This window comes from Tachyglossus aculeatus, chromosome X3 (genome assembly GCF_015852505.1).
Source record: "Tachyglossus aculeatus isolate mTacAcu1 chromosome X3, mTacAcu1.pri, whole genome shotgun sequence".
Taxonomy (NCBI): domain Eukaryota; kingdom Metazoa; phylum Chordata; class Mammalia; order Monotremata; family Tachyglossidae; genus Tachyglossus; species Tachyglossus aculeatus.
The window spans coordinates 34,719,914-34,861,719 of NC_052099.1; the positions used below are offsets into that span (position 1 = coordinate 34,719,914).

At 50.2% G+C, this 141,806-nt stretch overlaps 2 protein-coding genes across 2 annotated transcripts; both read left to right on the forward strand.

The window, feature by feature from the left end:
- The first annotated feature begins 12,870 nt into the window (after window positions 1-12,870).
- TNFRSF11A (TNF receptor superfamily member 11a) lies at window positions 12,871-40,345 on the forward strand. Its single transcript, XM_038770296.1, has 11 exons — window positions 12,871-12,898; window positions 22,462-22,572; window positions 23,978-24,109; window positions 25,279-25,404; window positions 28,620-28,763; window positions 30,163-30,256; window positions 31,078-31,172; window positions 32,382-32,495; window positions 33,384-33,436; window positions 35,328-36,084; window positions 39,942-40,345. Exons 1-11 carry the CDS (start codon window positions 12,871-12,873, stop codon window positions 40,343-40,345), a joined length of 2,058 nt encoding a protein of 685 aa, XP_038626224.1.
- Window positions 40,346-45,086: 4,741 nt separating this feature from the next.
- ZCCHC2 (zinc finger CCHC-type containing 2) lies at window positions 45,087-101,196 on the forward strand. Its single transcript, XM_038770297.1, is given in 24 exon segments — window positions 45,087-45,173; window positions 46,277-46,364; window positions 48,912-49,090; window positions 61,355-61,488; window positions 61,908-61,945; window positions 63,997-64,305; window positions 64,399-64,560; window positions 64,685-64,878; window positions 64,946-65,148; window positions 65,246-65,891; window positions 80,185-80,296; window positions 81,738-81,814; window positions 84,374-84,445; window positions 85,987-86,099; window positions 87,411-87,505; window positions 89,390-89,473; window positions 90,687-90,744; window positions 95,271-95,394; window positions 95,878-95,942; window positions 96,890-96,984; window positions 97,839-97,967; window positions 98,405-98,901; window positions 98,903-99,911; window positions 101,072-101,196. Coding segments are annotated over 24 exon segments (4,638 nt in total). The 3' UTR covers window positions 101,140-101,196.
- The last annotated feature ends 40,610 nt before the right edge of the window (window positions 101,197-141,806 follow it).

Sequence of the window (141,806 nt, forward strand, 5' to 3'; positions counted from 1 at the left end):
CACGCTGCTTCTCTATATATGTTTGTACATATTTACTACTCTATTTATTTTACTTGTACATATTTACTATTCTATTTTATTTTGTTAATATGTTTTGTTTTGTTTGTCTCCCCCTTCTAGACTGTGAGCCCGCTGACTCCCCATCCCCACGCTTTCCCTCCTTCGCCTCCCCACAGCACCTGTATATATGTATATATGTTTATACGTATTTATTACTCTATTTTACTTGTACATATTTACTATTCTATTTTATTTTGTTAATATGTTTTGCTTTGTTGTCTGTCTCCCCCTTCTAGACTGTGAGCCCACTGTTGGGTAGGGACCGTCTCTATATGTTGCCAACTTGTACTTCCCCAGCGCTTAGTACAGTGCTCTGCGCACAGTAAGCATTCAATAAATACGATTGAATGAATGAGTGAATGAATAAGCGCTGGGGAGGACACAAGGTGATCAGGTTGTCCCACGGGGGGCCCACAGTCTTAATCCCCGTTTTACAGATGAGGTCACTGAGGCTTGTTAAGCATTAACTCTGTGCCAAGCACCGCTCTGACCATTGGGGTAATAGTAATAATAATTATGGTATATGTCAAGAGCTTACTCTGTGCCAAGCACCGCTCTAAGCACTGGGGTAATAGAAATAATAATAGTAATAATAATAATGGCATTTGTTAAGCGCTTACTATGTGCAAAACACTGTTCTAAGCACTGGATAATGGTATTTGTTAAGCGCTTACAATGTGCCAAGCACTGTTCTAAGTAATGTGTGTCTTTGGACGAGTCACTTCACTTCTCTGTGCCTCAGTTACCTCATCTGTAAAATGGGGATGAAGACTATGAGCCCCCCCGGGGGACAACCTGATCACCTTGGAACCTCCCCAGCACTTAGAACAGTGCTTTGCACATAGTTATCGCTTAATAAATGCCATCATTATTATTATAAGATGATTGGGTTGTCCCACGTGGGGCTCACAGTCTTCATCCCCATTTTACAGATGAGGGAACTGAGGCCCAGAGAAGTGAAGTGACTTGCTCAAAGTCACACAGCAGACAAGTGGTGGAGGTGGAATTAGAACCCACGACCTCTGACTCCCCAGCCCATAGTCTCTCCACTGAGCCACGCTGCTTCTCTATTTATGGTATTTATCAAGCTCTTACTCTGTGCCAGACACCGCTCTAAGGACTGGGGTAATATTAATAATAATTATGGTATTTGTCAAGCTCTTACTCTGTGCCAGACACCGCTCTAAGGACTGGGGTAATAGTAATAATAATTATGGTATTTGTCAAGCTCTTACTCTGTGCCAGACACCGCTCTAAGGACTGGGGTAATAGTAATAATAATTATGGTATTTGTCAAGCTCTTACTCTGTGCCAGACACCGCTCTTAGCACTGGGGTAATAGTAATAATAATTATGGTATTTGTCAAGCGCTTACTCTGTGCCAAGCACTGCTCTAAGCACTAGGGCAATAATAATTATGGTATTTTTCAAGCGCTTACTCTGTGCCAGACACCGCTCTAAGCACTGGGGTAATAGTAATAATAATTATGGTATTTGTCAAGCGCTTACTCTGTGCCAAGCACTGCTCTAAGCACTAGGGCAATAACAATTATGGTATTTTTCAAGCGCTTACTCTGTGTCAAGCACTGCCCTAAGCACTGGGGCAATAATAATTATGGTATTTGTTAAGCATTTACTATGTGCCAAACACTGTTCTAAGCGCTGGGGGAGATACAAGGTCATCAGATTGTCCCACGTGGGGCTCACAGTCTCGATCCCCATTTTACAGATGAGGTCACTGAAGCCCAGAGAAGCTAAGTGACTTGCCCAACGTCCCACAGCTGACAAATGACGGGTTTGGGATTAGAACACATGTTCTAAATGTGTGGTGTATATCAATAAAAATAAAACTCTGGATTGGGGTCAGAGTTGCTGCTAAAATTTCAGTCAAGCCCGACACTTAGATAATGTTTGTACATATTTATTACTCTATTTATTTATTTATTTATTTTACTTGTACATATCTATTCTATTTATTTTATTTTGTTAGTATGTTTGGTTTTGTTCTCTGTCTCCCCTTTTAGACTGTGAGCCCACTGTTGGGTAGGGACTGTCTCTATACATTGCCAATTTGTACTTCCCAAGCGCTTAGTACAGTGCTCTGCACATAGTAAGCGCTCAATAAATACGATTGATGATGATGATGATGATAATTTCCAGTTTAGCATGAAAGTGAAGCCGAAGGCAACTAAGTGGGGAATGACTGACAGCTCTAGACTGTGGGCTCATTGTGGGCAGGGATTGGTACTGTTTATAATAATAATAGCAATAATAGTTAATAATAGTTATTATGGTATTTGTTAAGCATTTATTATGTGCTAAACGCAGGGATAGGGTGTCCCACGTGGGTTCGCAGTCTTAAACCCCATTTTACAGAAGAGGGAACTAAGATACAGAGAAGTTAAAGGCTTAACCCAAGGTCACACAGCAGACAAGTGGCGGAGCTGCGGTTAGAAGCTATGTCCTCTGACTCCCAAGCCCGTGCTCTTTCCACTAAAAGCCATGCTGCTTCGCCTATTGTTATTGTATTATTATTGTTGTCTTGTTCTTCCCCGAGCACTTAGAATGCTGCCCACACAGTAAGTGTTTAATAAATGCGATTGAATCATCATCATCATCATCAATCGTATTTATTGAGCGCTTACTGTGTGCAGAGCACTGTACTAAGCGCTTGGGAAGGACAAGTTGGCAACATATAGAGACGGTCCCTACCCAACAGTGGGCTCACAGTCTAAAAGATTGAATGACTGATCTAGGATGCCCCGCTCCAATGGCACCTCTAGAAGCGGCTTCAGGCCAGAGGTAGGGTACCATCAGGATGCCCCTGGTCAGAGAGGTCCTTCCCCCATCATCATCAATCGTATTTATTGAGCACTTACTGTGTGCAGAGCACTGTACTAAGCGCTTGGGAAGTACAAATTGGCAACATATAGAGACAGTCCCTACCCAACAGTGGGTTCACAGTTCCCCCAGCCTCCCAACACCCTAAATGTTTTCTCCCCTGAAGTCCATGACTTCATCCAAACCATTTTGAATGTCCCGATCGTTTCTCCATTAGTAGATTCCCTGTTCTGTAGACACGCCTTGCGGTTCCTGTCTGCCAAGCAGGCTGCAAGGGTTAAAAAAAAATGGTATTAAGTGCTTACTATGTGCCAAGCACCGTTCTAAGCGCTGGGCCGGATACAAGGTCATCTGGGTGTCCCACGTGGGGCTCACAGTCTTAATCTCCATTTTACAGATGAGGTCACTGAGGCACAGAGAAGTAAGTGATCTGCCCAAAGGGTTAAAGTGCCGAACCCTTCCCTTAGCAGTGATCACGTGGTTGAAACTTGCCAGCACCCTTCATCTGGAGACAGACTGTCCAGAGGGGAAAAAATGAAAATAGGGGAGTGGGGAATTCATCAAGTGACTTCTCTGACTCACCCATTACAAGCAGTATCTGTAATTTATTTATATTAATGTCCTTCTCCCCTGCCAGACTGTTACGGTGGACATGGAATGTGTCTGTTTATTGTTATACTGTACTCTCCCAAGTGCTCAGTACAGTGCTGTGCGCACAGTAAGCACTCAATAAGTACAATTGAATGAACAAATGAATGAAGCATTATTAAAAGGAGTGGAAAATATATTTTCTTAGTTCTATATGGTGATAAGCTTTGCTGTAAATTCAGTAATATTTCCAAACTTTAAATTGAAATCATTTTCATGAAATCAGTTAAGGGAAATAGTACATTCTCTCCAGACTCCAAATATAAAATATTTTATTTTATTAACATTAAATATGGATTCCAGTTTATTCAAAGAAAGAGTTTTTTATTATTTGGGATCAATCAGTCGTATTTATTGAGTGCTTACTGTGTGCAGAGCATTGTATTAAGGGATTGGGAGAGTACAGTATAACACTGTAACAGAGGTGGTAGACACATTCCCTGCCCACAACGAACTTAGAGTCTAGAAGAATCTATGGAGTAGGGAATTGTGGAAATTCATTTTGGATACCCTCCTTCCTCTTCCCCTCCTCCCCCTCCCCGTCCCCCGCCGCCTCACCTCCTTCCCCTCCCCACTGCACCTGTATATATGTATATATGTTTGTACAGATTTATTACTCTATTTAGTTATTTATTTTATTTGTACATATTTATTTTATTTTGTTAATATGTTTTGTTTTGTCTGTCTCCCCCTTCTAGACTATGAGCCCGCTGTTGGGTAGGGACTGTCTCTATATGTTGCTAACTTGTACTTCCCAAGCGCTTAGTACAGTGCTGTGCACACAGTAAGCGCTCAATAAATACGATTGAATGAATGAATGATACTTAACCCCCTTGCTCATATGCCTGTTGGCCTCGTGTTTCCTGACTGATCTAGGATGCCCCGCTCCAATGGCACCTCCAGAGGTGGCTTCAGGCCAGATGAGGTAACCGAGGCACAGAGAAGTTAACCGGCTTGCCCAAGGTCACACAGCTGACAAGTGGCGGAGCCGGGATTAGAACCCGATCCTCTGACTGCTAGGCCTCACCAGGCTCGTTAGGCCTCGCTGCTTCAACATAACATTGCAACATAGCATCCAATGTGCTGGTATTCCTTGGGCAACCACAGTGTCTCGGAAGCAATAATCTCGGGAGCTGCTCCTATTTAAGGCAGAAGGAGTGACAGCGGGAAAAAGTAAAAGAGAGCTCGAAATGATCTAACAAAGAACAAAGCGGTAGAGAAAGACGTCCCGATGGAATTGCTGCCATCGGTCTGTCTCTGGCACTGGGTAAACGAGAAGTAGTGTGGCCTAATGGAAAGAGCACAGCCCCGGGAGTCAGAGGACCTCGGTTCTAATCCAGGCTCTGCCGCTTGTCTGCTGTGTGACCTTCGGCAAGTTACCTAACTTCTCTGTGCCTCAATCAATCAATCAATCGTATTTATTGAGCACTTACCATGTGCAGAGCACTGTACTAAGCGTGTGGGAAGTACAAGTTGGCAACATATAGAGACAGTCCCTACCCAACAGTGGGCTCACAGTCTAAAAGTGGGAGACAGAGAACAAAACCAAACATACTAACAAAATAAAATAAATAGAATAGATATGTACAAGTGAAATAGAGTAATAAATATGTACAAACATATATACATATATACAGGTTACCTCATCTGTAAAATGGGGTTGAAGACCGTGATCCCCGTGTGGGACATGCTTGGGTCCAACCTGATCAGCTTGTATCGACCCCAGCACTTAGTACAGTGCCTGGTGCATAGTAAGCACTTAACAAGTACCATAAGAAAAGCAACAAACAAAATTTCTGAGAAAACTCATACTCTAATAAGCATTTTAAAGTCATTTTATAACTTGACATTTAATCATGAATGAACTATGGGATGGCAATAAGATTAGTGCCCATAGGGAGCAGAATGATAACTCTGCCCTGATTATACTCCATTCGGAAATAGAAATTCATTCATTCATTCATTCAATCGTATTTATTGAGTGCTTTTGTGTGCAGAGCACTGGAAAGTACAATTCAGCAACAGAGACGATCCCTGCCCACAATGGGCTCACAGTCTAGAAGGGGGGAGACAGACATCAAAACAAGTAAACAGGCATCAATAGCATCAGTGTAAATAGAATAATAGATATATACACATGAAGAAAATAGAATTATAAATATATACAGATATACACAGAAGTGCTGTGGGGCGAGGAGGGGGGTAGAACAGAGGGAGGGAGTGGGGGTGAGGGGGAGGGGAGAGTGAGCAGAGGAAAAGGGACGCTTAGTCCAGGAAGGCCTGGGTCCAACCTGATTAGCTTGAATAATAATAATAATAATAATTATGGTATTTGTTAAGCTCTTACTATGTGCTGGGCACTGTACTAAGCCCTGGGTTGGCTACAAGCAAATCGGTGGACACAGTCCGTGTCCCACATGGGGCTCACAGTCTCGATCCCCACCCTACAGAGGAGCCAGCTGAGGCCCAGAGAAGTGAAGTGACTTGCCCAAGGTCACACAGCAGACAAGTGGCAGAACTTGGTCTAGAATCCATGACCTTCTGACTCTCAGGCTCATGCTCTACCCATTATGCCAGTCTGCTTCTCAGTACCCCACCTGCTATATCAACCCCAGCGCTTAGAAGAGTGCTTGGCACAGTGTAAGTGCTTAAATTAAATTAGAGAAGCAGCGTGGCTCAGTGGAAAGAGCACAGGCTTTGGAGTCAGAGGTCATGGGTTCAAATCCCGGCTCCGCCAACTGTCAGCTGTGTGACTTTGGGCAAGTCACTTCACTTCTCTGGGCCTCAGTGACCTCATCTGTAAAATGGGGATTGAAACTGTGAGGCCCCTGTGGGACAACCTGATCACCTTGTAACCTCCCCAGCGCTTAGAACAGTACTTTGCATATAGTAAGCGCTTAACAAATACCATTATTATTATTATTATTGTTATTATTAAATACGTATGCTTGACACATAGTAAGTGCTTAAAAAACTGAAAAATCAACAACCAGAAACTCCTCCCTTCCAGGACACAAGGTCCCGGCTCCAGCTTCCCTCCCCCATGCCCCCCAAGGCTCCGCCCCAGCCCCTAGACATCCCCCTGGTCCCGCCGTCCCACCGCCCCCGCGTCATCATTTTGTGCTTCGTGGCCGTCCATTTGTCAATCAATCAATCAATCAATCAATCAATCGTATTTATTGAGCGCTTACTATGTGCAGAGCACTGTACTAAGCGCTTGGGAAGTACAAATTGGCAACACATAGAGACAGTCCCTACCCAACAGTGGGCTCACAGTCTAAAAGGGGGAGACAGAGAACAGAACCAAACATACCAACAAAATAAAATAAATAGGAAAGAAATGTACAAGTAAAATAAATAAATAAATAAATAGAGTAATAAATATGTACAACCATATATACATATATACAGGTGCTGTGGGGAAGGGAAGGAGGTAAGATGGGGGGATGGAGAGGGGGACGAGGGGGAGAGGAAGGAAGGGGCTCAGTCTGGGAAGGCCTCCTGGAGGAGGTGAGCTCTCAGCAGGGCCTTGAAGGGAGGAAGAGAGCTAGCTTGGTGGAGGGGCAGAGGGAGGGCCAGCCGTTGAGCATGTCCAACCACTTGGCCTCTCTCTGCCTCAGCACCTCCAGCGGGACGTCCTCCAGCCTGCGGGAGCAGAGGGCAGAGCGTGTGCCCCAGACCTCCCGGCCTGGCCCAGCTGAGCAAAGGCTTCTGGGCCCTTGCCCAGACAAAGCGCTTAGTACAGTGCTCTGCACATAGTAAGCGCTCAATAAATACGATTGATGATGGGCCCCCAGCCCCGCCAGCTCCACGGCCGCCTCTGCACCCCTTGGAGGAGGCGTCCTGGGATGGCTTCTAACTTGTATGGGTCAACTGGAGATGGAGGGGGATGATCGAGGCATCTCTTGAAGCAGCGTGGCTCAGTGGGAAGAGCCCGGGCTTGGGAGTCGGAGGTCATGGGTTCAAATCCCGGCTCCGCCACCTGTCAGCTGTGTGACTTTGGGCAAGTCACTTCACTTCTCCGTGCCTCAGTCCCCTCGTCTGTAAAACGGGGATTAAGACTGTGAGCCCCATTTGGGACAACCTGATCACCTTGTATCCTCCCCAGCGCTTAGAACAGTGCTTTGCACATAGCGCTTAAAAAATGCCATCATTCATTCATTCATTCATCGAGGGGAATGATGGAGAAGATGATGGAGGGGGTGATGGAGGAGGAGGAGGAGGAGCGGGAGATCCCAGCGGCAGGGTGCTGGGAGTGCCTCAAAGACAGAGTCCGGCCCCACGTGGGTAGAGTGGAGCCATGGGAATCCGCAGCCTGACACTTCAACACCCGGCATCCGACCATAACCTCTCTCAAAGTGGGTTCCACTGGTTTGCCTGGGGGCTAATGGGAGATGTGGCCCTCCCTGTCCAGGTGGACAGGGTGGGCTGGTGGTGGCCTGTCTATCTAGCACTCCCTATCTCGGAGACCTTAATCCACTCCTGTGACTTCACCTTCCACTCTCCATGGAGGATTCCCAAATCTACCTCTCCTCACCTACCTCTAATAATGATAATGATAATAATAGTAATTATGGTATTTGCTAAGCTTTTACAATGTGCTGGGCATTGTACTAAGCACTGGGGTGGATACAAGCAAATCAGGCTGGACACCCCTCACATAATCCATAATCCTGCTTTTCTTCCTTGCCTCCAGGACCTCTCCACATGGATGTCCTGCCAAAACTCCCCCCTGCTACCCTCCCCCCCCAGCCAAAGGTTTTTGTGAAGCACTTACTATGTGCCAAGCACTCCAACAAGCACTAAAGTAGAGAGAATATAGTCAGGTCAGATACAGTCCCTGTCCCGTGTGGGGCTCACAGTCTAAATAGGAGGGAGTAGGATTTAATCCCCATTTTGTAGTCGAGATGACCGAGGCAGAGAAGTGAAGTGACTTACCCAAGGTCATACAGCAGGCCATTGGCAGAGCTGGAATTAGAACCCAGATCCTCTGAATCCCAGGCCTGTGCTCTTTCCAGTAGGCCATCCTACTTCCCAATAAGCCACGCTCAATTCATCTCACACCCAACTGGTCCAATTCCCTCCCCAAACCCACCGTCCTCAGCCACAGCCCAGTCCTCACCGCACTAGAAACCGGCAGTCAGTCACTTGCACTTATTGAGCACTTACTGTGTAATAAGCGCTTGGGAGAGTGCAGTATAACAATAAAACAGACACATTCCCTGCCCACAATGAGTTTACAGTCTAGACGGGGAGACATTAATAAAAATAAAGGACAGGTATGGACATAAGTGCTGTAGGGCTGGGAGGGGGATAAATAAAGGGAACGTGTAAGGGGGACACTGAAAGAAAAGGAAAAAAAAGGCTTAGACAGGGAAAGTCTCTTGCAGGAGATGTGCCTTCCAAAGGGCTTTGTCTGTCAGATCTGAGGAGGGAGGGCGTTCCAGGCCAGAGACAGGACGTGAGTGAGAGGTTGGCGGCGAGACAGATGAGATGGAGGTCCAGTGAGAAGGTTGAGTTAGAGGAGCCAAGGGTGAGGGTGGGGTTGTAGTAGGAGAGTAGCGAGGTGCCCATGGGGTCATGCAGACAGGAACCTCACAAAGTACTATGAACTGAAGAAAGGATTTTTGCATGTGAATAGCCGAAATGTACGCATTAGTCACCAAAGTAGTCTTGCCAAGACATCTATTTTCATGGGTTGGCTGATCATAAAAACCATTAAATTGAGGAAGTCAGACAGGGTAGGCGGGGATGGAGTGTTTGAAACACTGATAACGACCGAGAAGTGCTGCCAGTAGAGCCCAGTAGGTGAAGGAGGCAGACAGAAAGGAAAATCAGCAGAGGCTGGTGATCCCCTCTGGAGAGCTGATGGGGCAGAAACGGTCACCCCGGCCACACGGCAAAGGGCCCCTAGCCTAGGGGTCAATCAATCAATCGTATTTATTGAGCGCTTACTGTGTGCAGAGCACTGTACTAAGCGCTTGGGAAGTACAAGTTGGCAACAACTTGTCAGTTGTCAGTGGGCAAGTCTCTTTACCCTCGAGTACCAGGCAGATCGGGGATTAGAGGTGCCTGTTTATAGGGGAAATCAATCAATCAATCAATCAATCAGTGGTATTTGTTGAGCACTTCATCAGAATACCTGCTGGGCACTAGAATGTGAACACGCTGACATATATCCCCTACCTCACCTCGCTACTCTTCCTCTACAACCCAGCCCGCATACTTCACTCCTCTAATGCTCACCTTCTCACCGTCCTTCCATCTCGTCTATCTCGCCGCCGACCGCTCGCCCACATCCTGCCTCTGGCCTGGAAAACACTCTCTCGCCTCGTATCTGACAGACAATTACTCTCCTCTGCCTCAAAGCCTTATTGAATCAATCAATCAATCGTATTTATTGAGTGCTTACTGTGTGCAGAGCACTGTACTAAGCGCTTGGGAAGTACAAGTTGGCAACACCCCAAGAAGCCTTCCCTGATGAAGCCCTCCGATCCTCTTCTCCCTCTCCCTTCTGCATCACCCTGACTTGCTCCCTTCATTCATCCCCCCGCCCAGCCCCACAGCACTTATATTCATATCTGTAATTGTATTTATGTATCTTAACATCTGTCTCCCCCTCTAGATTGTAAGCTCGTTGTGAGCAGGAAATGTGTCTGTTTTTTAATTATGTTGTACTCTCCCAAACTCTCAGTACAGTGTACTGCACACAGTAAATGCTCAGTAAATACAATTGACTGACTGATAAAACATGCTCCTCCAGCTGCTGAGGCCGTACCAGGGTTGTAGCTTCTCTGAGGCCCACTGTGTCATCTTGCTGCTCCTGCCTCCCCGACGCCCTCCTCTCCTCAACACTGCTCCCCTTCCTCCTCCTCCTCCTCCTCCTCCTCCTCCTCACTCCCCTCGGATGCACACCTGGAGAAAGAGCGGCCCGACTGTTTCCTGAATGTTAGGGGCACAGACGGGCCAGGGCTCGCCTGGGAAGTCTGTCTCTGGGGAATGTGCTGCTGGGTTTTTGGAGCTGCGGGGCCGCCCTGTCCTCCGGACCGGACTTCCACTGCCCTTCTCCCATGGGGCTCAGCATTCCTGGAACACATGCTCGCATTGCTTGTCTTCCCACACACTTCCATGGAGAGCAAAGCTGACAGTCCGACACAGACGATAGTCTAGAGGGGGAATAGAAGGTGGCCCTTTGGGTAGATAGTTTTCTCTCCTAGATCTTATTATTATTATCATTGTCATTATTGTTATCATCGTTGTTACTAATAATAATTGAGGTATTTATTAGTCTTTTAGACTGTGAGCCCACTGTTGGGTAGGGACTGTCTCTATATGTTGCCAACTTGTACTTCCCAAGCGCTTAGTACAGTGCTCTGCACACAGTAAGCGCTCAATAAATACGATTGATTGATTAAGGGCTTACTATGGGTCAAGCACCGTATTAAGTGCTAGGGTAGATACACGGAGATCACAGTCTAAGTAGGAGGGAGAGCAGGTATTAAATCCCCATTTTGCAGATGAGGGAACTGAGGTCCAGAGAAGTTCAGTGACTTGCCCAAGGTCCCACAGAAGGTACGTGGTGGAGCTAGGATTAGAACCCAGGTCCTCTCACTCCTAGGCCCCTGTTCTTCCCATTATGTTATGCTGCTTCTGTTCACACTTATAATGTGAATAGAACTTTGTGATCTATAGGAATAGAACTAGGAATAGAACACAATGTAAACAGAACAGTGTGTCTCCTCCAAGGGGGGCGGGAGGGCTTCCCTGATTAAGACCTTATTTCCTCTTCTCCCACTCCCTTCTGTGTCACCCTTGCACTTGGATTTTCACCCTTTATTCACCCCTCCCTCAGCCCCACAGCACTCAAATTATTATTATTATTGTTATTATCATCAAATGCCTTCAAGTCATTTGCAATTCATGGTGACTCTATGGATATATTTTCTCCAGAATGTCCTGTCTTCTGACATAATCTTTAAACTTCCTAACGGTTCTTCCATTATCGTCGTTATGGTTTCTATCCATCCTGCTGCTGGTTTGCCTCTTCCACATTTTTCCTGGACATTTTCGAGTATTAATGTCTTCTTCAGAGAATTAGTCCTCCCGATGATGTGTCTAAAATATGCTAATCTAAATCGAGTCATTTGGCCTGCCAAAGATCACTTTGGCTCAGTCTACTCCAAAACCCATTTGTTTGTTTTTCGGGCATTCCATGGTATTCACAAAAACCTTCTCCAACTCCACTTTTCAGAAGAGTCGATGCTCTTTCTATCCCGTTTTTTCACCGTCCAGCACTTACGTGCACATTCATTTAATTGTATTGAGCACTTACTGTGTGCAGAACACTGTACTAAGCACTTGGGCAGTACAGTTTGGCAACAGAGAGAGACAATCCCTACCCAACAACGGGCTCACAGTCTAGAAGGGGGAGGCAGACAACAAATATCCGTAATGTCTGTCTCACCCTCTAGACTGTGATCTTGTTGAGGGTAGGGAACATGTCCACCAACTCTGTTATATTGTACTCTTCCTAGTGCTTAGAGCGGTGCTCAGCACACAGTAAGCGTTCAATCGATACAACTGATTAATGAATAATGCAGTTGGTGGTGAAGTTCCATGCCAATATCTGCTTCGTGTGTATTCTTCTGGATGTAAATATACAGTTGTCTTTATGATCTACTTATAAGAATACAGCCTGACTACAACTCCCCCTTTCTGTTTCTGAACCATGAATCTGGCGATATAGATGAGAGCGAGGGGGTGGGTGCAACTGAACCCCCCAGGGGACACTCTGGGAGCTCTTTGGCTTGGCCCAGACCAGACTCTGCCTAGCCATATTTCAAAAACATCTTCTCTCCTCTGGGTTGAGAGGCCAGTCTTTCATTTCCTGCAAATAAGATCTGTCCGCATAGAGTGCATCTCTCTGTGGCTACCCCAAGGAGAAAATGAGTATTTGTGCATTAGTTTAGTGCCTGTTGTCCTATTCATAGTGGTTACATCATAAAGCTTCTACTCTTCTCCCACACTGAGATGTGTGCCCGTCCCTTATCGTAGTTTCAAGTGTGTTAGACATCTTTTATGACAGTCTGACCTCACTCTTACGATAGTCTGCTTCGGTTTGGAACATTTGAACTTGGGGCTTCCGATTTCTTAGGCTTACCCTTGGCTCATTAGTAGCTAAAACGAGTCACGGCATCTGCCGCCTCCCAGAGGTAGCCACCTGTGGTCCCTCTCAGCAGTAACCGAGAAGAGTTTTCTTTTGAACCAAGAGCGACAATCGAACCTGGAATGAGGGCCGCTGATGGACTGCAGTCCGGGAGGATGGTGGCCATGAAGCCCGGCGACTATTGTGAGTTTAGGGTCGCTGTGAAATGGAGGAGTCCCATGGCTCCCAGACCTAAAGGAATTGGGCCCAATCCCTCTATCCCTTCTCCAGCCCCTGTAGAGTTCCACCACCCACCATTTGCATGCTATGCATCCCTGCTACCCCCTACACCACCCCCTAGCCTGATTCTTCTAGAAATGAGGAGCAAACTATCCACCATCACTGTGCCAAAAACTGGATCATCCCTGACTCTGTATGGAAAAGTTGAAACACTGAATCATGTGTATCCCTTCCTGTGGCTGCTAGATTGAGAAAAAGGTCATTGATTAAGAGACTTGAGCCAGCTAAGGAAGGGTACGCTGACTTCATTCATTCAGTTCATTAAATCGTATTTATTGAGTGCTTACTGTGTGCAGAGCACTGTACTAAGCGCTTGGGAGAGTACAATACAACAATGAACAGTCACATTCCTTACCCATAATGGGCTTGCAGTCTAGAGGGGGGAGACAGACATCAATACAAATAAATAAAATGACAGATAGTTACATTAGTGCTGTGGGGCTGGGTGGGTGGAAGAGCAAAGGGAGCAAGGCAGCGCGACACAGAAGGGAGTGGGAGATGAGGAAAAGTGGGGGTTAGTCTGGGAAGGCCTCTTGGAGGAGATGTGCTTTCAATAAGGCTCTGAAGCCAGGGCGAGTAACTGTCTGTCGGATTTGAGGAGGGAGGGCATTCCAGGCCAGACTTCAGCAACTGTGCAGGGGTGATGGGTTGTTTTTTAAAAAAATAATAATCATTGTGGTATTTAAGTGCTCTCTATGTAGAAATCTAAAAAGGTTTAGTATTTCATAGTTTGAACATTACATAGTAGTGTAGAGTGAGTGAATAGTGAGGTTATGAGTTTTTATGAGTTTATCAATCAACCTAATATTTGCTGAGCACTTACTGCAAGTATGCCAAGCTCTGTACTAAGCACTCTGGGGAGTAGAATGTAGAGAGTAGACACAATACCCTCCCTCAAGGGGGTTTCAGTCTAGCAGGAGAGTTAGACACTGACATAAATTACAGGCAAGGAGAAACAACGGAGTTTAAAGATGCTATGGAGTGGTGGGGGTCCGGAGGGAGTCCTCAAGTCCTTAGGCAGTGTGGAAGTGTTGAGGTGGTAGTTGGGCGTTGGGACTATCAGCCAATCAATCGTTGTTATTGAGCACTTACTGTGCACAGAGCACAGTACAAAGCACTTGGGAGAGTGCAATATAACAGAGTTATAGGGTACACACATTCCCCGCCCACAAGTTTACAGTCTAGAGGGGGAGACAGGCATTCATATAAATAAATAAATTATTAAGTGCTGTGGGACTGAGGGAGAGGTGAACAAAGGGAGCAAATCAGGGCCACACAGAAGGAAGTCAAAGAAGAGGAAATGGAGGCTTAGACCGGGAAGGTCTCTTGGAGGAGCTGTGCCTTTCATTAATAATAATAATAATAATAATAATAATGGCATTTGTTAAGCACTTACTATGTGCAAAGCAGTGTTCTAAGCACTGGGGCGGATACAAGGCAAGCGGATTGTCCCACATGGGGCTCACAGTCTTCATCCCCATTTTTACAGAAGAGCTAACTGAGGCCCAGAGAAGTTAAGTGACTTGCCCAAGGTCACACAGCAGACATGTGGCAGAGTCGGGATTCGAACCCCTGACCTCTGATTCCCAAGCCCGTGCTCTTTCCACTGAGCCACGCTGCCTCTCTATAATAAGCTTCTCAATAAGGCTTTGAAGGTGGGGAGAGTCATTATCTGTTGGATATGAAGAAGGAGGGCTTTCCAGGCCAGAGGTCGGCAGAGAGATAGATGGCACCGAGGTACAGTGAGTAGGTTGGCATTAGAGGAGCAAAGTGTGTGGGCTGCGTTCATTCATTCAATTCATTGTCATATTTATTGAGCGCTTATTGTGTGCAGAGCACTGTACCAAGTGCTTGCGAAGTACAAGTTGGCAACATATAGAGTTGGTCCCTACCCAACAACAGGCTCACAGTCTAGAAGGGGGAGACAGACAACAAAACAAAACCTGTGGTCAGGTGTCATCAGAATAAATAGAGGTAAAGCTAGATGCACATCATTGACAAAATAAATAGAATAGTAAATATGTACAAGGTCGTAGTAGGAGAAGAGCCAGGTGATCCAGGAGGGGGGCTAGGATTAGGACTAGTACTGGACTAGCAGGGCTAAGGTTGGGGAGGTGAGCAATTAACAGCAAAAGCCTCTTGGGGAAGATGTGATCCATCAGTCAGTCCATCCATGGCTTCTATTGAGCGCTTCATAAATACAGGAGTGTTTCAAGCTTTATATGATTTTAAGCCTTATGTGTTTTGAATCCGCCTTCTCCTTGAGGGCAGAGACCACACTCTTGCTTCTGTTGTGGTAAATGTGGGAGGGACTGGGCAATCAAACAGTAACTTCTAAAGGGAAAGAGGTATTGACTAGCCTAGCATCAAGTTCCCCATGTTAATTGGGAAGCATGGCACTTGAGGATTCCAACTGATGGTGAGATTTTGATCTGTGAGGGTGGTGGTGTGGGAATGCCATCCTCCCTTCTCTTCATGCTGCAGTCATTCAATAGTATTTATTGAGGGTTCACTGTGTGCAAAGCACTGCACTGAGTGCTTGGAAGAGTACGGTATAATAAACGGACACATTCCCTGACCACAACCAGCTCACAGTCTAGAGAGCCAGTTCTTCTTCTGCCCTTGCATTTGGACCCTTTATTCACCCCACCCTCAGCCCCACAGCTCTTGGGTGCTTATAATAATGATAGGATTTATTAAGCGCCTTACTATGTGCAAAGCAGTGTTCTAAGCACTGGGGAGGATACAAGGCGATCAGGTTGCCCCACGGGGGGCTCACAGTCTTCATCTGCATTTTGCAGATGAGGGAACTGAGGCCCAGAGAAGTTAAGTGACTTGCCCAAAGTCACACGGCTGACAATTGGCCGAGCTTATCTGTAATTTATTGTCATGTCTGTCTCCCCCTCTTGACTGCATGCTCCTTGTGGGCAGGGAATGTGTCTACTAACTCTATTAAAATGTACTCTCCCAAGCACTTAGTACATTCATTCATTCAGTCATATTTACTGCACGCTTACAGCGCTCTGTATACAGTAAGCGCTCAGTGAATACCACTGATCGGTTTTCTAACCTTTCCTTCTCCAGGGTGATACTCCAGTAGGTCCTTTGTCAGTTGTTTGTGACTTTGCTCCCCTCAATCCTGCGGGTCCATCTCCTTGGCCCAGTGACCAATGCAGACCCTGGTCATCTCTAGACCGGACGTCTCCCACCTCCTCACTGGCTTCCCCGCCTCCACCACGGTCCCCTAGAAACGTAATTCATCTACTGCCCTTCAGGTTTTCTTCCCCTGATACTCTGGAAATCAGCCCCTTTCCTGGAAACATTAGATTGTGAGCTCCTTAAGGGCAAGGAACATGTGTTTTGCTTCTGATGTTCTCTCCCAAGGGCATGGTATGGCACTTGGGGCTCACGCACTCAAGAAATACAAGGATGACTGGCGATTCCCCATCACCTTCTATGTTCAAGTCAGTCTTCCACAGCGACCTCAATCCAGCAATCAGTCAGTGGTATTTTTTGAGTGTTAACGTGTGCAGAGCACTGTACTAACCTCTACTGGGGTTACCTGTTCTTTGTGCTTCCCCATTGTCTGGCCCCCTCCCTCCACTGAGCCCCATTCTACCTCACCACTCCCTTTTCTTCCCTCTTGGCTCCGTGCCTCTGTACACACCACTCCCCATGCACGGAATGCCCCTCTCCCCAGCTTTGCCAAGTATTAGGCTCCCCTTCTTTGGAAGCCTCAGAAAACCCTTCGTCCCCTTCATGAAGTTTTCCCAGACGGAGAGGGAAGAGACAAGTTCTTCTCATATCCCACCTCGGAGTTGCTTGCTCCTCCTGTGGCTCCATGAAAGCCATTCTGGGATAGTCTTTGCATTTTTATAATAATGGCATTTATTAAGCGCTTACTATGTGCAAAACACTGTTCTAAGCGCTGGGAGGGGTGGCATCTCTTGGGCTGGGGCAGATTTCACTGTGCTGTCTTCTTTTTAAGGGTATTTTGTTAAGCGCTTACTATATACCGGGTACTATACTATACTAAGCACTGGGGCAGATAGGAGATAATCAGGTTTGGATATGTCCCACATTCATTCATTCTTTCATTCCATCACATTTATTGAGCACTTACTGTGTGCAGAGCATTGTACTAAGTGCTTGGGGGAATACAATACAACTGACACATTCCCTGCCCATGACGAGCTCACAGTCTAGAATCTAGCCCACATGGGGCTCACATTCTTAATCCCCATTTTACAGATGAAGTAACTGAGGCACAAAGAAGTTAAGAGACTTGCTCAAGGTCACCCAGCTGACACGTGGGGGAGCCAGATTAGAACCCAGGCCCTTCTGACTCCCAGGCCTGTGCTCTAACCAGTAGGCAATGCTTCTTCTCTGCTTCCATCCCCTCTTGTACTCGTAGACCCAGTTCATTCGTTTATTCAGTCGTATTTATTGAGCGCTTACTGTATGCAGAGCACTGTACTAAGCACTTGGGAAGTACAAATCGGCAACATATAGAGCCAGTCCCTGCCCAACAACCCCAGGTGACTCTGTCAGGACAGGGCATTGTGCGTTTGGGCACTTCCTGAATGCCCTTGGTGGGGCAGGAAGTGTTAAGATTCAGGCTCATTTGTGCTGTGAACTAGCCAAGACCCAGCTATTTTTTCCAGCTACAATCAATCAGTCAATCAATCATATTTATTGAGCACTTACTGTGTGCAGAGCACTGTACTAAGCACTTGGGAAGTACAAGTTGGCAACATATAGAGACGGTCCCTACCCAACAGTGGACTCACAGTCTAGAAGGGGGAGACAGAGAACAAAACAAAACCTATTAACAAAATAAAATAAATAGAATAAATATGTGCAAGTAAAATAGAGTAATAAATATGTGCAAACATATATACGTATATACAGGTGCTGTGGGGAAGGGAAGGAGGTAAGGTGGGGGGGATGGAGAGGGGGATAAAGAGGAGAGGAAGGAGGGGGCTCCGTGTGGGAAGGCCTCCTGGAGGAGGTGAGCTCTCAGTAGGGCCTTGAAGGGAGGAAGAGAGCTAGCTACAATTGTTTCCAGTGACAGCACGCAGGCTACAGATAGGTGATTAGGGGTATGCATCAGGGGAGAACTGGTTCTAACGCATTGCTGTTTGCCTGGGAAACCAAGTGGGACTTGAGGAGCTCTTATGCTACTCTCACTGAAAGCACTAAGGCAAATCTCTCCAGAGGAAAGAATTTATCACACTGTTGAGATCGCCTAGGGAAGTAAGCAGCGTGGCCTACTGGATAGAGCCCCGGCCTCAGAGTCAGAAGGACCTGGGTCCTAAACCTGGCTCTGCCCCTTCTCTGCTGTGTGACCTTGGGCAAGTCAGCCATCAGGTCGGACCCGTGTCCCACGTGGGGCTCACAGTCTTAATCTGCTATTTTACAGGTGAGATCACTGCGGCACAGAGAAGTGAAGTGACTTGCCCAAGGTCACACAGCAGATGTGCGGCAGAGCTGGAATTAGAACCTAGGCCTTTCTGATTCCCAGGCCTGTGCTCTATCCACTGGGCCGCCCTCCACCATCTGCTACACCCAGCCTTTTCATAGCGTGTGTTTTTCATACACGTTTTCGATGAGCTGCTTTTTTTTCGGGAAGTTTCTTTTGACAAGAAACACCTGTCTGGACAGATGGAACACAGAGCTGGGTCAGAAGTCCTCTAGACTGTAAACTCGTCGTAGGCAGGGAATGCATATGCGTCTTGTTATTCTGAACTCTCCCAAGTCCTTAGAACATTGCTTTGCACACAGTAAGAGCTCAATAAATATGATTGAATGAATGAATGAATGAAAGTCACAGTCTGGGGGCCTGCCTGGGGAGACAGTCAAGGCCTATGTACTGTAATGCAAGTTTACCTCAATGCAAATTTGTCAGGAACACAACTCCCCTGGTAAGAGGGGAGTTGCCTGCTCTGCTACTATGGCAAATTAAGTACTAACTGTGAGTAAGCCAGTAAGCTCAGTCACCTATGGCTTGAGGCTTCATTCTTTGTCCCTGGGCCTCGCAGAGTTAACTTCTCTCACGGAGATAACTCATCTCTTCCCAAGGAAGAGTTTCATTCTAGAATCAGTACCGGATCAGATTTTTCTGACGGGCAGTGGTGTTGTTAACAGGGTGGGTTGTTCTCTCACAGCATGTAGGAGGAAATCTTTATTTGGGGCTGTGCCATATAGAAATCTGATCCTGTTCCTTTAGACTCATTTATCCTCCTCCTCCTCATAATGATCCCCACCAGTGATATTTAAAATCCCTGGAAACCCCCTCATTTATTTTCCAGATTGAGAGGTGCTCCTTTATCTACAGAGTGCGTTAGTGAGTTTTCAGCGGAGCGAGATAGTGGACTCAGAGACAGGCAACGTGTATGGTAGTGAGGTTAGTGGACAGAACCCAAAATAGACATTTGCTCAAGATTAGGGATAGGAGTTCCATCCTGCAATCAGCCTCTGCAAAATCTGGGTTTCTGATTGAACATTTCTGACAGATCCTTGCAACTGATAGATCGTGCTAGTCAGTAAGTGCTTACTGCATGTGCCAGGCACTGTGCCAAGTGCTGGGGCAGGTACTGATAAGCAATCCAGACACAGTTCCTGCCCCACAAGGGTTCACAGACTAAGCGGGGGAGGGCAGACTGACAGAACAACAGGAGTCCGTTGCAGACAACGAGGGAAATTCAGACCGTTGCAGGAGAAACTATTGGGAAGGCCCAGGGAAGCTTCAGGAACCCTTCCTCCCGAACAGCTCCACTTTCCCCACGCTCTACCGGTTATTCCGGGGTGAGGCCGGTCTCCTGCAGAGGTGGCAGGGGTTGTGGGGTGGGTGAGGGACTGCTCCAGGGACTGGCTGCCCACCTCCCCTCCTTCCCTTCCCTGTGGGGCCCCTTCTGGATGATGCTGTCTGGTCCTCGTATTCTTAAATTTGGCCGTTTACCTTATGATGATGATGATGATGATGATGGTATTTGTTAAGTGCTTACTATGTGCCACGCACAGTTCTAAGCACTGGGGTAGATACAGGGTAATCAGGTTGTCCCACATGGGGCTCACGCTTTTAATCCCCATTTTACAGATGAGGTAACTGAGGCCCAGAGAAGTTAAGTGATTTGCCCAAAGTCACACAGCAGACAAGTGGTGGAGGTGGGATTAGAACCCACATCCTCTGACTCCCAACCCGGACTCTTTCCACTAAGCCATACTGCTTCTTATCCATAATTTACTTTGACGTCTGTCTCCCCTCTAGATCGTAAGCGCCTTTGGGGCAGCAGGCATGTCTACCAACTTTATTGTATTGTGTTCTCCCAGATGCTTAGTGTTCTGCACACAGTAAATGCTCGATAAATGCCATTGATTGATTGATTGATCATTCCTCCCTTGGGGCAAGGCTATTCATACTTGTTCGTGATCCGTTCAAGCAAAGTTCTAGTTACGGTTTGAAGAATCAAAGGAAAAGAGACAAGGAAAACATTCAAGCTTGTTGTTATTTCTTCTCAAAAATCACCGTGAGAAGTGTTTACTCCAATACTGCCCAGGTGTCTCTCAAGGAATCAGAGCGGACTTGGAGTGAGTCCGCTAGTGAGACAAGAAGTCAATCGAATGCAGAATTCTCCTTTTCCTTCTGACCCCCTCTAGACTGTAAACGTATTGTGGGCAGGGTATGTGTCTGTTATATTGTACTCTCTCAAGTGCTTAATACAGTGCTCTGCACACAAGTGCTCAATAAATGCGAATGAATGAATGAATGGTGGGCAGAGAAGCAGTATGGTCTAGTAGTTAGAGCACAGGCTTGGGAGTCAAAAGAACCTGAGTTCTAATTCCAACTCTACCACTTGTCTTCTGTGTGACCTTGGGCAAGTCCCTTCCCTTCCTCTGTGCCTCATTTACCTCATCTGTAAGATGGGAATTAAGAGGGTGAGCCCCATGTGGGATATGGACTACGTCCAATCTAATTACTTTGTGTCTACCCCAGCAATTAGAGCAGTGGCTGGCACATAGTAATCGCTTAACAAATAACCATTAAAAAAAAAAGGCTTTGCTCGGTGCCCAGTATAGTTAATCAAAATGTTAATCATGCACATTAACTAATTATTATTATTATATAAATTTAAAATTTGATCAGATATAAAAATTCTAATCTTGGAGGCCTGAAAATGAACCCTTTGGGAAGTAAAGGGAAAATGAACATCCTGACTAAAGAATAAAGCAGGTCTCCGTTCCAACTCAGCCTGGAGCGTTGGAAGTGGGATTTTCCACTTCTGTGTTGGAGAGCTGCTGGATGATCAGGTTGGGGTGGCTCCCCGGAAGGTTTGTAGACCTATCGTGGGCGGGGAATGTGTCTGTCTATTGTTATAGTGTATTCTCCACACAGTAATTGCTCAATAAATGCAATGGAGTGACTGACTGACTGACTCCACTTCAGGGAGGTCCAGGAACAGCGAGTTAGAGGGGGAAACCTCCATCAAGCCTTCTGCACCTGTTTTTTTGGTAAAGCCGGCAAGAGCTGTTCAAAAATGAGAAGCAGTGTTGCCTAGTGTGTAGAGCATGGGCTTGGGAGTCAGAAGGACCTGAGTTCTAGTCCTGCCTCTGCCACTTGTCTGCTGTGTGGCCTTGGGCAAGTCACTTCACTTCCTTGGGCCTCAGTTACCTCACCTGTAAAAGGGGGATTAAGACTGTGAGACCTATGTGGGACATGGACAGTGTCCAACCTGATTACCTTATATCTACTCCAGTACTTAGAACAGTACCTGGCACATAGTAAGTGCTTAATAAATACCATTAAAAAAACTCCTAAACTTGAATTCACCACTTCCCAAAACTCTAAGCTGCCTCACCACACAGCCTCAGAAGTATTAAGATTCTGGATTAGTGAGAACATGTATTAGGGAGGCTAAATGAGTCGTGTAAAGGCCTTAGTTGTTGAGGGAGGTCCCAGCCCTTAGTGAGGTTCTGATTCTGTATTCCTTACGGAAGTATTCTGAAATATTTTCAGACTGCTTTACACCATGCCCTCATTTGGGGAGGGGAGCCCTTGCTTAAAAAAAAAAAATCCCCTAAAAATCCCCTTCACACAAATGTAACACAGGTTAGTTTAACTGGTTGCAGGGTTCCAAGCAGTTGATATCCTCTGACCCCTGAAATGGAGAAACCACATGCTTTTATCTCATTTGTCTCTTACATCAGCCTTCCAATGGTTTCCAGACATCACTGGATCCACCAAAATTCGATTTGGGCCACAAAATTTGCATTGGCCTGGCCTGCTTTTCTGCCTCATTCACACTTCCTTCCTCCACTTTTCATCTCCCAAGATGATGCATCTGTACTCCGGAAGCCCACTGACCCCACTCCCCCCCCGACACACACACTCCGGTCAGAGTCCCATGGAGTAACACTAGAAAGCCATTCTGCCAAATTTCCAGCCAGCCGACCCGGACTTCCTGCAGGTCTTGGACCCTTCGCCCAGGGTTTTCAGAAGGACTGTTTCACATGTGCCCTGAAGAAGGGTTTGCAAATAGCCAACACTGAGATGTGTGTGAACGTTGTGCAACTCACAGGTAATTGCTGACAAATGTGAGGCCCAGTCACGAGTGTCACAGCGTATCATTTTCAATGCATTTCTCACACCGTGTTCTGATTAGATTTTTTTAATAGTATTAGTTAATCAATCAGTGGTATTCATCGAGCACTTATTATGTGCAGAACGCTGTACTAAGTGCTTGGGAGAGGTTAAACGCTTACCACTTGCCAGGCACTCTGCTAAGCGTGGGGTAGATACAAGTTAAATAGTTTGGACACAGTCCCTGCCCCACAGAGGGCTCACAGTCTTAATTCCCATTTTACTGATGAGGTACCTGAGGCAAAGAGCAGTGAAGTGACTTGCCCAAGGTCAAATGGCAGACAAGTAGTGGAGCCCGGATTAGAACACACGTCCTTTTGGCTCCCAGGCCCATGCTATACCCACTAGGCCACACTGCTTCACATGTAATGGTTGTCAATGCAGCTGTGAGCCCTGCATTCATGGAAGCCTGACTGGTTCCAGTGTGGCTCAGCTGTAGCTCCAGCTGGCTCCAGTGTAGCTCTGGCATAGTTAGTACAGTGCTAAGCGCTTAGTACAGTGCTAAGCACTTAGTACGGTGCTCTACACATAGTAAGCGCTCAATAAATACGATTGATGATAGTTAGCCAGTCAATCGTACTTATTGAGCACTTACTGTGTGCATAGCCCCATGATGGCTCCGGCGTTCTTCTGACTCTCTTCCCCTGGACACTTCCCACCAACTTACGTTCAAGGGCCTGGGCAACCACTGCCAACCATGTTCTGAAGTGAAAAACTTCAGTTTCCTGCTGTCTAACCTGACTGGGTCCCTGTGGTCTTGTGAGCTGCAACATTTCTAGCTGAGACCACCAGTGCCCTGAACACTCTTCCAAAGGCAAGGGTGACCAAGTTGCTAGAAGTGAAGTTTTTTTCCCTTGGGTGTTGAAACGTTTCTGAGGCAAAGAGAAAATTGATCTGTGTTTGCAGAGGGCCGCTTTTTCCATATTGCTTATTACCAGTGGGTTCATTCGTGTCTGTATTGTCATTGCAGTCAGTACTCTAATTAAAATCGAGTGTAGGAACAATTGAAAAGCATCGAGAGACCCAACGGTAGCTAGCGATCTAACCATTACGTTATCACGTCGCTCATTTCTGGAAGGGTACTCTGTTTGCCAACAGGTAATTGAGAGCAACTAAAATAAACCAATCCCACCATCTATTTCCATTCATCCCACAGGTAGTTTCACTCAGTAACTTGGAGTTTTCTTAATGTTCGAATAAGCTTGAATATAATAATGTTTATTTTTGCAAATCCTTGGGCAAACTTGCTTGCTTGGAAAATGGTAGAGCCTTCGGGTTTCTGACTGACAAGGCAGCAGCCAGACTCAAGAATGCTGTGTTTATTTGAGTTTGTCAGAAATAAGCCAAGTTCTCCCCTGAAACTTGCTCACTTGATTGTTTGTCCTCTCTTCAGAGGTCATCATCCATCACCCCTCCGTGCAGCAGCGAAAGGCATTATGAGCAGTCCAGACGATGCTGTAACAAATGCGAACCTGGTAAGCATTTCGGGAACACCTTCCATCTTCCTGGGGACCCCCAATTGGGTCCTGGCGAATGGCCTTGGGCAGGGATTGTGTCATCTATCTCTGGGGCACGGTCTTCCAAGGGTGGAGTACAGTACTATGCGCTCAGTTGGAGCTCAGGACGCCTTCTTGAAGGGGCGATGGGTGTGACCGTGAAAACCTCAAGCCTCTTCCGTCAACTTCCGGGGTCAAACAAGGTTGTGTGGAGTGGGAAAGCTGCCGCAGTGATGCGGGTGGAAGCCCTTCCTTCCCCTTTGGGGGTGGCCCTAAGCCAGGGGAAGAGTCACCCCAGTGGTTGGTCGCTCTGTCTTTCCCATTCCTCCTTGGACTGTCTGGGACCCGGCAGCTCTGGGGTTAGATGAGCCCATTTCAGAGGTGGTCATTTGCCTGTGACCAGAGGCCCCTCTATCAGAGCGGTGCCTCAGTGTCTTGCCAAGCTCACCCTTAGAACCCCTGCTGTTGGGCTTCAGTCAACCAGTGGTTTTGACTGAGGGCTTAACTGTGTGCAGAGTACTGTTCTAAACACTTGGGAAATTAAAATGCAAGTCGTTTTCAGGCTCAAAGGGAAGGCCAGGTCGTGGGGGGACCTGGAACTAGGTAGTCCGACGAGCTGCCGGGATACTTCCTCACTGTACCTCATTCTCGCCTGTCCTGCCATCGACCCCCAGCCCACGTCTTCCCCCTGGCCCGGAATGCCCTCCCTCCGCACATCTGCTAAGCTAGCTCTCTTCCTCCCTTCAAAGCCCTACTGAGAGCTCACCTCCTCCAGGAGGCCTTCCCAGACTGAGCCCCCTTTTTCCTCTCCTCCTCCCAATCCCCCCCCGCCCTACCTCCTTCCCTTCCCCACAGCACCTGTATATATGTTTGTACAGATTTATCACTCTATTTACTATTCTATTTATTCTGTTAATGATGTGCATCCAGCTTTATTTCTATTTATTCTGATGACATGACACCTGTCCACATGTTTTGTTTTGTTGTCTGTCTCCCCCTTCTTGACTGTGAGCCCATTGTTGGGTAGGGACCGTCCCTATATGTTGCCGACTTGTACTTCTCAAGCGCTTAGTACAGTGCTCTGCACACAGTAAGTGCTCAATAAATACGATTGAATGAATGAATGAATGAATTATTTCCTCTTTAAGGGACGTTCATGTCTGCCAAGTGCACTGCTGCTTCTGAAAGTGTGTGCTCCCCCTGCGGCCCAGATGAATACTTAGACACGTGGAACGAAGAGGATAAATGCCTATTGCAAAGAGTTTGCGATGCGGGTAAGTTAGCCACGGTGAGTTGCTCAGCTCCTTCAGGACAAGGGCCAAGAACAACCAACCTCTTGGTCCTGAGGGTCTCAGTGGGGCAGTGGTGGGGTTAGCTTCTCCTGATTGCCTCCCGCCTGGCCCAGGTTCTCGTCATTCACCAAGTACCAGGCTGTTAGTTTGGGGGCTTTCTGTTTCACTAAAACATGGATCCCAGAAAGAATTTAATTCCCTTAATCATCATCATCATCATCATCAATAGTATTTATTGAGCGCTTACTATGTGCAGAGCACTGTACTAAGCGCTTGGGAAGTACAAATTGGCAACATATAGAGACAGTCCCTACCCAACAGTGGGCTCACAGTCTAAAAGGGGGAGACAGAGAACAAAACCAAACATACTAACAAAATAAAATAAATAGAATAGATATGTACAAGTAAAATAAATAAATAAATAGAGTAATAAATATGTACAAACATATATACATATATACAGGTGCTGTGGGGAAGGGAAGGAGGTAAGATGGGGGGATGGAGAGGGGGACGAGGGGGAGAGGAAGGAAGGGGCTCAGTCTGGGAAGGCCTCCTGGAGGAGGTGAGCTCTCAGTAGGGCCCTGAAGGGAGGAAGAGAGCTAGCTTGGCGGATGGGCAGAGGGAGGGCATTCCAGGCCCGGGGTATGACGTGGGCCGGGGGTCGATGGCGGGACAGGCGAGAACGAGGCACGGTGAGGAGATTAGCAGCGGAGGAGCGGAAGGTGCGGGCTGGGCTGTAGAAGGAGAGAAGGGAGGTGAGGTAGGCGGGGGCGAGGTGATGGAGAGCCTTGAAGTCCAGGGTGAGGAGTTTCTGCCTGATGTGAGGAGTTTCTGCCTTGATAATAATAATAATTATTATTAACAATAATAATAATAATAATGGTACTTGTAAAGCACTTACTATGTGCCAAGCACTGTTCTAAGCACTAGGGTAGTTATAAGTTAGTCAGGTTGGACATACTCCCTGTGCCACATAATATAATAATAATAATAATGGCATTTATTAAGCGCATACTATGTGCAAAGCACTGTTCTAAGCTCTGGCACTGTTGGGGCTCACACTCTTTCCCATTTTACAGATGAGGTAACTGAGGCCCAGAGGAGTTAAGTGACTCACCCAAGATCACATAGCAGACGCGTGGCGGAGCTGGCGTTAGAACCCAGGTCCTTCTGACTCTCAGGCCGGTGCTTTGGCCCTCCGATTCTGTTTCTAATGGGTGGGTGTGGAGTGCAAGTTGTTGGTTGGGAGAAGGCAAGTAGGCCCAGTGGGTAAACTAATGGTTCCTTTTGTTTTCACGCCTTTCATTTTTTGAGGGCCTGGCCTACAGCCAGCACTGCACTAGATACCTGGGAGTATAGAGAGGAGTTGTAGATTGAAGATAGTCCCTGCCCCTGAAGAGCTTAGAGTCCTCAGCGAGGAAGACAACCCAAGGAGGGAGGAACAACCAACCTCTAAGACCACCTACCACAGAATTAGCTCGATTCCACCCTCTCCTCCCCTCCGTCCATCAAACAGGATCCCTCCCTCGATCATTACCCATCACTTTATTCGTCACCATCCTGTGTCGGTCCTGATTCTCTGTAGTCTCCTAGAAATGAAATGATTTGTTCAGTTGGTGATGAAACATTAAATTAGATTCAGTAAGATCTTTTTCCAGGCCTCAGTGCCTGAGAGAGTCACCGCCCAGTGTCCTAATGTTATTCATGTTGTCTGAACAGACACCAACATCTAAATTCAATGAGGTTGTAGATCTGCTACTTATGCCAAGGTCCAATCAATCAATCAATTGTATTTATTGAGCGCTTACTGTGTGCAGAGGACTGTACTAAGCGCTTGGGAAGTACAAGTTGGCAACATATAAAGACAGTCCCTACCCAACAGTGGGCTCACAGTCTGCTGGCCAGGGAGCAGAGGAGGGAGGAGTTATGGCAATGGTGTTTGGGTAGGGTGGACTCAAAGAGAGGTTCCTATGCCTTTTCCAGTTGGTTACGGGGAACTTCCAGGAGTGGTCGGGATTTCAGGCCAAGAGTGGTTGGGGTTTCAGGTAAGCGGAAGGGGCCTCCAGAATGGGAGGACCTATGTTCCCTGCACCGACTCTGCTGTAGTGCCAAATTGCCCCAAACCCTCCAAGCTCAAGCCGTCTAGTATATGGGTTATCGTTGGGATCATTCAGCCGTCCATGAGACCTGTGAAATCAGGTTTACCTTTAGCTTGACCCTGGGCAAAGGGTGAGGGGAGAGGAGGAGGTCCTGGAGGGGTTCAACCATGGAATAATAATAATAATAATAATAATAATAATGGCATTTGTTAAGCACTTACTATGTGCAAAGCACTGTTCTAAGCTCTGGGGGGGAAACAAGGTGATCAGGTTGTCCCGCATGGGGCTCACAGTCTTAATCCCCATTTTACAGATGTGGTAACTGAGGATCAGAGAAGTGAAGTGACTTGTCCAAGGTCACACAGCAGACATGTGGCGGAGCTGAGATTAGAATCAATCAATCAATCGTATTTATTGAGCGCTTACTATGTGCAGAGCACTGTACTAAGCGCTTGGGAAGTACAAATTGGCAACACATAGAGACAGTCCCTACCCAATAGTGGGCTCACAGTCTAAAAGGGGGAGACAGAGAACAGAACCAAACATACCAACAAAATAGAATAAATAGGATAGAAATGTACAAGTAAAATAAATAAATAAATAAATAAATAGAGTAATAAATATGTACAACCATATATACATATATACTGGTGCTGTGGGGAAGGGAAGGAGGTAAGATGGGGGGATGGAGAGGGGGACGAGGGGGAGAGGAGGGAAGGGGCTCAGTCTGGGAAGGCCTCCTAGGAGTAATAAATATGTACAACCATATATACATATATACAGGTGCTGTGGGGAAGGGAAGGAGGTAAGATGGGGGGATGGAGAGGGGGACGAGGGGGAGAGGAGGGAAGGGGCTTCAGTCTGGGAAGCTGAGATTAGAACCCATGACCTCTGACTCCCAAGCCTGTGCTTGGGAATGCGGGGCCTCCTCTCACTTAAGGAGAGAGGTTGTCCCTTCCCTTGGCCAGGTGGGTGGCATCAAGTCCTTGGTGCAGGTGAATGAGGGCGATGGCGGTGGTGCTCCCTGGTTGTGAATTGGGCCTGTTCTGACCGTCATCTTCTTCCTTTCTTCCCGCTCTTCCTCTTGCCGTGGCCCAGGCAAGGCGCTGGTCGTGGTCCATCCCGGCAACAGCACCTCGCAGCGGCAGTGCGCCTGCACCCGGGGCTACCACTGGAGCGACGACTGTGACTGCTGCAGGCGCAATCGGGACTGCGGGCCGGGCTTCGGGGCCAGGCACCCGCGTAAGGCCCATCTGCTTCCTCTGGGGCCGCTCAACGCCAACGGGTGGGAAAGCGAGGCGTGTATGTGGCGAGGAGGGCCATCTGGAAGTGGCGATTGGACGAGACAGGGAGGGGAGCTGAGCGGGAGAGAGATGCGGTCCGAGGCCTAGCGGGAATTCCTCTCCACAGCTGCCCCCGCCTCAGAGCAAGACTTGAGGCGGCCCCGGGAGATTCGGTCCGGTCACTTGAAACAAATGTGTGTCAATCAATCAATCAATCAATCCTATTTATTGAGTGCTTACTGTGTGCAGAGCACTGTACTAAGCACTTGGGAAGTACAAGTTGGCAACATATAGAGACAGTCCCTACCCAATAGTGGGCTCACAGTCTAAAAGGGGGAGACAGAGAACAAAACCAAACATACTAACAAAATAAAATAAATAGAATAGATATGTACAGGTAAAATAAATAAATAAATAGAGTAATAAATATGTACAAACATACATACATATATACAGGTATATGTATCCGGGTAGCCCACCAGAAGCAGTCTCAGACTGTCTTCTGAGTCAGGGCCCGGGAAACGGAGGCAGCTCAGAGAGGAGTTGTGGCTGGAAGGTGAGGCCGGCCCCCTCATCGCCCAATTGACGATGTCCACTAAGCACAGGCTACGGGTGGGCTCTCTGTCAGAGGGCCCTTAGTACGGAGCTCAGATACAGTTTAGTTGGAAATGCTCCTCTTGAGGGATTTGGGTCAAAGCAGAAGGAGGGGCAATAAAGGGTCTTCCCTTTCCTTCCTGCACCTTGTCCCTGAAACCAGGAGCTCTTTGATGATTTTTTAATAAGGGTGGTTCCGCTTTTAGTAACCAGTCAATAGTATTCAATTTTTTTATGGTAATTGTAAATCACTTACTATGTATCAGGCACCGTACTAAGCACTGGGTTAGGTGCAAGGTAGTTCGGTTGGATGCAGTCTCTGTTCCACGTGGGGCTCACAGTCTCAGTTGATTGAGTGCTGACAGTACAGATCACTGCGCTATCCTCTTGGGAGAGTACAGCAGAGTAAATAGACCCGATCCCTACCCCCAAGAAGCCTGCAGCTTTGCTGGGGGGACAAAATAACAAACAGACAGAACCAGTCGATCACCCAAAGCGTCTCCATTTAGTTGTTCACATAGCACCAACTTATGATTTGCGGTGGGTGCAGATCCTGCATTTAGCTCCCCTGGGCAGTCCTGGGGGGTTTCTCTGTTTAATGGCCCTGGGTTGGAGAACTAGGAGAGATCAGTCTCTCTTGCTATGCAGGCCCAGCTCCTGCTTCCTGAATTGTAGTCTGTGAAAGTTGTGTATGAGTGAGTGAGTGTGTGTGAAGAATAAGAATATTGCTTATCCATTGCTTATTATTTGTTTTCATTCCACAGTATTGCCCAACAGGGATACGGCATGCGAGCCATGCCCTCTGGGCTACTATTCCGAGAGCTTTTCTGCCACTGACAAGTGCAAACCCTGGACCAAGTAAGTGACCTGAACAAAAAAATCAACTCCACACTCAGCAGGTGGGATTGGGGCTAGAACAGAGCCTGGCTCAGGGGAATCCTTCTAGGGAGCCTATTCTCTGTGGATTCTACTGTAATTATTTTGAGTTTAGGCACTTTGGAAGAAGAGTACGGTAATGTAAATCATTGGTAATAAAAATTGGGGTACACTTTAGGCATTTACTATCTACCAAGCACTGTACTAAGCACTGGGGTAGATACAAGATGATCAGGCTGGACGGAGTCGCTGTCCCACACGGGGCTCACAGTCTGAGGAGGAGGGAGAACAGGTACTGAATCCCCATTTTACAGATGAGGAAACTGAGGCACAGAGAAGTTTAATGACTTGCCCAACGTCACCCAGCAGGCAAGTGGCAGAGCTGAAATTAGAACGTAGGTCCTCTGATTCCCAAGCCCGTAGACTCTTTCTACTAAGCCATGCTGCTTCTCCCTGTTTAGAAGTGTGCTAATTACTTTTGACCCCAAGGCCTAAGAAGATGTAAATCCTCACCAAAATCTCTTTCTTTGACCACTGTCTTCCAAATTTTCTTTCCTGCAAGATTTTCCTGGTTTCAGATTTATGGTGTTTAAACAATAATAAAACTTGGAAATAATTAGTGCCCCTTAGTAAAAGGAGTAATTTAGTGCTTTCATCCTCTGCAAACATCAACTTAACCTCTCTCATAACTCTGTTTTCCCAGTGCTTTGCAAGGAGTATTAATAGTGTTTTTTCTGGTTCCATCTTGTGCTGTTGGATGATTCAATAGTATTAAGCTAGTAAATGGCTCTTTATTTCTGCAGCTGCACATTTCTTGGACAGGAAGAAATCGATCCCGGGACCAATAAGTCAGATGTGGTCTGCAGGATATCCTTTGGGCCCACAAAGTTCTGGAATGGTATGTAGTTGCAGAAGCATAAGTCTAATTTGAAGATCTACCCTAATACAACACTATATTGAAGTACCAGCCATTTCGTCCTGACATATTCATACCCCACCCTATTACGTCCTTGTGTTCCTCCTGCTCCCACTCTTTGTAAATCAACTTTACCTGTTAGTTCCCCATCCCAAACCATTAGTTCTTTGGATGTTGAGGTCCTTCAGGGAAGGAAATGTGCATTTTTCATCTGTCGTACTCTCTCCCAAGCACTTAGTTCAATTCTTCGCACTCAGGTGCTCTCTCTCAGGCGTGAGAAGCAGCGTGGCATAGTAAAAGAGCACGGGCCCTAGAATCAGAGGATCTGGATTATAATCCTGGCTCCACCACTTGTCTGCTGGGTGACTTTGGGCAAGTCTCTTAATTTCTCTGTGCCTCAGTTATCTGTAAAATGGGGATTAAGAATGTGAGTCCCACATGTGTTGTCCAACCCAATTAGCTTGTATCTACCCTTGCGTTTAGTATAGTGCCTGGCACGTCAGAAGTGTTTAACAAATGCTATTAAAACAAAAGATCCTGATTGTGAGAATTTTGAGTTGGAGATTTAAATTGGATCGTATATGTAATCATTCATACCTTGTGAGCAGATGAGGTTTCCAAGAAATCTGATGGAGATGATGTAGGGGGCGGAGAGGGGGAAGCTGCCTTTAATTAACCAGGGTAGGGGAGTAGGGAGATCCAAAGCAGTTGCTGCAAATCGGTTGCCCAAGGGAGCGCTGCTCTGGTAGTCAATCATATTTATTGAGCACTTACTATGCGCAGAGCACTGTACTAAGCTCTTGAGATAGTACAATATAACAACGTAACAGACACATTCCCTTCCCAGAGTGAGCTTTCAGTCTAGAGGGGGAGACGGACATTAATACAAATAAAAAAAATTACGGCTATGGACATAAGTGCTGTGGGACTGGGAAGGGGGATGAATAAAGGGAGTAAGTCAGGGCGATGCAGAAGGGAGTGGGAGAAGAGGAGAGGAGGGCTTAGGGAAGTTCTACCTTCTGAACATAAATTTCCTTTGACTCTCCTTTAAGGCAGCAAAGAGTAGGGCAAGGGAGAGGGTTTCCTTGAGGAATTTGTACTTCTGGACAGATCGGGTTATAAGGTTTGAGGTCTGATTACCTGAACTGTTCTCTATTCTAACCCAGTGTCATTTGCTTTCTCATTTTACAGAATCCAGTGAAGTCACACGTGGATTGATCATTCCCTTCCTCTTTGTGTCAATGGCTCTAATTGGCCTCATCTTCCTTGGCATTTACTATAGGAAAGAAGGGAAAGTCCTGACAGGTACTGGCTTTAGGAACGGGTATGAAAATTGGGAACTTGGCACGGTGACTTCTCTGCAGGTGGAAATCCGGACTCCACTCACCATTTTTTCGAAATACTGTCTGTGCCTTAAGGAGGGGGTGCCTGGACCAGTCTGTGGTTCGGGCCCAAACAGCCGAGGAGTGATTCCATGCTTTGTCCCCAAAAATCCGCAATCGCACTGCTCTGGAGAACCAATCAATCCATCAGTCGTATTTATTGAGCGTTTCCTGTGTGCAGAGCACGTTCATGACAATGGGAACAGGGGCTTAGGCAGCTGCAGATTAGGCCAAATTGAAATGACCTAGGTTTCTGCCAAGGAAGGAGTACAGTTGGGCTACTTTCCTGGACATTTTGCTGCTTGATGTTCATGTGGGGTGGGAGCAGGTTGGAGGCCTGAGAACTTGGCAGAGCCAATCAGACCTGAGGCCTGCCCCCTTCGTTCCCCACCTCCCAAAAGAATTAGGGATTCAGGCCCCTTTTCTTCTTACCTGCTCTTTCAAATGTCCATAGCTTTATGACTTCCTTCCTTTTTTCTACCCTCTAACTTTTTTCATTTTTAATATACAAAGATGCTAATAACACACCTCCCCTCAGGCTGTGGGCAAGTTCTCCCCCTAAGGGAGGAGCGTTGTGGCCTAGTGGAAAAAGCACAGACCTTCGAGTCAGAGGAGCTGGGTTCTAACCCCAGCTCTGCCACATACCTATCTGCTAACTCTAGTGAGAAGGCTAAAGGCTCCTGGGTGGCTTTTTTAGGTTATTGTAGGAAAATTGGACCAGTGAAAAGTAGGCATTATTGAAACATGTCATCTGAGTGACACTTCACAGCTGTTATTTATGTGTGTGTGTGTGTGTCTTTTTAAATTCCAGCTGATTTATGGCATTGGTTCCATGTCACGTGCACCAGACTAAAGGGCAATAAGGTAAAATCAAGTCATTTAGACTCTCCTTATTCTTTGTTTCTTTGCCTGACATTCATGGTAACAAAGCAGTGTGGCTTAGTGGCTAGAGGCCGGGCCTTGGAGTCAGAAGGACCTGAGTTCTAATCCTGCTCCACTACATGTCTGCCGTGTGACCTGGGGCAAGTCACTTAACTTCTCAGGGACTCAGTTCCCTCATCTATAAAATGGGGACTAAGAGTGTGAGCCCTGTGTGGTACAGGGACTGTGTCCAACATGTTGACCTTGTATCTACTCCAGTGCTTAGAACAATTCTTGGAACGTAGCAAGCGCTTAACAAGTACTATTATTATTGTTGTTGTTATTAATAATAATAATAATCGTGAAAACCAAAAACTTGATCTCTAACAAAGAAAGCAAAGTATTGTGGTTTTTTTGGCAGGTGAGAAGGTTAATTATGTGACTGTTCCTTTAGGATAAGGGACTTTCTAGAGTGAAGAGTAAAGATGAGGAAGAGGCTTGAGTCGTGTCCTGGGCCTGATGCTTCCATCTTTCCATCTTAAGGGAAGCAGCATGGCCTAGTGGCAAGAGCACGGGCTTGGGAGTAGATGTTGTGGGTTCTAATCCTGGCTCTGCCACTCGTCTGCCGGGTGACCTGGGGCAAGTCACTTAACTTCTCTGTCCTCAGTTACCTCATCTGTAAAATGGGGATGAAGACCGTGAGCCCCATGTGGGACAGGGACTGTGTCCAACCTGATTACCTTGTATGCACCCCAGTGCTTAGAACAGGGCTTGGATCATAGTAAGTGCTTAACAATACCATTATTATTATTATCTTTCCTGAGCCAACCACCTTCTGGTTCTGTGCCAACCTGATTGGACCTGAGACTCAGTAGGCCCGTGAATCAATCATATTTATTGAGCGCTTACTGGGTGCATTATACTGGGAGAGTATAATATAACAATAGAACAGGCACACTCCCTGCCCGCAGCAAGCTTACAGTCTAGAAGGGGAGCCAGATATTAATATAAATAAATGACAGATATGTTCCGAAGTGCTGTGGGGCTGGGAGGTGGGGACTCCTGAAGCGGACTGGCCAAACTTGGTTCTGGGACAAAGGTGTCTCCTACGTGTGGAGGGCAAGTGAGAAATTCTCTAATTGGCACTGCAGTGGCAACCCCATCTGCAAGGGGCAAACCTAACACCGGGGAGGAATATCTGGTAGGGTCGTTGTCTCTGAAGGGCCCCTACCGGCCGAGGGAGCTGAGGGATCAGCTTCTGGGGCTGTTTGTATGAGGGCAGTGGGCCACATGGTTCCCTTCCCACTGCCAGCCTCTAGGCTGGCCTGCGCTCTTCCCTCCACACCTTCAGACCAACCTGCGCCTTAGGACTAGGGGCTGGAGAAACCCAACCAGATAGATCAATCGATCAATCGATTGATGAATGCTGATTATTGAGCGCTTGCTATGTGCAAAGCCCAGTACTAGTATAACAGAATTAGCAGACATGTTCCCTGCCTGTAACCAGTTTACAGTCTAGAGGGCAGGCTGATGTCAGAATTCCTGGGGCAGAGCAGGAAAATAATGCAGGTTGTAGACAGACTGAATGAGAGAGACGACGATATAGGAGTCAGAGGTGTCACCAAGGTTGTGAGCTTCTGGGATGGAGAGGACTGTGGGATTTGTGGCCACCTAAAGTTAGGAGGAGGAAAGGAGAGGAGCTCAGATTTATCCATATTGAGGTTAAGGCCCAGGCGGAAAGCTCGTCATGGGCAGGGAACGTGTCTGCCAACTCTGTTGTATTTAATGCTTAGTATGGTGCCTTGCACATAATAAGTGCTCAATAAATACCACTGATGATGATGAGCCATCTACATCCACTAACATTGGGTCTACTCTGGGCTTGTCTCGGCAGGATTCCTCCAGTGACAGTTTCATCAGCCCACGTGTGGCCCACGCTGGCCACCGCCAGCCTTTTGAGGGGGTCTTGCTGCTGACCCTGGGAGAGAAGGTGTGTCCCGAAGGCGCAAGTTGTCCCGAAGGACTCCTGCTCAGTGGACCGGCGGCCCGGGCCAGGGAGCCCGAGGGGGGCCCCTTCTTGCAGATTCCTATGGAAGACGAGTACCTGGACCGGCCGGCCCCCAGCCCCAGGGGCCTGCTGGCCCTGAGCTGCCTGGATGGCACGTCTGGGTCCCCTTTCCCCGAACCTCTGGAGATCGGGGAGAATGACAGTTTGAGCCACTGCTTCACGGGGACTGAAAGTCTGGGAGAGGAGGGGCCCTGCGGCTGCCCCGAGTGGGCTGCCTGCGCCCCCGCGTCCTTGGAGAAATCCCCACAGAAGTTGGGCCCCGATGCAGCCCTGAGGTTCCCGGAGGAGGCCGAGCGCAGCGGCCCAGATGACTGGTGGCCACCCCGCTCCCCGGCCAACGGCTATGCGGGCTGCAGGATGGGATCGAGGGAGGGGCCCGAGACCCCAGGGTCCTGCACGACCCCCCCGGAGAGCGGGCCTTTGCCACCCTGTGCCTGCGGACTGGGTTTCCTGTACGATGGGGTGGAGAGCCAAGAGCCGTCCTCGGGACGAGGCGATGCCCAGGACCGGAGCATGGCCGGCGGCAGCTCAGGACCCTCTGGGACCCCGACTGGAAGCCCCACAGACCTGCCCCCTGCGCCGGGTAAGTATCCAGGCGGGGGAATCCCCACTCTACACACAGGGCTTCCCTGTGATTCCCTTCCTGGAAGAGAGGCCGGGAGCCGGGGGAAGGTCCAGTAGTAGTAGTAATAGTAGTACTAGTAGTAGTTGTCCTAGAAACCACATGGCATAGTGAATAGAGACGGGCCTGGGAGTAAGAAGGTCATGGGTTCTAATCCTGCCTCTGCCACAAGTCACTTCACTTCTCTGTGCCTCAGTGACCTCATCTGTAACATGGGGATTAAGACTATGAGCCCCATGTGGGACAGGGACTGTGTCCAATCTGATTTGCTTGTATCCACCCCAGTGCTTAGTACAGTGCCTAGCATATAGTAAGCACTTAACAAATACCTCAAGTGTTATTGTTATAGTATTAAGTGTCTGCTGGAAGCAAAGCATTCTTCTAGTGGCTGGGAAACAATATCCAGATGAGAGTTAGGCAACGCCTCTAGGCTCCAAAAGGTGCCCAGTGTAAGAGTAAGCGCAGGGAGGGTTAGCTGCCGGCACCCAAGGGAAGATGAAATGATGCAAACACAAAAACAACATAAAAGATGAGGATGCTGAAAAAGATGGTAACAGAAGCAGAGTTTTAGGCTCCCCCGGATCAATCAATCAGTTGTGCCGAGTGCTTACCGTTTGCAGAGCACTGTACTAAGTACTCAGGAGAGTACAATATAGTAATATAACAGACACATTCCCAGCCCCCAAGGAGCTTCCAGTCCAGAGGCTCAGTCCCAGAGTGGCAGCCGCGGCCCCAGCTTTCCCAAGTTTGGGGCTGCCTCGGCCATGGTGACTTGAGTCTCTCCTGTCCCCTTTCTGCAGGGCAAGCAGGGAGCAAAGCCTCAGCATGCCTTGGTGGGATGGCCCCACGGGCACCCTGGTACTGGCCCATGCCTGTGACTGCACCCTCCTGCCCCAAGAGTTGGGAAGAGAATCCTTCACTAATCCTTCACTGATTTCCTGTGTGACCACCGACTTTCCCTCCAAATGTCCCCGTCATTTAGGGACAGTCCCCGTTTGGAAGAATCAATCTAACATTCCCTCAAGCAGCTCTTGAAGCTGATAATCTTGAGCGCTGGGAAACTTTAGAGCCAACTTCCGAGATTTCCACAGAAACCAAGAGAAGCGACCGAGAAAGAGCTGAGGTTTAGAACGACACAGATCTGGGCAGGGTTTAAAGTCATCCTTGAAAGGTAACTTTATCATCAGGTAATAGGGACCACCCCTCTGTCCACCCCCAAATCCCACTGTCTCGCTGTCCCAGAACTCCCAGAGCAACACCTGGTGAAGCGGGGACAACATTCTGTCGGTGGCTGTTTCAGGGCTTCATCTCCAGTAGGCAGGGAAGAGGGCTAAATCTGGGGTCTTGGTTTCCCTTGCCCACCCTGCCGCCTGCAAGACCAAGGGAGCTCTTCATCGGCAGGTGTAAATGATGCATAATCCCTCCCATCGAACGTCGTGTCTGCCCGGTGATCTGTCCCACCAGGGTGGGGAGGAGGGGTGCAAAACTCGTCCAGCAGCTACAAGGAGGACTTATCCAGAGAAGCAGTGTGGCCTAGTGGAAAGACCACAGGCCTGGGAGTTAGAAGGACCTGCGTTCTAATTCTGGCTCTGCCCCGTTGTCTTCTGTGTGACCGTGGGCAAGTCATATAATTTCTCTAAGCCTCAGTAACCTCACCTGTAAAATGGGGATTAAGACGGTCAGCCCCAGGTGGGACAGGGATTGTTTCCAACATGATTAACTTGTACCTACCCCAGAGCTTAGTACAGTGCCTGGCACATAGTAGGCTGATAAGCTCTTAACAAAAAAAAAAAAAAATGTGGCCTTGGCCCTTGAGGATTAAATAATATATCAATCAGTCAGTGATATTTACTGAGCACTTACTATGGGCATATAAAATGAGAAATACCACCACCAATATAGAACTCAACTGGATTGCTCAGAAGGAAGGAGCTGAGCTCATCTGCAGCACAATCGAATGACTCCCGACATCATTTCCCTAGAAAGACCGTTTCAGATAGGAAGCCAGCGCTCACACCTTTGGGAGGGGGCCAAAGAACCCAAGCGCCATGAGAAAAGAGGAGAGCACGAGGGCACCAGTCTTTTCGCTGTACCCTTGATCTCATCTCTCTCACCGCCGACCCCTCGCCTGTGTCCTCCCTCTGGCCTGGACCTCCCTCCCACTTCATATATGACAGACCACCACTCTCCCCACCTTCAAAGCCCTATTGAAATCACACCTCCTCCAAGAGCCCTTCCCATACTAAGCCTTCATTTCTCCTACTTCCTCTCCCTCTTGTGTCACCTATGCACTTAGATCTGTACCCGATAGGCACTTGACATGCATCCCACCCTCAGCCCCACAGCACTTACATATATATCTGTCATTTATTTAAATGTCTGTCTCCCCCTCTGAACTGTGAGCTCCTGCAAGCTCTGTTGGACTGGACTCTCCCAAGTGCTTAGGACCATGCTCTGTACACAGTAATAATAATAATAATAATGGCATTTATTAAGTGCTTACTATGTGCAAAGCACTGTTCTGAACGCTGGGGAGGTTACAAGGTGATTAGGTTGTCCCACGTGGGGCTCACAGTCTTAATCCCCATTTTACAGATGAGGGAACTGAGGCACAGAGAAGTTAAGTGACTTGCCCAAAGTCACACAGCTGACAAGTGGCGGAGCTGGGATTTGAACCCATGACCTCTGACTCCAAAGCCCGGGCTCTTTCCACTGAGCCACGCTGCTTCTCTAAGTAAGCACCTAATACACACGATTGATCGATTGGTTAATAATACTGATGAAGCTCTTGGCAAGGTACAACAACGTGGTTAAGACCCCAGAAAAACTTACATTTTAATGGGGGAGATGGACATAAAAATATTTACCAAGAGAGTAATCCCATATATATATACACACAAAAATACAGAGAAAGGTTATGAGTACATAAGTGATAGAGTGATAGAGGTGGTTATTAGGTTGAAAAGATTCAGAGTGTTGAGAGTTAGGGAAGGCTGGCTGGAGGAGGTGGGTTTTCAGATGGGTTTTGAAGATAGAGAGAGCAGTGGCCCGGTCACATTAGAGTCGGGGAGGACGTTCCAGGCTAGGGAAGAATAGACTGTGTGAGGGGACAGAGGCTAAAGAGTTGGGAGGGAGGTACAGTTGGGAGGTGCGCTGGGGAGAAGAGCGAGGCAAGAGCCTTCGTCTACAGTGGGGAGATTAGGGGAGAGTTGCGAAGCCTGTTGTAAGGATTGTTATGCTTGATGTGGAGGAAAATGGCAAACAAGCCGGGGTTCTTGAGAGATGGAGGTTGATGATCCATGCAGCACTGGGGAAGGAGGAGGCGGGAAGACAACCGAGAAGACTGAAATAGTAGTCGAGACTTGATTGACCAGGGTAGTAGCAGTTTGGGTGGAGAGGATGGGAGGATCGGGAAGTGTTGTTCAGGAAGAAGCAGCAGGGCTTGGCAATAGATTGGTGGTGAGAATTGAAAGGCGGTGAAGAGGACAGCACCAAGGTGGCGAGCTGCTGGGAAAGAGAGGATGGTGGTGGTGGCATCGACAGAGATGGGAAAGGGAGGAGGAGGAGAAGAGTCATCATTTGTTTGCTGCTCTACCTAGTCTGAGTAAGATGCCAAATTTGGGGCTCGGATGGGCAGGGGCAGGGGTTAATTGCTGACCTCGTTGGGAGACAGCCACTGTGACATCGCCTGAGAAGGGAGCGGAGGAGCACCAAGGCAGGGCTCGCTGAGGAACTGTTCCTCTCACAAGACAGAATTCTCAGCAAGAAAACCTGAATCACACCTCAACATAATTTTCTTCCTTCCTCTCTCCCGCTAGGAAATGTGACTGGAAACAGTAACTCCACGTTTATTTCACATGGAAAAGTGATGAATTTCAAGGGCGACATAATTGTGGTCTACGTTAGTCAGAACTCCCAGGAAGGCCCTGCGGGTGCCGGGCCAACAGAAGAGACCGTGGTGGGCAGCCCGGTGCAAGAGGAGACCCTGGATCGCTGTGACACCTTTGCAGGGAACGCCCCCCTCTTCCAGGAGAAGTGTGCTGACACCCACCCGGGGACCCCCGAGGAGGACGTGGGACAAAAGAGCAGGCCCGAGGGCGAGAGAAGCCCAGGTCCCGCCCTCCCCACGGAAACGTGGGGCGGCACTGACCGAGTGGCCACCCAACCTGTGCAGGAGGAGGGGAAAGCGGCTCACTGCCGGCCGACGGCCTGGCACCCTTGATGGTGGCGCGCAGCTCTGTGCCCTCCCGCCCCCCCTCCTCGATGGGAGCCGTGGACCCACCGTCTGCCCAGCACGGCCAGTGCAGGAGGGCACTTGGGCAGTTACGTGACTGAAAATTCACATCCTTGTTCTCGGGTCTTTCCGGGAAGCCTCGCGAAGCGAGCGCCCCAGCCACCACGGAGAGCGATGGACGGGGACGGCGGGGTTGGAGAAAGCTAGGTGAAGGTCACTCCCCGACACTTTTATATCTTCTAATTCCAGACTTGTGGATTTAGGGCTTTTTTTCCCCTTTAAAATAATTGAGCCACGTCGGGGCAAGGGACTCTGTTGGGATTTTCGTCTTAGAGCGTCTAGTTTGAAAGCCAGCTCTTGTAGTGAATCTCTTCATACCTCAAGGCTCCGGGAGCCGATCTCTAAAAACCATTTCTCTTAATATTTGTGGTTTTTCTTAAGCGCTTACTATGTGCCAGACACTGTACTAAGCCCGGGGGTAGATACAAAGATAATCAGGTCCCCTGTGGGGCTCACAGTCAAAGAGTCAAAAAGAGCATAGGTATTGAATCCCAATTTTGCAGATGAGGTATCTGAGGCCCAGAGAAGGGAAGTGACTTGCCCACGGTCACACAGCAGATAAGTGGCAGAGCCTGGATTAGAGCCCGGGTCCTTCCCCCAGACCCTTGCCTTTTCCATTAGGTAACCAATGCACTGGGTGGTTCCTGCTCAATGGACTGACGGGTACGTGGTGTTCATGTGGTCTGGCTAACGGTACTGGATTCTCACCCTTCACGTGTACCCTGGGCAGACCAACCGACCAGTTCCCGAACAGTGCTGTGAGATCCGGGCACTGGCCCCAGGAACGAAAAGTCTCCCAAATAATACTGCCCAGTCTGAGTACATGGCCATTAATCGCTCGGTTAAGCATCGATTCTTCCCTGTTGGTGATTTCCCCGCCAATACTGAATTGGCAGTGATTAGCACCTATGGCCCATGGTGCTTATCCAGCCTAATAATAATGATAATTATGGTATTTGTTAAGCACTTACTATGTGCCAGGCACTGTACTAAGCACTTCGGGGGTGGAGGGGATACAAGCAAATAGGGTTGGACACAGTCTCTGTCCCACATGGAGCTCACAGTCTTCATCCCCATTTTACAGATAAGGGAACTGAGGCCCAGAGAAGTGAAGTGACTTGCCCAAGGCCACACAGCAGACAAGTGGCAGAGCCTCGATTAGAACCCCAGGTCTTTCTGACTCTCAGGTGTGTGCTCTATCCATTAGACCATGCTGCTTTATACGGCAACCCTGAAGAAAGTGGCTGAGAACACCAGGGGTCGGTTGACTTCATTAACAAAATTAGAAAATCGTAGTACATAAAAGGGCCTAAAAATACTACTGACTTGATGGGAAGGGTGACCATTTGATTTCCCAATCCCACCTCCCCATCTTGTTTACCCTACTGAGGAAATAACTGTGTAGAGAAAATGCCAAATGTTGTGGGGAAGCACCTCTTATCCCTTCACCTATACCTCTGCCTATGGACCAGATTAAATGTGCGAAGTGTGGGAGAGAGAGAGAGTGGGAGAGAGAGATGGGTGTGAACGAAGTTCTATTTCAGGACTGCCGCTAAGCCAAATGATTCTGGGGCTGATTGTACCGCTTCTCGGGGCCTTGGTTTCTCTACCTGTACAATGGAAGACACTTCATACCTGTAAAAGATGTTGTGAGATTGCAGGAGTGAATTTTGGGAAGAACCGCAGTTTTTCAGATGAAAGGGGATATGTGAGTGTAAATATTGAGGATGAAAGAAAGGGTCAGCTCATTTCCTTCCTTTTTCCCCCTTCCCTCCACTCCTTCCTCCAGATGGATGCAACAGAGAGTCCTGTGTTGATGGGAAGTCAGTAGTTAGTTAGGGAAGGACTTTGAGCATCAACACTAGCACAGGTCTCCGAGCCCAGTACCGTTCATGGGTGCGATGATGATGTTGGGGTGACGGCTGAGTCTCCCCCTTCGCTTCTGTGTTTTGCGAGGTGCGTGTAGAGGCCGAGGCGGGAAGCCCAGGGCCGGCTGCGGATGCCGAAGTTAGGTGTGCCTTGATTGTTGGGCTGTATTAAAGACTGCCTTCTGCCTGGCATGTGTGCATCCTTTGCTGCAGCGATGCCTAAAAAGCTGTGTTGTGGCCCGGCCCCATCAGGAGCACGCTCCTGCTCCGAGCTCTCCGTTGGCATCATCCTCTTGTCATTTGTCCACGCCAAGTGGCCGCACCTTTGCAGCTGAGCTCTGGTCACCGTGGCCTGAGCTCTTGGGACCCCACGGCCCGGCAGAACCTTGGGGTTCGGGATGGGAGCTGGCCATTTTACGCTGGCCGCCCGCCTGCCTCGGATGGCTCTGCTGGGTGGCCGATGGTCAGGTTGTTGGTCCGCCGTCGGCGTGGTGTCCGTGCGTTGCAGCTGACCAGCAGTGTTGGAAAGCAGAATGAAGAGAGAAAATTAATCTCTGAAAAGGATGTGAACGGAAATGCTGTCTCAGAAATGTGGTTAGTGGATCACTAAATTTACACCTGTCTAAGATCGAATGCTTTTTTCAGGATAAAACTTTTAAAATCCTTAAGCACGGTTTGCTCACCTGCGTACCCTCCTCCCTCTGATCCTGTCCATTAACCAGCTAGAAGACTGGTGGCACCTAGGCCAAGGGCATAAAAGTGTTACCGTGGCAATAAGTAGCTTTAATGATGATCCTGAGGCAACAAATCATTCACTCATTCAGTCGTATGTATTGAGTGCATACTATGTGCGGCGCACTGTACTAAGTGCTTGGGAGAGTACAATATAACAATAATAAACAGGTACATTCCCTACCCACAACGAGCTTACTTACAGTCAACACACTCATCGATGGCATTTATTGAGCGCTTTACTGTGTGCAGAGCACTTTGCTAAATTAGCAGGCACGGTGCCCAGCCACAATGAGCTGACAGCGTAGAGGACGGCCTTCTCCATCCTCATCACCGACAGTAGTCAAGCATCCACCGTGTAGACAACTTTCTCTATGGAGCCGGAAGGAGTATAAAGGAAGAACCAAGCTCATACCGGACGGGGAACGTGTCCACCAAACTCTGTTAGACTGTACTCTCCCAAACGCTTAGTGCAGTGCTCTGCAAACGGCAAGCGCTCAGTAAATATCACTGATGGATCCCCGCTGTCAAGGAATTGACAATGCAAGGAGGAAGAAAGGACAGAGGGCAGTGTGGTCACCTGCGGAAGCTGGGAAACCCACGTGGTTCATTTATTCATTCGTTCAATCGTATTTATTGAGCACTTACGGTGTGCAGAGCACTGTACTAAGCGCTCGGGAAGTACAAGTTGGCAACCTGTAGAGACAGTCCCTACCCAACAGCTGGCTCACAGTCTAGAAGACGTGGTTAATTCCAAGAACCGAAATGGAGAGTTTTCAGAGAATAAGAAGAATAATGATGGCATTTGTTAAGCGCTTACTATGTGCCAAGCACTGTTCTGAGCACTGGGGGGGATACAAGGTGATCAGGTTGTCCCATGTGGGGCTCACAGTTTCAATCCCCATTTTACAGATGAGGTAACTGAGGCCCAGAGAAGTGAAGTGACTTGCCCAAAGTCACACAGCTGACAAGTGGCGGAACATTCATTCATTCATTCATTCAATCGTATTTATTGAGCACTTACTGTGTGCAGAGCACTGTACTAAGCGCTTGGGAAGTACAAGTTGGCAACATATAGAGACGGTCCCTACCCAACAGTGGGCTCACAGTCTAGAAGGAGCACGGATTAGAACCCATGACCTCTGACTCCCAAGGCCAGGTTCTTCCCACTGAGCCACGCTGCTTCTCACCATCACGGTTTTAGGATTGAATTACAATTTTAGTAATAATCTTTCTTTGCTAATCCCCTGGGATTTTAAATGGGAAGAGACGTCCTGGCCCTCTGAAATAGCATATATTATCACTGGACTTAATGTCCCTGAACATGGTTAAAATACAGCCTTAGATCCCAGGTTGGAGAGAGAAAGGATATGCTTGTTCATCATGTACATCACGTACCTACACAAGGCCATTCCTGGGGGATGAAAAAATGGCCTTTCCCTGAGATCCCAGAATCAGGATAGGCATAGTCATGGCAACCCCCTCCTCCCCACCAGCGGCTTCACGGCCCTTGGACAGATACAAGAAAATCAGGTTGGACACAGTCCATGTCCCACATAGGACTCACAGTCATTCACTCATTCATTCAATCGTATTTATTGAGCGCTTACTGTGCGCAGAGCACTGTACTAAGAGCTTGGGAGAGTACAACAGACACATTCCCTGCCTACGACAAGTTTACAGTCTAGAGGTGGGGAGACAGCCATTAATATAAATGAATTACAGATACATAAGTGCTGTAAAGGTAACTGAGCCCCAGGGATGTGAAGTGACTTGCCCAAGGTCACCCAGCCGGCAAGAGGCAGAGACAGGATTAGAACCCTGCTCCTTCTGGCTCCCAGGCCTGTGCTCCATCCACCAGGCTGTGCTGCTTCCTCAGGGTTGCCTTCATCGAGGAGCACACTCCACTTTTGTGCTGTTTCCTCATGCTTGCCTTCATCAAGGAGCACACTCCACTTTACGCCTGAACCTTGTGGATGGAGGGAGGAAAGGGGGCCGGGGAAGGGTCGATGGGAGCAGATTGCTTAGCAAGAAGTTGCAAAGATGGGTACAGGGGATTTGGGGGGGAAATGGACACCCAGCTCGGGCTAACTAGCCAGCAGGTTGTCCCAGAAATATTGTTCCATGATTTGGAGCATGTTTGCTTCGTGTCCTCTGTATGCCGTAAGCACTCAAGCGCTATGGTTTGATTGAAAGTACCTGTTAGAAGCATCAACTGTATGTACTGGGCCCTGGGGGTGGAGAGCAATGGCTCTGGAGGCGTGGACGGGGTTGGGGGAGGATGGCAAGAGGTGGAAGAAACCACTAGGTTTGGGCGGACATCGGAAGACTCTAAGCATGGCAGTTGGGGCTGCTGTCATAACTGGAATGTGGGATGCTTGCATTCATTCTAGTGCATGTATATACATGTGATCTGGTTATATGTGTGTGATCTGGTTCTTCGCTCACACCAACAGCATGCTTTTCAGCATTCGTTAGAAATAACTAAGTAGAAATCATTTAAGTGGAAAGACCGTCCAGGCTCATTCAGCCCTTTAAAACTTCAGAGGTTACTTTCTATCACTGGGTTGGACCAACACTGGACCCTGAACAGTCCAGAGACCAGTCTCCAGCGGGCAACGGCAGGTACAATTCACGGGCTACTGACCCCATGAGGGACAGACCGCAGCGGCCCACAGCATCTCAGACCCAGGGAAGAGGGGGCTGGGATCATCCTTTAAAGATGGTTGTGAAATCAATCAATCAATCGTATTTACTGAGCGCTTACTGTGTGCAGAGCACTGTACTAAGCGCTTGGGAAGTACAAGTTGGCAACATATAGAGACAGTCCCTATCCAACAGTGGGCTCACAGTCTAAAAGTCTAAAAGGGAGCACATTCCCCTTTCCTCTGTCATCCTCCCTATGCCCAGCACATATCACATTGGCTCCCGAACATAGGATGCAATTCAAACTGCTAGTGATAATGAGATTTTTTTTTGAAGTTTTGTTTTCATAAAAACGGGCGGTTCTGCCAGGAGAAGGTTTATGAAAGTAAAATTTTATTGAAATTGGAGGAAATTATTTTCTAGATTACGTCTTAATTGATCCTTGTTTATAATTCATGAAATTTCCCCACCATCAGTCTCCTTTGAATCTCCCAGCTATGGAGACATTAAATACCATCTGCCGACTGATTGAGTGTCATGTTTTGCTCCGTTTCAATCAGATCGTTCTGTGTATGAGCTGTGGGGCCTTCTGTTCTCGGGTTATATTCTCCAGCTATCGGGAGTTCCGGTGGCCAGCGTTGGCACTAAAATAGTCGAGAGGACATGGCAGCCCGAGGGGGCATCTACGTTCCTCCAGCAAGGTGCGGCTGTGGGGTCGGGAGGCTGGAGCCAGTGAGGTGGGAGATGGGGGTTGGGGCTGGTGGGGGGGCGGGCACAGTTGAAAACTGGAAAGTTTCAGTCTGTTTCCTTTACGGTTTCACTGTTCCCCCCCACCCTCAGTCCCATAGCACTTATGTCCATATCCATAATTCATTTATAGTAATGTCTGTCTACTCCTCTAGACTGTAAGATCCTTGTGGGCAGGAAGTGCATCTACCCACTCGTACTGTCCCAAGTGCTTTTGGTAAGTCCTCTGTATGCGCTAAGTGCTCTAGTGCCATGGTTTGATTGAAAGTACCTGTTAGAAGCATCACCTGTATGTACTGGGCCCTGGGGGTGGAGAGCAATGGCTCTGGAGGTGTGGAGGGGGGTGGAGGGACGGATAGCAAGAGGTGGAAGAAACCACTAGGTTTGGGCAGACATCGAAAGAGAAGCAGCATTGCCTAGTGGATAGAGCATGGGCCTGGGAATCAGAAAGACCTGGGTTCTCATCCCAGCTCAGCCACTTGTCTGCTGTGTGACCTTGGACAAGTCCCTTAACTTCTCTGTGCCTTGGTTCCCTCCTCTGTAAAATGGGGATTAAAACTGTGAACCCCATGTGGGACAGGGACTGTGTCCAACCTGATTTGCTTGTACGCATCCCAGAACTTAGTACAGTGCCTGACACGTAGTGCTTAGCAAATACCACAATCATTATTATTATTATTACAACATATAACATCTCCATTACTTTGCATGCTGGCATTACACATGCAGAGTGCTCCATACAGAGTAAGCACTCAGTAAATACCCTTGATCGATGCCATGATGGGAGGGGGCAAGGCATTTTTTCTCACCTCACGGTGGTCAGATGTCTGAAGCCGACCCTGGGAACGGGGAAAGAGTTTCAGTTTAATGGGCGAAAAATTTTGAATGACCAGTATGGTGAAAGTGACTGCATGCATAAGTGGTTTCCATGTTTCTTTATCGACTTCATCAACTTGTCAGCTACAGGATGGTAGTTCTAAAACCTGCCATCACGCCTGCCGCACTGAGAATTGTGTGGGCTACAGCTTACTCACCAGTTCAGTCAAGAAAAGAATCGAGGAGTCTGTTAAAGTGACTTGAGCAAAACAAACCCCCCCCCCCCCCCGCCCCACCACCACAATACCTGGAGAGTTTGGCTGAAACCATCTCTGCAGCGTGGCTCAGTGGAAAGAGCACGGGCTTTGGAGTCAGAGGTCATGGGTTCAAATCCCGGCTCCACCACTTGTCAGCTGTGTGACTTTGGGCAAGTCACTTCACTTCTCTGTGCCTCAGTTCCCTCATCTGTAATATGGGGATTAAGATTGTGAGCCCCACGTGGGATAACCTGATCACCTTGTATCCCCTCCAGCGCTTAGAACAGTGCTTTGCACATAGTAAGCGCTTAACAAATACCATTATTATTATTATTATCTCTGCCCATGTTATCCAGGCAATTGCCTCCCTCTCCTCTTCACTTTCAAGGGTAGACCTGTCTTCAGTTAGTCTTTCAATGGAAGAATTAACATTATATACAACTAATGCTTACAAAGGACATGGGAACAACCCCTGGGATAATTCTCAACTCGACGGAAGACTGACAGTGTCATGCTGCCTTCGCTCTGGCCCTTTTCAGCTGACAATCTCAAAATCCTGATAATAATAATAATGATTGTGGTACTTGTTACTTGCTTACTATGGGCTGGGCACTGGACTAAGCGTTAGAGTGGATATGAGCAAATTGGGTTGGATGCAGTCCCTGTCCCACAGGGGGCTCACAGACTCGATCCCCATTTTACAGATGAGGCAACTGAGGCCCAGAGAAGTGAATTGATGACTTGCCCAAGGTCACACAGCTGACAAGTGGCAGAGCCCGTGATTAGAACCTATGTCCTTCTGACTTTCAGGCCCGTGCTCTATCCATTAGGCCACGCTGCTTCTCGTGTGGTAGTACGTGTTATTGAAGAAATTGGTTTGAATCTTGCCACCCTTTTCACCTCATTTTGGGAAGGGACGAGGCTTTGGAAGGCCGAGAGCCTAGGTGTCGAAGAGAGATGGGGAGCCCCGGGGGTTTCTGTGGGAAGGGCATTTCCTGGGATGATGGTCTGCAGTGGGCAGCCTGGAACACGTAACTGCTCAGTCTGGTCTTTCTGCCGTCTAATATGTCCTTCCTGCAATGGGTCGTGTCGACCAACTCTTAGGACAGTGCTCTGCACATATGAAGTGCTCAATAGATAGACTGCAATCGAACGGGGAGTCAGGCATCATCATGTATGGAGGGTCTGCTGTGTGTAGAGCCCATATTAGGTGCTTGGAAAAATGCCATCAATCAAGCGCTTAGTACAGTGCTTTGCACATGGTAAGTGCTCAATAAATATGATTGAATGAATGAATGAATGGTATTTACTGAGCACTTACTGTGGGCAGAGCACTGCGTTCTACCCTCAAGGAGGTTACGGTTTACAGGAGAGGCAACAGACAGCAACTGACAAACGTTCAGCGGGGAGAAGGAATCTCCCTTCCAGGTTGCTGGATGAACTTCAGTCCGGAGACTCCAGGACTGACGGGCCTGCGGGGAGGTATTGAGGAGAACACCGGGGGCTTGCATTGCGACCCTCGCTCCCTGCTCTCGCCTGTGCTAGTTGTGTTCCAGCCGGAGCCCAGAGTACAGCGAACAAGCAAGCGGGCAGAGAGGCAGCGCATGGCAAAGGGCATTCATTCACTCATTCAATCGTATTTATTGAGCGCTTACTGTGTGCAAAGCACTGTACTAAGCGCTTGGGAAGTACAAGTTGGCAACATACAGAGACGGTCCCTACCCAACAACGGGCTCACAGTGAGGTCTTTGCCCAGGTCAGCCAGCTCCTGGCAGAGCCAGGGCTAGCAGGACTCCAAGTTTACAATAGGGAAAAGGTAAAAGCTGAGCTCCAAATGATAAAAATCTGAGGGGAAATCTGATGGGGGACAGTGGGAATTAGGCAGGGAAGGCCTCCTTGCGGTGGTGGCACGGTAGGAGGGCTCCGAGGTGGAAGGGATGTGATTTAGTGGTTCGAAGTCTATCGCTGCTTGGCAGAATATCAGTCAGTCAATCAGTGACATTTATTGAGTGCTTACTGTGGGCAGAGCACTGTACAAGGCACTTGGGAAAGAACAGTAGGATAGAGTTGTTGACATGTTGGCAGTCCCTGCCCTCAAGGAGCTTGCAGAGTAGCACATGGCAGAGTCAGAAAGTCATGGATTCTAATCCCAACTCCACCACTTGTCTGCTGAGTGACCTGGGGGAAGTCACTTCACTTCTCTAGGCTTCAATTCCCTCATCTGAAAAGTGGAGATTAAGACTGTGAGCCCCATGTGGGACAGGGACTGTGTCCAACCCAATTTGCTTGTATCCACCCCAGTGCTTAGTACAGTGCCCAACCCAGAGTAAGCACTGAACAAATGCCACTATTATTATTATCATCATCATTACTAGCTGGGTCCACAGTGCCCTGATGGTTCCCCTACATCAAAATGCATTCATCTTCAAGCTGGATAACTGAAGGGATTCGTTTAGCATTTGAGATTGGCATACAAAAACGTGATTGTCCAAAAATCGCCCAGTTTCCAACCTAAAGCTCCCAGAATGTCCCTGATCCTACTACAAAAGTTAGGTGACTCCCGTTTATAGGCAACTAATAATAATCACAATAGTGGTGGTATTTAAGCATTTGCTATGTGTCACACACTGTACTTAGCGCTGGGATAGACGCAAGATAATCAGGTTGGACCCAGATCCTGCCCCTCAGTGTGCTCACAGTCTAGGTAGGAGGGAGAGAATCTCCACTTTACTGATGAGAAAACAGAGGTACAGAGAAGTGAAGTTACTTGCCCAAGGTAACACAGTCAGCCAGGGACTGAGTGGGGATTAGAACCCAGGTCACCTGACTCCCGGGCCGTGCTCTCTCCACTAGGCTTCGCTGCTTCCGAAAGTACTACAAGGGAGAGAGGGAGGGAGAGGAGGAGGAAGAGAACAAACAAAAAAGTGATGGAGGAAAAGACTGAGAGGGACGTCCTGGAGATTTCTTTTTAGTTTCCCAGTAATGCCCTGAACGAAAAGCTTGGCAGTAGGCACGTCGCTTTTCAGAAGATTCGGTATTGGCTGGAGTGGCTCTCACTTTGGAAGAGTGAGATAAATTTCAAAGTGCTCTTGATGAATTCAGAAAACGGGCGCACACACAAACCGGCTGGAATTCCATAAGGATGAAAGCCAAGCTAAACAAGTCAGGAATGTGTCATTTTAAAACAGCACGACAGCGAGAGGTGCCAACAGGGACCACAAGGGTCAGATCGGTCCACTGGGCTGACCCTCGTTAGAGAATTGTGCTGCTTTTGGCCCCCAGAGTGTTAAGTAGGATGCTCCAGACGGTAAGCTCGCTGTGGGCAGGGAACGTGTCTGTTTACTGTAATATCGTACTCTCCCAAGAGCTTAGCACACTGCTTTGCACACGGTAAGCACTCAATAGATACAATGGAATGAATGAAAGAATGAATGGTCCAAAGTAAACGCTGAGAAGAATGACCAGAACGGTCAAGAATTGAATTTCTCTAGACTACAAACTCCTCGAGGACAGGGACTCAGTTAACAGGTTGACTGATTCCTCGCCTACCGATTTCTTTATTACTGGCCTGAAAGAAGGAATTGGGAAGACACACATGTCAAGTATCCAAATGACCCCTTCAGAAGAGATCAGGGTTTGGGGCTGGGCCCCGATGGCTCTCCTGACATCTGGAAGGGGCCCACCTGGTTTGAGAGGTCTTTCCTGCCCCTTGAGCAGCCAGACACCGGGGGGAGGAGAACCTGGAATTTGTTCTGACTCTTTCAAGGAACTAGCTGGTTATAGCTTTGCTCTGCTTTGGATTTATAATCTTCGGTCTCTGGGGGTTTTGCCTGATGCTCATTCACGGTCAGCATCACGAGCCATTGACGCAAGATTGAAAACGGCAGACAGGCTCATCCTCTGGCATGTTTTGGGCACTAAGTCAAGGTCCCTGGAAGGAAGGTAGTGTACCAGCAGCTGGCTCGGCCCCTCCTGGATCCGCTTTTATTTACTTGGTGGACAAACCCTTAGTAGGGAATTCGTCTTTTTGCCCAAAAGGGAAGAAATACCAAGAAATACCCTTGAGAGGCAATGGGGGCTAACGGATAGAGCACGGGCCTGATGGTCAGAGGACCTGGGTTCTAATCCTGGATCTGCCGCTTGTCTGTTGGGTGAACTTGGGCAAGTCACTTAACTTCCCTCTGGCTCACTTTACAGTATGCCAGGGATATTGCTCCTCCTCCGGCATCTTCCAGGAGTCACACACCACTGCTCCCACTGTTCATTCTGACTGAGCCCCTTCCTTCCTCTCCCCCTCGTCCCCCTCTCCATCCCCCCATCTTACCTCCTTCCCTTCCCCACAGCACCTGTATATATGTATATATGTTTGTACATATTTATTACTCTATTTATTTATTTTACTTGTACATATCTATTCTATTTATTTTATTTTGTTAATATGTTTGGTTTTGTTCTCTGTCTCCCCCTTTTAGACTGTGAGCCCACTGTTGGGTAGGGACTGTCTCTATATGTTGCCAACTTGTACTTCCCAAGCGCTTAGTACAGTGCTCTGCACACAGCGCTCAATAAATGCGATTGATGATGATGATGGTTTATTCAATCATTCATTCAATCATATTGATGAACGTTTACTGTTTGCAGAGCACTGTACTAAGCGCTTGGAGGAGTACAAGATAACAATAAACAGACATATTCCCTGCCCACAACGAGCTTCCAGTCTAGAGCTCCCCAGGATGCTATCCCCCCCAGCCCAGGACCTGATATTTCAGGGATGTGGAACACAATCCTTGCACAACCGTGGTTCAGATTTGAACTGGGCAGTAGAACATTTATGAACCTGCAAGTTGCAGCCAAGATCTTGCCAACAGGAAAGCGTGTCAGATTTTCCCCAAGTGTTCATTTGTATATCCCTACACACCCAGGTATAGGCAAGATGGAGGAGAATGTCAGAAATGCTCAAACAGTGCTCTCAACTGTGAGCCCGTTGTTGGGTAGGGACCGTCTCTATATGTTGCCGATTTGTACTTCCCAAGCGCTCAGTCCAGTGCTCTGCACACAGTAAGCACCCAATAAATGATTGAATGAACAACAACTCCTTCAATCAGGAGTATTGTTCACTCATTCATTCATTCATTCAATCGTATTTATTGAGCGCTTACTGTGTGCAAAGCACTGGACTAAGCGCTTGGACAGTACAAGTCGGCAACATATAGAAATGGTCCCTACCCAACAACGGGCTCACAGTCTAGAAGGGGGAGACACAACAAAGCAAAACATGTAGACAGGTGTCAAAATCGTCAGAACAAATAGAATTAAAGCTATATGCACATCATTAACAAAATAAATAGAATAGTAAATATGTACAAGTAAAACAGAGTAATCTGTACAAATATATATACAGGTGCTTTGGGGAGGGGAAGGAGGTAGGGCAGGGGGGATGGGAAGGAGGAGAAGAAGTATGGCCAGGAAGGTGCCTGCCAACTCTATTATACTGTCCCAAGCGCTTAGTAGAGAGCTCTGCACACAGCGCTTAATAAATACAATTGATTGATTGGACTGAGCACCTCCTGTGGGTCACACACTGTACTAAGCCCTCAGGAGAATACAGTAGAGTTAGTGTACAACAAACAGCATTTATAGAACAAGTCTCTCTTTTTGCCCTGTGTTACATAAATCTTTTGTTTTTCTTCTCATCTCAACCTTCTCTATTCCACCCATTTTACTTACCATTGCCCAATTCTCCACTTTCCTTCAATAGCGGTGTCCTTGACCTTGTTTTCTCCTACATTTCCCTGGCAACTCTTGGGGGCCTCTTTTGTCATCCTTACCAGTTTTAGGTCTTTCACTGGACCACTTCCCAAGAGTCCAGTACTGCTCATAATCATCAACATCATCATCATCATGCTAATAAGGAGGAGAATTGTGGTATTTGTTAAGCACTTACTATGTGGCAGGCACTGTTCTAAGCTCTGGGGTAGATGCAAGATAATTAGGTTGGACACAGTCCCTGTCCCACATAGGGCTCACAGTCTTAAAGTGAAGCAGCGTGGCTAAGTGGAAAGAGCACGGGCTTTGGAATCAGAGGTCATGGGTTCGAATTCCGCTCCACCACATGTCTGCTGTGTGACCTTGGGCAAGTCACTTCACTTCTCTGAGCCTCAGTTACCTCATCTGTAAAATGGGGATTAAGACTGTGAGGCCCACGTGGGACAACTTGATCACCTTGTATCCCCCCCAGCGCTTAGAACAGTACTTTGCACAGAGTAAGCGCTTAATCAATCAATCAATCATATTTATTGAGCACTTACTGTGTGCAGAGCACTGTACTAAGTGCTTGGGAAGTCCAAGTTGGCAACATATAGAGACAGTCCCTACCCAACAGTGGGCTCACAGTCTAGAAACAAATGCCATCATTATTATTAAACCTATTTTTCAGGTGAGAGAACTGAGGCACAGAGGAGTTAAGTGACTTACCCAAGTCACACAGCAGACACGTGCAGAACCAGGATTAGAATCCAGGTCCCTCTGACCCCCAGGCCCATGATAGTGCATGAAGGAGGAAGTTTTCTGCCCAGTACAGGGCGTGCTGTCAGGATGAGTGACGGTCAAGAGGGAGGATTCTCTATGGGGGATCAATGAGGAGGTCACGGGGAGCAGTCAAGTAAAACATTTGCGTTCTTGGCAATTTCCAGTCTAGCTCTATCTTCCCCCCTACATTGGCCTACGGTGCACAGCATGAGCTGGATCCAGATTTGGCAGGTGACCACCTTTAGGGAAGTCGGTCAACCAATCAGTCGTTATTTCTTCAGCACCTATGCTGTGCAGTCAATCGATCCTATTTATTGAGCGCTTACTTTGCGCAGATCACTGTCCTAAGCACTTGGGAGAATACAACACAACACTATAATAGACACACTCCCTGCCCACGGTGAGCTTACAGTCCAGACAGGGAGGCAGACATCAGTACAAATAAATAAATTATATGTATACGTAAGTGCTGCGGGGCTGGGAAGGGGGATGAATGAAGGGAGCGGGAGAAAAGGAAACGAGGGCTTAGGGAAGGCCTCTTGGAGGAGATGTGCCTTCAATAAGGCTTTGAAGAGTGGGAGAGGAATTGTCTGTCTGATCTTAGGAGGGAGCGCATTACATGCCAGAGGCAGGACGTGGGCAAGAGGTTGGCGGTGAGATAGAGAAGATCGAGGTACAGCGAGAAGGTTACTCACTGTAGAGTAACTTAGAGGGGCGAAGTGTGCCCCTTGTATAGTAGGAGAGTAGCGAGGTGAGGTAGGAGGGGCCAAGGTGATTGCTTTAAAGCCAATGGTAGGGAGTTTTTGTTTTGTGCGGAGGTGGACCGATGGTCGGATGGGCAACCACTAGATGTTCTTGTGCCGAGCCCTGTACTAAGTGCTCAGGAGAGCGCAATAGTTAGTAGACACGATCCCTGCCCTCCAGGAGCTGACAGTCTAGCGGTGGATGTTATAATCTAGCTGTTCACTAACGTGTTTTCTAAGGACTCTGTTTCCCATATGCAAATTCAGGACACACAAGAGAGCGGATCAAAAGGGTCAGTTTGTTTCACCCGATCTTAGCGTTTAGAAAATTTCCCATTCCGTTAGTAATTCTCTCTATTAGGTTCATGCCTTGCCTGGATTCTGATGGTCGTGTCTGTCCTTTGGATACTGATGAAATGCTAGGGCAGTCAGCTTTTGTTTACAGGTCTCAAAGTCTGCAAATATTTTTCTAGCAAAACCGTCCACCCCGACTCTGACTGAACCTTCAGCCTTTCAGTCCTCTGAGGGACTTTGCATTGCAAAGTTTCGGTGTGGGTATGACTCTAGCCTACATTTTTATTGCAAAATTGTGAAATCCTATTCTCTTAAAGAGCGTGCCTCCAGTATCAACACTTGACCTGTAAAAAAGATGACTGCACGTTTTCTTTATAAAACCACTTTGAAATACCATATCCACCTGATGCCCGGTGCCTGACATAGAGGGATTCGGACCAAACGGACGGGAGCAGTTCATTCTCCCCAGTTTCTCGCACGTTGGCGGGAAGTAATGTATGTGTGACTCACCGGGAAGGAGCGCAAACCTGTCCAAACACCGATTGAACTTGCATCCCAAACTTGACACAAACAGGAGATCGGACTTTCCACCTTCGCCACACTAAGATGACTATCCCTTCCTAAACTGGGCCCTGAGGGCTCCACAAATGGCATTCCTAATGCCAAGTCGGAAGGAGCCAGGCCCGAGTCCAAGCAGGAGCAAGAGTCCGGGCCTTGGAAGAGCCTCAGGGCTAAGTTCATTCATTCATTCATCAATTCATTCATTCTATCGTATTTCTTGAGCACCTACTGTGTACAGACCACCGTACTAAATGCTTGGGAGAGTACAAATTGACAATAAACGGACATTTCCTGCCCTATAGGAGCTTACAGTCTAGAGGGGGAGACAGATATTAATCCACGTTTTGTTTTGTTGTCTGTCTCCCCCTTCTAGACTGTGAGCCCGTTGTTGGGTAGGGACTGTCTCTATATGTTGCCAACTTGTACTTCCCAAGCGCTCAGTACAGTGCTCTGCACACAATAAGCACTCAATAAATACGATTGAATGAATGAATGAATAGAAATAAATAAATAACAGCTATGGACATAAGAGCTGTGGGGCTGGGAGGGGGGATAAATAAAAGGAGCAAGTAGGGCGATGTAGAAGGGAGTAGGAGAAGAGGAAAGGGGGGACGTAGTCAGGGAAGGCCTTTTGGAGATACATGTGCCTTCAATATGTACATATCTGTCATTTATTTATTTGTATTTATGTCTGTCTCCTCAACCTAGACTGTAAGCTTGTTGTAGGCAGGGCATGCATCTGTTTATTGTTGTATTGTACTCTCCTAAGCGCTTAGTATAGTGCTCTGCACGCTGTAAGTGCTCAATAAATACAATTGAATGAATGAAAGGCTTAGAAGGGAGGGAGCATAATTGTCTGTCGGATTTAAGGAGGGAGGGAGTTCCAGGACAGAGGCAGGACATGGGCGAGGGGTCGGCGGCCAGATAGATGAGGTGGAGGTACAGTGAGAAGGTCGGTATTAGAGGCCGAAGGGCCATTATGTTACAACAGATGGGAAGGAGCCGGCCGACTCTGCAGACATCCAGTCCGAGAGCTTGCACTGTGGGAGGCCGGAACTAATCCCGGAAAAAGAAGGCCCCTTGACTGTTGGACTCAGGAGAAGGGGAAAGAAAATGGTTTGCTTCCAGAGTTGAACAGAGGTGCTGTAGACCCTATTAAAACCACATCTCCTCAAGCACTCAATCACCTTTTTCCCTTCTACCTCATCTTGCTACTCTCCTACTGCAACGCAGCCTGCACACTTTGCTCCTCTAATGCCAACCTTCTCACCATAACTCAATCTCATCTCTCTTGCTGCCAACCTCTCACCCACATCCTGCCTCTGGCCTAGAATGCTCTCCCTCTTCATATCAAACAGATGATCACTTTCCCCAGCTACAAAGCCTTACTGAAGGTACATCTGGTGGAGATGTACCTTCCTCCAAGAGGCCTTTCCTGACTAAGCCCTCATTTCCTCTTCTACTCCCTTCTGCATCACCCTGATTTGCTCCTTTTATTCACCCCTTCCTCGGCCCCACAGCCCTAATGTACATATCTGTCACTTATTGATATTAATGTCCATCTCCCCCTCTAGACTGTAAGGTCACTGTGGGCAGGGAACGTGTCTACCACCTTTGTTATACTGTATTCTCCCAAGCGTTTAAGTACAGTGCTCTGCACACAGTAAGTGCTCAATCAATATGATTGATTGAGCTCCTCCAGGAAGCCTTCCTTGACTAGTCTCTCATCTCCCTCCCTTCTGCATCATTTGGGAACTTGGGTTCACACTCCCAAGACCCTGTGATACTCACCTTTCCCCCACCCCTACAGAACTTAGGTCCACCTCCTTCTACTCTGTGGCTTTCCCACAGAGTATTTGCTTATTGATTGATTGATTGATATTTATTTTGAGGTCCATCTCTCCGACTAGATTGTAACCGGGTTAGAGTGTCTTCAAGGCAACAGCCAAGAATTTCTGCTTGATGCGAGAGGAATGGGCAACCGTTGAAGATTTTTGAGGAGTGGGGGCAGGTGATGAGAACCAGGTTCTCTAAAAAGCTCTTTGGTGAACAGCTCAATTGTAAGATCCTCCGCTAGAATGTAAGTTATTTGAGGGCAGGGATGTTGCCTACTACCTGTTTTGCTCTCCCGAGAGCTTAGTTAAGGGTTCCGCACAGAGTAAGTGCACAGTGAATACAACTGATTGATTTCATTGATCATCCCCACACTCGTCGACTATCGATTTCCCATCTGCAGCCCCCAGTAATGATAAGATATTTACCAGGATTTGCTGAACATCTATTGCGTGCAGGGCATTTACTGAGCACTTGGAGAGATGCAACAGAACCACGACAAAGCATTTTTCTCAAGCATTCTGAATCTTTCCAAAGAGCAAGGCAGCAAAGTAGGCAGCAGTAGGAAACAGTGGGAAGCAGCATGGCCTAAGGGAAAGAGCACGGGCCTGGGAGACAGAGGACCTGAATTCTAATTCTGTATGACCTTGTGCAAGTCACTTAACTCTGTGCCTCAGTTCCCTCAAATGCAAAATGGGGATTCAATAGATAATACTAATAACAATAACTGTGGTATTTGTTAAGCACTTAGGATGTGCCGAGCACTGTTCTAAGCACTGGGGTAGATAGAAGGTAACCAGTTTGGACACAGCCCCTGTCCCACATGGGGCTCACAGTCTTAATATCGTTCTCCTTCCTACTTAGACTGTGAGCTCCAAGTGGAACAGGTACTTACTGTAGCCGGGCTGGTTAACTTGCATCTACCCCAGTGCTTAGAACAGTGCTTGACACATAGAAAATGATTAACAAATACCGTTATTATTATTATCATTATGAGCTGAGTGTAACCCATTGGATTTCCTGCTGAGTCCCGAGGGGACTGACATTAGATGGGTCCTCAGAGATGCCCAGATCCATCTCTCCTAGTGCCTGTTGCTCCGATTCTCGATTCTGTTGGCCCGGCCCGGCTTTCTGAGTTGACCTCCCAGTTTCACTTTCATTTCAGGTCCCTCTCCTCTGTCAGTTTCAGTTCTGTTTCTCCAAGCCAGGTCTGTCTTTTGACTTCCCTTTGACTCGGCCCTGTGTGCTGTATTGCTCAATCTGGCTCTTGGTCACCTTTAAGCTTTTCACTTTTCCCCTCCTTCTTTCCTTTAACCTAGTTTCTTCAATCTCCTTCACACCATCTTTCTCCGGCTTCCTGGGCAGTCCCATTTTCACGAGACCAGAATACCGTGGAGGGAAACGAGGGTGACCGTTTTAAATAAACTGAGTCCTAAGATTTATCCCCGCTTGGCTCGTCAGCTCGTTCCATTTCTATATTCCAATTTTCCGAATTGAAATTTGGTATCAGTTCACCCACCGGTCCCTGAACCAGGGTTGGATATTCTGTTGTAGCCCGAATTACTCAGAATTGTGGACTCGATCAATTCTCCACTGTGTAAGAGAACGACATTACGGTACTGACGCCGAATCGGAGGAACCCCTCCAGTGAGGAGAGTCAGCTTTTATTTCATTGGAAGTAAAATGGATGTGAAGAGATAAGCTTCCCTGGTGACTGTCTGGCCGTCAGGTGAAGTTGTAGCTGATGTGGTGTAAATTTAACGAGGCCGAAAGGGTGGCTTCTCTTAATATGTAACATCTCAAGCTGAGGTCCACTTATGGGTCTTCTTGAACCTCCTGATACTTTCAACCTACTGCACAACTTCCCGGGGTAATGAAATTCCAGGCACTAGGAGAGATGGATCTGGGCATCTCTGCGGACCCATCTAATGTCAGTCCCCTCGGGGCTCAGCAGGAAATCCAATGGGTTACACTCAGCTCATAATGATAATAATAATAACGGTATTTGTTAATCATTTTCTGTGTGTGAAGCACTGTTCTAAGCACTGGGGTAGATGCAAGTTAACCAGCCCGGCTACAGTACCTGTCCCACTTGAGGCTCACAGTCTAAGTAGGAAGGAGAACGATATTAAGACTGTGAGAGAAGCACACAGAGAAGCAGCATGGCCCAGTGGATAGAAGATCATCATCATCATCATCAATCGTATTTATTGAGTGCTTACTGTGTGCAGAGCACTGTACTATGCTCTTGGGAAGTACAAGTTGGCAACATATAGAGACGGTCCCTACCCAAAAACGGGCTCACAATCTAGAAGGGGGAGACAGACAACAAAACAAAACTTGTAGAAAGGCGTCAAAATTGTCAGAACAAACAGAATTAAAGCTATATGCACATCATTAACAAAATAAATAGAATAGTAAATATGTACAAGTAAAAGCGCTTAACAAATACTGCTATTATTATTATTGTTACACATCCATAATTGGGAATGTGTCTAACGACTCCGTTGCATCGCGCTCTCCCAAGTGCGTAGTACAGTGCCCTCCCCACAGTAAGCACTCAATAAATACGATTGATTGCTTTTGGACCTGTGAGAGTCAATGGAGGCCCTGCATCTTGAAGTTATGGGATTCATTCTGGGTTTGCCCTGCATGCGCTTCACGATTTTGTTGCCTTCATGTACCCTCCCAACTTACGATTTTCCAGATGGAAGAGTCCTAATCTTTACAGCCTGTCCTCGCACAGAAACTGCTCCATCCCCCGATTATCTTGGTTGTATCTTTTCAAGCCTTATCACAATACCTAGATTATCACAGCCAGATGGGCTGACCAAACTGTACCCGAATATCATGCAAGAGGGGTGGTGGGTGCCAGGGAATAACGATAATAACTGTGGTATTTGTTAAGCGCTTACTTTGTGCCAGGCACTGTTCTAAGTGCAGGGGGTGGAAACAAACTAATCAGGTTGGACACAGTCCCTGTCCCACACAGGGCTCACAGCCTTAATCCCCATTTTACAGGTGAGGGCACCAAGGCACAGAGAAGTTAAGTGACTTGCTCAAGATCACCTAGCAGACAAGTGGCGGAGTCGGGATTAGAACCCAGGTCCTCCCGACTCCCAGACCTGTGCTCTATCCACTAGGCCACACTGCTTCTAGGGAAGGGATAAGAAAGGGACTGTGCCCTGAGATCATTTGGAGAGGAAGTTGGAGAGCTAAATGGTGTAACTAGCTTTGGTGATCCAGGATAGCTAACAAATTTCAAAGACTGAGCTCTCAGGCTGCGGGAAGCAGAACGGCCTAGTGGATAGACCATGGGCCTGGGGGTCAGAAGGTCATGAGTTCCAATTCTGGCTCCGCCACTTGTCTGCTGTGTGACCTTGGGCAAGTCACTTCACTTCTCTGAGCCTCAGTTCCCTCATCTGTAAAATAGGGATTGAGACTGTGAGCCCCCTGTGGGACAGGGACCGTGTCCAACCCAATTTGCTTGTGTCTCTCCCAGTGCTTAGTACAGTGCTCGGCACCTAGTAAACACTTAACAAATACTACGATTATTATTATTATTTGAATCCTTAGCATAGCAAAGCCACTATTTATTTGCCCTTAGAAGCATCCGGCATTGAACTGCACTGGCAATGCAATGCAACACATTGCAATACAATGCAAGTCCAGTAGCTTTGATCCCTGCTCTCCAGGAGTTTACATTCCACAACAGATTTAAACCCAAGAAGACATATAGGCATATTCAAACCACAATGGGCCAAACTGAGAGAACGATGAGCACATAGAGCGAACACCTATCGTACATTCCAACATCAAAACTGACTGGTTTACAAGCAAACGCTCAGTTTTGCAGTTGCAATAATGAGGACCGAACGATTTGTGGTGTGAATCGATTTCCTCCCCGCTCAGCCCTACTCCTGGGCTCCCTCGGTGGCGCTCCCGCTTCCCTCTGAGAACACGAGCAAAGGCGTTCATTCCTGGCTCAGCCCCATCCAGCCCAGGCTGGGGTCGCCAAGAGGCACAACCGGGTACGTGGAGGAGCCGTGAGAAGGTTGCAACCCACCCTCGCCCTTGGGATCGTACCGTCTCCCAATCCTAACTCTCCCCCTCAGCATTCTTGTCTCACCCCATTACGGTTCCCTCATTTGCATTTGCATATTACTCTATTTATTTATTTTACTTGTACATATCTATTCTATTTATTTTATTTTGTTAGTATGTTTGGCTTTGTTCTCTGTCTCCCCCTTTTAGACTGTGAGCCCTCTGTTGGGTAGGGACTGTCCCTATATGTTGCCAACTTGTACTTCCCAAGAACTTAGTACACTGCTCTGCACACAGTAAGCACTCAAGAAATACGATTGATGATGATGATGATGATTTGCCCAGCCAGCCTTCCCCTGCCTGCTCCGGCTTGGGCACGATGGTTCCCTTCCCTGTGGCTCCCTGCTCCACCCGCCTCCAGCAGCCTGGTCCAACGACTCCAGGACAAGCGGTTAGAGGGTGGCGGCGGTGGCAATGGGAACCCCAGGCCTGGGCCGCACCATCCCAGAGCAAGAGGGTTCAGCCCTGTTCTGGCTCCCAAAGCCGGACTGCTGCTGCCGCTAACACTGCCCTGCTTGGCAGCGGGGCTCCTGGGCTCGCTGCTGCGGCCTTTACTTTCCCCTCCCTTCAAAGCCTTATCCAAGGTATATCTATCTCCTCCAAGAGGTCTTCCCTAACTAAGTCCTCTTCTCCCGCTCCCTTCTGCATCACCCTGACCTGCTCCCTTTATTCATCCCCCCCTTCCCAGCCCCACAACCACTTATGTCCATCTCTGTCAGATGTTTATTTCTATTAATGTCCGTCTCCCCCTCTGGACTGTAAGCTCCTCGTGGGCAGGGAACGTGTCTGTTTATTGTTGTCTTGTACTCTCCCATACGCTTAGTACGGTGTTGCACACACAGTAAGCGCTCAATAGATACGATCGACCGACGATTGACCGACTGACTGACTGGCGTCCTTCTCGGCTGGCCTCGGGCCCGAGAGCTGCGCAACTGTCTCCGCCGGGGACAACGGGAGGAGCGCTGGCTGGACCCCTGATCCTGAGCTAGACAAGTTTCGGGGTTGGCGGGGTGTGAGCCGGAACGCCACGCTAGGCCTTGGGGACAGAGACGAGAATAATAAGTCAACACAGTCCCAAACCCCTCGAGACCTCACAATATTAAAAAGGATGGTTAGCTGGCCTATACTGCTGACAGCTTCTAGACTCCCCCTTCTAGACTGTGAGCCCACTGCTGGGTAGGGACTGCCTCCGGGTTCGGGAGCCGCTGGGACCCCGCTGGGCTGGGTGATAGTGCCCCCGCCGACTAAGCGAATGTCCCCCGACCATCCTGCGACTTGGGCATATTAGGCCTGTCACCTCTTTATGGAATCCCTAACTCCAGCCTGGTGAGCCAGGGCAGCCAGGGCGCTGCATGCCCGCCCGGGCGCCGCCTGCGATACCGTCTCTCCTGGTGGGACCGCGCACTCGCGGCCTGCTCCTTCCTCCTCCTGTCCTCCTACATCCTCCTCTGTTCTCTCTCCCCCTGTTCTCTCCTCCTCTGTTCTCCCTCCTGCTGTTCTCTCCTCCTCTGTCCTCCCTCCTTCTCTGTTCTCTCCTCCTCTGTCCCTCTTCCCCGTCCTCCCTCCTCCTGTTCTCTCCTCCTCTGTTCTCCCTCCTGCTGTTCTCTCCTCCTCTGTCCTCCCTCCTTTTCTGTTCTCTCCTCCTCTGTCCCTCTTCCCTGTCCTCCCTCCTCCTGTTCTCTCCTCCTCTGTCCCTCTTCCCCGTCCTCCCTCCTCCTGTTCTCTCCTCCTCTGTCCCTCTTCCCCGTCCTCCCTCCTCCTGTTCTCTCCTCCTCTGTTCTCCCTCCTGCTGTTCTCTCCTCCTCTGTCCTCCCTCCTTCTCTGTTCTCTCCTCCTCTGTCCTCCCTCCTTCTCTGTTCTCTCCTCCTCTGTCCCTCTTCCCCGTCCTCCCTCCTCCTGTTCTCTCCTCCTCTGTCCCTCTTCCCCGTCTTCCCTCCTCCTGTTCTCTCCTCCTCTGTCCTCCCTCCTTTTCTGTTCTCTCCTCCTCTGTCCTCTCTGCCCCTGTCCGTCCTCCCTCCTCCTCTCTCCCCCTCTGTCCCTCTTCCCCGTCCTCCCTCTTCTGTCCTCCCTCCCCCTCTGTCCTCTCTCCCTGTCCTCCCTCTTCTGTCCTCTCTCCTCCTCTGTTCTCTCTCCTGTCTCTCTCTCCTTGTCCTCCCACTTCTGTCCTCTCTCCTCCTCTGTTCTCTCTCCCTGTCCTCCCTCCCCCTGTCCTCTCTTCCCCCTGTCCTCCCTCCCCCTGTCCTCTCTTCCCCTCTGTCCTCCCCCCTCCTGTCCTCTCTCCCCTTCTTTCCCCCTCCCTCTGTCCCCCCCGTGTCCTCCCCGCTCCGTCCCTCGGCTCTCTCTCCGTCCTCCTCCGCCCCCGTCCTCCCCCCGCCCCCCGCCGTCCCGAGGCGGGGCAGGGGCAGGGGCCGCGCCCGCCCCGACGGCCTCGCCTCCACCGCGGCGCTCAGTACGGTCCGCGGCCCGGAGCGAGCGCTCGGAAAACCCGCCTCCAGTCGCCCCTCCCCTTCTGCCCCTCGCCCCGGGGCTGGCCGCGGAGCCGGGGCTGGCCGCGGAGCCGGGCCCGGCCGGGGCGAGCAACTCCGAAGAAGTCGGGGGCCAGCGGGGAGAAGGCTTCCGTGAAAGCCCCCGACGGGGCGGTGGCGGCCCCGGCTTTCGGCTTTCGGCTTTCGGCTTTCCTTCCATAACGAGCCCGCCCCCGCTCCGGCCCCCGCCCCCGCTCCATCCCGGGCTGAGCGCGGGGCCCTCCCTGGCCGGGGGCGGGCACTAGGGCCCCGCGGGAGCCCCGGGGGGCCGGGGGGCGGGGAGGGAGGGGCCGCCCCCGCCCTGGTCCCGGGCGCGGGCGCTGATAGGCGGAGGCGCGCGCGTGGGCCGCGCTCTCCACCAATCGGCTTGGAGCCCGCCCTCCGGCCCGGGTTCGCCGGCTCCACGGGCGGGGCACCGGGGGACCGGGGGGGAGGGGCGCGTCGCTGCTGCCGCCGCCGCCGCCGCCGCCGCCGCCGCCGCCGCCCTAGGTCGGTGGGAGGGAGCCCTACCCGCCGCCCGAGCCCCGGAGGGAGGAGAGAAGCCCGAGGGGGCCCACAGGAAGAAGCCGCCGCCGCCGCCGCCCTCCCCCTCCCTCTAGGCCCCCCCCCCCAGCGCATCCCTCCCGGGCCCAGCGCCCCTCCCCCGCTCCCCCGCTCCCCCGCTCCCCGGGCGTGCCGGGCCCGTCCGTGGGGCCGGATGGCGGGCTCGGGGGCCTGCCCTGCCTGCCCCTGCTCCTACTCCTGCCCCTGACCCGCCGGGCCCGCGCGGCCGTTACTCCGCGCGCGCCCCCGCCCCCGCCCCTCTCGGCCCGGCCCGCGCCCCCGCGCCCCCCGCGCCCCCCCGCGCCCCGCGCGCATGTCCGCGCCGCCGTAGCCGAGGATGCTGAAGATGAAGCTGCCGCCGAAGCAGCAGGCGCAGCCCGACGAGCCGCGGCCGGAGGCGGCCGAGCAGGACCAGGCGGCGGCGTTGGCGGCGGCGGAGGGCGGCGGCGCTGAGGAGGGCCGGATGGGCCTGAAGGAGCCGCTGCACCGGCGGGACTGCCCCCTGCAGCTGCGCCCCCTCGCCCGGCCCCCGCCGCCGGTCCCGGCCCCGGGACCCTCCCCCCCCCGCCGCCGCCGCCGCCGCCCCCCCTCCCCCGGCCCCGGCCGGCCGCTGCCCCCGCGGGCCCGGGAGCGGATCCGGATCCGGGTCCGGGTCGTTCCGGGACCAGGAGCGGGTGTACGAGTGGTTCGGGCTGGCGCTGGGCTCGGCGCGGCGCCTGGAGTTCCTGTGCGGGCTGCTGGACCTGTGCAACCCGCTGGAGCTGCGGTTCCTGGGCTCCTGCCTGGAGGACCTGGCCCGCAAGGACTACCACTACCTGCGCGACTCGGAGGCCAAGGCCAACGGGCTGGCCGAGCCGGGCCCGCTCGGCGACTTCCGGGACCCGGCCGTCCGCTCGCGCCTCATCGTCTACCTGGCCCTGCTGGGCTCCGAGAACCGCGAGGCCGCCGCCCGCCTGCACCGCCTCCTGCCCCGCCTCGACTCGGTCCTCGGCAGCTGCGCCGACTCGGGCCCGGTCCCCGGAGAACCGGCCGACCGCGCCGGGCCCCCCGGGCAGGGCGCCGGGCCCCCCGGGCAGGGCGCCGGGCCCCCCGGCCTGGGCCTCGCCGCCCAGGAGGAGCTGCTGCTGCTGTTCACCATGGCCTCCCTGCACCCCGCCTTCTCCTTCCACCAGCGGGTCACCCTGCGGGACCACCTGGACAGGCTCAGGGCCGCCCTCCGCGCAGACCGGGGCTGCACCCGGGCCGAGGACAACTTCCTGGCCGGGCTCAGGGCCCAGGTAAGACCCAGCCCCCGCCGTTGCCCCCCCCCGGCGACGTTTCACCGGCCTCCGTCACCGGATACTGTGATGGAGCTTCCTCTCCGCAAGCCCTGCTTTCCATTCTCCTCGGGCGCATCCTGCCCGTCTTTTTACCGTCATCCCCTCCTCTCTCCCTTGAAGAATCTTCTAGAAGTTACGCCTGGCTTAGTTGCTGGTTGCTATCGTCATCGTCGATCGTATTTATTGAGCGCTTACCGTGTGCGGAGCGCTGGACTGAGCGCCTGGGAAGGACAGATTGGCAACATCTAGAGACAGTCCCTACCCAGCAGTGGGCTCGCAGTCTAAAAGGGGGAGACAGAGAACAGAACCAAACATACTAACAAAAGTAAGCGCTCAATAAATACGATTGATGATTGATGATGGTGCTGCCTGACTCGATTCTGCCCCTGGGGCATCGCCACGGCGGCAGAACTCAACAACCGAGCTCTCCCTTCGGGTCTGAAACCTTCACCCGGTCCTCACCGGTGTGGCTTGAAAGGATGCAGGTACCCACCCCTCCCAACCCCCCCATGGGTTTTTGGTAGCAGCGTGACCGTCATCTCGCATGAGGTCCGGCCTTGGCACCTGGTGACAGTCAAGGACCGCCCGCCAGGTTGAAGCGAGGCATCTCTAAGCGCTTAGTACGGTGCTCTGCACATAGTAAGCGCTTAGTACAGTGCTCTGCACATAGTAAGCGCTCAATAAATACGATTGATGATGATGATCTCTAGGTCCGGCAGCCCCCGAGATCCGTAGCCTCGGAGAAGACGTAAGGTGGTGATGTGGGGACGCTGCCGTTTTTACACACCGGACCAACCCACGGAGGTTCTTCCCGTGGGCACGTCCCGAATTAACTGCCAGGGCTGCATCTGAATCAGCAGAGGAGCTGGTAAATCCTTCCACGCTTTATGGGTGGACGCTTTGCTACGGGGGAAAGCCGTTTCCTAGGATGTGACACGATGCGCATGAGCCACTTGTTGGAGTTGATGGGAACGTCACGGGGTGGAAATCGATGAAAAGTCACCCAGGATACTCCTGTGGGCCCAACGAATCGTTCAGATTGGAACGTAGGTGTCCTTGGCCCACAAAAGTAATGTTTTTTTCATCCAAGTCCACTCTTCAGTCCGTGTGGCCACTTAATCCAATCGAGGTGAAAAAGATGTGACTCTCTTATCCTTACATAAAAGGCCTGAAACTGAAACTATTTGAGTTGATGAAGATTTAGCGTGGCTCAGTGGACAGAGCACGGGCTTTGGAGTCAGAGGTCATGGGTTCGAATCCCGGCTCCGCCACTTGTCAGCTGTGGGGCCTTGGGCAAGCCACTTAACTTCTCTGTGCCTGTTACCTCATCTGTAAAATGGGATTAAGACTGTGAGCCCCACGTGGGACAACCTGATCACCTCGTATCCCCCAGCGCTTAGAACAGTGCTTTGCACATAGTAAGCACTTAATAAATGCCATTATTATTATTATTTGTAACGAGTCCAGGAGTTAAAATTGCTGACACTTCCTGAAGTGGTTGTTTTACGTGGTTGGAATAGGAGTACGTCCTAGTTGAGTGTCAGTTGTTGGGTCTGTTACAATTTGTGAAGAACCGTGTACTGGTACTTAGAGAGAGGGTTTAAAGTGCCTTTTATGGTCCCTGCCCCCCATTCCGGATTCCCTCAGTCTGAGATGACAACTTATATTCTAGGCAGCTCACTTGCCATATGTTGCCAACTTGTGCTTCCCAAGCACCTAGTACAGTGCTCTGCACACAGTAAGCGCTCAATAAATACGATTGATTGATTGATTGCCGATTCTGAGAATAAGGGCGTAATATAAAAGGAAAGAAGGCTTTTAACTTTGTTAACTTTCGGTGGAGGTGGCAAATTAGGTAAAGCCGCTCCCAGGACTGTCACGGAAATGCCCTGCCGGAGAGCACTCCCCCCATCCCTTGGCTGCCCCCCCCGAGCCAAGAAGAGACGGCCCAAGCGTTTCACTTGGTTTTTATTTTTATTTTCGGTGTCGGGCAGGGGGGAGGCCTGGGCAGAGTGGGCCACCCCGCCGTTAGGCCCAGCCGGTGGGCCGCCCAAGCCTGTGGGTGAAGCAGCGTGGCTCAGTGGAAAGAGCCCGGGCTTTGGAGTCAGAGGTCATGGGTTCAAGTCCCGGCTTCGCTAATTGTCAGCCGGGTGACTTTGGGCAAGTCACTTCACTTCTCTGGGCCTCAGTTACCTCATCTGTAAAATGGGGATTAAGACCGTGAGCCCCACACGGGGCAACCCGATCACCTTGTATCAACCCCAGAGCTTTGCACATAGTAAGTGCTTAATAAACGCCATTTTTTTAGCCTGTGAGCCCACTGTTGGGTAGGGACTGTCTCTAGATGTTGCCAACTTGGACTTCTCAAGCGCTTAGCATAGTGCTCTGCACACAGTAAGTGCTCAGTAAATACGATTGATTGATTGGAGCATTTCCACGTTTCCTGAAGTGGTTGGAATAGGAGTGTGTCCTAGTTGAGTGTCAGTTGTTGTGTCTGTTACAATTTGTGAAGAACCGTGTACTGGTACTTAGAGAGAGGGTTTAAAGTGCCTTTTATGATCCCTGCCCCCCATTCCGGATTCCCTCAGTCTGAGATGACAACTTATATTCCAGGCAGCTCACTTGCCATATGTTGCCAACTTGTACTTCCCAAGCGCTTAGTACAGTGCCCTGCACATAGTAAGCGCTCAATAAATACGATTGATGATGGAGCGGGCTTTCCGGGCTTTGGAGTCAGAGGTCATGGGTTCGAATTCCGACTCCACCACATGTCTGCTGTGTGATCCTGGGCAAGTCTTTTCTCTGGGCCTCAGTTACCTCATCTGTAAAATGGGGATTAAGACTGTGAGCCCCACATGGGACAACCTGATCACCCTCCCGGGCCGGGTCTGTGTCGTTTCCCGTCCGGGAGAGGGTTGGCGGCGGCGTTAAGTGGCCCTCTTGGGGCCGCCCCTCCCTCCTCCATTCCTCCTCCTCCTCCTCCTCCGCCGGAGGGGAGGGGAATGGGAAGGGAGCGGGGGACCGGACCGGACCGGACCGGACCGGACTGGACCGGATCGGGCCGCCGCCGCCGCCTCAGGCCGCGCGGGCCTCGGGTCACGTGGGCGCTGGGCCCGAAGGCCGTTGGCCAGCGGGGCTGGGGCTCCTCCGCGGCCCCCTCAAGATGGCGGCGGGGCCTCCCCCGTCACGTGATGCGGGCGGGCGGGCCCGGGGGCCTGAGGAGGATGAGGCGCGGGAAGGCCCTTCCTGTCACGGCCTCCCCTCGTGCCCCCGACCCCCGTCCCCCCCCCACCGGTTGTCAACCGATATACAGTAATAATAATAGTAACAATAATAATAACGGTATTTGTTAAGCGCTTACTATGTGCATAGCACTGTTCCAAGCGCTGGGGAGCCCGCAAGGCGATCAGGTTGGCCCACGTGGGGCTCACAGTCTTCATCCCCATTTTGCAGATAGTAGTAATAATAATAATGGCATTTATTAAGCGCTTGCTATGTGCAAAGTTATTTATTTATTTTACTTGTACACATCTATTTATTTTATTTTGTTAGTATGTTTGGTTTTGTTCTCTGTCTCCCCCTTTGAGACTGTGAGCCCACTGTTGGGTAGGGACCGTCTCTGTATGTTGCCAACTGGGACTTCCCAAGCGCTTAGTACTGTGCTGTGCACACAGTAAGCGCTCAATAAATACGATTGATGATGATGAATGGTATTTGTTAAGCACTTACTATGCGCAAAGCACTGTTCCAAGCGCTGGGGAGCCCGCAAGGCGATCAGGTTGTCCCACGTGGGGCTCACAGTCTTAATCCCCATTTTGCAGATAATAATAATAATAATAATAATAATAATGGCATTTATTAAGCACTTACTATGTGCAAAGTTATTTGTTTATTTTACTTGTACACATCCATTCTATTTATTTTGTTAGTATGTTTGGTTTTGTTCTCTGTCTCCCCCTTTTAGACTGTGAGCCCACTGTTGGGTAGGGACCGTCTCTAGATGTTGCCAACTTGGACTTCCCAAGCGCTTAGTACAGTGCTTTGCACACAGTAAGCGCTCAATAAATACGGTTGATGATGATGATGATGAATGGTATTTGTTAGGCGCTTACTATGCGCAAAGCACTGTTCTAAGCGCTGGGGAGCCCGCAAGGTGATCAGGTTGTCCCACGTGGGGCTCACAGTCTTAATCCCCATTTTGCAGATAATAGTAATAATAATGATGGCATTTATTAAGCGCTTACTATGTGCAAAGCACTGTTCTAAGCACTGGGGAGGTTACAAGGTGATCAGGTTGTCCCCGGGGGGGGGCTCACAGTTCTAATCCCCATTTTATAGATGAAGTAACTGAGACACAGAGAAGTTAAGCGACTTGCCCAAAGTCACACAGCTGACAAGTGGCGGAGTCGGGATTTGAACCCATGACCTCTGACTCCAAAGCCCGAGCTCTTTCCACTGAGCCACGCTACTCAGTGGAACCGAGGCACAGAGAAGCAAAGTGACTTGCCCAAAGTCACACAGCTGACAGTTGACAAATGAAGCAGCGTGGCTCAGTGGGAAAGAGCCTGGGCTTTGGAGTCAGAGGTCATGGGCACCTGTATATATGTTTGTACATATTTATTACTCTATTTATTTATTTATTTATTTTACCTGTACATATCTATTCTATTTTATTTTGTTAGTATGTTTGGTTTTGTTCTCTGTCTCCCCCTTTTAGACTGTGAGCCCACTGTTGTGTAGGGACTGTCTCTATATGTTGCCAACTTGTACTTCCCAAGCGCTTAGTACAGTGCTCTGCACACAGTAAGCGCTCAATAAATACGATTGATTGATTGATTGATGGGTTCAAATCCCGGCCCCACCACTTGTCAGCTGTGGGACTTTGGGCAAGTCACTTAGCTTCTCTGGGCCTCAGTTACCTCATCTGTAAAATGGGGATTAAGACTGTGAGCCCCACGTGGGACAACCTGACCACCTTGTAACCTCCCCAGCGCTTAGAACAGTGCTTTGCACATAGTAAGTGCTTAATAAATGCCATCAAAAAAAAATTGGCGGAGCTGGGGTTTGAACCCATGACCTCTGACTCCAAAGCCCGGGCTCTTTCCACCGAGCCACGCTGCTTCTCTGTAATGATCGTTGTGGTGGCAGTTAAGCGCTTACTACGTACCAGGCGCCGGGGAGGGTACAGGCAGATCGGGTTGGACATGGTCGCCACCCCACCCGGGGCTCACAGTCTCAGTCCCCATCTTACAGATGATAATAATAACGATGGCATTTGTTAAGCTCTTTCTATGTGCAGAGCGCCGGAGTGGATACGGGGTGATCAGGTTGTCCCACATGGGGCTTACAGACTTCGTCCCCATTCTAGAGATGAGGGAACTGAGGCACGGAGAAGGGAAGTGACTCGCCCAAAGTCACACAGCTGACAAACGGCAGAGCCAGGGTTACAATCAATCAATCAATTGTATTGAGCGCTTACTGTGTGCAGAGCACTGTACTAAGCGCTTGGGAAGTACAAGTCGGCAACACATAGAGACAGTCCCTACCCAACAGCGGGCTCACAGTCTAGATGGGGAAGACAGAGAACAAAACCAAACATACTAACAAAATAAAATGAATAGATATGTACAAGTAAGATAAATAGAGTAATAAATATGTACAAACATACATATATACAGGTGCTGTGGGGAAGGGAAGGAGGTAAGATGGGGGGGATGGAGAGGGAGGGAGGGGGATATAGAACCCATGACCTTTGACTCCCAAGCCCCTTCTCTTTCCACCGAGCCACACTGCTTTTCGAATGAAGTCACTGAGGCCCAGAGGAGTCGAGTGACTTACCCAGGGTCACCCAGCGGACACGTGGCAGGGCTGGGATTAGAACCCACGACCTTCTGACTCCTGGGCCCCTGGTTTATACGCTATCCTGTGCTTCCTTCTCTAAATGTATCGATTGGACCAAAGCGCCAGAGGAGGCTGTGAGTGTAAAAGTGCCAAGGTGGTAGGATGGAAAATGAGACCCACAGTGATGTTAATTGAGCAATGACTGTGTGCAGCGCTTTGTACTAAGCGCTTGGGAGAGTACAGGACCATTGAGCTAGTAGACCGGTTCACAGAGCTTATGGTCTGAGTTGGGGAGACAGACGTTAAAATAAATGAATGGTGTTTGCTGGGCACTCGCTGTGTGCAGCAGCACTTAGAACAGTGCTTGGCACATGGTAAACGATTAACAAATACCATCATCATTATTATCATTACTACTGCACTAAACACTTGGAAAAGTACGGTATAACAGTCGGTAGGCATATTGGGCCGGGAATGTCTGTTGTATTCTCCCAAGCGTTTAGTACACTGCTCTGCACACAGTAAGCACTCAGTAAATACGATTGACTGACCCATCCCCTGCTCATGAGGAGCTTACAGTCCAGAGGGGGAGACGGACCTTAAAATAAATTACAGATATGTACATAAGCGATGTGGGACAGAGAGTGGGTATCCAGTGCTTCGAGGGGACAGATTCAGTTATAGGTAGGGGAAGTGGCAGGTGATAGGGATGTATGTAAGTGCTGTGGGGCTGGAGTGCGTGTCAAAGAGCTTGAAGGGGACAGACCCAAGTGCTTTGATGATGCAGGAGGGCGAGCAAACAGAGTGGAGAAAAGAGAGGTTAGTCAGGTAAGCACCTTGGAGAAGATGTGACTTTAAGAGGGCTCTGAAGGTGGGGGAATGATGGTCTGTCGGAGAAGGGAAGGTGTTGAGCGAGTTGCCTACACTCGCTGCTTCAACTTTCTGTCCTTGACTCCCTCCAATCTGGCTTCTTCCTCCTTCAAGGAAACTGCCCTTTCAGAGATCACTGGTGATCTCCTCCCCAAATCCGACGACTTCCACCCCATCCTAATTCACCTTGTCCTCTCCGCTGCCTTCGACACTGTGGACACTTCTCCTGGAAATATTATCTGACCTTGGCGCCACGGACACCGTCCTCTCCTGGTTCTCCTCCTATCTCTCTGGCTACTCATTCTCCGTCTTTTGCAGGCTCCTCCTGCCTCCCACCTTCTAAGAGGGGGAGTCCCTCAAGGCTCAGTTCTGGGTCCCCTTCTATCCTCCATCTTCACCCACCCCCACAGAGAAGCCATTTGCTCCCGTGCCTTCAACTACCATCTCTTTGTGGATGAATCCCAAATCAGTATCTTCAGTCGTATTTAACTGAATGCTTACTGTATGCAGAGCACTGTACTAAGAAGTTGGGAGAGTGCAATATAACAGAACCTGCCTCCAGTCCAGATCTCTCTCCTTCTCTGCAGTCTCACATTTCCTCCTGCCTACAGGACATCTCTACGTACATCTCTACTTGGAAGTCCCGCCAAATCTTCAAGCTTAACGTGTCCAGAACAGAATTCGTCTCCCCCCACCCCGCAAACTACGTCCTCCTCTTTCTTTTCCATCACTGTCAAACGCCACCATCACCCTTCCTGTTTCACAAGCCCATAACCTTGGTGTTATCCCTGATTCCTCTCCCTCACTCAACCCACACGTTCAATCTGTCACCAGAGTTTGTAGGTTTGCAATGTCACTAAAATCTGCCCTTTCCTCTCCAAAGTGCTACCGTGTTGACCCAAGCATTTTATCCTAACCCACCTCGACTACTGCATCAGCCTCCGTGCTGACCTCTCTTGTTCCTTTCTCTTCCCACTCCAGTCCATACTTCACTCTGCTGCCTGGATCATTTTTCTGGGGGCGGGGTTGGAGGGGAGAGCTCAGTCCGTGTTTTCCCAATCCTCAAGAACCTCCAGGGGTTGCACATCCACCTCTGCAGCAAACATTGGCTTTAAATTACTCAGTCGCCTTGCCCCCTCTTAGCCTACTTCACTGATTTTCTGGTACAACCCATTGCGTTCACCTGGCTCTTCGAACATCAACTGACTAAATGTACCTCTGTCTTGCCACCAACCCCTCGCCCGTGCCCTCCCTCTGGTTCGGACCTCCGTTCCCCTTCGTATCTGACAGACTATCGCTCTCCCCAACTACAAAGTCTAATCAGAGTCACACCTCCTCCGAGATTCCTTCCTCAACTAAGTCCTCATTTCCTCTGTTCCCTTTCTCTTCTGTGTCGCCCTTGCACTTGGATTTGTACCCTTTATTCACTCCACTCTCAGCCCCACAAGCACTTAGGTGCATAGCATACTTACGTACGTATCCTCTAAACTGTAATCTCCTTTTGGGCAGGGAATGCGTCTACCAACCCTGTTATAGTGTGCTCTCCCAAGCACTTAGACCAGGGCTCGATAAATATGGTTGATTACTAGAGGGAGCGAGAGTGTCTTTAAACTGCTGGTATGGAGTTTCTGTTTGATGCGGAGATGGATCCGCAACCCCTGGAAGTTTTCGGGGAATGGGGAGACGTATGCTGAACTTACTTTTTGAGCAGTGATCCAGGCAGCAGAGTGAAGTACGGACCGGAGAGGCAAGGAGTTCAGTGACGAGGTAGGGACTTTCTCTATATGTTGCCAACTTGTACTTCCCAAGCGCTTAGTACAGTGCTCTGCACACAGTAAGCGCTCAATAAATACGATTGATGATGATGTTCAAGGCGGGATGTGATGAGTGCTTGAACCAGCGTGGACCACCTCTTTCGCACCCCGCTTGGGTCTGGAGCCTTCCTTCCTGTAAGACTTCCTAGGCCAGCAGGGAAAGCGTATCCTCACGGGTGATGGCCTCCCAGGAATTGATGTCGAGATGCGTGTTCCCGAGAACTTGCATTTATTTAATGTACTTGTAGTACTTGCTGATTTACCCATTTCTGCTTTCCAAGGCCATACATGTCACTGGCTCCCAAAAGTCCCTTGGTGCCTGTTCTCTGCTCTAGAGGTTCAAAGTAATAAAATAAATTCAAGTCAATGTTCTCGATTCCTCTCCTGGTATAAACTTCTGCACAGTTTAAAGAGAGCAGGCCAGAATTATTTACAGAGCGGTAGACCTAAACTGCGCCCTGAGTTGATTACGGTAATTTCCGTCAGACAGAAGTTAGGGTATTAGCGAACGCTCCTCTCCCGGAGCGATGCGTGGCTCGGACTTGGTACTTTAAATAGGTATTGTGTAGACTGGATTGGATGGTTTTCCAACAGGGCTGCCCAAAAGTGAGTTACCGTGGGCTCAGTTGTGGGGGCGTGAGGCCCTGGGCCTGGTGGCAGTGTCGGCAGCTTCAGTGCCAGTTGCTGTAGTGACTGTTGAGCTGCCTCGTGCCTCCCTCAGGCCCTGGGGAGACGAGAGCTCCGGGCGAGCTGCTGTCTGCCTTTGTCTTCGACTGGGGGCCTCCCCCTAGCCAGGGACTGACTGCCTCCATCCTTCCTCTCCCCCTCGTCCCCCTCTCCATCCCCCCATCTTTCCTCCCTCCCTTCCCCACAGCACCTGTATATATGTATATATGTTTGTACATATTTTTTTTACTCTATTTATTTAATTTATTTGTACATATCTATTCTATTTATTTTATTTTGTTAGTATGTTTGGTTTTGTTCTCTGTCTCCCCCTTTTAGACTGTGAACCCACTGTTGGGTAGGGACTGTCTCTATATGTTGCCAATTTGTACTTCCCAAGTGCTTAGTACAGTGCTCTGCACATAGTAAGCACTCAATAAATACGATTGATGATGATGATGAATGGCCTCTGCCTGCTCCGGCCCTTAGTGTAGTGCCTGGCCAACAAACACTTAGGAAGTTCCAGTGTGACTAGGCAAATGGTAGTGCTTGCACCTCAGGAGTGAGGAAAGGCCTTTCTTTTTTTATGACTACTATTATTGGAGTTAAACACTTACTAGGTGTCAAGCACTGTTCTAAGCACTGGGGGAGATACAAGCCCATCAGGCGAGACACAGTCCCTGTCCCACATCATCATCATCAATCGTATTTATTGAGCGCTTACTATGTGCAGAGCACTGTACTAAGCGCTTGGGAAGTACAAATTGTCAACATATAGAGACAGTCCCTACCCAGCAGTGGGCTCACAGTCTAAAAGGGGGAGACAGAGAACAAAACCAACCATACTAACAAAATAAAATAAATAGAATGGATATGTACAAGTAAAATAAATAAATAAATAGAGTAATAAATATGTACAAGCATATATACATAGATACAGCCACATGGGGCTCACGGATAAGTAGGGGGTGACCAGCCATGGACTCCCCATTTTACAGTTGAAGAAACTGAGGCACAGAAGTTGTGACACCTGGCCAAGGCCACGCAGCAGCCAAGTCATAGAGCCGGGATGAGAATCCAGGTCCGCTGACTCTTAGTCCCGGGCTCCAAACAGTCGACCAGGCTGCTCCTCACTGTTTTCTTTGACCAGATAAAAGGAGAACTTGAATATTATGATCGAGTATAGAGTTGACCGCTACTGCATTGTGTTTCAGTTGACTTGTGCCGTCATACGGTGTGTTTTCATTTCTGGAGAACGTTTGTCTGGCACTGCCTCGCGTTCTCTCCACCAGCAGTTTTGCACAGGGCTCTGGGTGAGGCGAATGGACCGTCATGCCTTTCCCTCATCGCGGGGGGCTTTGGGGAGACGTGGGCTTCTCCGGGAGTGCAGCTCCTGCTGGATAGGACCACTCGCAGCCTCATTTTTACTAAGGGACTAATCCTTAGTGACTCAGAGTCCCTAGGGATGCTAGAGTAGGTACGCTCACAAACAGACTGCACATTCTTAAAATTGAAAAAAACAGGATGCTCCAGTCTTAATTCTTTTGGAAGGTAGGATCTGTGGAAAGGGAAAACCAGGAGTGGACTCATCTGTCAGGTGGCCTCACAGAGTACAAAAAAGAAAACTCTCCAACCCACAGATTGTGTGTTCTCTGCCTCTGTTCCTTTCCAGGAACTAAGTAGTGTGCAAAATTGCATCGGGACTAGGGAAATTGTGATTTCCTCCTACCGCCAAGGTAACTGCGTGACGTCCTTCCTCTAGGCTGTATAGCTTGAGTCCCAGTGAGCTAGCAATAAAAGAAACCCGTGCAGAGCTGTTGTTGGAGTGATACCCAGCGCTTAGAACAGTGCTTTGCACATAGTAAGCGCTTAATATATGCCATCATCATTATTATTATTATTATTATTATAAACTTCGCTGATGAACTGTTGAGGGACTGTTGAGATGTTGGCTGTTGATGAGCTGTTGAGGGAAGCAGCGTAGCTCAGTGGAAAGAGCATGGGCTTTGGGGTCAGAGGTCATGGGTTCGAATCCCGGCTTCTCCACATGTCTGCTGTGTGACCTTGGGCAAATCACTTCTCGGAGCCTCAGTTACCTCATCTGTAAAATGGGGATGATGACTGAGCCCCACGCCGGTCAACCTGATCACCTTGTATCCCCCCAGCACTTAGAACAGTGCTTTGCACATAGTAAGTGCTTAACAAATGCCATTATTATTATTATTATTAGGAGGATTTCTCAGGAGACAAAATTGAGGCCGTTACCAACCCTATCCTTTTAAGCAGACTGTAGTTTCTGGCTCTCTCTCAGTTCAGTGACATGCTCATCCAGGATGTAAGGTAGCTTCTTTCCCCATATGTGTGTGTCTGTGTCCCTGGGTGGCCCGGGGGGTGGGGGGGGGTGCGTCGTATAGAAAGAGAATCAATGTACTTTCCTTCAAGAAAATACAATGTTGAAACCCCAGACTTCATGTGAGATAATCATAAAAATGAACTATTGTTCACTTGAAGGCTTACATGACAATGGTGGGGGGAGCCGGGTGCTGCTGCTGCTACTATTGGTGACCCACATCCAAGATTCAGACCAGGATTTTGAGTATTTATTCATTCAGTCATTCAGTCATATTTATTGAGTGCTTACTGTGTGCAGAGCACGGGACTAAGCGCTTGGGAAGTACAAGTCGGCAACATATAGAGACGGTCCCAGAGTAGCGTTGATAGACTACCTGAAAGGCCGTAACTTTTTCTGAGCAGTGATGAAAATGGACCGTGTCCAACTTGAGTGCGTTTCTGGAGGGGGAGAGATTTTATTACTAAGAATAATAAGCTCTTTCTATGTGCCAAGCACCATATTGAGGGCTGGAGTAGATAGAAATCACGTCGGACTCAGTGTCTGTCCCACATGGGACTCCCAGTCCGAGGAATAAAGAAAACTGGTATTTACTCCTCATTTTTCAGATGAGGAAACAGGCACAGTGGCCTGCCTACCGTCACACAGGGCTAGTGGCAGATCCTGGATTAGAACTCAGGTCCTCTGAGTCCCAGGTCTGAGGACTTTCCTCTAGGCCATGTCGCTTCTCAGATTTGGGGGTGTTGCTTCCTTGGTCTTTGGAGCATGATGGATGGGATCTAAAAGACTGGGACATAGAGAAGCGGTGCATTTGGAAGAGTGTGCTTTTTTGTGTGTGTTATTCAATTCATTGATAGTCATTATAGTAGTAACACTAAAACATAAGGTACAGTGACTGACTTGATGTACTTAGAAAAACAGATACTTAGTGGATCATTTTCCCATCAGGGTCTTGGCAGGATATTTAATTGAATTGTCAGTTTGTTTAAAATAATTAGCTATGCCAGTGGTGTCTAATCTCCTTAATAACTACTCTGCCTAGCATAGGATCACGTAGCAAGTTCAACTGATTCTATCCTCAATCACATAGTATGGTGTGAACACTGGTATTTATTTTTATTTATTAAGTGCTTATTATGTGCCAGGCACTATGGTAAGCGCTGTGGGAGATACAAAGTAATCAGGTAGACATGGTCTTAAGCTGTAGGAAGGGGGATTTAAACACCATTTTATAGATGAGGTAACTGAGGCACAGAGACACTGTGACATGCCCAGGGTCACGCAGCAGACAAGCGGTGGTTCCTGGAGTAGGACTCGAGTCTTCTGACTCCCAGCCATGTGCTCTTTCCACTAGGCCTCATTGCTTCCCCACCTAGTCATAAACCCATCTCTCAGAGTGTATCCCAATGAGAGAAGAGCACCAGCAGAATTTCATTTTAGGTCCTTCATCGTTAATCCTGGCTTTTCCTCCTAAGCGAAGCTATTAATACAAGGCCCCTAAGTCTAAGGAAGCTAAGCAATTCAGAGCCAACCCAAGGGGAAGGAAACTACGATGAAAACACTGTAGAGAACTTCCAGGTTCACGTTATTCACTGTGGAATGTGAAACTTTTTGCATCTAGCTCTGCCCATGTTCAGGGTACATTTAATTTTGTTTTCTATCCGGGTTATGCAGTTGGATCTGTACCTTCTGAAACACGTGATGTTGACCCCACCCTTGGTCCCACAGCACTTAGGCGCATACATGTCCTTCTTCTCTCCCATTTCCCCTATCTGTAACGTATTTTATTGTTGGTCTCCCCCGCCAGATTGAAAGCTCCTTGTGGGCAGGGATTGTGTCTACCGACTCTGTGGTATTGGCCACTCCCAAGTCTTTAGTACAGTGCTCTGCCCACAGTAAGCGCTCAAAAAATACAAACTATGGATTGATATGGGCACCGTCTCCAAGCCTTGCGTGGGTTCACATCAGTCCTTGTTGTTCTTGCCTCACGGGAGCGTGTGTGGGGGTTGGCCCCGTTAGAGCAAAATGGCGCAACCAGTTTCAGGCTGCCCTTAAATTCCCTCTGCACACATCCCCACCTTCACTTGTGTATTTAGGGTCACTGCCTTGCCTGCTTGCCCATCGACTCCAAGTCCTCACTGAGCTTCGTCAGCCCGGATCAAGGGCCGAGGGTGGGGGAGGGAGAGAGGGACACGGGGATGGGAGCCTCACCCCCGACCCCCTCCCTGACTCTTTACTCTGTCACCCTGGGTTCCGTCAATCGGTGGTATCTCTTGAGCACTTACTGTGTGCAGAGCACTGAACTAAGCGCTCGGGAGAGTACAATATCTCAGAGTTAGTAGTCATGGTCCCTGCCCACAACGAGCAGGCTCCGGCCAGCTCCAGACAGAAAAGTACCATTTTTACAGTGCTCTTGGGGTGCTACAGTGTCTCCCTCACTGACGGTGGAAAGCAGTAGTGGTGATGAGATTCCATGTTCCTTTTGGTCCTGTCTTACACTTTCTCCTCCACTCTGGCCCCCATCCCCCCAACCGCCTCCCGTGATGCAGGGCCCCTCCGCCTCCCTAACGTCAAACTGACTGTATATGTTTGCTAAACTAGCCGAAATAGTAGACTTCAAAACCGAGTCTGCATCTGCAAGGCTTCGTCCTCTCTCAGAAGCTGTACTGAGTCAGCTCTCTGTCTGTCTGTCTGTCCCTGTGTGGTGTAGAGCTCCGTGTCCCGGAGCGAGGCCAGGCCACGGAAGGATGACGGCACGCCAGAGCACCCCCCACCGCCACACGACGGGCTTCCTGGGACCTCGCACCGAACTCAGCGGGAAGGTACGTGGGCACGGGGCAACGAGAGGGAGCGCGGGAACCGTGGGGATTGGGAGGAAAAGCAGATTGGGTGGCCACGGACCCTGTTCGGAGCCTTCGCCTGTCAGCGGTAATGTCCCCCTCGTGTTCAGAGCGCAGAGAAAAGAAAACAAGCAAAACGGTACGGTCAGACCCCTTTAAACAGTCGGTGCCCAGTTGGAGTTGATCCAGACCCAAAATTTGCGAGCAAGGCTGGGATTAGGTAATCCTTCAGATTGGCCGCTCCCCTTTTCTTCTTAGGCTTGGATTGTACTTAGAACTTCAGGACAGATTCTAAGAGGACTCTTCCATACTTTCCAAACTTGTCAGTCTGGAACCAACGTTGAGTGAATTTGGTTTTTCTCCTAGCGCCCCTAATTCTTTCTTTCCTAAGCTCTATTTTTCCCAGCACACCTTTCTTCCCTAAGAGATCAATCAATCATTCAATAAATTTGTTGAGCACCTACTGTGTGCAGAATGCTGTACTAAGGGCTTGGGAGGGTACAGTATAGCAGACTTGGTAGGCATGTTCCCTGCCCGCACTGTAAGCTTACAATGCAAATCCCCTCCCCCCCCCACTAATTTCAGAGTCATTGTGAGGATTAAAATGGACCAGATATAACGAAGCTGTGGGGCTGTTGATTTCCCCTCTTGCTTCCACCTGCTCAGTTCGGCTACACGTTATTTTTTGTACTCTGGGGGGAAACAAAGTGCAGAATGCCGCGTTTCCTTTTTTCCCCTCCTCATATTTGCCTGTAATCAGTGCTTGCACTTTACAGTGCGTGGCACTCAGTAATCGAAGAGAGTCAATTTAGCTGTTTCAACTTAGATTTTTGCCTGGTTGCAGACATTATTAGTAGCTGTGTCCATCGTGCTTCATATGAAAAAAATGCATAGTATGTAATAACTTTTCTTTGTAACATCGCCAATATAATTGGCAGAGTTTTCTAATGCATGCTTAGGAAATTTCAGTTTACACTCACATGATCCTTTTTCAGTTGCCCAAACGTACCCCATTTCCTTGTTTACATTGCTGTTACGTTCCTTTTTCGTGGGAACATTTCTTTATTTTTTTAAAAAAGTGTGAAATCTTCATTTTCTTGTATTTTTGATGCCTAAAATGAACAATACACTGAATTCGGTGAGAGTGATGTTCCGAAACAAAAGAAGACAACATGCAGGCTGGATCGAAACCTTTTCGTTTCCATTCCATCTCTGTATGTTGCCGACTTGTACTTCCCAAGTGCTTGGCACAGTGCTCTGCACACAGTAAGCGCTCAGTAAATACGAGTGAATGAATGAATGAATAGATGCCGGTAGCTGCCTAGTAAAAGTGCCGGTTCCCTTTTAATCACTGTGTGTTTATTGGTGGAGCTGTGTGTTTCCCACAGGATCTCTCTGAATGAACCTGTTGTTTTTCTTTCAGCTGTCCACATTGAGAGGATAATTCTGAAAGGAGTACAGAGGAAAAGGGCTGACAAACATTGGGAATACACTTTCAAGGTGAGCTCATCCCTCAGAATCAGAAACGTGCCCAATGCTGGCACTGTTCTTCCATCAGATAACTAAAAACTGGAATGGGGGAAGAGGAGAATGTTGGAAAGGTCAGAAGAGTCCCGGGGAGCTTGGTCCTTCTTCGCCAGAGTGCTGCGACTTGTTGCGGTACACCCCGATCCAGGGCCAACCCAGGGGAGACATCAGGGGCTGTCCATAGGCCCCGCTTCTTCCTCGCCCGCTGGTGCCACTGTTAATTTCGGAAGTCCCCCATCATCTTGAAGTCTCATCACTTCCTTCCTCAAGACTGCCTTCCCTGGCCGGGCCCCGACCCCTGAGCCAGTCCATCAATCGGCGGTACTTATCGAGTGCTGACGGTGTGCAGAACACTGTACTGAGCACCCGGGAGAGTGCAGTAAAAATGAGTCGGTAGACGTGTTCCCAATGCTCAAGGAGCTTATGGTCTAGAGGGCCCCCGCAAACTCACTGGAACTTCACCCACTTGCTAAGTTCGGACCTACTTTAAGATGGTGCATTCCTTAACAGTGCCCTCCAGCAAATCAATCAATCGTATTTATTGAGCACTTACTGTGTGCAGAGCACTGTACTAAGCGCTTGGGAAGTACAAGCTGGCAACATATAGAGACAGTCCCTACCCAACAGTGGGCTCACAGTCTAGAAGGGGGAGACAGAGAACAAAACCAAACATACTAACAAAATAAAATAAATAGAATAGAGCTGGGTTTATTTTAAAAATCTGAGATATACAATAGCTATGATTAATTTGGAAAATTTGTCAGTCAGTGTAAGTATTTTTTTTTCCTCTTACCACGTTGCTCTGTTGGCTCGATCCCAATAGGTTATTCCATTTCATCTTTTTGGGATCTCCTTGCCTTAGCCTGACCGGCTGAGTTAGTCTGGTTAAATGTGAACGTTCAAATGGAATAAGACTTGGGGCCTGGGAAGCCGAGCCAAGGACGCGATCGTAGCGCTGGTGGGCTGGGCAGCGCCTCTTGCCAGTCCCCCACCAGTCGAGGTTCAGCTGGGGCGCAGAGGCACTTGGGCAGACAAGCGTTTTGAGGTGCAGGACCGAGTGGCTGCAACACCGAGCCAATGCTGTTCAGTGACGCCGTGATCCACAAGACACCAATCGGTGTGAGGAGCCAGTAATATAACAATATATTATCATTAAATTATTTTGATAGTCTCATGGAAAGCCTCTGCTCCTGGCCATAGCTGTCGGTTAAGAGCTTTCTATTGCTCCCACACATCATTATTTTAGTAATTAATTTCTGTGATCGTGTTGTCCAGTGAGAGGAGTATCGACGCCTTGAGCCAGAGTCGCTTGGATCACCTCACGCCTTTAATGCCAGCCTGTTCACTGTACCCTGATCTCATCTATCTCACTGCCCGTGTTCTCGCCCTCTGGCCTGGAACTCACTCCCCGTTATGTTTTGGCAGGCTACTACTTCCCGCCTTCAAAGATCTCCCGAAAAATCACATCTCCATGCCGCCTTCCTCGACTAACCCCTCATTTCCCTTACTCTCCCTTCTGGGTCAACCCTGCACTCAGATCCATACCCTTTAAGCACTTTGATACTCATCCAACCCCAACCCCCCGGCGTTCACCTACATCCTTCCTTTTACTCCGCCATTTCCCCATCTGTAATTTATCTTAATAGCTGCCTCCCCCGGAAGACTGTAAGCCCCTTGTGGGCTTACCAACTCTGTCGTACTCTCCCAAGTGCTTCGTACACTGCTCTGCACACAGAAAGTGCTCAGTAAGTCCCATTGATTGATTGGCTGATGAAACGAATCAGATCTTGAGCTGACTTGTAAGAAGAAAATGATTTATCCATGCGTGAGGTGTCCTTTTGCAATTTATTTCTCATTGTCTAATTCATTTTGTGATGATTATTGGCATGTGCATTTAGGATTTAAACAGCAATAGGACAGTTCTGGGTTGAAGTGGTAAGGTAGAACTGAGACCTTGGAGTCCAGGAAGGAGAGACTGCACTCTAGAGAAAAAGTCATGTTGTAGAATACCCACCTTGAAGGAGGATGCAGGTGCCCGGCATATTTTTATTTATTTATTTTTTTCTGATCACTCGGCCCCATCCTTTGCACAATGGGTCAAAACCTCCCAACCACCCGTGGCAGACCTCCGATAGCTTCCTAGCCCCCATCTGTCTTGAGTCGGCACACCTTGGAGGGTCCGAATACATTCACTTCGGTATCTTGTCTTCAATATTTATTTTGGTGTACATCTTAGAGGTCTGTAATTCCTTCCTGTGGAGTAATCGGAAAGCAGTTCTGTGTCTTCTTGACTAAAGTGCCATGGCTTCCAAAGCCACCTCAAAAGTATCGTAAAATCTGACCCATATTTTTTGGACGAAAACACCAATATAAAGCTGGTGTTATTTTCTTTGTAAATGTTGGCTATAGGAAGATTGGAGTTACTCTTGTTCCAATGTGCAGGTTACCTTTAAGCTCCTTCATTTCTGGTTTATTTCACTTTCAATCTCCCTTTGCCCCTAAGCGATGACATTTTTCTCTTTCACACTTCAGGTTACCTGGTCTGATCTTTCCGTTACAACTGTAACGAAAACACACCACGAGCTACAGGAATTCCTATTAAAAGTATGTATCTAAGTGCAATACATAATTTAATTAGATTTTTCATACTTACAATCGTTTTTCTTTAACGTCAGCTTTGAAATAAAAATCAGTACAGTAGAGTGTTTTTGAGGGGTGAGATTTTTGAATTTGTAAGTCGTCATGTGCGATTGGAAGAACACCGTGCAATCTAAATTTTGACTAGAAGTCATTAAACGACCGTATCGTCAAGTAAATGGACCATTTTTTTTGTATCATAGGGAGAAACCCCAAAGCACCGTCAAGACTCATAGAAGAGTCTGACCTCCAGAAAACCAAGTTAGGAGAAACCGTTCCCCCTCCCTAGGTAGTTTAGTGGTGACTTGTTGGAAGATAAGGTTCTAGACTTGCTGCTCTTGAAGTCCTGACTGGAAACAGTTGTCCTGAGGGGGCCAGATAGAGTGAACTCAATTGGGAGGATGCCCAGATATCTCTGAATTTTTCCTTTAGCGGACGGCCCCTTGTTGCCCTCTTGGAGTCCAGACCTGCTTTTCGGTGTTCATCCTCTATGTTGTGTCTGTCTTAATGGACTTCTGAGCTCGAGAACGGTCCGCGTGGGCAGATGAGCAGATTGGTCTGGATTCTTCCCTCTTCCCAGCTCTGCCGCCGACTTGCCCATAGGGGCCTTGTGTCCAGTGCCAGTGAGCACCTCGTGTGATGCCCTGCTCCCAGTTGTGGGCTCACTAGAGGCTTGTACGGCCGGTACTACTGCTCCAGCAGCAGAACAGGGTGGAGGATGCCTTGCCTTTTGCTGACTGGGCATCTCCTAAGGAGGAAAGCAGGGCCGAGTATTAGGTCCCTTCCTGTTCCAATTCGTATGTATCTGAGGATTCAACAGGAGACCTGGAAGCTGGAGTTGGGCTGTGCTTCCTGTCCCATCCCTCCTGGGGGTGGGGGCAGAAATCCAGGAGCCACTGGGTGCTGATAGTTCTCTTCTAGAAACACACGTTATTGTTTGCATGAACCACTTCGAGGAATTAGTGAAGTGACTACGCATGCCTTGTCCACCTTGGCCCCCAGGGCAAGGGAAACCCCAGAACCCAGTGCTGGCCGGGAAAACCTCTGGCGATAGGGCGGCTAAGTGACCGGCCTCGCCCACCCAGTTGCATCAGTCCCAGAGGGCGGTGGCGGACCCCTCACCCCTTGCAGTGGCCGGTGGCCCCGCCTTCAGGGAGGTGGCCCCGGCCTCGCTCAGAAGTGGCTGGCTTCCACCGGAAAACGCGGCAGCAACGTGCCGGAGAAGGCGATCCTTGTGGAGCGGGCTTTCCCGGGTGGGCCGGGAGAACCCGCTCCGGTGAGGCCACACCAGGGCCCTCCCTGGCTTCCCCTCGGTAGGCTCTGGGAAATCAGCCGGGCCGGGTCCTGGGTGCGGACCAGGAGACTGGGGTGGGGGGCGGGGGGAGGGGTGTTTGTCCTACTCTTAGATTAAAATACTTCCTCAGCACCCCTGTCTTGTGACAGGGGCAAGAGGAGCCCTTTTCAATATCCTTAAGAAAGCCATTGCCCTCTCCCTTTGTCCTCTCAAGCTTCCAAAGGAACTGTCTTCAGAAACTTTTGACAAGACAATTTTGCGAGCCCTAAACCAAGGTTCCCAGAAGAGGGAAGAGCGGCGGCACCCAGATCTGGAGCCAACCCTAAGGTAAGTCCGCTCCCTGCCCCTCCCAGGGAGTGCCCGAGGCCTTGGTTTCAGCTAGGCCGTCCGTAGCCCGCTCCTGGAGCTTTTGGGCTTTGGGGTGCTGAGCGCAGCAGGACTAGCCACCAGTTTCCCGGGAGTGGGTAGAGGCTGGAGCCCAGAGGGCCTCTCCCTCCTTCCTTCCCTCCCTCCCTCCCTCCAGGTCCTCTCTGACTCCCGGTTTAGTTTTCCAGCAGCCTCCCAATGTGGCACCAGGTGTCGCCGGCGGCGTGCCGGACTGCTTGCTCCATTTTGCCAAGGGGGAATAGAGCCGCCCCCTTGCCAAAGTCAGCCGGGCCAGGGCCCATGGGCCTGTTTCTCATCTCCCAGGGAACCCCGCACCTCCCCCTAGTTTGGAGGGACCCTGGCATCCCCCTCCCTTGCTCCCCTCCCGGGCCGTCCCCCCAGGGTGGGGTTTCTTGGCTCTGAGTCCCGGGTGACTCGCGCTCGGCGTCTTCTCGTCCCCTCCCGCCACCCGTCCTGCATTCGGGGCTCAGGGGGCCCGGAGTCCTCCTGGCTCCCGTTTCCCATCCTGGCGAGATGGTGGAGGAGGTGGGAGGAGGCCCCAGGGCCTGGAAGGATGCTGCCGTCCTCTCCCCGCACCCTCTGCCGGCCCTCACTGGCTGCGGCGGCGTCCCTGGTGGTTCTGCACGGGCCGACTGTCCCCTGGGTGCGGGGTGGGCCCCTGCCCTCCGTCTCCAGGAGCCCCACTCCCTGGAGGGCGGCCCAGCCTGGCGGTGAGCCACCTGGCAGGGAGCACGGGGTCCCTTCCAGGTTGGCCCGGGCCCGCGGCCCCACCGGCCACCCCTGGCCGTTGTCCCGGCCTCTGGCTCGGCAGCTCCCCGGCCGGGCCCAAGACTCGGCGCCGCCGTCGGTCCAGAAGGCACCTCCTCCTCCCCCGACGTGGCCATGAGACACCAGGCCTGGGGAGTTGGAGTGGGAGGGGCAGCAGGCCCATCTCCTCCCTCGGTTTATCTTCCACGACCAGCACACCCACAAGGCCAGCTGGGAGACTGCCGCTGTCCCCTGCTCCTTCCCGTTCGCACCAGGTCGCTCCTTGGATTTGGCGGGTCTTACAATTGCCCCATCCCCTTCCTCTGCCCCTATTTGGAGTACACTTCCTCTTGCGGGCGTAGCTGCATGCTGTTGGCAGGGGACCAAGTCATGAGGCTTCTCGCGGGGAGAATAGAAAACCACCAGCAGACTCCTTTTTTGGGCCCGGGAGGCATAAGCGACGCCTTTCTCTTACATATGTGTCTCTGTTTTCTTTTTACACAGGCAGCTATTTTCAACTTCATCCCAAGCTTTCCTACAGAATCCAAAAGTACACAACTTCTTTCAGTCCATATCCTCAGAATCCTTGCACAGTCACAGTAAGAGTCTGTAACATTTGGGGTTGCTTTGCATGGGCCTCTTCCCTTTTCCCCAGAGGAGTCTTTGCCTCCACCGAGTTTTCCTTTCTGGGGGATTTGGGAGTTACTGCATTTAATGTCTCTGGCAGGTTCTAGATTTTGGCAGCTGTCGCTGGCCTAAATTTTACATTTCATGTAAATCTGCTTTAAAAAGCTAGTCTTATACTGAAGGTGTTCTGAGCGAGCCATTTTTTTAAATGGTATTTAAGTGCTGGGGGAGGTACAAGTCAACTAAGCTGGCCACAGTCCCTGTCCCACAAAGGGCTCACAATCTAAGTAGGAGGGAGGTCAGGCATTTTATCCCCATTTCACAGTTGAGGAAACTGAGGCACAGAGAAGTTAAGTGACTTGTCCACGGTCACCCAGCGAGACGTTGGCAGAGCCGGGGCAGGAACTCGGGTCCTCCGACTCCGAGGCCCGTGCTGTTTCCAACTTGGCCATGCTGCTTCTCACCTTAAGTCATTCCAAGTAAAGTTGGGGCAGTTTGCCGTTCTGGTCTCCCGTTTTCTCGTAAGCCACCTTACCGATGACGGTGACACCCCAGCTGCCCTTGAGAGGCGCGGGCGTGGCGGCCATCTCTCTCCGTGGGCCTGGTCCTCCCCTCACCTAGGGATGTCTGAATTGTTTTGTCCCGAGAGAACATTAAAGCACAAAGAGCGAGGGATTATTGATTCAAATCTCTTGAGCTGACAGAGTTTTTTAGGAAGCATCACCCAGGTAAAATTGTACGGATTTTCAAACAGTTTGAAAGGGAAACTGGCTGGTTGTTTCCCAGTTTCTGAGCTCTGTGCCGCTCTTCTTCCCTATCTTTCCCCCGCCCCCACTAGAAGCCAGAGAGCTATCCCTGTTCTCCTCCTCCCTTCCTCTTAGGGCTAGCCGGCAACAGCACTTATTGTGATAACAGCACATCCTTTCTGGGTCTCAGCAGAGGGACAGTGGTTGAGGATCAGTATGTCCTCTGACGGGGGCTGTGGAGGGCGGAGTGCGGGCCATCATTTGGGGGTGGGAGGACCGTCGGAAGGGGAGAAGAGGTCTGAGACCAGCAGCGTCGTGGTCGACATCTTTAAAGGAAGCGGTAGTAAGTAGGTAGGGACCCAGAAGATTAAGGGAGGGAGTCGATCTCCCAGTTGGGCCGGAAGCTGCCTCAATACGGTTAACCCGAGTCCTCCGTTTGAAGAAGAATCGGTCCCTAGAGCAGTGCAACCCAAATTAACCAACTCGTATTGAGCTCTACCTCCTAGACCCTAAGCTCCTCACGGGCAGGGGACGTGTCTGCCAACTCTATTTTATTGTTCTTTCCCAAGCGTGCTCTGCACACAGTAAACGATCAGTAAATTCCACTGATTGATTGTCGATCAAATGCCCGGCAAAAATGGGTTTGCTCCTCTGCAGGAGATCCAGAAGGGAAGGTGTGGGGAGGGGTGTATGTCTCAGCGGCTGTCTTTTTCCATCTACTGAGGGCTTCACCCAGGTGTTCTCCCCACTTCTGGCTCCCTCCAGGTGCTGGGATAGTGAAGGTGGAATTGTTTAACATTTCCTGGCAGCATGGGAGTTTCCTAGCTGAGACTTTGATCCGACTCAGATACGCCAGTGTTTTTGTATTCTTTTGTACCAGGGAACTCAATGCAGATTTTAAGCTCCCTGATAGCTTCAAATTTTTAAATAGGAATCTGCATCAACTGAGGTAACTAGACGGTTGAAAGTGGGTGTCATCCCCCCCCCCCCCATTTGTTTATCTTCTCCCTATAATTTTCAGTCTTGTGAGCCCGTAGAAGCTGGTTTGCTTTGTTTTTCCATCGCCAGTCAGTGTCATGTTCATTTCTGTGGACTGCTTATTCCCTGCAGACAATTTACAATCCTCTCTGAAGACCTCCAAAATACCCGAACTCTTCAAGGAGGATAGTTCAGAAGCTTCAAGTCAGGAGGAGGGTAAGTGACTACGCCCCTTCTCGAGGGACTCGCCGAGTTGGTGAGGAGAACTGAATTTGCCTTCCAAGTCGTGGCTTTTGAAGGGGCCGTTTAACCGCTGGGGCCCGAGTTGCCGGAGTCATTATGCAGAGAAGCCGTGTTCTGGGAAGAGTGGGCGCTGCCTGATTTAGGGCTGAATAGCAGGAGGAAACAAATTGGTTCAACCTAACGGTCCCTCATTCTAACATTCTCCAGTGAGATTTTTGCCTGGGACTGGGCTTTTGTTTTCAGTTAAGTCTCTGAGGCAGTGAGGGAGCGAGCGGCTTGGGGTGGATGGGGGGACAGGAAGGGAAGCACCTCCAGGTCTGGGCTGAGGAGTTCCCCAGCACCAGGTCCCTCGTCCAAGGGTGCTGCGGCGGGAGGGGGCCGGGGGACCCGCTCCCTGAAGTGTAGGACTTGCTCAGGGTCACCAGTGAGAGGGCTTGCTGAGCGCGGTGCGCCGTGAGACCTGCCCGAGACCTCTGGTGGGTGGCACTGCCCGGTTCCCCCACGGCCCCACCCTGTATGGATTTTGGGGAGTGGTGGCCGCCAGGCTCTTGCTTTCTTTCTCTCTCTCCTTGGGCAACACGCCCGACGAAGAGGGGCTAAGCTTCTAGCTACCAAATGCGATGCAGTATCGTCATCATCGTCGCCATCACATTCGTTTAGTTCACTACAGCTGGAGATTATGGAGACCCAGTCTCCACCCTCAGGGAGACCCCGGGGGTAAAAGGAAACCGATCCTCAAAGACTGACACTCGACGTCCATTACAGCCCGGCACCGACGCCAAGGGAACTTCCAAAACGGTTCCGACCGTCAACAGCCTTTCTAGGGCAAACGGCTTCTCTGGGGGGGAGGCGGGGGAGGCATGGGAGGCGGAGTCGCGATGTTGAAATTTATGCCCAGATGGTAAGCGGAGAGAGAAGCCTGTTCCTTGTCGTGCTCCTCCCCGCGGTCATGCGTGTGTTGGGGGCCACAGCCTCCCCCCGGCGTGGTTCGGCAGGAGGGTTGAGGGCCGGATTTTAGGCCTAGGCCTCCTCGGTCTCCAGCGCAGGGAGGTCCAAGCCAGGTTGCTGTTTGGCTTTCCTTACCTATGTCAGAGAGCGTAGGAATAATAAGATAGTCAAACGTTTACCCTGCTTTTTAGCCAGAAGTTGCCAAGTGCTTTCCTTTTTGTTTTGTTTTTTTTCCTAGATGTGTCACAGCATGCATCAATTCACAAAAAGCATCCTGGAAAAGGTCCTGCTGTGAAGTAGGTACAAAACTTAAAGTACTTCCTGTTGGGAGCCAAATTTGTGTACATTTGGGCCTGTTTCCATCGAGAAGCTGTGTAGCCTAGTGGAAAGAACCTGGGCCCTGGAGTCGGGTTCTAATCCCTGTCCTGCCACTTTTTTTTTTTTTCCTAAATATGGTATTTAAAGGCTTATTGTGTGGCAGGCACTCTGTTCAGTGTGGGGGTAGAGACGAGCTAATCAGGGTTGGACACAGTCCATGTCCCACTTGGGGCTCACAGTCTTAATCCCCATTTTACAGATGAGGTAACTGAGGCCCAGAGAAGTTGTGAGCCCAAAGTCACAGAGCAGACAGGCAGTGGAGCTGGGATTAGAACCCAGGTCCTTCTGCCTCTTGGGCCCGGGCTCTATCTACTAGGCCACCTGCCTTGAACAAGTCACCTACATTTTCAGTGCCTCCTTTTTCTTGCCTGTAAAAATGGGAATATGATTCGTGTCCTCCCTCCCCTATAGATGGCAGCCCCATGTAGGGCAGGGACTGTGATGTGTGTGATCTGTTTAGGTTACAGCGCTTAGTGCAGTGCTTGACGCATAACAGTAATTGTGGCATTTCTTAAAAACTTGCTTTTATTCTCAAAGAAATCTTTTGTCACCCCACCCTACTTTCCCCCTCTCCCCCTCCCCCCTCACCCTCCCTGTGTAATTTATGTACTTAGTATTTAGTTATAATAATAATAATAATAATGGCATTTATTAAGCGCTTACTATGTGCAAAGCACTGTTCTAAGCGCTGGGATAGATACAAGGTGATCAGGTGATCACCTGGGATAGATACAAGGTGATCCCACGTGGGGCTCACAGTCTTAATCCCCATTTTCCAGATGAGGTAACTGAGGCCCAGAGAAGTCAAGTGCCTTGCCCAAAGTCACACAGCTGACAAGTGGCGGAGCTGGGATTTGAACCCATGACCTCCGACTCCAAAGCCCGGGCTCTTTCCACTGAGCCACGCTGCTTCTCTGGTATCTGTTATGGTATCTGTTAAGCACTTACTATGTATGAGAAGCAGTGTGGCTCAGTGGAAAGAGCCCGGGCTTTGGAGTCTGAGGTCATGGGTTTAAATCCTGGCCCTGCCACTTGTCCGCTGTGTGACTTTGGGCAAGTCACTTAACTTCTCTGCGCCTCAGTTACCTCATCTGTAAAACGGGAATTAAGACTGTGAGCCCCCATGGGACAACCTGATTACCTTGTAACCTCCCCAGCGCTAAGAACAGTGCTTTGCATGTAGTAAGCGCTTAATAAATGTTATCGTTATTATTAAGTGCAGAGAAGCCGCGTGGCTCAGTGGAAAGAGCACGGACTTGGGAGTCGGAGGTCATGGGTTCTAATCCTGACTCTTCCACTTAGCTGTGTGACTTTGGGCAAGTCACTTGTCTCCTCTGTCCCTCCGTTACCTCAACTGTAAAATGGGGATTAAGACTGAGCCCCATGTGGGACAACCTGATTACCTTGTATCCCCCCCAAGTGCTTAGAACAGTGCTTGGCATGTAGTAAGTGCTTAACAAATGCCATTATTATTATTGTTATTATTATGCACTGTTCTAAGCAACCTTGATAGATACAAGGGTTATCAGGTGGACACAGTCCCTGTCCTGAATGGGGCTCATAGGCCAAGTACTTATTCATTCATTCATTCAATCATATTTATTGGGCGCTTACTGTGTGCAGAGCACTGTACTAAGCACTTGGAAAGTACTTATCTTCCCCCTCCCAACACTTGCGGCCCCCACCTTCTCCCCCAGTAGCACTCATACACTGCTCTCCAAACTCTGTTGCTTCTCCCTACCTGAAATTTATTTTCATGCCTGTCTCCCCTGCTAGACTGTAAGTTCCTTGAGTGGGGGGATCAGGTCTGCTGACTCACTTGTTCTCTCCCAAGGGCTTAGTGCAGTGCTCTGCACATAGTAAGTGCTCAGTAAGTAGTAATAGTAATAATTATGGTATTTGTTAACGCTTACTAGGTGCCAGGCACTGTTCTAAGCACTGGGGTAGATACTAGGTATTCGGGTTGGACACAGTTCCTGTCCTACATAGGGCTCACAGTCTTAATCCCCATTTTACAGATAAGGGAACTGAGGCCCGGAGAAGTGAAGTGACTTGCCCAAAGTCACACAGCTGACAATTGGCGGAGCCGTGATTCGAACCCATGACCTTCTAACTCTCAGGCCCGGGCTCTGTTCCCTAGACCACGCTCCTTTTCTAAATACTATTGACTGAGGTAGCTTGACTGTCCACTCAAATCAGATGTGACACCTGGCCCGGAAGACTTAAACGTGCCCAAAGAAATAGTGATTTTTACCTCCAAACATTGTGGCCTTTGAGGAAACTGGTGTATAACTTCTTACCTCTGCCGTCCTTTAAACAAAATTAAGTTATTTATTAGAAGCAACGTGGCCTAATGGAAAGAGTACGTACGGACCTGAGAGTCAGCGGACCTCGGTTCTATTCCCGGCTCTATCACTTGCTTGCTGTGTGAGCTTGGGTAAGTCACTTAACTTCTCTGTGTCTCAGTTCTCCTCTTCTCCCTTTGACTCAGACTGTGAGCTCCATGCGGGACAGGGACTGCGCCCTACCTAAGTAACTTGTATCTACCCCAGCATCTAGAACAGTGTTTAAAAACATAATAAGTGCTTAACAAGTAGCATTAAAAAAACCAAAAACTCGTGAGCACTCCAATTTTTTTTCTTTCGGGAGCGGTGAAGCGTGAGTGAATGGGATCAGTCAGGGAGGTGTGGACTGTGATGGCCTCCACACTGGAATCTTGGGTTTTAGATCTACTGGCTTTATCTGCTTCACTTTATCCGCTCTGCAGAATGGGCAAGTGGAAAGAGCGGGGGACAGGGAGTTAGAGGACTTGGGTTCTAATCCACGTTCTGCCATTTGCCTGCTGTGTGATCTTGGGTTAGTCACTTAACTTCTCTGTGCCTCAGTTTCCTCGTCTGTAAAATGTTTTCCTATAATCGACTATGAGCCCTGGGTGGGGCAGGGGCTGTACCCAGCTTGATTATATTGTGTCCCCAGTGCTTAGTAAAGTGCATGGCACATAGTAAGTGTTTAAGAAATGCCACAATTGTTGTTACTGTTATAATTATTGTGCTTTGATATATTCATGACACTGTCTTGAATTTCAATTGCCCAAGTATTTTGACTGATTTTAACGCTAAATAGGAAGTGATGATATCATCGGTCTGTTAGCAAGTTGTCCTTGTTGAATGGAACATGAAAAATAGCACTGAAAATCAACCGTTTTATTTTAATACTGAATTTTAAGGTGTATACATAAAAATTAATTCCAGAGTCATTACTCGGTTCTTACTTTGCTGGATCATGAAACTACTGTGTTTCATATCACTTTCTACTACTGATGTTGTTTTGAGCAGTTTTTTTGTTTGTTTTTTCATCACTTAGTAACACATTAATGCACTTCACACTTTCTTTTGGGGAAAATTTACCCCATTTGGTTCCACTGAATTTTTGATGGTACCAATTAAGCGTGATAATGGAGTATAAGCATAATACAGAAGGATTTTTACCAACATTTGTTAGACACTGCCAATGTGCTTTGTGAAACACCGTGCCCGGCACTTGGGTGATTTTCCCCCAAAAAATGGGTAGTTGATCCAAGGGGCCAATCGTCTACATGGGAGAGGCTGGAGAGACACCCAGAACAATGAGAAGCTTATCAGAACCGCAAGAAAGCTAGTTCACTTCAAGTCACTATTATCAGTGGTAGAAGGATGACGCCACTACACAGGTGGCAGTCTTTAGGCACATCGCTGCCTCAGCAGTGGAGTACAGCGTGCCCATGAACGCTTCAGCGGCCCCCCACCTGAGGGTCTCGGGAGCTGGGGGCATCCCCACGGTGGCAGCCAGGGAAAAGTGGTGCCTATCGGAAAACAGGACTTTTGCCTGCATTTGTTCTACTTCTCTCTAGTTTGCATTCTAATAGTTGGACTGCAGAAGAATCTTTGAAGAAATTTCTAAATTAAATAACCTTTGGTCTTTTGATTTTTTAAGACCTAAACTAATCGGTAGCTTCAGCATGCTTCTTAAAATGTTTCTCCAAAGTTGGACTAGTCCTGAAGATCCTCACACAAGAGTTCTGCCTTTTGCATTCAGCCTTGGCCTCGAACTCCAGTGCGAGGCCTCAGAGAGCGGCCGCCCTGCTCTTGAGGAGGGGGCGAGACAGGAAGAGCCCTGGGCGGTTACTCTCTGTGGGTCACTGGAAGAGGTGGCCTGAGTCTCTGAGGCCTACGGCCCGTTTCTGCCACAGAACCTTTCTCCTCACCCGCTTTGCCTGCCGTCCCTGCCGCGATACTTCTAGACTGCTTTACCGGGAGCCATTCGATGCACTAGGCCCGCCACTGGGGTGGTCTCTATTGAAGGCTAGCACGTATCGCTTTCGGGGAAACCTGAGCCTAGATTTCTATCCATTCTTATTTGCATCAGTCGGGTAATGCTAGCTAATTTTTTTTTTCCCCCTTAACAGCGCAAACTGCTCTTCACTGGATGGTCTTCCCCTACAGCATTCTGAACAAAATGGGGTCATGGACTGGAGAAAGAAAAACTGTGCCATACAGCCCCCAGAGCACTGTACAACCTTAGTAGACCAGGTGGGTGCTGTTGTCCTCCCTGCTGTCCCTCCCACCCCCTCGCCCTGACCGAGCCCGCGGCTGAGGTACGACCTCTCAGGAAAGTCAACAACCTAAGCAAGACGTTTCTGGGTTAGAATTGATTTTGTAGGGGAAAAGGAGAGTAAATCGCCCCCAAAAGTCACTTTTGCAGTTTGTTGCTGGCCCCTTGCAGCTCTTTACCGGTGACTGCTCCTCCTTGTCATATCCCTTCCCCTGCCCCTCCCGCACCCAGCTGCAGCTTGCCGACTCCACAGCAGAAGCAGCTTGTGCCGGGTGGTCGGAAGATCACATTTCTAGAGAGCAAAAAGTTCAGAAATCATCTGTTGGGAAAGTAAAATAGAACTCTTGGGGTTAAAATGGAAAAATCCTGCCGTCTTCATTTTTGGCTAGAATGTTGAAGAAACTGGATATCTATGTGGTGGGTTGGGTGTCTGACTGACTTTCTTGGAATTCTTCCTTTAGCATTCAGTAGACAAGTGGAGCCTATCTGCAATAAGCAAGAAGAAAGGAAAACCACAAATGGAAAAGTAGGTTCAAATTCACATAATCGATAATGAAGATTGATAAGAAAAGGCACCAGGTAGTGCAATAACCGGTGCTAGAGTAGTAGAATAGGATTCTTCTGGTGAAGGTCTTTGATTTTTAAGCTTTAATTTCAAAACCTAGACGTATCATTAAGGGGGCTGGGTGATAGAAGGCTTATAAATATTCCTTAGCACACACCTCTTCAGTTCAGAATAGAAGGGGTGAAGACCCATCTGAGCTAGTGAAAAGTTTGGGTGGTAGGATGTGGTAGGGTTTGATTCCTGGGTGGCCTCCGTCTTGCCTCGGGCGCACACCGAGGGCGAGGGTTGTACAGAGTGGCATCGAGAGGGTCCGTCGGTGTGAGCTTCACCCTGGCCGCCGATCTGGGAAGGAAAAAGCATCTCCCAAAGTAGGGAGGCTGGCTGCAGGGGAGCCGCTGATTGGCGAGGAACCCGAGAGCCGGGGGAGGCAGAAGAGTTTGGGCCCTTTCCCTATCCAGGGGTTCCCTTGCTTGTCCTCTGCTCTAGCCATTCCCTTTCCCTTCCCTCTATCTGCCCCTCAGAAGAGAAGTTGGCCAAGTCCCATGGGACTCTGACTCTATCTTCCCCACCTCTCCTCACTGCTTCGTTCTGCAGTCGTGTCCCCACCGCCGGTTCATCCCAGCCCTTCCGCGGGGCTCGGGTGGGGCTTCCGGCCCCATCCCTGGAGCCGCCGTCTGGTCCGGCGATTTTTACAGGCCTTTCTTTCTCTAGAGTATTGTTCCATGAATTCAGTCTCAGTGATGATTTCTGAGTGGTAGGGTCCCAGATCTGCAGTGTTTTACTATAGTTACCAGAACTGAAGACTTCTCAATGAACAAGATCTTCCTTGGGTAGTCAAGTACTTTCAATGTGTGTGGCCAAGACCCTCGATACAAAAATTGTGATTCATGCAAACTCTGTTCATTTAGGGATAAAATTAAGAAAATTGACAGCAGATTGAGCAGTCGAGCTAACGGTATTCGAGTTGCCACAACCCAGCATGTCCGAACTGGTTCGATAAAAGGTAAGATTCCCCCCGCCCCCGATCCCTCCGTCTTGCCCCCGTGCCCGGCGAGAAATAGGAGTACGCAGGTCCTGCACTCACAGCTGTGAGAAAGGAACAGGATGTAGGCATGTCAGAAGTTACCCAGGGAATCATCGTCTGTAGCTACAATATAACCCAGGGTTCATGACTCCCCTTTCTTCGGACATCAGTGTTTAAATACAAGACCAATTTCAATAGTTTAAATCCAGCCTGCAAGCTCACTTGCCTGTCTGCCCAAACTCCTCCCTGACAGACGACTCCACCTTATGTTGGAGGGTGGGGGGCCCCTTCCTCGCATACTGCTGCTGAGTGAGAGGAAGGAGAGTAGTGGCCAGAGCCTCCCCTGCTTGGAGATGGAGATCACAGCCCTGGGGTGTCCGGGCTCACCAGGTGGTTCCAGTTAGTTGCCCTGGGCCACTGAAGGGAACTTACGCTAAGCGTAGAGCCAAGCTAGGGCTTCAAGAACGCCTGGGAATTCTTAAAGGCATATGTATATGCCGGTGTATGTGTATATATATATATATATATATATATATATAGTAAACTTGTCCTTTCTAATATATAGGTATATATTCTCTCGTTTAAGTATATTAAATACAAGTGGGGAGTGGGGGCGCCTGAGGTCTAATAGCATTGGAAACAATTTGTAATTGAATTTGGGTTAGATAGTTTTGGAGGGGATTTGGAGTATTGTTGGAAGGTGCTATGGGCATAAATAAGAGTGTGGTCCGAGAGCACAAATTATAGTAATTTGCGATCAAAGCAGAACTCAGATGCTTGTCGGAAAAACCACTTTTTGTGATTCCAGATAAAGAGGCTGTTCTTCCTTTTAGATCCGAGTTTGGACATTGGATCTGGACGGGACACGTGTGGAGAGACCTCTTCCGAGAGCTACAGTTCTCCTTCCAGCCCACGGCATGATGGGAGGGAAAGCTTTGAAAGTGAAGAAGACAAAGACAGAGGTTAGCTTTGTGGGGGGAGAGAGAGAGAGAGAGAGAGAATATGAGCGTGTGCATGCTTCCTTTTTGAAAAATGCCGCTTTAACATGAGAACAGGGATATCACCTTTTTTCTAATTTGAACTTTCTCCAAATTTGGATCATGGAAGAGCAGTCTGACAGCAACCGCTGCTGACAAGAAGATTTCACTTTGCGTCGCGAACTCCATCCCCGACGTTCTGGAACGGTTTAATTTTTTTCCTAAACTAACTCTCCCAGCCCTGGCCTTAAAATAGTCACGAGCAAGTAGGTCGCATCTCCTGAAGTGGATGGAGCTTTAAGGATTATCGCGCTCTAACGATTTCTTCATCAGCGAGGGACACCGAGTGCAAAACGAGAGTCTCTTCCCCAAGGAAGGCTGGCAGTGTCCGCGTTGTAACTTTTGCCTTTTGCCTCCCGTAGATACAGACAGCAATTCTGAGGATTCAGGGAACCCCAACACGGCCAGGTTTACGGGTTACGGCCCCGCCGCCGTCGTCGGCAAGCCGCCCGCCCCGCCGTCCTCCCTTGGGAACGAGAATGGGAGCCTCCCGGAAGACCCCCTAGACGCCCCCAAGTACCAACACGTTTCCTACTTGCCTGCCTTACACTGTGTGGTGCACAACGGCGCCCAGAAGCCCGAAGCGGCGGCACCCGCCAGGCCGGGGGAGGGCAGGGCCCCGGAAGGCCCGGCCGGCGGCCCGCCGCCCGGCCCCGCGCCCAGAGAGGCGGCAGCGCACCCCACCCTGGCCGGGGTCCCGGGGCCGGCCTCCTCCGCGGGCGAGGCGGAGAGGCACCCGGAGATGCCGGCCGCCGCCCCTCTGCCCCTGCCCCTGCCGTCGCCGTTCCTGCCGCCCACCATCCCGCCGGGCAGCCCGGCCCTGCCCCTGGCCATGCAGCGGCTGAAACTGGCCCCCCCTGCAGGGGGCTGGCGAGGGCTGCGCGGCGCCTGTCCCGCCGCCGCCGCCGCCGCAGCCGCCCCCCAGAAACCCGAGCGTCGGATCACCGAGCACTGCCTTCGTCCCCATCCCCGTCCCCAGCCCGGGGAGCCTGAGCTTTCCGGGGTCTCCGGTGGCCACCCCTGACCCCGTGAGGAAGCCCATCCCCCCGGGGGGAGCCCCGCCTCCCACGGCGCCTCTTCCTGCCGAAGGAAGCCCGGGGGTCCTCCCTCAGCCAGCCAACCTCAAGGTCGTCCTCCCGGCAGGCGGCCTGGCGGCGGCCCCCCAGCCCCCGGCCTCTCCCTACGCCCTGCCGGGCTCTCCCCTGGCGGCCGCGCCCTCCCCCCCGCAGCCGGCCGCGGGGCTGGGCGGGGGGCCGGTCCAGGCGGCGGGGCCCCCGGCGGTCCCGACCCACACCCCCGGCCCGGCCCCCAGCCCCAGCCCGGCCCTGACGCACAGCACCGCGCAGAGCGACAGCGGGCCCTACCTGAGCGCGGTGGGCACCGCGAGCGCCAACGGCGCCCTGCTGCCGGCGCAGCCCCTGGGGGCGGGGCCCTGCGGGTCGTGCGGGCGCAGGTGCGGCTGCGGGGCCGGCGCCAACCTCCCGCTCAACGGCTACTTCTACCCCAACCCCATGCCCGGACCCATGTACCGCGTCCCATCGTTCTTCCCCCTGCCATCCCTCTGCAATGGGAGCTACCTCAACCAAGCACATCAGAGCAACGGAACCCCCCTCCCCTTCTTCCTGCCTCAGACTCCGTACGCCAACGGCCTGATGCACGACCCGGTCATGGGGAGCCAAGCCAGCTACGGGATGCAGCAGATGGCCGGGTTCAGCAGGTTCTATCCCCTCTACCCGGCGCCCGGGGTCGTGGCCAACGCCAACGGATCGGGCCCCAAGAAGAACGGGAATGTGTCATGTTACAATTGTGGCGTGAGCGGACATTACGCCAACGACTGTAAGCAGTCTTCTCTGGAGGCCACTCAGCAAGGTAATCACGATCACTCCCAGAGGACTTGTTTTTGACAGGACCGGTCCCGATCCCGCTGGGCTGGGCCGGACCGGCCGGGCCGGGGTGGGGGCGGCGGGGGAGGGCGGGGACGAGGTCGGAAGAGAGAACTCCGGGGGCCGGGGGAGTGGTGGGGAACAGGGAAGGCACAGTGAGGTCAGCGGGGCGCGGGCCTAGCTTGGAGGGAGCTGCTAGGTGTGGGTGGGGGAAGAGGGAGGTTGCCTAGGGCCGAATGAAAGGGCGATGGGTTGGATGCAGAGACCCGGCCGTGTCCAGCCTCCCGCTCGCTCCGCTTTCCGGCGTTAACACCGCAACGCGGGAAAAGGGACGTCGACTTCAAAACTAAGCGGGATTTGAAGCGCGGCAGGTTCAGAGAGTGGCCCAGACGGCCGGCCATCCTTCCGCCCGAGACTGGCCGTTCGGCGGGAGCTATTTAGGGTACCTGTGCGCAGGCAGCCGTCCTCGTGCGTGCTCTCGCGGAGGCGGCACTCCTTCCCACTCAAGGCCGTGGCCAGAGCGCCGAGGCGTTAGCCCCCCTCCCTGCTCGCCCGCCGAGGGCTCGGCCGGTGGGAACGGGGTTTGAGGAAGACCCAGTAGTCTGACTCTGCTGAGCAGGGCCCGCACCGTCACTGCCCCTCCTCCTCCTCTTCTCCCACCTTGCGCTCTCCCTCTTTCCTCCTCTCCCCCATTCTCCTTTCTCTCCTTCCTCCCCATTCTTCCCCCTCCTCTTCTCCCCATTCTCCCCTCTCTCCTTCTCTCCCCCAGTCTCCCCTCTCTCCCATTACCTCCTCTCCTCCATTTCCCCTTCCCACCTCTCTCCTCCTCTCCGCCCCCCCCCCCCCCGACCCCATCCCAGATTGCCTGTGTTGCTTTGCCAAATCCAAATGGGAGAGGGCAGGATCCTGACTTTGGTCTCGTGTAGCTTTTTTATGGAGGAAGTTCGATCTGATTGTAGGTTGGACTGAAAGCACAAACTCGACCGCCCCCGGGGACTCGGTTAAGATGGCCCTCTGGACCCTACCTGTTAGTGCTGGAGAAAGTGCCTTCCGGACTGCGGGTCCGTGTGCCGTGGTGGAGTGCTTTGTGATGGATCCGTTGACTTTGCGAGCAGTGACTGAGCGGTTCTGTCTTTCCTGTTTTAGGCACTTACAGACTGAGATACGCACCTCCCCCTCCCCCATCCAATGATCCGTTGGATTCTGCAGACTGAACGAGCAAACCTTGGCCACCCAGCTCACTGAAGTGGTGGTTCTGGTGGGTGGTGGTTCTGGTGGTGGGGCGGGCGGGGGGGGGGGGGGGCGGTCCACTGGGAAGGGGAGACCTTTGCTTGCCTAGACACTTCCCCGGATTTCTATGCAGTTGGGAGTTTTCATTTCTCTTGCACCAATGTTCCGAACCCCAAGAAGAACGGTCTGGAGCCCCCGGTCTCCCGGCTCTCCCACGGGCTCGTACGAGACACGTATCTCACCCACACAGCCAAATGGCCGAAAGGGGAGCGTTGAAGCCGGCCTCTTCCCGCTGAGGACTTGACGCGGGCCATGTTTACTACAGCTTTTCAAATGTCGTGTGACCGTTGACAACACTGGTGAAACGCTCATGTGGTTCAAGAAGAAACCTGGTCCTTCTCCACACTCTCCTCCCCCACCCCCCCCCTTCCTCCTTTGTCCCTTAACTGCTGCTTTTTTCTCCTCTCCAGGGTTCACCTTAGCCGCGTTCCACTGGTCTGCGGGAGCGAGGGCAGTTTTATACTGGTTGTTCACCGTGTAAATCGCTGTGCTCACGGGCCTTCTGGGAGAGGGGAAATCAGACTCAAAATAGAGAGAGAATGAGTGTGTGCATGTGTGTGTGTGCGGCACAGCTGGTTTTATTAATTCGTGTGTTCAGCACTTGTGTGTCCAAAGCGGTTAAAAGACTTGGAAGAAAGGGGAGGAAGCGAAAACTGAATGATTTTGAAAGGCATCTATAGAACAGACAAGAGCTTTTAACAAAACGTAGAGCTTTTAACTTCCCTTTGCATTTTTAGCTGTTGATTCAGACATAAAGTGAACAAACGGGTGTGAATGGTGGACTGTGGGTGTGGGTGTGCATCTGTAACGCAAGTTGACAGCAAGTTTTCATTTTCGAAGCTAGCCTCTACTCCCATGTCATGATAGGCCAGGCACGTTACTTGTCAAAATTTTTCTTGTCCCCCCTGAACAAAGTATTACAGTGTTACATTGTATTCAGAATGTAAATGGTTTATTTCAATCCGAACGGAAGCCGTGGTTTTCTACAGAAGAGTCAGGTCTTCGTACCGTAACCTGTCCGTCAAGTAGCAAAGCCACTGTTCCGTAACCGTTTACCACTCTGCGTGATTATAATGTGAAAGGCTGAGTTCTGAGTGTGTTGAGATGGTATTAATCATGTCAGTGTCACGTCACTAAGTTTACTGCTGCTGTATGATATACCTTTTTTTTTTTTTAATTTTTTTAAGCCAACCTATGTACTAAATTGCTTCCAGGTGATTTTTGATTTCCGAAAGTGCACTGAGGTTATCTGGAAGGCGTGTATTTCGAGCGTGTTGCGTTGAGCAGCATGGGGGGCCACTCCCGGGGCGCTCTCCCTCGGGGCCTCCACATTCCTCGGTCCCAGCCCAGACCACAGATGTCGGCCCTTTGGTCAGGAGTGTGTGTGTGTGTGTGTGTGTGTGTGTGTGTGTGTATCGGGTGTGTGTGTGTATCGGGTGTGTGTGTGTATCGGGTGTGTGTGTCGGGTGTGTGTGCGTGTGCGGGCGTGCGCGCTCATGCACGTGTGTCTGCGCTGCTGGTTTCCAGCTGAGGGTCTTAAATGTCCAGTCTCAGTCCAGTCGCCCTAACAGATCACTAAGCAACAGGAAAAACTTGAAGAGAGAGAGAGAGAGAAGCTTGGTTTAATGCTTCATAGGGAGCGCTTCTATTTATCGCACCGATGTACATTGGAGACGTTTCTTGTGGGAATCGGGGTGGGAGGGGGGGCCTGGAGGGAAGGAGGGAGGGGGAATGGGTGGGGATGGGGCAAGGGGGGGGTGGGGGAGGGAGCGGTAGAAGAAAGCTTTAATTTAAAAAGAAAAAAAAATGTTTTAGTAAAGGAAAATTATTTTGATTAAAAGTATTTTATTTGATCTGGGTATTTTTGGACCACATTAAAGAAAATGGCTAAGCTGCAGCTCAGTTGTTCAAGTGAGGGTTTTGATAAGCACCACATGGACCTGCATTGTGAATTACCTGCCAGTTGTACTTTATGGAGCTTATTTTATGATTTAAAATACTGTACTGTAAATAGGAGGTACATGTTACCTTCTCTTTATTTGTATGTTTACCATATACTTTGATATTTGAAATGTTATGTACTGGAAAGGTCACTTATATTTCTAGAACAGATTGGATTTTATGCAACCTTTTTTCCTTGAATTAACAGCAATAAAAAATGAAAAACCGTGTTCCTGTAAGAACTGTTCTTTATGGCCCACGTGTCCGAAATTCACGAAAATGACCCATCGGGCTTCTAAGCCACTTGTAAACTATGAGAGCCGTCACTTCCTATCCCACGGCGTTCGGAGAGAGGTGAGGCGTTTCACTTTTGGATCGGGAGAGTAGAAGTTGGGTGGCATGGGTAGGAGTGAGGAGGGAGACTTACGTTCAGCTTTCTCTCTTTTCAACCAGTGGCGTTTATTGAGCGCCTTCTGAGGGTAGAGCACTGTCCTGAGTGCTTCGGCGAGTTCAGTCGAGCGAAGACCGCGCTCCTCTCTTGAGGAAGTTGCAGTTTAATAGGGGAGAGACGGGCAGTGATATTTTTTATTTTTATTCTTTAACAAATGGAGGAGGGCAAGAGGAAAAACAGAACAGGTCTCCAAAAGAGACTGGAGAACGGAGTAGATAAAGTGAATGACTGGGACGGAGGCAGATTCCGGGTTCCGTCCAGCCTGGGGCAGCATCCTGCACCAACCGTGGATGAACCCCAGGATCCCGAAGCCCGGCTCGGCCCTGGGCTTTCAACCAATCACTGCCAATAAATCTCCCCCCTCCCCGTGCCCCACCTCACCACCTCTTTCCCGCTCTTCCCTGTTCTAGCACTTTTCTCACCCCTTGGTCCCTGTGGCCTAAATTTGGCCACACATTGCCCACCCCCCCTCTTTGCTTTCCCCACCCACCCTAGTCACCAGCGGGTCCATCTTCTTTGTTTTAAGCCAGGGGGTTGCGGGAGGGACCGCTGCCCGTGCCATCCCCGTAAGCTGCACTGCTGCCCCTGTTGAAAGCTGGCAACCCAGCTGGGTCAAGCGTGCTTTCCCTTGGCCCCTGCGGGCACTGAGCACAGGGCCACTAGCCACACTCACGTCCCGGGTGGCACCTCCCCTCCCCTTCTCCAACTCCCACCTGACGGCTGCCAACCATGGCTGTGAGAACGGGGCCAAGCCCGCCGGCCCCATAAGTGGCTCCCTGCACCCCAACATAGGCCTTACTGCCCAAGCAGACATTTTCCAATGTGGAGCAGTGGGCTAGGTGACCTTGGCCAATTCACTTACCTTCTTTATGTGTCCACTGTTTCTTCGTCAGGAAAATGGGGCGAAGTACCTGCACTGCTTCCCTCTTTGACTTTTTTTTTTAAAAAAATGGTATTTAAGCCAGATGCTGCACTTGGGTAGGTACAGATTACTCACGTTGGACACAGTGCCTGTCCCACATTGGCTTCCAGTCTCAATCCTTATTTTACAGATGAGGTGACTGAAACACAGAGAAGGTAAGTGACTTGCCCAAGGTCACCCAGCGGACAAGGGGCGAAGGCGGGATTAGAACTCAGGTCTTTCTGACTCCCAGGGCCGTGCTGTTCTTGGCTGACCGCTGCAGAAGTGGAGACCGAAAGTTCCCGGCTTGGGAAAGAGTACTTCCCAAGCGCTTAGTACAGTGCTCTACACACAGTAAGCGCTCAATAAATACGATTGAATGAATGAATGGAGGGCAGGTGCGTCCTCGGGTGGGCTCCCCTGTATCGGGGGCAGCCCAGGGGCCAGAATGAGCTGGTCACCGGGCAAGGCCTCGGGGGGTATTTTTGCTTGGGGGTCAGGCCGGGGGTCAAGCCCCAACTGGAGACGGAGCGGGAAGGGGGATCCGGGGAAATGGGTTCAAATCCCGGCTCCTCCACTTGTCAGCTATGTGACTTTGGGCAAGTCACTTCACTTCTCTGTGCTTCAGTGACCTCATCTGTCAAATGGGGATTAAGACTGTGAGCCCCGCGTGGGACAACCTGATCACCTTGTAACCTCCCCAGCGCTTAGAACAGTGCTTGGCACAGCCCCTTCCTTCCTCTCCCCCTCGCCCCCCTCTCCATCCCCCGCATCTTACCTCCTTCCCTTCCCCACAGCACATGTATATATGTTTGTATATATTTATTACTTTATTTTACTTGTACCTATCTATTCTATATACACCTGTATATATGTATATATGGTTGTACATATTTATTACTCTATTTATTTATTTATTTATTTTACTTGTACATTTCTATCCTACTTATTTTATTTTGTTGGTATGTTTGGTTCTGTTCTCTGTCTCCCCCTTTTAGACTGTGAGCCCACTGTTGGGTAGGGACTGTCTCTATGTGATGCCAATTTGTACTTCCCAAGCGCTTAGTACAGTGCTCTGCACATAGTAAGCGCTCAATAAATACGATTGATTGATTGATTGATTATTCTATTTATTTTGTTAGTATGTTTGGTTTTGTTCTCTATCTCCCCCTTCTAGACTGTGAGCCCACTGTTGGGTAGGGGCTGTCTCTATATGTTGCCAGCTTGTACTTCCCAAGCGCTTAGTACAGTGCTCTGCACACAGTAAGCGCTCAATAAATACGATTGATTGATTAATAAACGCCATCAAAAAAAAAAGGGGGGCCTTGCGCTAGTGGCGGGGTCTCCTGCCGCTAGGTGGCAGCGTAGGCACGCGGCGCTAGCTCAGTAGCGCCCCGCGAGGTGGGCGGGGGGAATGAATACGATTCATTCAATCGTATTTATTGAGCGCTTACTGTGTGCAGAGCACTGTACTAAGCGCTTGGAAAGTCCAAGTTGGCAACATATAGAGACTATCCCTACCCAACAGTGGGCTCACAGTCTAGAAGGGGGAGACAGACAACAAAGCAGAACATGTAGACAGGTGTCAAAATCATCAGAACAAGTAGAATCAAAGCTATATTCATTCAATCGTACTTATTGAGCGCTTACTGTGTGCAGAGCACTGTACTAAGCGCTTGGGAAGTACAAGTTGGCAACATATATGTACATCATTAATTAGTTACCCAACTCCCGTGCGTCAGCTTTGCATTCTGATCATTCAGCGTCGTCGTCGTCAATCGTATTTATTGAGCGCTTACTGTGTGCAGAGCACTGGACTAAGCGCTTGGGAAGTACAAGTTGGCAATATATAGAGACAGTCCCTACCCAACAGTGGGCTCACAGTCTAAAAGGGGGAGACAGAGAACAAAACCATACTAACAAAATAAAATAAATAGAATAGATATGTACAAGTAAAATAGAGTAATAAATATGTATAAACATATATACATATATACAGGTGCTGTGGGGAAGCGTCCAAGCAGCGCTTAGAACAGTGCTTTGCACATAGTAAGCGCTTAACAAATTCCATTAAAAAAAAAAAAAGCCCCGGGAGGGTAAGCCAAGGTGGTCATCAAGGGCTCTGTCTCCCCCTTCTAGACTGTGAGCCCACTGTTGGGTAGGGATTGTCTCTATATGTTGCCAACTTGGACTCCCCAAGCGCTTAGTACAGTGCTCTGCACACAGTAAGTGCTCAATAAATACGATTGATTGATTGAGGAGAGGTTGAAGGGTGAGAGGTTTCCCTTTTGTCACGGGAAATAGCTCCTCCTCCTCCTCCCGAGCCTTTCCCCCCCTTTTTCCCCCAGCCTTCCCTCTTCAATCAGCAGGTGCGTTCATTGAGCCCTTACTCTGAACAGAGGATTGAGTGTTCTGAGATGCCTGGAGAACACATGATTGAAGTAAACGATATGGGCTCCAATCTTAAGGAGCTTCCAATCTCCTGGGGGGAGACAATATTTACTATTCTATTTCTTTTGTTAATGAAGTGCATTTAGCTTTAATTCTATTTGTTCTGACTACTTGACACCCGTCCACGTGTTCTGTTTTGTCCTCTCTCTCCCCCTTCTAGACTGTGAGCCGGTTGTTGGGTAGGGACCGTCTCTATATGTCGCCAGCTTGTGCTTCCCAAGCGCTTAGTACAGTGCTCTGCATGCAGTAAGATGGGTAGAGACCGTCTCTATATGTCGCCAGCTTGGACTTCCCAAGCGCTTAGTACAGTGCTCTGCATGCAGTAAGATGGGTAGAGACCGTCTCTATATGTCACCAGCTTGCACTTCCCAAGCGCTTAGTACAGTGCTCTGCACGCAGCAAGCAGCATGAGTCAGTGGAAAGAGCCCGGGCTTTGGAGTCAGAGGTCATGGGTTCAAATGCGAGCTCAGCCAACTGTCAGCTCTGTGACTTTGGGCAAGTCACTTCTCTGTGCCTCAGTTACCTCATCTGTAAAATGGGGATTAAAACTGTGAGCCCCCGGTGGGACAACCTGATCACCTTGCAACCTCCCCAGCGCTTAGAACAGTGCTTTGCACATAGTAAGTGCTTAACAAATACCATCATCATTATTATTATTATTATTATCTGAGGTGGTGGGCGTGGTCTGAGGCGGAGGTGCGAGCTGATGTGGGCGGGGTCTAATGGTGCGATGGGCGTGGCCTGAGGCGGCGGTGGGCGTGGCCAGAGGAGGGGTGGGAGGGGCCTAACGCTGTGATGGGCGGGGCCTACTGGGGGTGGGCGGGGCCGGGTGCCTCCCTCCCGCTCAGCCCCGACGGGGTCAAAGTTGGAGCGACAGCACCGCCCGCCACCAAGTTGGGGTGCGGAGGTGTGATGGCGCCTGGGACTGTGAGCCCACTGTTGGGTAGGGACTGTCTCTAGATGTTGCCAACTTGTACTTCCCAAGCGCTTAGTCCAGTGCTCTGCACACAGTAAACACTCAATCAATACGATTGATTGATTGATTGGCGGGGTACCGGCCCGCGAGCCACGGGGCCCTGGCCTGAGGACAAGCTCGCCCACAGGCCTGCCAGGGGAGCTGGCCCAAGACCGTCCATCCATCCGTCCGTCCACGTCCTGCGTGTGCTGAGCGCTAGTGCTCCGCTGCCTCCTCGTAATATTGATGTCGAGAGAGAAGGGTCAAACTGAATCGAAATGTGACAGTGCAGAAGTGAAAATGACCCGCGTTATTTGAGGTTAACCAGAGTTTTCTAGACTGTGAGCCCACTGTTTGGTAGGGACTGTCTCTATATGTTGCCAACTTGGACTTCCCAAGCGCTTAGTACAGTGCTCTGCACACAGTAAACGCTCAATAAATACGATTGATTGATTGATTGCCTGGCAGCATGTTGTGATCGTTCTCATTTGGAGTCAGAGGTCATGGGTTTAAATCCCACCTCCGCCGATTGTCAGCTGTGTGACTCTGGGCAAGTCACTTCACTTCTCTGACTGTGAGCCCCCCGTGGGACAACCTGATCACCTTGGAACCTCCCTAGCGCTTAGTGCTTTGCACATAGTAAGCGCTTAATAGAGAAGCACCGTGGCTCAGTGGAAAGAGCCCGGGCTCTGGAGTCAGTGGTCATGGGTTCAAATCCCGGCTCCGCCAATTGTCAGCTGTGTGACTTTGGGCAAGTCACTTCACTTCTCTGTGCTTCGGTTCCCTCATCTGTAAAATGGGGACTTACTGTGAGCCCTCTGTGGGACAACCTGATCACCTTGGAACCTCCCCAGCGTTTAGTACAGTGCTTTGCTCGTAGTAAGCGCTTAACAAATGCCATCATCATTAATAAATGTCATCATCATCATCATTTAAGTCGCTATGGAGGGAGAAGGAGAACTGAAACATGCAGAGAACAGTCCGCCAGCCCTCTGAATTTTCTAGCTTGAGTCACTTGGTAGAATCAGACTAAGGCTATTTAAATGATATCCGTGGCACCCAATTTCTCCAAGATTTGGCCCCTAACACGAGGCTCTTTTCTCCAACCCCTATCATTCGGTATCATTTGGTTCCTACCAGGGCCGGAGCCAGTGCCTGTGATAGATGGCACTGCTGAGTTTAAAATGGCCAAGCAAATCTTAAAATACCAATGGGAAGGGCCGTGGGAGGTTTTTATTTGTGCAGGGGAGGTAGCGTTGCCTACCAACCTACGCACAAAACATGGCCCCGGCTAGGCAAGATGGGACCCTGGGAGAAACTCACTTATCCTTTCTGGACCCTGATTTCCTTGCCTGGGAGATGGGATAATTATATTTTTTTTTACTATCTTGCCCAGCGTGTTGAAAACATTAGGCGATATTTATCAGGCTTTTGCAGTGGTGAAAAGTCTTGTGGTAAGTGTGATTCCTCGCTAACCTTGCTAGTTTGGCGGTCTCCACTGGGAGGGTCAATGCCATTAGCCCCTGGAGATCAGCAGCACTTGTCCTGCTAGATTCAAGGATGGGATTTTTTTTTTTTTCTAAAACAAGGAGGAGACAAGGAAGACAAATCATCTGTGGGCTAATGTTTGTTTTTCTGCCTGGAAAGGAGGGGAGAGAAGCAGTGGATTTCCAAGGAGGGAAACAAAGTTCTCAGCACGAGTAGAAAGAACTGGCAAGCACTCTCCCTTAACAGCCAAATTCGCGTTTCTACCCATAATCATCATCTGTGGAGTTCTCATTTCAAACAGAATCTGGCACACAACAATACCAAACAACGACAATAAACAGAGATTCCGTCAAGCTGGGCCCCAGCCCGAGAAAGTCGTATCTGTAAACAGCAAACTGAATTAGTGCCGCCAGAAATCCCAGAAAAGAAGATAGAGGTGGAAATGGGAGGAGAGAAAAGCTGAGGATTCAAAATGAAGTAGGATCCTGCCCGAGGAAGTCACCTTCTACCTAGACGTGAGAGTGATGACCGAGACCCACCCGCAGCCGGATTGAGGGGAAACGCGACCGGAGCTGGTTCGTCAGGAACCCGTGGTCCGATCGAGAGGAAACGTGATGGGGGCTGGTTCGCCCGGACGCACGGCGGGACTGAGAGGAAACGTGTCCGGGACTGGTTCGCCCAGGGCTCGCGGCCGGACTCAGAAGAAATGCGAGAGGAAAAGAGATAGGGACTGGTTTGCCCGGACACACGGCCGCACTGAGAGGAAATGTCAAATGTGACACGGCTGGACTGTAAGCTTGTCGTGGGCAGGGAATGTGTCTGTTATAATGTTATATAGTACTCTCTCAAGTGCTTAGTAAAGTACTCTGCACACCACAGTAAGCGCTGAATAAATATGACTGACTGATTGAGAGGAAGTGTAACCGGGGCTGGTTCCAGAAGGAAAGACGAGCCACGAGGTTTGTCCAAAGCCACGTGGGCACAGAGTCGCAAGCAGAAGCAGCGTGGCCAAACGGAAGGCGCTCGAGTGGGCATGGGAGTCAGGAGACCTGGGTTCTGATCTGCTCCTTGACTGCTGTGTGACCTTGGCCAAGTCACTTCACTTCTCTGTCCCTCAGTCTCCTCATCTGTAGAATGGGGATCTGATGCCTGTTCTCTCTTCTCCTTAGACTGTGAGCTCAGTGCGGGAGAAGGGACCGTGGATGATCTGATTATCGTGTATCTGCCCCAGTGCTTAGCACAGTGCTTGACACATAGTAAGCACTTAACAGATACGATTGATTGGGTTGTCGGCTGTTCCAGCAGAAAGGTCTAGGCTCCAACATGCCTCTCCAGCGGCCCGGTCAGGTTCCTGTCTGTGGAGAAGCAAAATTTCTATCCGGCAAAAGTCAGGTTATCTCTGCCTCTCGCTGGTTGACAGGGATTTTCCTTTGCCTGTGCGACAGAAGCCCGGGGGCTCAATCTCACGGACGGGCCCAAAGGCTGGCACTGTCTGTGCTGCCTGCATAATGGAAGGATCAAAATTGTCAGGAGAATAACTTCATCATCATCAATCGTATTTATTGAGCACTTGCTATGTGCAGAGCACCGTACTTAGCGCTTGGGAAGTACAAATTGGCAACATATAGAGACAGTCCCTACCCAACAGTGGGCTCACAGTCTAAAAACTAATAACTAATAATAATAAATACTAATAACTTGGTAGCCTCCTCCTCCTCATTTCCTCCTCCTCCTTCTTTTCTTCCTTGTCCTCCTCCTCCTTTTCCTCCTTTTCATGGCAGAGAGAACATGTGGGTTGAATGAGAGGTACGAGTCAATTGTTCAATTAATCAATGGTATGTGGTGAGTGCTTACAGTGGGCAGGGTACTGTAGTAAGCACTTGATACAGAACAATAGAGTTGTCAGACATGATCTCTGCCGTCCAGGAGCTTCGTTTAGTGTAGCGCACCAAGAATATGGGTGGAGGGCAGAAGCCGAGACCTCACATGAAATTTTCTTTGTGGGCTCTTTGCCTGTACCCTGTGACCTTAGGCAAGTGACTTCACTTCTCTGTGCCTCAGTTGCCTCACCCGTAAAATGGGGATTGAGACCGTGAGCCCCACGTAGGACAGGGACTGTGTCCAACCTGATTTGCTCGGATCCACCCCAGCGCTTAGTACAGTGCCTGGCACATTGTAAGCACTTAACAAATATCACAATTATTAATAGTACATAACAAAATAATTCCCCTACATTAATATTAGGGTTATCCAGGAGAAAAAGGCTCATCTTGTGGAGGTGCGGGAATTCTCAGAGGGCCAACAACTCCAGGTCCGTCTCCCAGGGCAGGTTTCAGGTCCTGGCCCAGGTGGGCGCCTTCCCAGTTGTCCCCCTCTCCATCCCCCCATCTTACCTCCTTCCCTTCCCCACAGCACCTGTATATATGTATATATGTTTGTACCTATTTATTACTCTATTTATTTATTTTACTTGTACATATCTATTCTATTTATTTTATTTTGTTAGTATGTTTGGTTTTGTTCTCTGTCTCCCCCTTTTAGACTGTGAGCCCACTGTTGGGTAGGGACTGTCTCTATATGTTGCCGACTTGTACTTCCCAAGCGTTTAGTACAGCGCTCTGCACACAGTAAGCGCTCAATAAATACGATTGATGATGATGATGATGATGATGATGATGAGTTATCCCGGCATGTGGGGAGGGTATGGGAGTGGGGAGGGGGCTCGTCTCCGGTCCCATGCAAAGAAAAACCCGGGCTGTAGCTCAAGGTGGTGCCGACACGGGGCCCAAGCACAATCTCTAGACTGTAAACGTGTTGTGGGCAGAATGTGTCTGTTTATTGTTACATCATACTCTTCCAAGCACTTAGTACAGTGTTCTGCACACAGTAAGCGCTCAATAAATACGACTGAAAGAATGAATGAACCATTTCTTTGGGCATCGCACACGTTGCACTCTGACCAGATAGACGCTTATCTGTGTATATCAATGTCTGTCTCCCCCATCTAGCCCGAAAGCTCATGGTGGGCAGGGAATGTGTCTACCAACTCTGTTGTATTGTACTCTCCCAAGAGCTTCTTAGCACAGTGCTCTGCACACAGTAAGCGCTTGGTAAATATGATTGATTGACAGGTGCACACTGTCAGAATGTCTCCTATTCCTCCTACCCTCTAACCCATAACACCACAAGATCCCACAAAGAAGACACCTGTCCTGGGGGAACTGCATGTACAATCGTCTCTAGGAGGTGAGTAGTTTACTCCCAGAAAAACTGAAATGTTTCCTCATTGTTGGATCAAGACCATCATGAGTAATTTTAAAACAAAAAACTCAGTGCATTTCCCTCTTGATCTCATTGAAATGCCATGAGAGTCACTCCCAAATTTGCAAGTTTTAGGAAAATATCCTGCAATCCCCAGAGGGAAGCCACAACATAAATACATAACAATAGTAATAATAATAATAATATATGTTGGTAGTGGGTGGGGAAACGTTGCTATATTCCTGCAATATTTTGGATTCCTACTGGGTAGCAATTAGAGGGTGTGATAATTGTACATTATACTAATTTTGCTTTTCCCTCCAGTGGCTTTAGATCTCTTAACATAGTAGGCTGCTTATAATCATTTCCCCTAGTTATTTCTGTTTCCCTGTCAGCTGAGCTACCCCACAATCTTGGCAATTTACTAGTGCAATACAAAATGATGAGGAAAAAGGCACAATTTTTTTCTACTGCTGTCTAATACTTTGGCTCAGTGACGGTCTCAGGGGGCGGGGAGCAAGAGCGTAGCCGGGGCCTCAATTAGAAGGGGTGTTGACTGAGCACTGTACTGAGCGCTTGGGAGAGGACAACAGGAATAAAAGACCTGGTCCCTGACCTCCAGGAGCTTACAGTCTAATGGAGGAGATATTTATATTGATGCCGGTTTACTTGTTTTGATGTCTGTCTCCCTCCCTCTAGACTGTAAGTCTGCTGTGGGCAGGGATTGTCTCTCCTTATTGTTGTACTGCACTTTCCAAATGCTCAGTGCAGTGCTCTGCACACAGTAAGCGCTCAATAAATATGATTGAATGAATGAATGAAAGGCCAAAAATCATTCACAGCGTGGCTCGGTGGAAAGAGCACGGGCTTTGGAGTCAGAGGTCATGGGTTCAAATCCAGGCTCCGCCAATTGTCAGCTGTGTGACTTTGGGCAAGTCACTTCACTTCTCTGGGCCTCAGTTCCCTCATCTGTAAAATGGGGATTAAGACTGTGAGCCCCCCATGGGACAACCTGATCACCTTGTAACCTCTCCAGCACTTAGAACAGTGCTTTGCACGTAGTAAGCGCTTAGTAAGTGCCATCATTATTATTATTATTCACAAATAGCAACCACAGAAGGAAGGACAAGGGTCTAACCGGAAGTTCAACTCCATCAGGATGAAGTTGCTGAACAATAATAATAATAATAATAATTACGGTATTTCTTAAGTGCTGACTGTGTGCCAGGCACTGTTCTAAGCACTGGAGTAGACAGGAGATAGGTTGGACACAGTCCCTTTTGCACATAAGGCTCACAGTCTTCACCCCCATTTTACAGATGAGGGAACTGAGGCCCAGAAAAATGAAGTGACTTACTCAAGGTCACACAACAGACAAGTGGCGGAGTTTGGGATTAGAACCCCTGACCTTCTGACTCTGAGGCCCGTGCTCTATCCACTAGGCCATGCTGCTTCTGTATATTCAAGTAGCGATACACATATTTGTATATAGCGCTGACAGACAGGAATCAATCAATCAATCGTATTTATTGAGCACTTACTGTGTGCAGAGCACTGTACTAAGCACTTGGAAAGTACAAGTTGGCAACATATAGAGACGGTCCCTACCCAACAGTGGGCTTACAGTCTAAAAGAGGGGGGGAATCAATACCCAAGTGCCAAGGGTGGGTGTTGGGTGGACACAACTCGGAGAAAGCCTAATGGGGAAAGGCTTCTTGATGGCGGTGGGATGGTAAGAGGCTTTGAAGATTGGTAAGAGCCAGGGCAGTAGTAGTAACAGAACGAAGTTGCAGGTTAAGTGGGTAAATCACTTAACTTCTTTGGGTCTCAGTTACCTCAGCTGTGAAATAGAGATTAAAACTGTGAACCCCATGTGGGACAGGGACTGTTTCCAACCTGGATAGCTTGATTCCATCCCAGGGCTTAGCACAGTACCTGACACATAGTACGTGCTTAACAAATGCCATTAAAAAAAGGTTTATTAAGTGTGTGCAAAGCACTGTACCAAGCCCGGGGAAAAAGTATACGGTTTTGCAATCTCAGAATAAGGTGGGTGGCTTCAACTTGGACACGCAAAGAAAGATGAAGTAATTCCAAAGAGAAAAACAACATTCAAAGTCAAAGAAAAAATCAATACCATAGAAACTTCCAAACAGCGTGGCTGAACAACAGAACATGGTTGTTTTGTAATGATTTGTTTTCTTGTCCTTTCCTTTTATGTGGCGAAGGTTATACCTGATGAAGTTGAGGTTGATGAGTGCTCGGTATATAGTAAATACCACTGACTGACTGAATGACTGTCTAGAAGCAGCGTGGCTCAATGGAAAGAGCGTGGGCTTTGGAGTCAGAGGTCAGGGGTTCAAATCCCGGCTCCACCACTTGTCAGCCGTGTGACTTTGGGCAAGTCACTTAACTTCTCTGGGCCTCAGTTACCTCATCTGTAAAATGGGGATTAAGATTGTGAGCCCCTTGGGACAACTTGATCACCTTGTAACCTCCCCAGCACTTAGAACAGTGCTTTGCACATAGTAAGTGCTTAATAAATGCCATTATTATTATTATTATTATTAAGTAGTCATGTCACATGGTCCCTGTCCCACATGGGACTCACAGTGTAATCCCCATTTTACAGATGAGGGAACTGAGGCCCAGAGAAATGAAGCAACTTGCCCAAAGTCACATAGCAGACAAGTGGCGGAGTCAGGATTAGAACCCAGGTCTTTCTGACTCCCAGGTTCGTGATCTAGCTCCTAGGCCAGACTGCTTCTCCTTGTCCCGTAACCAGAGGAAGCGCTCGGTCAGTCCCGTGGCCTGACTGGGCCGGGGGGCTGGTGGCGGGAGGCCCTAACCCTATCGAGCCAGTGTGGCTGGAGAAGCCGGTGGGCCACGGATGCTGTTGTCAGGCCATGCGGGTCCCGGCCCTGAGGACGGGCCTGCCTGTGCCTTGGAGCCTGTGGTTCCAGATCTGGCTCTGGTGGCTCTCCCAGGCCTGGCGCTCGCCACCGCCCACCCGCCTGCCCACTGCTGCTACTGCCATCTCCCAACAGGCCACAAGGCCTGGTTGGAGGCTGAGGTTTGCTCTGTCTTCAGAGCCTTTCTTCTGCCTTCCTTCAGAGCCTTTCTTCACAAGCAGTGGATACAGCACCGCTCTGGGAGTCAGAAGGACCTGCGTACTAATCCCAGCTCCACCACTCGTCTGCTGTGTGTGACTTTGGGCGAGTCGCTTCACTCCTCTTGGCCTGTTACCTCATCTGTCAAATGGGGATTAAAACTGCGAGCCCCATATGGGACAGGGACTGCGTCCAACCTGATGAACTCTTATCTACTCCGATGCTTAGAACAGTGCTTGTACAACAAGTACCATCTTTATTATTATTTTGTTATTCTGCCTTCTGCCTGCTCGCCTGGGCCCCCTTTCAGCTCAGCAGACAGCAGCTGCAGCTTCTTTCTGCCTGGGCAGCCCGTACTTTGCTCTACTTGTCTCCTCGCAAAGAGAACATTCCTCAGCCACAGTGAGTCATGCTGTGTTCTGTTGGGTGAGGTAGGTGATGCGCCCCATTTCCTTATTTGGGGGGAAGCAGGATGGTCTTCAGACGCCCAGAGCCCAGTCAGCAACCTGAAGGCCCAAATTGGGGTCCTCAGCCTTTGGAGAAGGGGCTTTCCCTGTCAGAAGGATGTGCCATTACGGCTCAGCGAGTGGGCTAGAACTCACAAGAGTGCGCAAGAGGCCGTGGTAAATGGGCAGCCTACGGAGTCCATCGGGGCCAACACCAGCAGGTCAAAAACAAGCATGTTTTTATGCTTTGGAAAAAAGAATCCACCTGTCTATCAAACAGTCAATCATATTTACTGAGCGCTTACTGTGTGTAGAGCACCATACTGAGCGTTTGGGAGAGTACACTATAATAATCTAAGAGACATACGTCCTGCCCCCAAGGAGCTTATAGTCTAGAGCGGGGAGACAGACATTAATAAAAATAAGTAAGATCAGAGCTATGTACGTAAGTGCTGTGGGGCTGGGATGGGGGAAAGAATAAAGGGAGCAAGTCAAGGCGACGCAGAAGGGAGTGGGAGAAGAGGAAAGGAGGGCTTCGTCAGGGAAGGCCTCTTGGAAGAGATGGGCCTTCAGAAAGGCCTAGAAGGTGGGGAGAGTCACTGTGGGATACGAAGAGGGAGGGCGTTCCAGGCCACAGGCAGGACGTGAGCTAGAGGTCAGCAGACAGATAGACGAGATTGAGGTAGAGTGAGAAGGTTGGCAAAGTGGAGAGGAGCAAAGTGTGAGGGCTGGGTTGGAGTGGGAGGGCAGCAAGGTGAGGTAGGAGGGGACAAGGTGATTGAGCGCTTTCAAGCCAACGGAGAGGATTTTCTGCTTGATGCGGAGGTGGGTAGGCAACCACTGGACGTCCTCCAGGAGTGGGGAAACATGGCCTGAATGATTTTGTAGAAAAATAATAATCAAGGCAGCAGGGGGTGAAGTACAAACTGGAGTGGGGAGAGACAGGAAGCTGGGTCGTCAGCAAGGAGACTGATAAAGAAATCAAGGCAGGAGAGGATAAGTGCTTGGATTAACCTGGTAGCACTTTGGAGAGGAAAGAGCAGGTTTTAGCAACGTAGTGAAGGTCAAACCGACAGGATCTGTTCTTTTCTTGGGCTGTGTCTCCACTGTTTCGCAAAACCGAGTGCTTGAAAACAAAAGTAAATTGAGTGGTAAAATTTCTAAAGTTAGATTCCTTACATTTTTCTAGACCGTAAATTCGATGTGGGCAAGGAATGTGTCTGTTCCCAAGTGCTTAGTACAGTGCTCTGCACATAGCAAGTGCCCAGTACGCACCATTGATTGATTTTCTCTGCGACTGTTTCTCCCTCTAACAACTAGGGAACCCAGGCAGAAATTGTCCGCTGTCCACTCAGCCAGCACCTCAGGGAATGCCACAGGTGAAGAATTACATCCTGGCCCACTGATTAGTTGCTTTAAGATGAAAAGCTCAAGGAGATAAAAGTGGCCACATTAAGTATAAAATTATGTACACACAACACGATAGAGAATCAAAATTTCGAAACTCCCATTAATTATCATTACGATTGACACTATCTATCTTGGAAATCCAAAGATGATTTGATTTGCTCTTCTCAGGACCCAAGCATTTATAGTGTACTCTCCCATATGCTAAATACAGTGCTTTGCACACAGTAAGTGCTCAATAAACAAGATTGAATTGAATTGAGGGTGATTTTTTTTTTTTTGGTCCCGATGCAGAGCACAGCCAGTGTCTTATAAGCCAAGTGAGCATAACAGATGAGGAACAGACTGGAAAAAGGCTGTGTCTTCTAGTCCCACATTTCACTGCCGTGGAAACTTCAGCAAGTTGGTTTAAGGGGTTGTAGCGGCTGTCAGCTTTTCAGGATCATCTCCGTCACCGTTTCCAAGGTGAGTTTTTCTTTTTTTTCAAGGGGCTTCAAGAGCCATTTCACATTAGGAATAGAGCTCGAAGTACATGAGGAAATGGCATTTCAAATGCTGCTTCTGGCCCATTGGATGAAGGCTGGAGTCAACCGCCCAAACCTCCAGTTCAAGATCGGTCCCGTTTTTTCCACATCCCTCTAACCGACCGTCCTCCTGCGTCCCTGTTTAAAACAGTGGAGATGAACAGAATTTCACTTTGATTATTCTTTATTTTTGGTAGTTTTACCGGCTTCAGTTGGGAAATATCATCCAAGTGAAATCTGCAGGTTGGTGAAAGGCTCTTGTGGAAACTGAACCTTTTGGTCTTGCTTAATGTGAGGTACGCTCGCTCCATGCAGACTCAGATCAAAAACGACCTTGTTTGAAAACTCTCTTAGAACCCCACGGTCGCCCTCTGCCCACGCGGGCAGTCCTTCCGTCCGTCCGTCAACAAATGGTTGACGAGTGTATGGAGAGCTGGTTTACCTTTCAGAGATGCCACTGATCCTTTTGTTGTCAATAAATTCATCACGGGGAGGAGTTATTTTCTAGCCTAGTTCCTCTGGCCTGGAGCTTCCTCCATCTTCGTATCTAACGGACAATTACTCTCTCCCCACCTTCAAGGTCTTAATGGAGGTACATTTCCTCCAAGAGGACTTCCCTGATTAAGCCCTCAATCAATCAATGGTATTTAATGAGCACTTACTATAATAATGATAATAACAATGGCATTTATTAAGCACTTACTATGTGCAAAGCACTGTTCTAAGCGCTGGGGAGGTTACAAGGTGTTCAGGTTGTCTCTCACAATCTTAATCCCCATTTTACAGATGAGGGAACTGAGGCCCAGAGAAGTGAAGTGACTTGCCCAAAGTCACACAGCTGACTATTGGCAGAGCTGGGATTCGAACCCATGACCTCTGACTCCAAAGCCCGGGCTCTTTCCGCTGAGCCATGCTGCTTCTCTACTATGTGCAGGGTGCAGTACTAAGCACTTAGGAGAGCACAACACAGCAGAATTAGGAGATACTTTCCCTGCTTGTAACAAGCTTACCTCATTTCCTTTTCTCCCACTCCCCTGTGCGTCGCCCTGATTTTTTCCCTTTCACCCCGCCCTCCACCCGACCGCACTTATGTTCGTAGCCGTAATTCATTTATTTATATTCACGTGTCTCTCCCTCTAGACTTTAAGCTCCTTATGGGCAGGGAATGTGTCTGTTATATTGTTGTTTGTACTCCCTCGAGCACTTGGTTCAGTGCTCTGCATACAATAAGTGCACAATAAATATGGTTGATGGATCGATAGTCATTTGTTTTTTTACCCACAGAGTGCTGCCCAGGTTCAAACCAGTGATCCAGCAGGTAAAAGTCCCAGAGCAGATCGAATGATCAGATTTTCTTAGAGAAGGTCCTTTCAATAAGTAAAATCGATACTCTGGGACTAAAAGCTGAGCGCTTTTGAGGACTTGGTTGACCTCTAGATGAGAAGACCCCTAACAGCAGTAAAGCTGCTCAAAGGGTGGCTAGGAAGCCATTCCTGGAGAGTGATTGAAGAAAGACTGAATGCTATGGATCCCGTTATCTTAGCCGCCAATAATGCGGCCTTCGGAAGAAATCCTTAAAGCAGAAATGTAGGCGCAGCTTGGTATGTTAGAAAAACCAAGAAAGACAGTGGTAAATGGGGAAGACGGGAATGCCTTATTTGGAAGATGAAAAATTTTACTGAACCGCTTTCCAGGAAGTCTGGAACTCACATAGGCCCATCATTTTAGTCATTTTTGCAGCCCAGGGTGAAGGAATATGGGCCCCCACCTCCCGCCCCTTGGAATTCATTCAGGGGCACCTCCTCCCATCTCCGGCTACCTTCATGCCCCTCTTTTGCGCCAGAGATCAGAGGAACCGGTTGGGCTCAAGCGAGAGGAAGCTACAAGTCAGAACTGAAATGGACTGAGCAGAAATAGGGCGGAGAGGAAAGCAAGAGCAAAGGTTGGGACGGTTAGGGGAAAAGTCTGTCCCTCCCCCTTTCTCAGCCCTCACCACCCGCACTTTCCTGTTCAGATTTCTCCAGCCAATGACCTGAATCATTCATTAATTCATTCAATCGTATTTATTGAGCACTTACTCTGTGCAGAGCACTGTACTAAGTGCTTGGAAAGTACAAGTTGGTTCCTCTCCCCCTCCCCATCCCCCCCCCGCCCTACCTCCTTCCCCTCCCCACAGCACCTGTATATATGTTTGTACAGATTTATTACTCTATTTTACTTGTACATATTAGCTATTCTATTTATTTTGTTAATGATGTGCATCTAGCTTTACTTCTATTTATTCTGATGGCTTGACACCTATCCACATGTTTTGTTTTGTTGTCTGTCTCCCCCCTCTAGACTGTGAGCCCGTTGTTGGGAAGGGACCGTCTCTATATGTTGCCAACTTGTAATAATAATAATAATAATGTTGGTATTTGTTAAGCGCTTACTATGTGCCAAGCACTGTTCTAAGCGCTGGGGTAGATACAAGGTAATGAGGTTGTCCCATGTGGGGCTCACAGTCTTCATCCCCATTTTACAGATGAGGGAACTGAGGCCCAGAGAAGTTAAGTGACTTACCCAAAGTCACACAGCAGACAAGTGGCGGAGGCAGGGATTTGAACCCACGACCTCTGACTCCAAAGCCCGGGCTCTTTCCACTGAGCCATGCTACTTGTACTTCCCAAGCGCTTAGTACAGTGCTCTGCACACGGTAAACGCTCAATAAATACGATCGAATGAATGAATGAATAGAGACGGTCCCTACCCAACAACAGGCTCACAGTCTAGAAGGGGGAGACAGACAACAAAACAAAACATGTGGACAGGTGTCAAGTCGTCAGAATAAATAGAAATAAAGCTAGAATCCCCACGAAGGAGGGAATTGGATCAGGAGCGGGAGGCGCCCTGCAATTTCTGTCCTAGGATCCCGGAAGGAGGATGGTTGGGTGGCAGGGAACACACTCCACAGGAAATCTAACACTTCATGCCCTCTGCAAGCCGTTTTCTTGGAAACCCCGTTAAGGTTCTAAAATATCAGAGAGGACATTTTGAGAGCGGGAGGCCCAAGGAAGCGCTGATTAATGTCGTATCAATCGAGCAGCCACTTCCCACTTCTAGCATGTGTGTGTAGTCACTGTACACTACGTTATTTATGCTGGTATGTCTTTGTAAGTAAATGCCATGACAAGGACCATGGGGAGTGGCATTTATTAATAATAATATTATTATTATTATTACAGATAATTGCACTCTTCCTCCTCAAAACCTTACCGAAGGCACACCTCCTCCAAGAAGCCTTCCCTGACTAAGCCCTCCTCTCTCCTTCTCCCACTCCCTTCTGCACCGCTTACTTGCTCCTTCATTCGTATCCTAGCTCCGCTACTTGTCTGCTGTGTGACTTTGGGCAAGTCATTTAACTTCTCTGTGCCTCAGTTACCTCATCTATAAAATGGGGATTAAGACTGTGAGCCCCACGTGGGACAACCTAATCATCTTGCATCCCCCCAGCGCTTAGAACAGTGCTTTGCACATAGTACGTGCTTAACAAATACTATTATTATTATTCATCCTCCTTCCTGTTCCCCCAGGACATATGTGTATATTGTCTGATATTGAGCTCTCCCAGTGGTGGCAATGATGATGGTATTTGTTAAGTGCTTACTATGTGCTAATCACTGTTCTAAAAGTGGTGGGGTAGATACAAGGTCATCAGGTTATCCCCTGGGGGGCTCACAGTCTAAATCCCCATTTTCCAGATGAGGTAGTCGAGGCCCAGAGAAGCGAAGTTACTTGCCCCAGGTCCCACAGTGGACAAGTGGGAGGGCCAGGATTAGAACTCATGTCCTCTGTCTCCCAGGCCTGGGCTGTTGCCACTTGGCCATGCCACTTCTCTGATACTGAAATCTCCCAAGTGCTTAGTACGGTGCTTTGCACACAGTAAGTACTCCATAAATACGATCGAAGGAACGAATGAGTAAGAAGCGTGGCTCAGTGGAAAAAGCCCGGGCTTGGGAGTCAGAGGTCATGGGTTCTAATCCCGGCTCCTTCACTTGTCAGCAGTGTGACCTTGGGCAAGTCACTTCACTTCTCTGGGCCTCAGTTCCCTCATCTGGAAAATGGGGATTAAAACTGTGAGTCCCCCATGGGACAACCTGATCACCTTGTAACCTCCCCAACGCTTAGAAAAATGCTTTGCACATAGTAAGCGCTTAATAAATGCCATCATTATTATTTTTATTATATGTTGCCAGCTTGCTTCCCAGGTGCCTAGTACAGGCTCTGCATACAGTAAGCGCTCAATAAATACTTTCGAATGAGTGAATGAATGAATAACAGACACAGTCCCTAACCATGGTGGCTTGCCCAAGGTCACACACACACACACACACACACACACACACACACACACACACACACACACAGCAGACAAGTGTTGGAGCCAGGATAATAATAATAATAATAATAATGATGACATTTATTAAGTGCTTACTATGTGCAAAGCACTGTTCTAAGCGCTGGGGAGGTTACAAGGTGATCAGGTTGTCCCACAGGGGGCTCACAGTCTTCATCCCCATTTATTAAGCGTTTACTATGTGCAAAGCACTGTTCTAAGCACTGGGGAGGTTACAAGGTGATCAGGTTGTCCCACGGGGGGCTCACAGTCTTAGTTCCCATTTTTCAGATGAGGGAACTGAGGCCCAGAGAATAATAATAATACTGATGGCATTTATTAAGCGTTTACTATGTGCAAAGCACTGTTCTAAGCGCTGGGGAGGTTCCAAGGTGATCAGGTTGTCCCTCGGGGGGCTCACAGTCTTCATCCCCATTTTCCAGATGAGGGAACTGAGGCCCAGAGAAGTGAAGCGACTTGCCCAAAGTCACCCAGCTGACAAGTGGCAGAGCTGGGATTTGAACCCACGACCTCTGACTCCCAAGCCCGGGCTCTTTCCAGTGAGCCACAGTGCTTCTCATGGGATGAGAACCCAGGTCGGCGGTCGGGGCACTGGGCCGGGGCAAGAGGCGGGAGGGGGGCCGGCAACCAACGGCCATTGGAGGTGGGGGGGCTACCGCCGGAGCGCAGGCCTCTGAGTTGGACCAACCCCTCTTCTAATTCCTTGTCGATAAATAATAATGGTGGCATTTGTTAAGCGCTTACTAGGTGCAAAGCACTGTTCTAAGCGCTGGGGGATACCCCCTCCCCATCCCTCCCGCCTTACCTCCTTCCCCTCCCCACAGCACCTGTATAGGCCTTCCCAAACTGAGCCCCCTCCTTCCCCTCCCCACAGCACCTGGATATGTTTGTACGTATTTATTACTTTGTTCATTTATTTATTTATTTGTACATATTTATTCTATTTATTTTATTTTGTTAATATAATAACAGGCATTTGTTAAGCGCTTACTATGTGCAAAGCACGGTTCTAAGCGCTGGGGAGGATACAGGGTGATCAGGTTGTCCCACGTGGGGCTCACAGTCTTCATCCCCATTTTCCAGATGAGGTAACTGAGGCCCAGAGAAGTGAAGTGACTTGCCCAAGATCACACAGCAGACAGGTGGCGGAGTCGGGATTCGAACCCATGACCTCTGACTCCAAAGCCCGGGCTCTTTTCACTGAGCCACGCTGCTTCTCTACGTTTCGTTTTGTTTTGTTGTGTGTCTGCCCCTTCTAGACTGTGAGCCAACTGTTGGGTAGGGACCGTCTCTAAATGTTGCCAACTTGTCCTTCCCAAGCGCTTAGTCCAGTGCTCTGCACATAGTAAGCGCTCAATAAATACGATTGAATGAATGAATGCATATACGTATATATGTTTGTACATATTTATTACTCTATTTTACATGTACATATTTATTCTATTTATTTTATTTTGTTGGGGTAGGGACCGTCTCTCTATGTTGCCAACTTGTACTTCCCAAGCGCTTAGTCCAGTGCTCTGCACGCAGTAAGCGCTCAATCAATACGATTCAATGAACGGCCCCGCCCCAGGCCCAGTCGCCGTCAGGGCGGTAAGTACGGCGGAGGCCGCGGGGCCGCTGGGACTTGTAGTTTCCGGGCCCTCCCCCGCGGGCCGCCGGGACTTGTAGTTCTCGGGCCCTCCCCCGCGGGCCGCCGGGACTTGTAGTTCCCGCCGCCGGCCCCAGCACTTCATTTCCCAGGATGCCCCGCGGCGGGCGCGTCCCGTTTGGTTTAGCCGGCGGGGCCTCCCTCATTCAATCGTATTGATTGAGCGCTTACAATGTGCAGAGCACTGTACTAAGCGCCTGGGAAGTACAAGTTGGCAACGGGGCCTCGCTCATTCAATCGTATTGATTGAGCGCTTACCGTGTGCAGGGCACTGGACTAAGCGCTTGGGAAGTACAAGTTGGCAACGGGGCCTCCCTCATTGAATCGTATTTATTGAGCACTTACCGTGTGCAGAGCACTGGACTAAGCGCTTGGGAAGTACAAGTTGGCAACGGGGCCTCCCTCATTCAATCGTACTTATTGAGCGCTTACAGTGTGCGGAGCACTGTCCTAAGCGCTTGGGAAGTACAAGTTGGCAACGGGGTCTCCCTCATTCAATCGTATTGATTGAGCGCTTACAGTGTGCAGAGCACTGGACTAAGCACTTGGGAAGTACAAGTCGGCAACGGGGCCTCCCTCATTCAATCGTGTTTATTGAGCACTTACCGTGTGCAGAGCACTGGACTAAGCGCTTGGGAAGTATAAGTTGGCAACGGGCCCTCCCTCATTCAATCGTGTTTATTGAGCGCTTACAGTGTGCACAGCAGGAGAAGCAGCGTGGTTCACTGGAAAGAGCCCGGGCTTTGGAGTCAGAGGTCATGGGTTCAAATCCCGACCCTGCCAATTGTCAGCTGGGGGACTTTGGGCGAGTCACTTCACTTCTCTGTGCCTCAGTGACCTCATCTGTCAAATGGGGGTTAAGACCGTGAGCCCCCCGTGGGCCAACCTGATCACCTTGTCACCTCCCCAGCGCTTAGAACAGTGCTTGGCACATAGTAAGAGCTTGATAAATGCCATTATAATTATTAAGTCACTTCTCTGTGCCTCAGTGACCTCATCTGTCAAATGGGGGTTAAGGCCGTGAGCCCCCCATGGGCCAACCTGATCACCTCGTCACCTCCCCAGCGCTTAGAGCAGTGCTTGGCACATAGTAAGCGCTTAATAAATGCCATCATTATTATTAAGTCACTTCTCTGTGCCTCGGTGACCTCATCTGTCAAATGGGGGTTAAGGCCGTGAGCCCCCAGTGGGCCAACCTGATCACCTCGTCACCTCCCCAGCGCTTAGAACAGTGCTTTGCACATAGTAAGCGCTTAATAAATGCCATTATTATTATTGTCACTTCACTTCTCTGTGCCTGTGACCTCATCTGTCAAATGGGGGTGAAGACCGCGAGCCCCCCGTGGGCCAACCTGATCACCTCGTCACCTCCCCAGCGCTTAGAACAGTGATTGGCACGTAGTAAGCGCTTGATAAGTGCCATCATTATTATTATTATTCTTACTAAGCGCTTGGGAAGTCCGAGTTGGCAACCTAGAGAGACGGTCCCTAGCCGCCGGCGGGCTCCGTCCGGCCCCGGGCCTGCATAGTCAGGAGGCCGCCCGGGCCCCGCCCCGGGCCCCGCCCCGTCGAGTCGGCAGTGAGCGGTTGCGGGGCGGGACGCGGGGCCGAACGCGGGGGAGACACCGGCGGAATGTTGCGATTTGCCACATAATCCCCCGGAACGGCGGTGGCTCCGGGCGCCATTGGCTCGGCCCCTCCCTCCCCGTCCTGGTCCTCCGCCGGTGTCCGCCCCCGGTGTCCCGCCTCCGTCGGTGGCGGTGGTGGGGGCGGGCAGCAGGACGGGCCCGGGCCCGGAGCCCGGGCGATGGAGCCCGCCGCCCCCGCCGCCTCCCGGAGCCTCCCGGAGCCTGTCGGGGAGCAGGAGGAGGAGGAGGAGGAGGAGGAAGAAGAGGAGGAGGAGGCGGGCGGGAAGGTCTCCCCCGCGGGGGCCGAGGGCCGGACCGCCGCTCCCGCCAAGGCGGAGGCCGAGTCGGCGCTGCGGAGGCGGCGGAGGGGGGCCCCGGCCGGTCCCCGCCCCGCCGGCCCGCTGCTGCCCCGCCGGGTCCGGCCCAACGCCAACCTGCCCCCTAAGGGGGTCGGGCCGGGGGGGTCCCGGGGCCCGGAGCGGAAGAGCCCCCCGCCGCTGCTGCCAACGCCGCCAACGCCGCCAACGCCGCCGCTGCTGCTGCTGCTGCTGCTGAAGGCCCCCCCCGCGCCAAGCGGCGCCGCTGCCCCCCGCCGAGCGGGACTGGGTGCGGGCCGAGCTGCGGAGGGGCTGCCTCCACGTCCTCACCGCCGGCCCCGGCCCCGGCCCCAACCACCACCGCCCGCCCCGGCCCGTGCTCTGCACGCTGGACACCACCGCCGCCCAGGTGGCCGCCGGGCTCGGCCGGACCAAGGGACCCCCGGGCCCCGGGCCCCCCCGCCCGACGCAGCCCGACGACGCCGACACCGCCTCCCGCTCCTCCTCCTCCTCCTCCTCCTCCGAGGAGGACGCGGCCCCCTCCTCCGGGAAGGCCCCGGGCCTGCCGCCGCCCCCACCCCCGGCCCGGGCGGCCCCCGCGCTGTTCGTGCAGCTGCACGGGGAGGCGGCCCGCAGGCTGCAGCCCCACGAGAAGCCGCTGCAGCTGCAGAACGACTACCTCTTCCAGCTGGGCTTCCGGGATCTCGCCCGGGTGCAGGAGGAGGGCATGGACCCCGAGATCGGGTGCCTCATCCGCTTCTACACCGGTAAGACCCGGGCCCCGAACGGGACCGCGACGCTGGACTGTCCGACCGCCTAGCACGGTGCTCTGCACGCACGCACTAACCCGTCAATAAATACGACTGAAGGAGGGAAGGAAGGACCCATCCCGCCTCGGCCTAGAGGACAAAATGGGATAATGCTATTTCTAACGGTGGTGTTTCTTAAGCACCGACTGTGTGGCAAGCACCGTTCAATCGTTAGGGTAGAAACGAGGTCATCAGATTGTCCCACGAGGGGCCCACGGTCTTCATCCCCGTTTTCCAGATGAGGGAACTGAGGCCCAGAGAAGCGAAGTGGCTTGCCCGAGGTCACACAGCAGACGAGTGGCAGAGCCGGGATTAGAACCCACGCCCTCTGACCCCCAAGCCACGCCGCTTCTCTATGCCCAGCCCCTCTCCCGGTAACCCTCTACCGCCTAAACACTATGTGTGCAAGACACTGGGGCAGATAAAAGATAATCAGGTTAGACACAGTTCATGTCCCATATAGGGCTCACGGTCTTAATGCCCATTTTACAGGAGAGGTAACTGAGGCACAGGGAGGTTACGTGACTTGTCCAGGGTCACACAACAGACAAGTTGTGGAGAAGGATTTAGAACCCAGGCCTTCCGACTCCCGGGCCTGTGCTCTCTCCAGCAGGCCACATTGCCTCTTCATTCTCCTCCACCTCTTCTTCCTTTTCCTTCTCCTCCTCCAGTTCTTCCTGTACCTCTTCCTCCTCCTTTACATCTTCCTCCTCCTCCAGTTCTTCCTGTACCTCTTCCTCCTCCTTTACGTCTTCCTCCTCCTCACTTTGCCCAAGTCCTGGGCTGGGAGCTTCGTGGTACCTAGGAAACAACACTTGACTGGACAGATGAGGCTGATTCATTCAGTTGTATTTATGAGGCACTTAGTGTGTGCAGAGCACTGTACTAAGTGCTTGGGCAATCCTTCCCCCCAGCCCTCAAGGAATATTGGGAATCTCCATCTCCCAGCCTGCCCCCTGGCTGCCCTACGGCAAGGGGTTGGGCTGAGCCACATCTACCCTTAGGGAAGGTTGGCAGGTGGCAGAAGGCGAGGAACCGAGGAGATCAGCCTTCCGATGGTTTTCCAGTAGAAACGTCCTACTGCAGAGGCACTTCCCGATTGGAGGTCTGCCTGCGTGCCTCACTCTCTTCGGGGCTCGTGACTGTTGCATCTCCGGGCCGTGCACGTGCGCTGCCCGTCAATCAGTGAAGCGGTAGTACCCGCCGAGCGCTTACTACGAGCGCCGAGTGGAAGGAGCAGAAATGGTCGATCCCCGCCCGCAAAGACACGGGACTGATTGCCAGAAGGCAAGTACAGTGATCAGTAGATGTGATCCCTGCCCTCCGGGACTATGAGACGCTTGGGAGGGTACGAAAGGGTAGTAGATGGGACTCCTGCTCTCAAGGGGCTTACCATCTACCGTATGCAGAGCGCTGTATTTGGAAGAGCACGGGAGTAGACATGATCTTGCCCCGAAGGAGCTTGCGATCTAGCCGGAGGGCCCTCCGCTTCTGGACTTAGTCTCTGAGCCCCTGCTCTATCCCAGGCTGCTTTCCCCACACCCCACTTGGAAACATAATCTCCCCTCGGGGTCACTCTCGGCCTGTGCCTTCTCTCTTCCTGCCCTCCCACCCCCAGCCGCCTTCTTGCATGGTCCCCCTTCTAGACTGTGACTCTCCCCCTTCTAGACTGTGAGCCCGCTGTTGGGTAGGGACCGTCTCTATATGTTGCCAACTTGTACTTCCCAAGCGCTTAGTACAGTGCTCTGCACACAGTAAGCGCTCAGTAAATAACGTTGAATGAATGAATGGTCCCTGGGTGGACAGCCCGCTCTGCTCCCCCAGCTCAACCCCCTCCTGCCCAGGGGAACACCAGTGCCAGCCGTGGGCTTGGCCTGTGTGCCTCTCCAGGATTGGGACCGGTTTGGTTCACCTTAGGCCCCTCTGGGTTCGACCTGGAGTCCCAGTCCCCCCTCCCCGGGTCAGGGTGGGGATGGGAATGGCTGTTCCTGCACAGGGAGCTGCTGGGGGGGGGTGGTCCTCTCTCTCTCTCTCTCTCTCTCTCCCTCTCTCCCTCCATCCAGGGCCAAGCCCCCCCTTCCCCTAGGCAGCGGCTCCTCGGCCGCTTTCAGCGCGCCTCCCGGGTCAGACAGCTCCGTGCCTCTGCCTCCTGGGCCAGGGCCCCTGCTCACGGTGTTTGGAGGAGCTGGGTTTCCTCTCTGAGGTCCCTGCATCGCCACTTCGGAGACGGCTCGCGTTTCCGACAGGCCGGGGAAGGCCTCGTCCTCGCGTCGGTGCGGGAAATGTCAGTTGGGTGATTGGCCGCGCAGACGGCGTTCCACACCCAGGGGAAGGACTGTCACCGAATTGCAACTGATTATTCCCTCTCCCTCCCGATTCGATTTCTGTCAGCTCACGCTGGGCAGGCGGGACGGTGGGCAACCGAGATCCCGACTGACGAGGCCCGGGTTTGCTGCCGTCAGCGACCTACAGCTTTCCTTCTTAAAAGCAAATGAAAGGTGCCCCGGGCTCTCGGAGGAGTCTCCTTGTAGATGGCGGGCCCGGCCGCAGCCGTCGGGCCCTCGGCCTGAAATCCTCCCTACTCATTCACTTTCAAAGCGTAAGCGGTTTGGAAGCAAAGTACTTGCTTCTTTTGAATGCCGTTCTGTTGCCTCAGACGTGTTCATACCCTCAACCAGTTCGGACCAATGGAGCGGCTCCATAGTATACATTGCAGGTTGTCGTTTCGACATAGTTTTTTGTGGGGAACACAGTTATGCCTCCAAAGAGTGCCATTATCTAGAGCGGAGCTATGTTCTAGATCAGTCTTTTTCTGGAGTGACACTATTGATTCGGGGTTTTATTTGCCTGTGTCTTGAAATTTAAATCCCATCCTCCTAGAATTCTTCCGTTTTGATCGTCAACAGACGCGGCGTAGGGGGTTCCGTTGAACTTATGACGTACCTCATTCGTTGACTACTAATTTTCTCTCTGGCTCTCCGGTTTAACGTGGGTCACGCTTGTGACATTTTGCCCTCTCTGAGTTTTGTCTTATCTGAAGAGAGTGAAACCCCAGTTGACATATTCGCGGTGGGCACGGAACATGTCGGCTGATTCTGTTGTTCTCTCCCAAGCACTCAGTACAGTGCTGTGCAGATAATAAGCGCTCAGTAAATACCATTGATTGATTGATGTTCTCCCTTTAAAGGCAGCCCCTTTTTGCCCCATGCTGGGGAGCAGAAGGCCCCCAGGTCATGTGCCCGGCTTTGGCTGGGTAGCGAGGGCTCGGGCAGAGGAGACGGAGTGTACACGGAGCCGGGCTGCCAAGCTGGGCTGCCGGGGGCAACTGGAGGGGCGGCGGACCCCGCTTGCGGGTGAGGGTGGACGGCCCGTTCAGCTCACCCGTGGGGCCCGTCAGCGGGGCCTGTTGGAGCCTTCGGGGAGCGTTTCCGAGCCTGGGGAAGGGACGCGGATCGGGCCTGAGCCTGCACGTGGAGGCAGATAATCATTATAGTAATTAATAATAATGGTATTTGTTAAACACTTACTATGTGCCAAGCACTGTTCTAAGCGCCGGGGTGGATACGAGGAAATTAGGTTGTCGTCCCTCGAGGGGCTCGCAGTCTTAATCCCCATTTCCCAGATGGGGTAACTGAGGCCCAGAGAAGTGAAGTGGCTTGCCCAAGGTCACACAGCAGTCAAGTGGCCGAGCCGGAATTAGAACCCGCATCCTCTGACTCCCAAGCCCGTGTCCTTTCCACTAAGCCGCGCCGCTTCTCGTCTGCGGTGGGGGAGATGGTTTCTGCAGCGGAGGGTGGGGGTGAGGGTGGTGACGCCTCCAGGGGAGGAGATTATGTCCGAAGGTGGGGGTTGGCAGAGAGGTTGTTGCTGGGCCCCTGGCCACTCGTGCCCCCCAAGTTCAGCCTTCACGTTTCCTGTCGGGTGTGTTCTTGGCGCTCCTCGCCCCGGATGAAGGGAGAATCGAGCGAGGACCGTTGGGCCTTTTTCACTGTGTTCTTGGACTGCCGTTTGAAGCGGACAGAGCTCCGTCGTCTGTGTGGTTGTGAGGTGGTGTGTGAGGGGGAGGGGAGTGCCACTCTCTGAGCAGAATTGCCCCGCCAGCCAGGATCTTTCCATTTTCTTCTAGCTTCCGGGCGGCTCGTGTGGAATGGGGTGAGGGGAGAAGGGTGCGAGTGCCTCGCAGAGAAGTTTGAGCCCTGAGTGCCGTCTCCCCTCACCAGTATTAAAAACTGAGGGAAGTTGTTAGTTGTTTGTTGTTGTTGTTGTTGTGAACCGGAAAGGAGACTGTGGGAGTAGTGGGCGGGCTGGGGCGATTGGAATCTTTGGATGGAATATGGAGAGATTTGTCTGCAAGGCGATGCCTACTTTGGGAAAAACGGTTCGTCAGCATGCCTACTTTGGGAAAAATGGTTGGTCAAAAGTCGCTCCCTGGCTCAAATGCCATCCTTTAAAATTGAAGGCCTTGGATCTTGCAGAGATGACCATTGTCGACCTGTTGTTGTGCAGTCAGTCGTATTTGAGCGCTTACTGTGTGCCTAGCACCGTATCGACCACTTGGGAGAGAACAGTGTAACAGACACATTCCCTGCCCATAACGAGCTTACAGTCAAGACGGGGAGACAGACATTAATATAAGTGCAGGCGGATGCAGGACATAGGCCTCTGTTTGATCAGTTCCCTTTTAGAATTGGATGTTAAGATTTTCCCTCCGAGAGTTTTTCTGGAAAACTTGGTTGGGTTTGCCCCGCCTTGAAGGATCCCGAATCTTGATCCCTTATTGGGTCCCTCGGGGATATAATGGGGTGGGGGTGGGTCTCCCACTCCCCTACCTGTGATTTTTTTTTTTCCTTCATTTCCCCTTGCCACTTTCCCTCCCTGCCTTTGCCCGGCTGTGGGGGTGGGGTGGGGGGGCAGCGCTCCAGCGATTTCCATTCCAAGGGCCTTGGGGTTGGGGGGCAACCCCCTCCGGGCTAGCCTCTCTCACCTTACCCTCTCTGAGACCCTCAAGTCTTACACCGGAGACCAGAAACCCTAGAAGGTGTGGACCGGCATTAAGCTATCCTATTGACAAGCCGGTTCTTATTACTGTAATTAGAGCAGAATTGGCTAACGCGGTACAAGTATGTGACAGCAGAGAGTGTGATATTTTCCTAATTTGAAGAACGAAGCTTCCGAATCCACGGTTCCTCTGGTGTGTGTATGAAACGCAAGCTGCCGCTGCCTTCGCTCCCTGATCCCGGGAGCAAGAAGGTGGCGGACCTTTTTTTTTCGGCCCTCTGCTCCACAGCCTTCTTTGGTCTGGCAGCTCATTCATCCCCTCATCAGCCCCAGGAGGAAAGGCAGGTAATGCTCACCATTTTACAGTGCAATAAGATATGATCTGTCACCTGGAAAGTTTGAAGTGACCCAGTGTGACGAGAGCCCAGAGACGGTTCACTAAAACTTTGTAGAAAGCGAGCCCGCCCCTTGCGATTTCAGCAAAACCAGTTGATTTCCCTTCTGCCGCTTCTGCCTCGGGTTTTCTTTTTTTTTTCCTTCTTTAATGGTATTCATTGAGCACTTATTATATACTGGGCACTAAAACGCTGGGGTAGATAAAGAGTAATCTGGTTGGACACATCCCTGCCCCACGGTTTTAATCCCCATTTGACAGATGAGGTAAGTGAGGCACAGGAAGTTAATGACTTGCCCAAGGTCACGCAGCAGACAAGCCATGGAGCCCAGTTGATGGTGCAAGAACAGAGACTGCAGCGAGGCTCGGTGAGAAAAGCCCCAGAGACAATCCGAGGAAGAAGCTGCCGGGCGACCCTGACGGTTAGGCAGGGCTTGGCCCACGCCTAGAGACACGGGGGGACACATGTCCGGAGACATGCCCAGACACATAGGAATGACAAACCTGGGCACAAGCAATGTCCATTTTAGTATTCTTGTTTTAAATGATTGTGTGTGTGTGTGTGTGTGTGTGTGTAGATACACCCCCCCCCCCCCCAATATTTTCGGTGAAATCAGGCCTCAAGCTTCTGTCTTCACTGCTTTTGACTTGGCGATCCATCTAAGCTGATTTCAGGTTTCCCAGTGCCTCTTAGGGAGGTGCTTGCCGTGTTCTTCTCAGCTATTCGGGACCATCTCCATCACTGGTCTTTCCCGTCCCCCCCCCCACCTGGCCATCGGTACGTTTTGGACCTTTGAGAGGTCAAAGAGCGGCTGTCGGAGGCGATCGGGAAGGCTGACGAGTTGGGCCTGGAAGGGATGCCGCTGAGTCTGTTGGTCGACTATTTATTTATTTATATATTTAGTCATATTGTCTGTCTCCCCCTCTAGACTATAAGCTGGTTGTGGGCAGGGATTGTGCCCATTTAGTGTTGTCCTGTACTCGCCCAAGCGCTTAGTACAGTGTTTTGCACACAGTAAGCGATCAGTAAATACGATTGAATGCAAATGAATCAGAAGCCCGTATACCTTAAAGCCAGGAAGTCACTTCAATTTTTTAATCTCTTGTTGGAGCCCGATGCCCTAACTCCCAAATATTTCTACTGGAGCTTCAGGCATTCCTGATGCCTCTCTTGATCAGAAACTAAAAGTTTTAAAGCATTTTTCCACCTGGGATTCCCTGTAATTTGGTGTTTAGGTGTCTTCCAGGAAGGGGAAGAGGGGAGAGTGGGGGTTGGCTTGAGGTTGGAAGTGAGGGCCGGATTCCTCCAGACTTCATCCTGCCTGTGGAAGTGCAGCTGGAAACCGTCAAGGTGCTTGAGAACCACAGGCCGTTGGGTTGAGGTGAGTTGGGGGCGGGTACTGACGTGGGTTTCTGGTGATGAGGCTGATCCGGGCAGTAGGCGGGTGCCCCCCTTAGTCATGTGGGGCAGGGGGCTCTGCCACACCTGCGGCAGCCCCACCTTTCTCGTCTTCGGCCGTTCCCAAGGCAGGAAGCTGGAAATACATACCCCTTCTGGCAAAGTCTGTTCCTTTCTCACCACAGACAGGCTCATGGCGATTTTCCCAGCGGGGCTACAGCCTCCGACGAGCCAGGGGTCGAGCGGAACCTCTGGGGGTCGGGGTTTCAACTGCATCTCGGAGAAGGGTTGGCAGAAGCGCTTGACGTGAGCGAACCGGGGAAGGAGTATAGGCCAAAGCGGACCCGGGCCGGCGGGACGATCGCATCAAGTGTGATCCACGTCTACTTACCGCCGTGTGAATCCAGTCTGGCCACTGTCTTTGAATCGGGAGGCAGGGTTGCCTTCCGATTGCATGTCGTGCTCTCAAGCCTCTCAGTGCTCCCTGCTTGTTTCCTTGAGTAGAACATTGTCCGTGTGGCATCGAGACCATCTGATGGAGTCTTTCTCGGTGATGTGGTTGGCAGAGACCGAGTGAAATGGCAGCCACGGAGGGAGATCTTCCTGGAGGACACATTGGTGTCAGCGGCTGTGGCAGCTCAGGGCAGGTCACGGGTCTAGCAGGGTCAGACGTGGCTGGGTTCCGGGCAGCCGGTGGTCTCCCCCCACCCCCCGCTGCTGGTGCCATCATTCCAGTTCCAGCTGGTTTAGGTGGTGGGGTACCTGGGCCCACAGAGAGGGTTCGGTGAGTCTTGTCGGCGTGCGCCCTGGGTTCTGTGGGCCTCCGGATGGTCCGGGCCCGGCTGAATGCTGCCGAGTGGGAGGGGAGCGGCGGTCTGTGGGGCGGCCTTGTTTGGAGGTGGTTGCCTCTCACGGATGTCAGCCAGGCCATACCATTAAAGTCCTAGGAAAAATTCCCCCTGAAATGTCTGTGCAGAACTGTAGAAGAAGCCCCACAGCAGGGGTGAGGGGGACAGGTGGGAAGCCATAAGTGAGAGGAGAAAGTAAGGCAAGATCAGGCATCTGACAAGTGTCTCTATCCCTCCCTTCATTTACCTGAACTCCCCTGAGGTGGCAGGGAGGGAACTTCTCTGAGGCTGCCTCTCTTCCCTCTTTACATTTCTAATCTCCCCCACCCCGCCTTAGCACTTCATGACCACCTGAGCACTTGGATGCTCTGAGCCTCCCGGGAGCACTTGCTGATGGATCTTTATACTCAGTTATTTCCTCCTCGATTGAAAGCTCCCATCAGACTTTATGCACTTTGAGGGAGGGATCGTGTCTACCGACACCCTTGTATTCTACTCTGCCGCATGCTTAGTACAGTGCTCAACACACATTAAGCATTCAGTAAATACCATTAGCTCTTGGACTGATTCCTCTTAGCAGTATTCTACTCCGGTGGGTGGGCTGGTGTCCCTCCTGCACTCTCTCATGCTCTCTTGTGCTCTCTTGCACACTCTCTTTCTCACTTTCTTCCCTCCCCATAGGTAGGCTCTGAGAACCGTGAGGTCTGGGACCGTATGCATTTACCTCGATTGTACTGCCAGCTGCTACTGCAGTGCTCTGCACACAGCTGGCACCCAAGAAATACTATTAGTTGATAAGAAGAGGGTGTTGAAGAGGAACGGTTGGGTCTGGAAGCCAACACTTGTGGGCCACATCCCAACTTGGACTTTACCAGTCAGTCAGGCAATCGATTGATGGTATTTGAGCACTTACTGCTTGCAGAGCACTATACTAAGCTCTTCAGAAGAGAACACTGTAACAGAGTTGGTAGACACTTTCCCTGCCCACAACCGAACAGCCTAGCAGGGGAGACATTCAGTAAAAGAAATAAATAAATTGCTGATATGTACGTAAGTGCCGTGGGGCTGAGGGAGGGGTGAATAAAGGGTGCAAATTCAAGTGCAAAGGTGACTCAGAGCAGTGAGGGAATAGGAGAAACGAGATCTTAGTCAGGGAAGGCCTCTTGGAGGAGATGTGAACTCACTGTGGGCAGGGAATGTGTTTGTTTATCCTTGTTTTGTAGTCTCGCAAGCTCTTTGGTCAGTGCTCTGCACATAGTAAGCGCTTAATAAATATGATTGAATAAATGTGATTTTGCTGGAACCTGGGGCTTTCTGGGAGCTAGTAGAGAGTTGCATCTTAGGAAGATGACAGCATTCCATGGAACCTGCTCTGTAGCGTCTCTGAATCGCCTGTGGCAAAGTCACTTGTCCCGTAGATTGAAGCGCAAGTCCGAGTCTCCAGTCAGTGGGCCTAGAGACCGGTGGCAGAAGGGCCAGGAGGGATAGACGGCTCTGGGATGTTTGTCCCGTGAGGATTCGGGGCCGCTGAGCGAGTGTCTGAGTGTTTCTCTTTCGGGCTGGGCAGAACGGACATTCATTTTCACTGGGGCTTGTCTGGGACACGGCTGGCGGGGAGGTGGGTGGGTGGGAGGGAGGGAGTGGGAATATCACTTTGGCTACACTCCTCCCTGACCTCCATTTCAGCTTGGCTTTCGCTTCTGAAGGAGATTAGCCTTTAGCTTCTGAACCCGTTTTGCTCATCCCCAATCCATCGTAAAGATAATGATAACGCAAACAACCGTGCAAAGCACTGGGGAAGAGACAGGCCAATCCAGTCAGCCTCAGTTCCTGTCACCCGTGAGACTCACTTTCTATGGGGGAAGCAGACCAGGGATCTTATCTCCATTTTAAAGATGAGGAAAGTGAGGCCCAGTGTGGTTCAGTAGTATTCATAATAGTAATAATAATGAGATCAAGCACCTACTCTGTGCGAAGCGCTGGGTTGGCCACAGCTGCATCCAAGGGCATTTGCTGCCTCTTCTGGCAGGGCTGTGGACAATAAATAGAGGAGGGTTTTGGATCCCAACTCGGCCCTGCTTAATTCCGTTGGAGGGTAATGGGGAATGTCTCTGGCCCGGCCAGCAAGGCTGTCGTGAGGGAGCTGTCTCAGATCATTCTTGAACTTTTGGGACAGTCAGATTTGTTCCATAGTTTTCACAGCCCAGGTGGCACTGGTGGTGGCAAAATCCGGGAGATTACAATGGAGATAGAATAATAATAATACTAGAAGACATGATTCCCCTATCTGTATGGGTGTATTTGTCCAAGTAAGCTCCTTGAGAGTTGCCAATCATGTCTTCTGTCTTCAACTTTTGCAAGCATTTAGTCCAGTGCTTTGTCCACAGTAGGCATTCAACTAATGCTGTCCGTGGTAATCCCCTGCCCTCAAAGTTTGCCATTCTAGTTTACTTTACTGATTTCCTGCTACAACCCAGCACACTCACTTCACTCCTGTAACACCAACTTGACCACTGAACCTTGATTTCATCTATCTCACCGCCAACCCCTTGTCCACGCCTTGCTTCGGTCCTGGAACTCCCTCCCCTTCATACCCATCAGGCCAACACTTTCCCCATTTTCAAAGCCTTATTAAAATCCCATCTCTTCCAGGGGGCCTCCCCCTACTAAGCCCTCATTCCCCCTACTCCCTCTCCCTTCGCCATCACCCTCGAAATGGGATTTATACCCGTTATTCACCCCACTCTCAACCCCGCAGCACTCATGTACCTATCTATAATTTATTTTAATGTCTGTTACCTCCCCCCCCCCCCCCCCCCCCGCCCCAAGTCAGTAAGCCCCTCCTGGTCAAGGGACATGTCTACCAACTCTGTACTCTACCTTAGTACAGTGCTCTACTCACAGAAAGATCCATACAGTAAATGGTGGAAAGGGACCCAGAATAATTGACCAAAAGGAGGACAGGGAGACTGGAGTGATGATTTGGTGAATATTCATTCATTCAATCGTATAGTAGAGTGTCTTAAGAGGAGAAGCAGTGTGGTTTAATGGAAAGAGCCCAGACTTGGGAGTCAGAGGATGTGGGTTCTATTGTCGGCATTGCCACTTGTCTGCTGTGTGACCTTGGTCAAGCCACTTAACTTCTCTGTGCCTGTTACCTCGTCTGTAAAATGGGGATTAAGACTGTGAGCCTCATGAGGGACAGTCTGATTACCTTGTATCTATGCCAGCGCTTAGAACAGTGTTTGACACATAGTAAGTGCTTAACAAATACCATAATAATAATAATAATTATTAAGAGATTTGGACAAAAACCCTGCAGGTTGTTTTGAGTGCATGAGAACTGAGGTGCTGGGTAGCCGAGGACGCCATCTCGAGAGAAGAAAATCAATCTGGGAACGCTTGGAAGAGGTGGGATTTCAGGAAGTTTTGAAGATGGGGCGAGTGGGGTGTGTGGCAGGTTTGAAAGCCGAGAGAGAGAGGGAGTCGTGGCCCTTTTCTAGACAGAAGTTGGCATTGGAATGGGGGCGGAACTCCCTGGATCTTTCAAGTGCCTTCTGATAGGCTCAAACCATAGTTCTTTTTGGTTTGGGAAACCACATGTTTGGTACTCTGACCTACCTTGGTGAAGACCTTTATTTTACTTCAAAGACACAGGTTGGCTTTAGTTTTTTGTATTTTCAAAGCTATCCAGATAGGTGAAGTCTAGTCTTTCTTTACAAGTGGAGTGCAATTGCTGGAATGTTGTAAGACTTGGAACACTCTAACCAGAATTGCTTTCAGATAAACTCGAAACCCCAATCAAGGTAGTCATCCTCGTAATTCAGTGACCAGAGGGCCCAACCGGAATTGCTCTAACGAATCAGAGGCCTTTGATCCCCTAGTGGCTCCCTCACTGGGCTCCTCATCTCTTTCGCGTCTGAAGCCAAGAGCCTGGAGGGGACAGATGGCTCAATCTATCGTCCCGGGCTTGGGCCGGTGGGCATTGAGCCCTTTCCAGCAGCTCCGGGGTCTGCTCTGGTCTCTGGTGGCTCGGGGCACGTTGGCCATCCCAGCACCAGGCCCCGACGGTTGGCTGAGGGAGCGGGTGGGCACGTGGGCGTCTGCTGTACAGCGACAAGCTGGGCTGTGGTCGTGGCTCTGGCTGTCCCTGGGGGTTGGGGAGCCGTCCCCATTTCTGTGCTCCTGGGGCCTCCCACGCGAAGCTGGCTCCCCTCGGGCCGGCGGTGCCACCCCTCTCAGTCACTCGTCCTGGGTGTCGTCGAGGCTCCTCGCTGCTCTGTTTCCCTGGCGCGGCGCCGCCCCTGAGCCTACCCCCACTGACAGAGCAGGAGGAGGGCGGCAGAACCTGCTCGGCTGCTTCTGGCCCAGAGCTTTGCTCGGTCGCCCGCCTGCCCTGACCTGTTGGCTGCGTCTCTGGGCCGCTTTCGGCAGCAAGGCGCGCCCGGGCGGCCGGCAGTGAAGCTTCTGCTCCGTCGGTCAACCAGTGATGCAGTATGGCTAGTGGGTTGAGCACGGGCCTGGGAGACGAGAGACCATAGGTTCTAATCCTGGCTCTGCCACTTGTCTGCTGTGTGACCTTGGGCAAGTCACCTCACTTCTCTGTGCCTCAGTTACCTCACCTGAAAAATGGGGATTGAAACTGAGTCCCACTTGGGACAGGGACTGGATCCAACCCAATTTGCTTGTATCCACCCCGGGGCTTAGTACAGTGCCCGTCACATTAGTAAGTCCTTAACAAATAACATCATTGTTATTACTATTATTATGATTATTTCCCTCCTGCAGCCATTGCAGTGGGTTTGGGATCCGTTGGATGAGGAGTAGGGAAGTAGGACCTGCTCTAAGGTGGGTATTTTTATGGGTGTTTTTTTTTTGGGGTGGGGGGCTTTGGTGTTCTCTCAGCAGACTTCCCCCTTGCTATCCTGGATTAGGCCATCCTCCCTCTGGTCCAGCCAGCTCGGGGCAGCAGGAAGTCTAGTGAGTTAGGCAGGGTTATAGACAGGGTTACCGCTGACCCCACGGGCAGCTTGGGAGCTGAGTGGTGTGTGAGTGAAAGCTCCCCGAGGGCAGGGAATCCATGCCTGTGGCTTGTGTAGGGCTCCTGTCCAGTCTGGTGCTCAGTGGCCGAACCAGCACCTCTGGCTGAAGGTCATCATGAAACCCTGAAGTGACTGAATGCCTGCGACAGGTCAGTCAGGTCTCTGAGCCCACATGGTGCTCCCGTGGTGCCGTGTGGCGGCAGGGGACCGAGGCGAGGTTTCCTGGGGAGAGCTGGTAAGGGGAGGGAAGAAAAATCTGATTCATCTGGGAAGCCAGTGACCTTGTGGAAAGAGCACGAGCCTGGGAGTTCATTCATTCATTCATTCAGTCGTATTTATTGAGCGCTTACTGCTTGCAGAGCACTGTACTAAGCACTTGGGAAGTACAAGTTGGCAACATATAGAGACGGTCCCTACCCAACAGTGGGAGTTGGAGGACCTGGGTTCCAATCGTGGCTCCTCCAGTTGCCTGGGTGACCTTGGGCAAGTCATTTAACTCCTTGGGGCCTCAGTTTTTCCTCATCTGTAAAGTTGGGGATTTAGTACCAGCTCTCCTCCCCGCCCCAACACTTATACTATGAGCCCCATATGGGACAGGGCCTGTGTCTGACCTGAAAATCCTATATCGACCCCGGAGCTCAGTATAGCACTTGCACATAGTATGTGCTTATCAAGTACCATCATTATCATTATTCCGTACATCTGTTTAAAGTGACTCTCGGGCAAAATGTGAAATTCTGTGTTGAGGTTGCGTTGTTTATGGACTGTGACTTGTCTCGTCCTGTCCTCCCCAACGGCTTCACTGTGCGTATCCTCCGTGGCAGTCAGTGGAGCGGAGCTTCCGGCTGGGGACCGACGCTTCCATTTCGGACTCTGTCACGGCACGCTTGGCGGTCCTAACCTCCCGTTCATTTGGCAGGTGGAAGGGATGGAGCCACGGCTTTGGCCCCGGTGGCGGAGATTTGGCCTGGAGAAAGGTCTGGTGGGACTCGAGCTCTGCGGGTGGCCCAGTCCTCACCCGTGTCCTGCCTCTGGCCGGGAACACCCACCCCCTTCCTCTCTGACAATCACCTTCAAAGCCTTATATATATATATATTTTTTTTTTTTAAAACGGTATTTGTTAAATGCTTACTGTGTGCCAGGCACTGTACTAAGCGCTGGGGTAGATACAAGCAAATCGGGTTGGATACAGGCCATGTCCCACATGGGGCTCACAGTCTTAATCCCCATTTTCCAGATGAGGGAATCAATCAATCAATCAATCGTATTTATTGAGCGCTTACTGTGTGCAGAGCACTGGACTAAGCGCTTGGGAAGTACAAGTTGGCAACGTATAGAGACAGTCCCTACCCAACAGTGGGCTCACAGTCTACAAGAGGGAGACAGAAAACAAAACCAAACATACTAACAAAATAAAATAAATAGAATAGATATGTACAAGTAAAATAAATAAATAAATAGAGTAATAAATATGTACAAACATATATACAGGTGCTATGGGGAAGGGAAGGAGGTAAGGAGGGAACTGAGGCACAGAGAAATGAAGTGACCTGGCCAAGATCACACAGCAGACAAGTGGTGGAGCTGGGATTGGAACCAGTTCCTCTGAATGCCAGGCCTCTATTCTTTCCACGAGGCCACTCTGCTTCTCACTGTGGGCAGAGAACATGTTTACCATCTCGGTTCTAGTGTACTCTCCCAAGTGCTTAGTACAGTGCTCTGCATTCAGGAGGGCTCAGTAAATACCATCGATTGATTTGACTACCTTGTGCAGAATGCTTTGGTCAGTGCTGGGAAAGAGCTCGTTGTGGGCAGGAAATATGCCTGTTTATTGTTGTATTGGACTCTCCGAGCGCTCAGCATGATGCTCTGCACACAGTAAACGCTCAATAAATGCGATTGAATTAAATTGATAGTATTTCAGAGCCAGTCCCCGGCAGGCTGGACCGCAAGCTTTGCCGTTCCCCTTGGGCTCCGACCAGGTGTGCCTCAGGCCGGGCCCTGGTCAAACTCTACCCCAGCGGCTGGGGCTGAGCCAGTGAGCCGATGGAGCACAGAGCAGGTGTGAGGCGGAGGAGCCGAGGCTGCTCGGGGTCGGAGGGCATGGGAGCGAGGAGTGGGGGCTACCCCACGGCTTCTGGACGGAGACCCTCGGGCGACCCTCCGCCTCCAG

Bases quoted from the DNA above. Each gene is read 5' to 3' on its own strand.
- TNFRSF11A (XM_038770296.1), top strand. From the start codon at position 12,871: ATGGTGGCCATGAAGCCCGGCGACTATT. The intron at 31,173-32,381 runs GTATGTAGTTGC...CTCATTTTACAG, and splicing joins GCCCACAAAGTTCTGGAATG to AATCCAGTGAAGTCACACGT. The intron at 33,437-35,327 runs GTAAAATCAAGT...TTGTCTCGGCAG, and splicing joins CCAGACTAAAGGGCAATAAG to GATTCCTCCAGTGACAGTTT.